The 126,189-nt window shown below is 42.4% G+C and overlaps 9 protein-coding genes across 12 annotated transcripts; 4 read left to right on the forward strand and 5 right to left on the reverse strand.

The window, feature by feature from the left end:
• The first annotated feature begins 5,358 nt into the window (after positions 1-5,358).
• acta2 (actin alpha 2, smooth muscle) lies at positions 5,359-14,389 on the forward strand. The gene is made up of 9 exons (XM_041962047.1): positions 5,359-5,508; positions 10,332-10,511; positions 11,058-11,186; positions 11,290-11,400; positions 12,004-12,088; positions 12,268-12,429; positions 12,504-12,695; positions 12,781-12,962; positions 13,551-14,389. The coding sequence occupies exons 2-9, from the start codon at positions 10,383-10,385 to the stop codon at positions 13,692-13,694; spliced, it is 1,134 nt and encodes a 377-aa protein (XP_041817981.1). The 5' UTR covers positions 5,359-5,508; positions 10,332-10,382; the 3' UTR covers positions 13,695-14,389.
• A 1,332-nt stretch (positions 14,390-15,721) lies between these two features.
• stambpl1 (STAM binding protein-like 1) lies at positions 15,722-30,588 on the reverse strand. Its single transcript, XM_041963115.1, has 12 exons — positions 30,349-30,588; positions 25,544-25,673; positions 23,424-23,641; positions 23,225-23,300; positions 22,160-22,255; positions 21,424-21,639; positions 20,950-21,070; positions 20,653-20,777; positions 20,073-20,210; positions 18,223-18,335; positions 17,962-18,061; positions 15,722-17,639 (listed from the first exon to the last, which is right to left on the reverse strand). Exons 2-12 carry the CDS (start codon positions 25,571-25,573, stop codon positions 17,583-17,585), a joined length of 1,290 nt encoding a protein of 429 aa, XP_041819049.1. The 5' UTR covers positions 25,574-25,673; positions 30,349-30,588; the 3' UTR covers positions 15,722-17,582.
• Positions 30,589-33,333: 2,745 nt separating this feature from the next.
• On the forward strand, positions 33,334-40,684 carry ankrd22 (ankyrin repeat domain 22). Of its 2 annotated transcripts, none has more exons than XM_041962662.1 (6): positions 33,334-33,383; positions 35,527-35,718; positions 35,793-35,900; positions 36,813-36,890; positions 38,786-38,881; positions 38,971-40,684. In XM_041962662.1, exons 1-6 carry the CDS (start codon positions 33,363-33,365, stop codon positions 39,046-39,048), a joined length of 573 nt encoding a protein of 190 aa, XP_041818596.1. In that variant the 5' UTR covers positions 33,334-33,362; the 3' UTR covers positions 39,049-40,684. The 2 variants fall into 2 exon arrangements, with proteins under 2 accessions (XP_041818596.1, XP_041818595.1); XM_041962661.1 differs by having other exon boundaries at positions 38,783-38,881; positions 38,971-40,683.
• Positions 40,685-40,708: 24 nt separating this feature from the next.
• lipf (lipase, gastric) lies at positions 40,709-49,229 on the reverse strand. 2 transcript variants are annotated; one of them, XM_041962660.1, is made up of 12 exons: positions 49,180-49,229; positions 47,904-48,059; positions 46,406-46,517; positions 45,106-45,304; positions 44,629-44,738; positions 44,382-44,518; positions 43,647-43,793; positions 43,178-43,249; positions 42,827-42,895; positions 42,536-42,646; positions 41,858-42,012; positions 41,690-41,708 (listed from the first exon to the last, which is right to left on the reverse strand). In XM_041962660.1, exons 2-11 carry the CDS (start codon positions 48,054-48,056, stop codon positions 41,890-41,892), a joined length of 1,233 nt encoding a protein of 410 aa, XP_041818594.1. In that variant the 5' UTR covers positions 48,057-48,059; positions 49,180-49,229; the 3' UTR covers positions 41,690-41,708; positions 41,858-41,889. The 2 variants fall into 2 exon arrangements, with proteins under 2 accessions (XP_041818593.1, XP_041818594.1); XM_041962659.1 differs by having other exon boundaries at positions 40,709-42,012.
• Positions 49,230-50,046: 817 nt separating this feature from the next.
• On the forward strand, positions 50,047-57,106 carry rnls (renalase, FAD-dependent amine oxidase). Its single transcript, XM_041963020.1, has 7 exons — positions 50,047-50,251; positions 51,124-51,229; positions 51,363-51,505; positions 51,910-52,068; positions 54,872-55,045; positions 55,813-55,988; positions 56,088-57,106. Exons 1-7 carry the CDS (start codon positions 50,134-50,136, stop codon positions 56,238-56,240), a joined length of 1,029 nt encoding a protein of 342 aa, XP_041818954.1. The 5' UTR covers positions 50,047-50,133; the 3' UTR covers positions 56,241-57,106.
• Positions 57,107-59,287: 2,181 nt separating this feature from the next.
• ptenb (phosphatase and tensin homolog B) lies at positions 59,288-77,328 on the reverse strand. Its single transcript, XM_041962422.1, has 9 exons — positions 76,677-77,328; positions 71,923-72,007; positions 71,197-71,241; positions 70,822-70,865; positions 70,447-70,685; positions 69,531-69,672; positions 69,259-69,425; positions 67,549-67,794; positions 59,288-66,981 (listed from the first exon to the last, which is right to left on the reverse strand). The coding sequence occupies exons 1-9, from the start codon at positions 76,753-76,755 to the stop codon at positions 66,793-66,795; spliced, it is 1,236 nt and encodes a 411-aa protein (XP_041818356.1). The 5' UTR covers positions 76,756-77,328; the 3' UTR covers positions 59,288-66,792.
• A 1,608-nt stretch (positions 77,329-78,936) lies between these two features.
• atad1b (ATPase family AAA domain containing 1b) lies at positions 78,937-87,684 on the forward strand. 2 transcript variants are annotated; one of them, XM_041962557.1, is made up of 11 exons: positions 78,965-78,982; positions 79,505-79,619; positions 80,128-80,337; positions 81,703-81,801; positions 82,814-82,934; positions 84,135-84,335; positions 84,709-84,815; positions 85,201-85,290; positions 85,405-85,455; positions 85,787-85,917; positions 86,156-87,684. In XM_041962557.1, the coding sequence occupies exons 3-11, from the start codon at positions 80,164-80,166 to the stop codon at positions 86,274-86,276; spliced, it is 1,095 nt and encodes a 364-aa protein (XP_041818491.1). In that variant the 5' UTR covers positions 78,965-78,982; positions 79,505-79,619; positions 80,128-80,163; the 3' UTR covers positions 86,277-87,684. The 2 variants fall into 2 exon arrangements, with proteins under 2 accessions (XP_041818489.1, XP_041818491.1); XM_041962555.1 differs by lacking the exon at positions 79,505-79,619 and having other exon boundaries at positions 78,937-78,982.
• Positions 87,685-88,952: 1,268 nt separating this feature from the next.
• Positions 88,953-94,364, reverse strand: minpp1b (multiple inositol-polyphosphate phosphatase 1b). Its single transcript, XM_041962822.1, has 7 exons — positions 93,877-94,364; positions 93,571-93,756; positions 92,686-92,880; positions 91,849-91,946; positions 91,601-91,731; positions 91,373-91,506; positions 88,953-90,412 (listed from the first exon to the last, which is right to left on the reverse strand). Exons 1-7 carry the CDS (start codon positions 94,280-94,282, stop codon positions 90,159-90,161), a joined length of 1,404 nt encoding a protein of 467 aa, XP_041818756.1. The 5' UTR covers positions 94,283-94,364; the 3' UTR covers positions 88,953-90,158.
• Positions 94,365-95,792: 1,428 nt separating this feature from the next.
• Positions 95,793-103,305, reverse strand: si:ch1073-416j23.1 (rac GTPase-activating protein 1). The gene is made up of 16 exons (XM_041962992.1): positions 103,215-103,305; positions 102,625-102,827; positions 101,714-101,853; positions 101,408-101,486; positions 101,090-101,143; positions 100,697-100,795; positions 99,755-99,899; positions 99,361-99,485; positions 98,759-98,920; positions 97,900-97,995; positions 97,123-97,321; positions 96,846-96,951; positions 96,574-96,706; positions 96,327-96,447; positions 96,094-96,205; positions 95,793-95,838 (listed from the first exon to the last, which is right to left on the reverse strand). The coding sequence occupies exons 1-16, from the start codon at positions 103,303-103,305 to the stop codon at positions 95,793-95,795; spliced, it is 1,911 nt and encodes a 636-aa protein (XP_041818926.1).
• Positions 103,306-126,189: the final 22,884 nt, after the last annotated feature.

Raw genomic sequence — 126,189 nt, forward strand, 5'->3', positions numbered from 1 at the left:
TACCTTTGACTTTTTATCAACAAGCCAGATATTTTCTAACACAGCTATTCATCTTTAGTTCTTAGGTTCATGTCCCAGACAGCTAACAACAACTAATTAACTGAATAGTACATCCATTGATGAACCACTGTCCCCGCTGATGAATCATGGTACTCGCTGATGTACCATAGTACCTGCTGATTAGCCATGGTACCCTATAGTTTCCTGCTCAGCTAGGTTTGTAGCCCAAACTTCAACACTTTGTACATACAGACAAACATGTGTGGATCATGGAAGTGTGGATGGGACATAGGACAGTGGTTAATCTTCATGCGATGATCCATGTTAAGACACATTTGGTCTGACTCTCAGTGTCCGTCTGTGATCCTCCTTCAGTTAAAGGCTTCAGGACCTGACTGACTCAAACTCTCTCACACTAAAGAATCAGGAATCAGTCAGTCATCCTTCACATAAAGAGACAAACATCCTCCAAACATCCAAGTGAAAACATTCAGAAACAGCAAACATTCTTTTTCTTCTTCACTGCCTCATTTAGACTGACCTTATCCCTCCATCCTCCACCCTGCTATGTTTGTCTTTTTAAGGAGATAGACTGCTGCCCCCTCCTCAAACTGCTCTGTAATGCTACACACAGCACACACACACACAAACACTCATTGACTGCAGAGTGTGTGACAGGATTTGATATAATTTACATCCATTTGTGAAATTCAGTCGGTAGGCAATGAGATTTCAATATCGCTGCATTCATAGCATTGAAAAAAGTAACTATGAAAACCTTCTGTGTTGTTGGTCTGAATTTTAATTTTTTAAATTTGTCTTTTCAGTTGGTGTAATATCAAATAGTTTTTCCATTATTCATGGTCTTTTGCTGCACAATATTTAATTTTTCTTTACATCGTCTTTTGGATGGACTGTGATAAAATGTAGTTCAGATGTTTATGTTCCCCTCAGGGTAAACTGTAGTAAGTTTTAATGTACATATATTCATACATACATGCATGCATACATACAGTACATACAATATGTACATACATCCATACAGTTTCCATGCAAACAGTTCATGTGGAAAACCAAAGAGGCAGAACGCACTGAACCTGATTGCCTACGACAACGATTTATCGATTTATAGGCTTTTTCTATATTTTTCTGCATTCATATGCAGATATCTGTTCATAGAAATTAGCCAACATGTCATCTCTGCGTATCATTCTCCTAATCGGACGATAAATAAGTAAGAGGAAGTCTTGGCCTGTCATCCAGATGTCCACCGCCAACGCTGGAAGCTCCGACACATTTTCATTGTCAGACAATGGCCAAGAAAGTTCAGAGATTGGTCTCTCTATGGCCTTGACAGCCTAGCTCGTAAGGATAACTACAGTCAAGTATAAGAAAAACACGTTGAAGCCAGTCGCCACTTGGATTTTGATGCGCGTTTATTCACGCTGTCATGATACTGGTGTTTGGATCGCTGAAAAAGGATGAAACACTCACAGTGAAGCAATGGAGCTGTATGTGTTGTTGAGTTATATGTCACAAAGTATTTGGCAATTACAGTATCTGCAGTGAAGCACCTTATATACAGTACTATGTGCTCCCCCAACTGTGGGATCTCCTATGGTCCTAACATGGGATGAGTATGAAATCACTGTGTGTGTGTGTGTGTGTGTGTGTGTGTGTGTGTGTGCGTGTGTGTGTGTGTGTGTGTGTGTGTGTGTGTTCAAGCTGGTCTGGGATCTGTCCCCAGAAGGGGATCTTGATGTACATCATGTAAACTGATGATGTCATTGTTTTGGCTTGTCGCTTAGGTGTATATGTGTGTGTGTATGTGTGTGTGTGTGTGTGTGTGTGTGAATGAACATGCTACACTGCCATATCAGGAGATGAGAGAGACAGAGAGAGGAATGTGGTAAAGTAAATAATGACCAAAGGTGTTTTATGTGGACAGATTTATGATAATTAGATCTAATTAGCACAGAAGAATCTGGATCTAATATCTGATTTTATACACTTTCAGTTGCACTAAAATCTTTATTACACTCAATTAAATGTCACTGTGTAGTGTTGAAGTGTCTCTGCTAGTGATGAACTGTGTCCATCTCTGTAGAGCTAAAAGAGAGAGAATACCGGACTGCCACTCATCAGGTGACACAAACTGCATTATTCACTCTTTATACCACTTTTAATCACATACATTACATACAAGCACATAAATTACAGATGATTGCATTGCTGTTTAACTTTTCTCAGTGCCCATGAATCTGACAGTCATCAGCACAGAACATAATTCGTCTACGTATTGCGCAGTTGCACTTGGCCTGACACAAAAATCACCAAAAATCAGTTTACAGTGAGCAGGATGGACCTCCAACCAAAGAGCCTCAATACTAGGACCTATTATGTGCAGTCTAATCTTAGCAGGAATATGGCTTAAAGCTGCACTCCCCAGAAATATTCCTTTCATTTCTGAAAATGTTATAATCTGCTATAGCGGCCCCCATTTCCGTTATTGAGCGGTCTCAGGGTTTTTCTGAGACGATAAGTTTATAATATGAACTGTTCGTGACCTATTTTCAGCAGGTTCAGTACCATGCATTTTCCCATTTCTTATCAACCAGTGATGTCAACTGACTTCACTGGTGATTATGCAACCCTTCTTTATGTGTAATGGCTCACTTCCTCTGCTTGGCACGCACAGAAAAGTCCTCACTGATGTAAACTGAGGTGTTCAGGTTAGGTCTTGTCCTGGTCAGAACAGTTTCATCACCACCTAACCTGACCTCACGCTGTCACCGCTGAACTTTCCACCCCTGTGAGCTGTCTCAGAGTCCATACACGCTTACGTTTTTTGGTTTGACAGCTTCACAGCTTGTCCTGGTTTCAGTCCATTAACCTGCTCGGACATGTCCTCAGACTCACTTTGTTTGACCTTTAGGTGTTTCTTTAGATCATCAGTGTCATTTTGAGAGTCATTCACACTTACTTCACCTGAAGTTACACTGACTAGTTGTGGTTTTTCATGCTCTGTTGCTAATCCTGACAGTAATACTCTGACACACCTGTGGACGTGGACAAATACATACAGGAGGGGGGAAACCTGGAGATGAGCTGGGAAAAAACTAAGTTTCTATCTAAGGATGAAGTTATGACCTGGATGACTGTTTCCAGACTTTCTGTTTGGCTGACTGAAGAGATTTGAGATTGACATGTAGCTAAATCTAGACTTTAAAATAGTCTATGTTTGAGAGATAATTAAATAATGTGCGAAATGTTTAAATTGTTATATTGCCTTCACATATTGAGTCTTGGTGAGACAGAGACACTCCACAGTAACTTCACGTTAAGCTCATTTCTTTCAGTTGGTAAATAGTCACGATGTTATTGTTGTTATGTTAACAGCTGATTCTGGAGGTGAAGGGAGGTGTTGAGCTGTGGATTTAAATTCTTTTATATATATGTGAAGGGGAGTCAAGTCTTTAAAGAGCAACTGCACCAAAGCTACTAATCTTTGCTACATGCTGTGTCCACATGTTGTGCACTGCATCACTTCATGATGTACTACTGTGCACAGCTGGTCACGGTTAACAGACGTGAACTTTTCAACCCAGAGGGAACGCAGGCCCCCGGACCAACTGTGAAGTTAAACCTTAACTACAGGCAGCAGTGATTGGTTACAAATGTCAGGCTCTCCCTCGTCAGCTTGTGCATCAGGCCTCTTATTGGCAGCTTCGCTGAGGATAGAAAGAAGTTGGTCCTGGATCAGTTAATCCAGCCAAAGGCAGACGAGAGCTATTTGAAACAGGATATGTGTCCAAGTGTTTGTCCCTGCACAGTTTGTGTTGGTTAATGAGTGTTAATCAGTCAGTAACTGTGTGATGAGGGACACACAGCTGAGAGTGGAGCCCAGTCAACATAAGAGCATTCAAACATGTATCTGAGTGAGCTGCAGCAGAATCACAGAACAATCCTGAAGGTCACAGTGAGAACCATCATCATCATCATCATCATGTTTAAACCTGCAGCTTCTCTGATGGCCACATGGTGACCAAGAGACCAGAGACCAGAGACGGGTTTCCCCTTTACCAGCAGTCCAGGATGGTAGCAAGAGGCTAGAAAACATGTCGCCATGGTGTCAGGGACGATTAATTGTGGACATTTTCAGCATAAAGACCAAAGTTGCATTAGCTTTTTAAAAGTCGATGTTTCTTGTCGTCAGCTCGGAGTCATTCGCAGCTGCTACACGCAGAGTTGAGGTGGAGGTCAGTGTCACAGTCGGTGCAGAAGACTCATATCAACACAGACAGCAGCAGACTGACTGCTGCTGACAGTCAACACAGCTGCACTTCATCAGTCACTTACAGCAGCGGATCCCAAAAGCTGGACCACAAGGACGCCGTTTGATTCTGTGTCTACTTCCTGTCAAGCCCCTTATGGCAATACACTGATTTTTACCTGCAGTAGGTGAGTAGCTGAGGAAACCGATCCATCATCATCCCACCTGTCAGCATTCAGCAGAAGAAGAAATCTGTGAGGACGCGACCGTTTGGATATACATGGACTAAGTTAAGCCTAGCTTAGCACAAAGAGCTAGCAGGAGCAACATAATGTTACATGTTTAAAGCTAGTCAATGTTATGGTAGCCTGGTAGTTATCTTATTGACCAGTGATGAAGGAAGTACTCAGATCTTTTACTTAAGTAGAAGTAACAATACCACAGTGTAAAACTGCTGCCACAAATAAAAGTCCTGCAAAATAATACTTAAAAAAGTATTAAAGTCGTAGCATCACAATAAACTTAAAGTACCAAAAGTAAAAGTGCAGAAGGCCGTTTAAGAATAATACTTTTTATATGATTGGATTATAATGATTGATGCATTAATGTCTTCATCACTTTAAAGGTGCAGCTGGCAAACATGGAGCTCATTCAAATGAGTTAATATCCAGCTGGTTAGTTTCATCTGCAGCAACGCGTCATAATCTGCTGCTTGATTTACAGTTTAAGATAAAATAAGATCATTTACATCAATAATATTCATCCCCAAAGTAACTATGAACATTAAATTAAAGTAGAAGATAAAGTCAGTGAAGTAACTGTCTGTCTCTGTCTCTGTCTGTCTCTCCCTCTCCACCTCTCTCTCTCTTTCCCTCTCCCTCTCTGTCTGCCTCTCTCTCTCTCTCTCTGTCTCTCTCTCTCTCTCTGTCTATCTGTCTCTCTCTCTCTCTGAGGAATGCAGTGAATGATGGGAGAAAGTCTTGGCGGTGCTGCGAGCCGTCTGATTGGCTGCCTGCCTCTGGGCCTGCCCTATAAGGAATCAAGAAAGAGAGAGAGAGGGAGGAGGCGAGGTGGAGGAGGAGAGAGGGAGGATGCCCGGGCCATGTTTGGGATGGAGGGATGGATGGAGTGATGGGTGGAGGAGGTGGAGGGTTGATAAACTCAGTCGCAGCAGTGAAGCTCTCACTTCTGTCCTGCCCCCCCCCTCACGTCCCAGCAGGCCCTTCACTGCCACGGTAAGACCTCCTCCATCACCTCCTCCATCATCTCCTGCTTTACCTCCTGCTTCACCTCCTCTCCTCTCTGCTCAGTGTAAATGTGACAAAACTGGCAAAAGCTGTAAAAACATCTTCTTCTGTCTCCTCTTTGATCATCTTATCTGCTCTTGAACCGCCTCACCTCCTCATCGCCTCCTCTTCACCTCCCTTCCTCTCTCCTCTCCTCCATCTCACCTGCGACTTCACCTCCTCCTTCCTTTCTAAGTTTGAAAAAAGTTCTCCTTTTTTTCTCCACCACCCCATTTCCTACTCTTCAGAGCTCCCTCACCTCCTCCTCTTGCACCCCATTTCTCCTCTTCTCCTTTGATTTTCTCCATGGCTTTTTTCTAAAGCAGCAACTTGGCTCCATCTTTCCTCTTTTATCTACTCCTGAACTCCTCCTGATCTCTTCTTATTACTCTTAACCTCCTCTTTTGCCTCATTTTACCTCCCTTTCTCACAGCCATCTCCTTCCCTGTCATTGTGCAGCAGGAAAAATGGCAACAGATTTCTATTTTTCCTCCTCCATCACCATCTTTTTTCTTTGTGTGCGCCTCCTCTTTCACATCTTCACCTCTTTTTTTCGGTTGCTCCCTTCTTAGTGCAACACCTGCATTGTGTGCCTCTGCTCCTAAACCATCACACCTCCTCTTTTACTGCCCTTCACCTCATTTCACATTCTTCCTCTCTGTTTTCTTACTCCTTCCACAAAGTCTCACCTCCTTTCTCCTTCTCCTTGCTCCTCTTCACCTCCACCTCTTCACCTCCTTTCCTCTGTCCTCCTCTTAGTGCAAATGTAGAAAAACATGGTAAACTCTTTACCACATCTTATCTACTCCTAAACAATCCGCTCTCCTCTTTCACCTCCTCTTTCACCTCCTCTCACCTCCTCTTTTCCTCTCCGCAGCTTGTTTTTTCTGTGTATCTGTGGAAAAGCTAGAATATGTTTTTCTTTAACCTCCATCTTCCTCCCCCTACTCTTCAAAACTCCTTGACCTCCTCTTTCACCTCAGCATCTTAGCGTCTTTCACCAAAGTGCAGTATGTCTTATTACCTCCTTTGTCTCTGATCATCTCATACTCTCCTTTCCTCCTTTTTTCCTCGACATGGTTGTTTTCTCCTCCTCTCTGCTCCTCTCTCAGTTCAACTGTTAAAAAAATGCTCCATCTTCTTCCCCCTCTTCATGTCTGTATACCCTTTCGTCTCCTTTTCCATCATCTTCTCTGCTCCTTCACCTCCTCCTCTTCTTATTCTGGTTAAGGCTTTTGTTCTCTCCACTTGCCCTGTCCTCTCCTTCATGTTGCACCTGCTGAACTCACAGACTCCAACAGAACCAAACCAGACTGCACTTGTGTTTTTGCTGTTTTTGGTGTTGAGGTTCTCCTCCTGCTCCCCTCAGTCACGCTGTGTTTCTGCTTCAGACTCTGTTGAAAGATGCTTCAGGAAACAAACACTGACGTTAAAGGAGAAACATCGTCTCTACATGAGCTGCTGATGTTTTAGGCTCTGTTTATGTTCTGGCGAGTGAATGCTTAAAGTTTGGATTTTTTGAGTGAAGTTCGGTTGAGTCTGGCAGGTGATGAGGTGTGTTTGATTTCATTCTCGCTGTGCTGAGTTGAAGCTTTCGTTGCCTTCCTTTACTTTTCTGCCCTGAGTGACAACTGGCAGATTCAGAGCCAACACCTGTAACTGCCTGAAGACATTTCTCATGTTTTCACAGACTGAAATCTGTTTTTCTTCAAACATTAACAACATGAACTTCCTCCTTAACGCTGAGATTTAACACAGAAGCTAAAAGTTCCAGAGCAGCAGTTTGATTTCATTGTTAAAGGTCGATTACCTCTTGATAAATTCATTTTTTGAACTCATATTTAATTTTTTAACCCTTATCCTGATTTCATGATGTCAAGGTTAAAAAGTAGTTTGACAAAAAATGTAAATCTTAATGTGATATCCACTGATGAGCTTTTTCAGGAGCATTAAACACACCTCAATGTTAATTGCATCACTGATGAAGGCCAAGAGGAAAAGCTCAGGAAAAAGCTAGAATGTGGATGAATTTAGATTCTTTATGCCAAAATCAACCTGATCAACAGCTCCATAAAGATAACACGACTAAAAACAGAAAATATGCAATATGTAACATATGTAAACATAATGTAAGCAACATTTGTTATTTACGCATAATTCAGTTTTGATTTTTAAGATCATTCAAAATATCAACAATAACCAGCTGCTGTCAGACTCAGCGTGATGTTCAACATTCAACCAGCAGGGGGCAGTAAATATACAGCTACTACTACTGCTACTGCTACTGCTGCTACTGCTACTAGTACTACTATTACTAAAAAGTCAAAGCAGTAAAAAAAACAACATAGAAATCAGAGTTTTGAGTGAAGCATCTGAGTCTTCTCATAAAAACTCTTCTCATAATAAGACAAACTACATTAATCATTTAAAACTTTGTTTTTGGTAGAAACCGAGTGTTGTACCTACGTCCTGCCTTTGATTTGATATTAATCTTTAAAACACATTTAGAAATGATGTTTTCTGCCACTGAGGAAACACATAGAGCTGTGACTCTTTCTTCTTCATCACATTTCATCACAAAACAGACTTCAGTCTTCCTCATTTGTGCCATATAGCTCCTTTTAAACACTTTAATGAGGCACACACACACACACACACACACCGTCCTGCCACCACATACTGCGGCACCAAATGTGGATTAATCCACCGCTGAAAGTAGTCCCCAACAAATGTTCCATTTCCTCCTGTTTATTTAAAACTACAGTGAGCAGCTGTGTGAAGAAACTACTGAACCTTTTAAAACTGTGAGGTGGGGACACTTTTGAACTCTGTGAGGTCTTTTCATAGATTCTTCAGTAAGAACCAATGGCATTTCTTGACCATAAGATGCATCATGTAAAATAACACCGGATTCATCTTTCACTGTTACAGAGAGAAGCAGACGAAACTGAGGGCAAAATGAACCCAGCTCTCCTGTGAGGCTCCTGCTGGCAGAAATATGTGATAAATATTTGATTCCCAAATTTAATGACTAAATATGGTCTGAACTCATCTCTGTCTCACTGTGAGGCAGACAGACAGGGAGAGAGACAGACAGACAGGGAGAGAGCGAGAGAGAGAGATAGGGAGAGAGATAGAGAGAGAGAGAGAGGCCGACGGAGAGGGAGATGGAGGACGAGCGAGGTACCGTGAACACTGGGAGAGAGAGAACATACCAAACACAGTCAGGACTCGGCTTCATGCCCTAATTAGGAAATTTTCCCAGAGTGCTTTGTTGTTCATTCACTGGAAGACAGCAGTGGGTGGGTGTGGGGAGGGGGGTGATGTCACTGCTGCCACGTGAAAACCTCACAACTCCAAGTTTGGTGATTTGGACGTGGTTGTTGATGTCATGCAGAAACCTCATGCTGCCAGCAGCACTTGTGTGTTTTTCACACATGGATGCAAACTGTGTGAAACCTTGTAACTCCAATGAAATTTGATCGTGTTTTGATCAATGATCAAACATAGATTATTGTGTTTTAGGTCAGTGTCATACTGTCATTCACAGCATATGGCCAGAAGTATGTGGACACCCCTGTTTCTTTGGATCCCTGTCTGCTCAGGTTCAGGTCTTTTACATCAGGCCTGAGCAGCTTTCTGTTGACCTTTTATTGACATCAAATGTGGGATTATTGGATTATTCTTTCATATCTCACACCAACCTCTAAATGTTATTCACTTGTTTTATTTCATTTGATCTTATTTTTTTCTTCCGTTTGATTTTACTCTTTTAAATCCTATTTAAATGTCTGTTTTCGTTGTCTTGTGTCTCCTGTCTTAGCACCTTTTCGGTCTCATGTGAAGCATTTTGACTTGTTGAAACTGTTTGACTTGCTTGACGAGTGATTTTAGGATAAATTCTCAACAATGCGTTAATGTTGAAAGCTGAAAGTCTGGAGTTTTTTACGTGACTGTGATGATTCACATGGCAGCAGGTAACAGTTGGTCTCATCATCAGGTCATCTGCTGCTTTAGTCTATAAAATGTCAGAAATGGTGAAAACTTTTCATCACCTTTTGTCGTTGCTGAAGACGCACCTAAAAATATTATATACTGTATATATACTAAATAATTGATTTCACATTCAAGTTAATGTTAAACACTTTTCTTGAAAAACTTCGCAAATAGCTGAATAATTTTGTATTGATCTAATAATTAACAGCTTGTTTCAGCTGGAAGAGACAATTACTTTATCTATAATTTCTTATGATGAAGATTTATGATGAAGATATGTGTTCTATTGTTGCTATCTTTTAATCTGTTTTTCATTTCTAATTTCACTGTTTGTTTTTAATTGGAAAGCACTTTGGTCACCTTGAGTGTTGTAAAGTGCTGTATAAATAAATTTTGATTGATTGATTGATTTATTGCTCATTTAATGGGATCTGTTAAAATGTGCATTTGTTTTTCATTAAAACAACAATGAGGAGTTCATGAGAATCCAGTGATTTCTCACCTTGCAGGGGCTCCTGGGCAACGATGATTGAACACTATATTCCATAAACCAGACCGAGCTGATATATGTTTGTATCATATGTAAAGATTCACTGTATTTGGTTTTAACACAAAAAAATTGAGGTTTTCACGTCAGAGTGCAGATCCAAACATCACAAACCTCCAAACCAGCTGTGTCTTTATGTTCCTGCGCTGTGTTTGTCTTTATCAATCACCAATAATCACACGTCCTCTCTCTCTCTCTCTCTCTCTCTCTCTCTCTCTCTCTCGGGCAGTGTGACTCGGTGTCGTAGTGTTGTTGCTCGCCCACAGCGCCCCCTGCAGTCATGTGCGATGAAGAGGAGAGCACCGCTCTGGTCTGTGATAATGGATCCGGTCTGTGTAAGGCCGGGTTCGCCGGAGACGACGCCCCCAGAGCCGTTTTCCCTTCCATCGTGGGCCGGCCCAGGCACCAGGTGACATCTGATTGGTCCGCACACAGTGACATGCTAATGCTAATGCTAACACTGCGACTGTAATTGCTGCTGATAGTGCTGCCAGTACAGACAGACTGAGTCTTTATACATGTGGACAGGCCACGCCCCTGGTGCATGAGGACCTCATTGAAGACTGTAACTGGTCAGAATAGAGGTTTTCATGGGTCCAGCAAATCAAGCAATAGAAAAACTTCCCTCCTGAAGTGTGATCATTAATCTGAGTAGACCTGAAGACAATAAAACCTGAACAGAGACTAATGAGCTAATCTATCAATTAACAAAAAATGTACAAAAGAACAGCAAATAAAAATAATACTTCTAACAATAAAGTGTCACCACTGAAGCACACAAACCTGACACCTGCAGCAGTGAGATTCAGGACCAGGGTCAGCATACAGGTCTTCATGGGTCTACATGTTCAGAAAGTACTGAAGGTCTTAAAGGAGGTTAAAGAGGTCCATACATGTCTTTATGACACTGCCATGACAACGCTGACCTGTCTGTCTCTCTCTCTGCCTGTCTCAGGGAGTGATGGTGGGTATGGGGCAGAAGGACAGTTACGTTGGAGACGAGGCTCAGAGTAAAAGAGGAATCCTGACCCTGAAATACCCCATCGAACACGGAATCATCACCAACTGGGACGACATGGAGAAGGTTTCACTCCTATTCATATGAAACACCCCTTTATCCTTGTGTATTTCTTCTTCTTATTATTATTACTATTATTAATAATATTATCTGCTCTGTGATTGGTCAGATCTGGCACCACTCGTTCTACAACGAGCTGCGAGTGGCTCCAGAGGAACATCCCACCCTGCTGACTGAAGCTCCTCTCAACCCCAAAGCCAACAGGGAGAAGATGACACAGGTACTACTGCAATACTACACAGTATTACAGTATACTACAGTACACAACAGTTTGATACATGATGCTGCACTTTGCGATATCCTGTAAAATGAGTAATCAGCTCATTTCATCATGTTACATTAAACTAAAACATTTTGATATGAAGTCTGAAATGATTTTAAGCAAATAATTTACAGTTTTCTGAAGTGTTCCTGAGCTCATGTATTAATCTCCTTTATCCAATCATGTGATCACAAAGTGTTGAACCTCACTCCATCCTCACTGTGAACCACTGAGCCTTTCCAGGATGCTCCTTTCATACCCAATCATGATACTATCACCTGTTACCAATCAACCTGTTTACCTGTGGAATGATCCAAACAGGTGTTTTTGGAGTGTTCCACAACTTTCCCAGTCTTTAGCTGCTCCTGTCACAACTTGTTTGAAACGTGTTGCTGCATCAGATTCAGAATTAGCTGATATTTACAAAAATCAATGAAGCTGATGAGCTCAAACATCCAGCTGTTCTGGAATCAGGCTTGTAGAAGATGTTCATTAGAGACTCTGGAGAGATCTGCAGAGTGATTACTTATCATATTTGTCTGTTTGTGTGTTTGTGTGCAGATCATGTTTGAGACCTTTAATGTTCCTGCCATGTACGTGGCCATCCAGGCTGTCCTGTCACTGTACGCCTCAGGACGCACCACAGGTTGGTGCTCCTCCTCCTCCTCCTACCTGTGTTCAGCTTTGAGCTGAACCGTCACAGGGGTCACGATCCAGTGCATGCAGACAACACGGTTCACAGTTCCTGAAGCTGTGACCTTACTGAAAATGTTTGGAAGGTCCAGTTCTATATGTCCTGTATGCTAACCCTTCTGACTGACTCAGGTATCGTCCTGGACTCTGGTGATGGTGTCACCCACAACGTTCCGATCTACGAGGGTTACGCTCTGCCTCACGCCATCATGAGGTTGGACCTGGCGGGTCGCGACCTCACAGACTACCTCATGAAGATCCTGACGGAGCGCGGCTACAGCTTCGTAACCACGGGTACGGCATCAGCACACGTAACGTATCACAGGTAACGGGAAGCGTGTCTGAATGAGTGTGTGGTGTCTCTGCAGCGGAGAGAGAGATCGTGCGAGACATCAAGGAGAAGTTGTGTTACGTTGCTCTGGACTTTGAGAACGAGATGGGGACGGCGGCCACTTCGTCCTCTCTGGAGAAGAGCTACGAGCTTCCTGACGGCCAGGTCATCACCATTGGCAACGAGAGGTTCCGCTGCCCCGAGACGCTCTTCCAGCCCTCCTTCATCGGTCAGACACCCGTCTGTCTACCTGTCTGTCCACTTGTCTGTCCACCTGTCTGGCTACCTGTTGACTCACCTCTTCTGTCCTGCAGGTATGGAGTCGGCTGGGATCCATGAGACGACCTACAACAGCATCATGAAGTGTGATATCGACATCCGTAAAGACCTGTATGCCAACAACGTGCTGTCTGGAGGAACCACCATGTACCCGGGTATCGCAGACCGGATGCAGAAGGAGATCACGGCTCTGGCCCCCAGCACCATGAAGATCAAGGTCAGAGAGAACAAACACCAGAATGTTACTGTTACAGGAGTTTACGATGAAATTAAAACTACAATCAAACCCTAAGTAAACACTGAATTAAGAAAGTTCCTCTTATACTTGAGGATTTCGTGACTTTCCCTTCATTTACACATTAATTTGATAATACTGAATTATTAGGTCCATATATAAAAAGAACAAATACATCTGTTTAAAAACAGCTTATTTTCCAAAAACCTAGTAAACAACCCTTTTCAGTTATAAATAAATAAATAAACGGCTTTTGAGGAAGGAATTCTTATCCCTTAAAATCCTTCTAAACCATCCACAAAACCCATTAACATAATTTACAATGCAGTTATTAGTCCGTTAATTAAAATCCAATGAAAAATACTTAAACTACAACATTATTAATGATTAAATTAATGTCAATTTTAAGGAAAAAAATGAAGGGATTTGTTGTAGCAATGTGTTAAAATCAAAAGAATTTTTATCCTGAATACAACAGACAAACAACCACATGGCAGGTTTGATATAGAGCAAAAAAACTTTAAAGAGTTTAAACCTCTGAATTAAACTTTATTCGCCCTCATTCTGCAGATCATCGCCCCCCCAGAGAGGAAGTACTCTGTGTGGATCGGTGGCTCCATCCTGGCCTCCCTCTCCACCTTCCAGCAGATGTGGATCAGCAAGCAGGAGTATGACGAGGCCGGACCCTCCATCGTCCACCGCAAGTGCTTCTAGAAAGATCCATCTGGGTCTCCATCTTCCTCCAGCCCCCCCAACCTGTTTTCTAGTTTCTTCCCAGCACAACCTTATTTTAGCCCTCACTGAGCACGAGCTAACAGGTCCCAGATCAGCTCCACAAAAACGTCCAAACAGGGATGACAGCAGCAGGAAATCAATTATGTTTTTTTTTGGTATTTAATAAGATGGTAAATATTTTATTCTGACAGCTGGTGAAAAGGAAGTGATGCCGTCTTTTGTAACGTGACATGTTTTTGGTTTTCCATCAGAAAATCAGCTCAAACATCCTCCCTCTCTGCTTGCCTTAAAACTGTGAACATGGCACTTGTCCTCCATCTTTGCCCCCACCTCCCCTCTCTCTTAGATGTGGCCCCGCCCCCTCAGCCCTCCATGTTGATACTGTTTCTTGTCAAAAAGCGTGTTTTTATTTTTGATGACTAAAGCTTGACTGTTGCCCGCTGGTGTTATCTTCCATCACTGGGGAGTGGAGCACATTCACAAGTCTTATGATGATGTCACACAATGTATGATGATGTCACAGATTAACAGGAGGCGTGGCCTCATGGTGCTGTCTGCTTTAGAAACACGTAATGAAGTGGAAAACGGTGTGTGATGTGATGTGATGCGACGTCAACAACATGGAAGTGACAGACGATTGCCCCAGGAAGACAATAAAGAGCTCTCATACAAGATACCTGTTTGTTGTTTATTTCATCACCTTCGTGTTTCTTCCGTCACACTTCAGATTCTGTATTAACTTATTTTTCTTTATTTACATCTGACCAGTACCCAGTTCTCCTGACACTTCAACTATCTCTTAACTTCAATGAAAAATTCAACTGCTTTCATCAGTACACTTCATCATGAGCTCTGGGACTTCAATTTCAACTGCTTTTATCATTTGCAACTATATTTTAAGAGTCTTTGTCATTAAATGACAGTTCCACTGCTTTCATGGCTAAAACACTGACACTTCATCTGTTTTCAGCTCTTAGTTTTGCTTTCAGTGTATATACAAATTGACAATTCAATTGCCTGCAAGGATTAACCTGTTAGTACATTTTCAGATGTTTTCAGAAATTACACTTCATCTGACATTTCAACTGCTTTCAGCTTGTGTACACCAACTGACTTTTTAAACTCTTCAGCTGAGGATGTAACTGCTTTTTAAAAACGGCCTTATTGGGACTCATCGGCATACACTTCACCCACTTTCAGCTTTTTCAAATTGACACTTCTTTAAATTATTTCAGGGATTTCAACTTATTTCTTACACTTCAGGTTCTTCAAACCAAGGCTTTCAGTGCTTCAACTTCAGCTCTTTTTCCCACAAAGGATCTCACAGATATTATAACAGTGTTTGCATCTAATCCTGTCAAGCTAACACAAAGGGTTAACATTACAAATGTGCTCTTATTTTTTAAATTAAGGCAACATGAGATGAGGGTACAAAGCATGATAAGCTGTCATCTGATTGGCTGAATGGAGCAATAATTGCACTTACGGGATTGGCTGACATGCAGTAGTTAATTTACAGCTTGCAGACACGTTAAACATATTGTCACTGTGCAAGTTTTGAATTTAACTCCTGATATTTGTCATAAAATAGATTTAACTATAAAATGAAAATAAAAATGTTCAAATTCATTAATCAATCTTAAGTGATTTCCTATAATTTATAAAACAGACTCAAATGTACCTAAAGCTTAACTGTTTCAGTCTGGCTGTATATGATTTATACTTACTTTATATACTTTATATTAATTTGCCACTGAAAATAGTCCCCAAGATTCATAATTTCCTCTGTATGCATAAATCACAGAACTGAAACAAACCAGACTTTTACATTGAAAGTCCAACTAAACTTGGTATGCAGTAACTATTTAAACTAGAAGAAAAAAAATAGCAGATAAGTTTAAATGTCCCAAAACAAAGGGAAGCAATCACAGACGGACCAGACTCAAAGTAAAGAACCTCATGTTGTGTTGCAGGGAGACAGAACAATGAAAACTTTCTGACAGCAGTTGGTGTTTTATTACCAAAAAAATGGCAAAAAATGGCAGTCAGCTTTAAAAACAGCAGTTCAGTTGCTGCGACTAGAAAACACTGCTTAAACTTATGCAAAATACACACACATTATCTCCACACACACACACACACACACACACACACGTACACACCTGAACATTACAACACTTGCTGGTGCACAAACTGAAAACTCGTCCAGCTGCAGAAGCGCACCATTCTGCATCCCCAATCGGCAGGGAAACTGGTGTTCAGATGTATGCAGGGCACAAACTTTTTCAAAACGATTTCTAAATGAGGCCGTTTTGTGGACTCTGAGATGAAAATACAGGGAAACATGCTCAGCTTTTATTTTGAAAATCAAGTCGCTGTGGATGCTTTATGCCTTTTCACAACTGTGGTTCATTTCTAAATAAATAAATCTCTTCAAATCTACAAAAATCACTCATTAGCGGAATATTTTTCATTAAAAGCATCAACTTTTGCTGAAAGGCATCAAGCTTGTTGGTCTGATAAAAAAAGTTTAAAGGGAGCCACTTTTTAAGATCAGACCAAACACAACGGATTCCCATATTCCCATGATTTCCCATAATCCCCCTGGACAGAGTCATCAGAGTCTCTTGATAAATAACCACGTCTTTCAAACTCCTCCAGTGTAATGCAGATGGTATTTTACACATCTGATTTCACAGATTGAGGACTAACCAGGGCCAAGAAACTGGCATGTAAGTGGAAAATTAGCAGAATGGTCCTATATTAAAGTTCCCTTTCTTGCCTGTAGGGGGCCCAGGTCTGCAGGTCCTGACAACAGCTCTGATGCTGCTACTGTGCCTGAATCAGATCCCACAAAATACATTTCTGTACATCTATTTTTCACTTGATAAAACCAGGAATTCATTTTGTATTTCCATTAAAACAGATCCCTTCCAACTGAAATCACATTTAGTCACCCCCTTTTGCCCTTTTTGTAGTTACAAATAATGTTTTTTAAATATATTGTTTTTGATATGGGCTTTAACAGGAGAAAGGTCCCCATCACTCATGTAACTGGAGCCAAGTAACATTAGCAGGTATGTTTATATGGTGTTTAGCAGCTAATTAGCTGTGTAGCCTGTAAAAAAATGTAGCAGTGCACTTTTCCCTGGTGAATGTTTTATGGTTGAGGAGGTGCAGGACAAGCTGCTGATTGGCTCGGTGTGACCATCTGCCCTGCCTAGGATACAATGCTGACATCACTGCTTTATGCAAGGTTTGATAGGCTGTATCAAAATAAGGTCTCCATCTACGCAGACCAACACCTAACAAAAATTTGGCAAATTAATGCAAAATGAAACCATCATGAAACCAATGGAGAACACATGACAAGTGATTTACAGAGCAGATATGTTAACAGACATGTTAGTGTTTCATAAGAAGGCACTCTGTCACTTCAGCCGTCACACAAACTTCATATTTGTTCTTCATTAAAACACACCACATATTACACTGCTGGAGAAACTCTGAGCCACAACGACAAAGCAAAAAATAGAGATTTATATATCTATGTACAGCCAGCAGCTGATTTCAAAAGCAAAACATTTCACAGAACAAATTTCACAAAAACCTTTGAAAACTGAACATGAGTGTTTTGTTGAAAAAGTTAAATTCCCTTCACACAATGAAAAACAGCATGATTCTCACACACACACACACACACACACACACACACACACACACACACACACACACACACACACACACACACACATACACACACACACACACACACACACACACACACACGCAGTGTTCACAGTTCCCTCTTCAGAAGTAAAAGACAAACAGCCTGGCAGTAAACAGACGGACAGCGCCTCCTGTCTGTCACCTGAGGTCCAGCAGGCTGATCTTTGAGTCCCTCACCACCACATGTTTACACACCTGAGGGGGCGAGAGACATACAGACAGACAGAGAGAGAGAGTCAACCAGCATAAATATTTAAAGGAACAGTTTGTAGTTTAGAGTTTGTATTTTTCAGATGTTTCAGTATAAAAAGTCCCCACGGGGCAACTAAAGGAGTGTGGGCCGTTCAGGAACGGTGGTGACAGACCAAGACCTCTACTTGGTCACGGTCCAACATGTACAGTAGTTTGTCATGTCTTTGAGCCAATCACAGCAAGAATCTATGACAATTTCTAGCAGATTGTAGAAAACTAATCTGGTGGAGCCTGATTCTGATATAGGACAGAATAAGTTTCTCACACTGAAGAGAGGAGGCTCCTTGGAGTGAGGATGGAAACCTTTCAGTCTGCAGCCAGAAACCTCCGACATCCCTGGACCGGTCAACCTGAACACACCAGTGCTGAGAGAGAGGGGGGACAGGTTTGAAATCAGAGGTTCATCTTCACCTGAGCCACCTGACAACATGTTGCCGAAAGGCCTTGTGGGATATATAGTCCACAGTGTATGAGAGTGTGTGTGTGTGTGTGTGTGTGTGTGTGTGTGTGTGTGTGTTGGACCTACTCATTGTGTTTGGGAGCGCAGACGATGGCGATGGCCTCTGGCAGCATCAGCTGATAAGAACAGTGAGTGTGAAGGTCCACGCTGGAGAGGAAGGCTGTCTGAGTGGGGTGAGTCTGAGCACAAATACACAGTCACAGGTCAGGGAGGTCAAAGGTCAGAGGCCGTGATTCTCCGCACTAAAACAACACGAACACAAACCTGACTGTCCGCTGACATCCTGAGGACACCACAGCTGTAACTGTTCGATTAGATGTGTGTCCCGGATTCAGAGCTGACTGCTTACTGAGGTTGAGGACAGCACGGCTCTGACAGTACATGTTGCACGCTGCACGTTTAAAGGAGGATATTGATCGACATATCATTATATTATTGATATATTAATATCGGTTTAAAAAATTTGGTATTGGCAAGGCTATAAGACCAGCTTTACAATAACGGGTTCAGGACTTTGGAGTGACTGTGAGTTGAATCATCATCATTATTATTATCTATTAATTCTCAGCAGATCTTTTCCAGGCTGATGAGGAAGATGAAAAGAAATCAGCACATTTTGGAACAGAAATTCCTCAGTAACTAATATGTTAAAACTGCATCGCTTCAATTTATCCTCAGACACATGTTCATCAGTTTTCCATGCATAATGTTCACCGCAGAGTCTCATCATAATAAAAATTAGAAATATGATATAGTTATAGATGTACTGATAAATATTAATTCGTATTCAGGAAAGAGAACAGGTGTAAAATGAAACCCTTCCTGAAACTCTTACTTACTTATCTTGCTGAACTATGATACTATCTGTCTTAATATCACGTGTTTGAGCTTGAGTTCAAGTGTTCCTCTGGAGTAACGTCCTGGTGCAGCTCTCTATTCTGCAAGAACAACACGGCTTTCCTGTTTGTCCTGAGGAGGCGTCCTGAAGTGTCTGTTTTCCGTTCGTTTTTTTTATGGAGATGATCTGAATCAAGGCTCTAAAGCGCAGAGGCTGTCATACTTTGTAGAGACTGAGATTCGTGTCGAGATCACCGGACATCAAGTTTCAGTGAAAACAAAATAAAAGTTAAATAGGAGCTGAACTGACTTTAAAACTGTAATATCTGTTTTAACTGATACAGCACAGCCCTGCAGAGTGAGACCTCTGTTGGTCTGTTCATATCTCTGTCCCTCCCCCTCTCTTCTCATCTGTTGCATGACCACAGGCGCTGTTGCCATGGCAATATTTGGTCATGCAAATGAAGGGGAATTAAAAGTACAAGAAGGGTCATTTTTCTATGTGTGTGATTAGTGCTTGTGTGTGTGTTTGTGCCATCATGCCGTGGGGGCCTAGACCTGACTGCACGCTCACACTGTGGGGCCCCAACAGGTTTAACTGTTTATTTAGATATGTTACGTGTCCCTGACATTATGAGGGCGCCATACTTGATCGCCCACTCACACACTGGGGCCCCTACAGGTTTAGCTGCTTATTTAAATCAATTAACCTTTTCAGTCATTTTTCAAGCAAAAGATGCCAAAGATTCCCTCGTTCCAGCTTCTCAAATGTGATGATTTTCTTTCTTCTTTATGTATAATAAGACACTGACTATAAGTTAAGTATTTTGGGATATTATAAGTTAACTGAAACGATTGCCACTGTTTTCTGACAAAACAATTAAGATTATAGTTGGCAGACTACCTGATCATGGAAATAATCATCAGTTGCACCCCCACACAGGTAAACTGTCTATTCTGGGGTTGACGCCAAAATTTAAGATCAGTTTAGAGGTCAGTTCCCCCAAATCGCGAGTTTAGCATGTATTTAGCATGTATTTTGTGTGTATGTAGGTGGTGTGTTTAGCCTTTAGTCATACATGGATCCAGCCAAGCGTCAGCAGGTTCTGTTGGTCCTGGAAACTGAACAGTTCCTCCACGTTCTCCATGTCGCAGAAGTCTGGACCGGCCGACTGTTTCGGGATCACGACATGAGTCAGCATGAACTCATTGTGCGTCTGAGGGCGAGAGACATTCACACAGACAGGAGAGGGAGCGAGAGAGGCTGTCAGTGGGTTAGCTAGTGAGCAGCTCAGGTGATGTGTACAAGAGTATTTCATCACCTGTGAGTCCAGACAGTCACATATTACAACCGTGGCAGAACAAACGCGGTGACAATGAGCCCAAAGTGACGCCTTCACAATGTTTGTTTAGTCCAAAGGTCGACATTATTACAAACACATTCAAATCAGTCAGAGAAAAAGCAGCAAATCAAACATCTGAGAAGCTGAAACATTAAATGATTTTACAGGAAAAATGACTTAAATGATGTACTTATCAAAATTAAATGAAAACAAGTACAAGTACCTAAAATGTGTACTTTAGGCCAGAGCTTGAGTTATGTGCTTATATTATATTTCAGTGCTGCTTCAAATGAGAACAGTCAGTAAACAGCCTCACCAGTCGTCCACAGAGGACTCCACAGGTTTCTATTCCTCTGGCTGTGTTGGAGTCGGCCAGCAGGAGGAAACGATGCGTCAGATCTCTGGGAATCACCACCTGCCTCAGACCCTCCACCCTCTGAGCTGCACACACACACACACACACACACACACACACACACACACACACACACACACACACACACACACACACACACACACACACAGGAACATAAAGGCATATGATAGACACACCCTCATACACACACGTACAAATTGTGGTTGTCAGGCACATTGAGGCCATGTTTGTACTCACTGTGTACGCCAGCCAGCGTGGCGGCTGGTTGGCTGACAGGAGTCGGCTGTCTGTTCCTGTCTCTGATTCGCTGCTGAGACAGACATGAGCCATCCGTCACCTCAGGCACTTTGGTCCCCGCCTGAAGGACAAACATGTCACAGCAAAAATACTACAATACCATAACTACAGACATACACAGTACTGATACTACAGATATGCACAGTACTTATACTACAACTACTGATATAATAGTACTGATACCACTGATGTACACAGTACTGATACTACTGACATCCACAGTACTGATACTACAACTACTGACATACACAGGACAGATAATAAAACTAATAAAACATAAAAAGAACCAATACTACTGACATACAGTGTACTGATACTACTAACACAGAAAACACTGATACTGTTCTCATACTGATACAGTATGAGAATAGTATCTTAGACTTGTAGTAGTAGTACATTTTTGACTTTTGTCACCTTTTGCTCCGCCTCCTCTCCTCTCCTATTGGCCAGTTCCTGACGCCTCAGCTGGTCCTCAAAGTACCGAAATTGTTCCGATTCGATCTGCATGCGACGCAGGGCGGCGACACGCTGCCTCTCCTCCTCCAACAGCAGGAGCCGCCTCCTGTCCTCATCCAATAGGGAGAGTTGCTGCAGCTGCTGGCCACACCCATCCACCACCACCGTCTGGCTCTGGGGAAACAGATAGTCACATGATCAGGTCCAGTTGCATGCTTGCAGCTACAATATCCCTTTATAGAGAAAGCTGAATCAACATGCTGAACGAACTTTCCTACGAGGTAAACGGTTTTTAGTTGGTCAGGTAGCGAGCTGAACTAGCTTTGCTGCTAGCTTCATATTGTAGCTTCAGGTGGTACTGAACTTTCTACTGTGACAGGTACCTCAAGACAGCTATGCTGTCGTAGGATGAAGCTAACTTGTTGTTTACACAACAAGTTTCTATAGAAAATATTAGTTTTAGCTTAGCTTAGCTTCGTCAGGTCATACTCAAGCTTGTGTTTCTATGTCTAAATCTCCATCAGGCTCTGTCTGTTCACTGCATAATACCCATAATTCACCAGACCTGAACACAACACTCGAATGGTGTTCACAATGGTGTAAATCTGTTATCTACATTGTTAAGAGGTTAACACACACTGCTAATCAAACACACGATGCAATCTGATTGGACAAAACAAAAACTCACACAGACCTGGGCTCTGAGGTACTCGGTGTGTTCCCTGCTGTATTTCTCCTGAAGGCGTTTCTTCAATTCGTCCTTACGAGGAAACGCCACTTCCTGAAGTTTCTGTAGAGACAAAGACGAAGTATTACTGCGACAACTAACGCTGCTAGTATTATCGTTACCAGTGCTACTGCTGCTACACATCATGAAGAAAGTCTGTTTTCTGTAGCATCAGTAAATGTACCTGCAAACATTTGCACAAAATGAAAACCACCTGTCAATCTGCAACTCTGATTCCAGAAAAGTCTGGACTCTGTAAAACATAAATAAAACAGAATCAATCATTAATAATCAAACTGTGTTTACTGGCAACAGTTTTCTGAAGTGTCCCTGAGTCCAGGTATTAATCTCCTTTACATAATCATGTGTTCACAAAGAGGTGAACCCTGCTCCATCCACGCTGTGAACCACAGATCAGTTCCTTCCACTGCCCTGTAGACCAGCACCAGACTCTAGAGCTGGATGGCAGCTGCAGCAGGGAGGGCAGGAGTTGTCTTGGACACCAAGGGGGAGGAAGCATTCGGGACTAGCTCCAGAGGTCTGGGGACAAGCAGCAGGTTTGCCATGTGGAGCTCAGTTCAGAGTTTGCAGCTGGATATTAAAACAGTGCCTTAATTGATAATTAATCTGTTCACCACTTTGGTCCAGACTGAAACATCTCAGCAACTCGCAGATGGACTGTGATGAAACGTGGTTCAGACATTCAGTTTCCCCTTTAGGATTTAGAGTAATGGTTTGATTTGTTCATGCGGGGCTACTGTGGAAACATGGTGGTGCAACATGGCGGACTTGGTGGAAGAGGAGCTGCTCCCTCAATAGATATAAAGACTCAGTCTAACAAAAACACAACAATTCTAAACGTACTACTGAATAATAAGTGTTGGTTTATGACCAAATACCAATACTTAGATTCTCAGCTGTACTTTGTGTTTACTGCTAATCAGCTAATGTTAGCATGCTATCATGTTAAATATGGTAAACATTATACGTGCAAAATTTGTGTGCATGCTAATGCTAGCATTTAGCTTTTACCTTCATGATGAGCTGTTTTTCTGGAACGCTGCACTGCTGGTAGTCTCTGTGACCCGGCAGCTTCTCTACAAACAGACTGAACGCACAAACACATCAGCGCCTAAAGCTAAACTACAACATCACAAAATGTCACCATGTTTTTTTCTGGAAGTGAAAACACAACAACAACATAAAGAAGTTGGTAAGCTGTGTCTCTCACGTGATGAACTTGGTGTAAAGGACGTAGGCGTTTTCCAGACTGCCCTCCTCCAGGTAAACTGCCGCCATGCGCTCCATCTCCACTCCGGAGCGGAAGTAGCGTCTCGGTGCAACGTCCTCGTTGATCTCCACGCTGCATCCCATCTTCCCCAGCGCCCGCACGCGCTCGGCCGCCGTCAGCGACACGTCCGTGTAGTCTGGTTCTGCTGCCAGCTTTTTCTGCACAACACAAACACAGCTGAGATGAAGTGACACTAACAGTGCTGCTACATCACTCCCCCACAGTATGGTGTGATTTACAGAGGGACAGTCCCCAAATGTCCACTTGTACATTACTGTTTTTGTTTATTTGTTCTTTTTTGTTGGCTCTCATGTACACAACCTTTCTGGTTGTAAATGAGCATGCACTGTTGTGCATTACTAACCTTGAAAGCCTCGCCACAGCCTCTTGATACAACATCCCATTATTTGTTTTGTGTCTTAAATGCTAATCTGGAATACCAACCAATCGGCTGCTTGTTCAATTAGAATTGTGTCCAGTTGCTGTCAATGACCTATAAAGCAGGACTGGACAGTATTTCTGCAAAGGGAGGGGGAGGCGAGACCGACGCAGCCATTGGTTTTGGTCTGACATGCTGGTGCTCTAGTGCGACATCTAGTGGCTGCAAACCACATATATGCAACCATTATGGTGAAGTTAATTTGAACTAGTTTATACTATATAAAGTTTAAAGGTGGGTTGAGGTTTAAATGGTGGGTTTTAATGGTGTTATGTGGCTCGGTCCAAGCCACTTCGTTTATTTCCCGTTCACAAAACAAAAACTGCTGTGCGTGAGGAGATATTCACTGAATATTCACTGAATTTCAAATTAAGAAGGAGAATTATAAGATATAAAGAAAAACTTCATCCTTCAGTTCATCAAAAACATTCACCATCTACACAGCAGGAGATACGTGCTTTTCACTGGACAGAAAGGAATCTGAAGAGTAACTAGTAACTGAAGCTGTCAGACAAATGCAGCAGAATAAAAAGTAAAAGCATGAGGTATTATAAAATTGAAAAAGCTAAAATACCTCAAATTTGTACTTCAGTACAGTACTTGAGTAAAGTACTTGGTTACGTTCCACCACTGAAAAGCAAGTTTGTGACACCAGAACTCTTCATCAAACAGCTGAGCTGAACTGTGTTTTCAGGCAGGAAACTGAGATTTATGGTCTCCGTTGGGAGCCTGAATGCAGCGTTTGTTACGATGATCAGCTGTTTGACTGCGTGTGAAGGAGGAGAAACACTCCTCTGTTCACCGAGTGCTTTCTATTCAGGAGGTGAAGCCAAAAGACAGAAGACAGAGAGGAAGAAATGAAGAAATGAACGGATTACTGAAGGGATGTAAGGATGGGAGAGAAAAAGAAAGACGAGGAAGGATGAAGGAAGGGAGGAAGGAGGGAGGAAAGAACGAAAAGGAGAGGAAAGGGAAAGTAAAGAAATGAGGAGGAGAAGAGGAAGGAGAGAAGGAAAAGAACAGAACTGAAACAATGAAAAGGAGAGAAATGATTTCCACTTCATGAACGGCAAATCACAGCTGAATGACCTTTTAACATTTCTCACCTGTTTTTTCCATCTTATTTTATTGGAATTTACTTGAATGAAAACGGATGTGTTTAACAAAACTACCAAAATAAGAGCCTATTGTGAATACAGCCCCTGATTTTGTATACGGTTTGTTTTACGGGGGGTTATGGTCCTGACTAATTCCTGCTGAGTTAAAAACTAAATTCAAATCCTCGCTATAGTTATAATTATTCATTCATTCATTTAAAAGTTTTTATGTTGCTGAATAAGGTCTGCTTTTTATCTTTATTTATTTATTTCATTCATTTTTGTATTTCTCACATCGCTGCTGCTAAGAAATCAATTTTTACATCTAAATGAACATTTGATTCAGTTATACTTATTGAATGTTGCAGAGAAAGAGTCAAGATTACAGAGTCTGCAGAGGCTCTGACAAACATGATCTGGGCTTTTAATTTGAAGGTCCTGCATCTCCCATCTCCACCCCCTACCGACAGCACAAGTGTGAATACACACACACAAACACACACACACACACAGAGTTCACTCACCAGCGCATTTAAGCTGAAGCCTTGTTCCATCGTGCGTATGTGCGTGTGTATGTGTGTGTGTGTGTTTGTGTCACAGGCTCTGGTCGGCCCACAGCCGGCTCCTCCATCTGCCACCTCCCATGATGCTTCACTGCAGGGGAGACAGAAACGAGCAGTTTTCGGTGAAATGTTTCTTTCACTCCTGTGTGGAGCAGCTAGCACGTTGGCTACAGCTAACAGTCAGCGGCCAATCAAAGTGGGCCTTGTGTGGATGGCATTTTATTTCCCATCGGCCCCTCATCACGCTTGCCTGTCCTTCAATTTGGTTCATGGTTACCATGACAACTGGTAACTAATCATCCACTGAGTCATCCACCTTAACAACAGAGAGAAGAAGATGACCTCCCACTCTTCACCATGTTTCAACTACTGAAACCTGCAGAGCTCTGATTCACTCCATCATCAATACCGTCTGCTACACCCGGACTAGAGGAGGTCACCATGGCAACAGGAGCATCGGGACCAGGAGGCCAGAGAGAAGGGGTGCTGTGATTGTGATGTGATGCTTATCAGAAATGACTCGATCAGAGTTAATAACTGTCTGATCCAGACGTTTGACTCCAGAGGCTGAATCACATGACAAGTTTTCCACCTGTCCCAGTCAGGTTGTGGTCGAACGTTTATTTTTTCTTATGAAGGGTCCTCGCTGAGTGAAAGGACTCTGAGTGGCAGCCACGATGAGAGCTGTTTGAATGCTCTAACTGCTCATTAAAGGTGCTTCAGTGCTTTCTTTTTTACCTCCTTTAGCAAAGGATACACTGGACCATCCTTTACGCAAGGAAAGGAGACAATGCCGTCCCACAATTCTTTGTGGCAACAACATTTAAAGCTAAACATATCATGTCCAGTATGGACATACACATTGTTCCACACAACGCCTTAAGTATACCACAACCTTAAACCTGATGACCGAGTACATAAAACAGACAGCACACTGCTCAGTAACACTGCAGCTCCGGGAGCAGACGACCCCACAAATACCACAAGAACCAAAACAAACAGGACACCAATGTTTACATGCAGCGACATTCATGCTAAACAGGCAAAAAACGGAGGTAACAAGAATGGTGAGATTGGTGAGAACAGACCAGGTCCAACTGACCCAGAGTGCAAGAGAAGAGGTCCACCTGACCCAGGTTGGAAAAGAGCCAGTCCAACTGTCCAAGACTGGAACGGGCCTGGTCCAACTGACCCAGACTGGAACACACCTGGTCCAATTTAGTCCCATCAGATTCATCCCAGATACAGTCCTAATGTGGATCTACACCTGAACAGGTGTCACCAGTCTTCTTCTGTGGAATACTGTTGCCTCTTGTGGCAATGGTATTTTTAAGGTTTAGAAGAGAAAAGACTTTAGTGATGAACTGGTGGTTCTGTCCTGGTTTATGTCCTCGCCTCCATTAAACAGCAGCACTTTTCTATGAGACCTTGGGGGATGTTCGGGTCGAATGTTAACTGAGAGCAAACATTTCAAAAAACGTTTTTGACACCACAAACTCAGATTTTACAGGAGCCTTTCGAACCGTCTGCTCAGTTCACAACATTATTTATGCACCTGACAAATAAAAATCACTGAATTCTTTAAAATGTTCATTTCTAATTCCAGCTGTTTACTGTAACAAATATGATGTTTATCTGATTTATTAAAATGAATCATTAACACTGCTCACTGTAACGTGAGCTGCAGTACTTCAGTGCTGTGTAGGTTCAGGTGTTTCAGGTGTGCTCATGTTGTCACTCAAACATCCTGCTCAACCACATTCGCTGCGGTGCTGAACAACCTTTGACCTCCTTCACTCCTTCAACAACTGAAAAGGAAATACAAACTGTATCCTGTCAGACCTGAAACTGGTCACCAGTCAGTCTGAATCCATTCAATTTTACCTCAAAGCACCAGATCCAGTATTTACCATTTAATCATCATCATGGTGCCATCACAGTGTTTTAATGGTAAACAGCAGAAAAATTCAAAGACTGTTTTATATTAAGGGACTTCTTATGGATTATCTGCATAGTTTAAGCGATTTCTGAGAGTTAAAAACTACTTGAATCAATTACTAATAACTTTCATCGTATTTTCATTTTGGCAGCACCTGTGGACAAATGTGGTAGTGTTTCCACCTTGTGTCGTAAATACATTGATCTCCAGAGCAGCTGTGGGGAACCTTTTTCCTTTCAAGGGACATTTCAATTTTCATAACATCCTTCGAGGATGCTCGGCAACAGCTGGAACTGCTTCTGTTTGCTGAGGCGATACAAGATACTGATGATGATGCTGATGATGCTGTTGATGCTGATGGTTTTCCAGTCTTGAGTCAGTTTTGAACAGAGCTGCTCTCAGAAGCAGCTTGTTGCTTTGCAGCTCAGTGGTTTCATGTTATAAGCTGTCAGACACACCAGTTGCTTCCTTTTGTTGACTCTTCTTATCCTGAAAGAATGTGGTCGGTGGAAGCTGCTTGTTGAGCATCCTAACTCCACTGAAGAGCGTTAACTTCATCCAAGAGCAGCTCGTCCAGTTCAGTTTGTAGCTGTGATGACTCTTGAGTTTGACCTTTTTTAATCACTGTGAGCTCGTCCACACAGACTAACTGAGACACACTGGTTTGTCTTTTATTTCAACAAAATTAGAATTGTTTGTCCTTTTCTCTTTGAAAGAGTGACACTCTTGCATCTAGTTTGACAGGGGGCATGATGGATTGTTGTGATATCAACTACAACTGCGTGTTGTGTGACCACTTGGAGGGATCTGTTAGTCTACCATTATTTTTAATAGCAAAACAAAATTGCTGTCAAGAGATTTTTTTTGTATTTACAAATTGCCTCGCAGGCCAGATGAGACTGTCTGTTGGACCACATTGGGCCCAGAGACCTGGGGTTCCCCTCCCCTGGGTCAGCTAGTCCATTTGTCTTGGAAGCAGCTGAAGACACAACTGATTTGTACGACAATTTTTCTGTTTTCAACACAACTTTCTGCAGGATGTGCAGTGATGAGCTAACGTTTCTGTTTGTGGCTCTGAGATCAATAACTGTAATACGATGATGCTGGAACAAAGGAAACTTTGTTGTGGTACAGATCATACATGGAGGTTACATGTAAGCCCACAGCTAACAGATTCAATTGCTCTGTAGTAGGAATTTTGTTGAGAAAACTAAAGTTCTCAACATTCCCCAGATTACATACCGTCTGATCCAGGATCAGTTTTTAATCCTTTCAAATCCTACCACCCTCTCCATCTGTGGAATGACTGACCAACATTTACTCATGTCTTGTCCCTTTCTGAGTGCAGCTAAATTCTTAATTCAATTACTTTGTTGCTGCTTTGTTAAAGATGTTTAAAGAGATAATAAAACTCTTAAAATTTACCAATTAATATGAAATAATATATTAGCTTATATGTTTGATGTATATGTTCTCATGGACTTAAACACCCAATGAGCAGCAACAAGTGATTATGTAAATAAGATTAAGATCCATTCACATCTAATTTTCAAATTAAAGGTCTCCTTAAGGTCCTTTTTGTGCACCTCTTCAGAACCTTTTTATACCTGAAAATTCCTTAAAAGAAAGCTTCAGAGAGCTCCTCAGGTGACAAACTGTTGTAGTAGAAAACTGGAGAAGAAAGGACTTTGAAGTGGAGGAAGAGTTTCTAAAGTGAGGAGAAAACGGTGGAAAGAGGAATAGAAATATTCTCCAGACACTGAATGACAGTGAGTTAATGAAACTCTACAGATCAGATGGTGCAGGGAGAATGTTTGTGCTCTATCCCACCAACACAATAACACTATAACAGCCAAAATGACAGTGATGGTAACACTCAGATATCTGACAGCAGCAGCAGTGATGACTTGGGTCTGTCTCAACCTTCATCAGCAGAGTGATCACAATTATATTTTTAATTTAACAATTACAGCGCTGTCTCAGCCTCATACTGCGGCGCAGTTCATCTCATGTCCACTGGTTGTCTCCACCTGCAGGTCACTAAAGGCTATTCATGGACACGGCGGCTTCCTGCTGTTCCTGTGATTGATGTCTATGTTTATGGTCGAGTTATGTAAGTTAACACACCTGCTTGGATACACTGGCCAACAATCACAGAAACCGATGGAAGCTGAGCCATTTTTCCTCATTAACAGGCCGATCAGATAGATAATGTACCGATATTAGCAGCATGCTAACAAACATAAGCTAATAAATAGAACACCTATCAGCAACAGGTGACTGTGCAGGTAGGCCTGTGATTTCAAACATTCTGTGGGCTACTTTTAAAGTCCTACTCACAGTTTATTCGACATTACATCAAAAAGTATTCATAATTACACCATGTCTGAATGGACTAAATTCTGTGACCCATCAATTTCACCCTCCATTATCACGAACATGTCTTTTTATCAACCAATCACACCTTTTCAAAGAATGAGTCACACCTGGCGACAGGGTCGACCATGCCTCCTCACTGAGGTCAAAGTTTCAGTCTCTCCTTTTATCAGTCGCTCTCCTCAGCTGCGACTCCTCGCTCCTTTTCTCTTTAAAACGTCTCTTTTTGATTTTTAAATGTCAGAATGCTCCTTGAACTGATTTAATAAAGACTCAATGAATATGAATACAATATTAAAGGTGGATGAGGAAGTGAGGCAGGAAGTCAGTGGTCAGATCTCCTGGTTTCTACTGAACGCCACACAGATGATTGACAGCAGAAAGAGGAGTGAGGAGAGGAAGTCAGAGACAAACAAACAGAAAGCTCCGGAACACCAGTGAACGAATTTACCGGTTTGTTGTCAGTTTGACGTCCACAACCTGTCGGCATCACCGGGTCACGTGTGCAGCACGGAGGGAGTAACCCGGGTTACAACCTGTCCCTTCACACCCAACCTGGTCCCGGGACTAAAGTCGGACCCGGTTCAGATGTAAAAGGTTTTAAAACCAGGTGGTAAGATGGCTGAAAGCTCCGACTGATGCTGCTGCTGCTGCTTCTACACCGACTGATGGCAGAGATGGTGGAGCTCAAAGATCCTCTGTGAGCGAAGATGACACTCACATCTTCCGGTTTCACTCTGCGCATGCGCTTTGTTGCTGCCACAGACAGCAGTGACTCGGTGTGATGTCTCACTCTGACACATTTTTATGACACCAAACTGAGGCGTGACACCGGCCACAGCTGCAGCCATGTTTCATTTCCAATAATCTTATGATATCAGATAGAACATATAACAGTACATTTACCTCATTATACTTTTGCTTATGTAACATTTTCAGTAACAGAGTATTTTACAGTGTGGTATTAGTACTTTTACTGTAGTAAAACTTCATCCACTACTTATCACAGAGCAGCCGTATAGAGAACCTTCAGAGAGGAGCTTTCAGTCGAAACTGGACCAGGAAGTGACTTCACATGCTTGAGTCCCCTGGATGAAACCCAGTAACACAAAGCAGGTATGACCTGGTCCAATTCATACCAGTAACATGATGCAGGTATGAACTGAAGAGAGGAAGAGGACTTCCTGTCTTACACTCCACTGGCCAATAACAAAGAGTTTGTGGATTGTGGACTCCTCATGTTGTTCTGGATGAAAAACATCAAACAAACTTTATTTAAACTGAAGCTTCAGTCATCATAAGTTCCGACACAGTCTGTTATATCGACTGATCTGTATCATTTGTCACTTTCTTTGAAAGTCTCCTGTCCCTGTCAGGATCATGACGGACGATGTCACCATGTTTCCAGTTATCAGACTGGTCAGTGGTCAGACTGTCAATGGCGTGCAGCACAATGGCGAAGGCATGGCCAGCCCTACTCCGCCTCTGAATGTCTTATCCTGACATTTTTACTGCAACTCTGACCAATCATCACTCCACATGTCTAAATCTAACCAATCCTAATCAACGAAAGCAACATGTACGAGCCAATCAGAGGCTTGTATGGGGCATCCTGCAACACAGGTTACCATGGTGATCTAACCCAGTAAAAAGAGAGCCAGCTTCAAGGCCCCAGAGAACCAGCATTTAAACCGCCCTGGTAGCATGAACAGAACTGGTTTGACTGTTCAGCTGCTGGTTTAACTGGTCAGCTGCTGGTTTAGCTGGTCATCTGGTCTCTGTCTACCTCTGCTGGACCCTGATCATCATCACAACTCCAAACTATCAGTTAGTTGTTCAAAATTAAAACTGATGTTTTTATGTCCTTTAAGACAAAAACTACGCTTTCGTTGTATTTTATTCGTTTGTATTAAAACATGAGTTACACTCAGCTCAGATTCCGTTCTCTTTGTTTTTTGTTTTTGCCTCAGGCTGATTTTAGATGTGACGCAGTTCCTGTTTCATGCAGCTTGTGTGAACTTGTCTCAGAACAGCAGACTGCTGTTTTTAACAGCCTTCAAATTTAAAGACCATTTGATTGATTGTTGATCAGCTCATTAAACAGAAACACTCTGAATCAATGGAGCAAGAAAATAAACAGCTTCAATATGAACTGTGTCACTTTCTGGAAGTGTTTCCTCTGTGACGATGAACAGTGAAGGCACACAGAGTGACATGTGAACAGGAAGTATGGACTACAAAATAAATGTCACTTCTATATATTACAAACAATATTAATGATTAAAAATGTGTAAAATCTCTTTTGTGAAGATGATGTATAATATAATAAAAGCTTCAATAATCTGTGAAGTGACTTCAGTTCAAACAGACAGTTTAAAGTAATAAATAGTAAAAACATTACAAAAGTTCTCAAATTCAAATGAGCTGAAAGTCAACATGAAAATAAAGTTTGATTGAATTCTTCAACCCAGTTTAATTATTAATGATGCAGTTGAAGTGAGCACATTTTCAAACTAATAATGATAATTAATCATTATTGATCAGGAACATTAAAGTGATGAACACATTAATGCAGCAATCATCATAATCCAGTTATATAACATGTATATTTCTGCAAAATTAGCATTTTTACTTTGGTATGTTAAGTACATAATGATACTAATATTTTTGTACTTTTAATTAAGTATGAGTTTAAATAAAGAAGTATTTCTACACTGTTGTTTACTGAATTCCTCTTCCACTGCTGGTCATCACAAATATCAGTTTGAGTTTTGTAACGACACAAAATTAAAATCAAAATTAAAACTGCTTTTGACTTTGATATCAAGAACATTTGAAAAAAATTAGAAAAAAAGTAAATAGTACAAAATACAAAAAGAATTCGATGAAAATTTGAGTTAAAACTTGAATAATTACACAACATTTAAAATTCAAACAATAAGTAAGAGGAACTTTGGCTGCATAATGTTATACATCTGTCATATTTATTTTTTAACAAAATGATATTCTAGTTCAAAAGAATTCTGAATTCAGAGAAAATACATTTGTCATATTGCTTGGAATATACTTATTATTGTAGATGTATATGTTATTCCAGTGTGTGAGCAGAGGAAACATGCTTTTACTTAATATTCCACATTTAAAACTGTTGTTTATGTTTTCATCATTAACAGATATCACTGTCCTCTGGGAATATGAATTTAATTGTGAGTTAATTATAATAAAGGACATCAAAAAGATCTGATTTATGTTTCTGCTGTTGCTAAAACAAGGAAAAACATATCCAACATTCCTAAGCTTTATTTGGAAAAATCAAACTCAATATTTAGGAGAACAAATATTGAAAGAGAAGGAGGTGTGCCTGCAAATCTGTTTCTCACAGTGTTTTATTTTGTAATGTGAGAGCGGAAGTGATATGACATTGTTGCTGACTTGATGTATCCAGGTGTGTTCCTGCTGGCGGACATGGGGCTGGTTTACTCAGAGGTAAGAAGACAAAGCGTCTGTTTTCTGCCTTTAGTCTTCATGATTTAAACTTTGAACTTCTGTTATTAAGTTATTTCATTTCACTGATTTGAATTTGGCTCACAGGTGAGAATCTGTTTCACCTGTTTCACCTCACCTGAGACACAAACATACAACATACTGTACATACAACATGTATGTCAGCAAATAATTTCAATGAGTCAGAAAAGAGATTTTCTATGAGGACTGATGGAAAGTAACAAAGTACTTTTAAAAAAAGTAGTGGGGGAAGTATTTAGATCCTTTACTACAGTAAAAGTACTTATAGCACACTGTACAAATACCCTTTTACAAGTAAAAGTCCTGCATTGAAAATGTTACTTCAGTAAAAGTATGAAAGCATAATAATTAAAATGTACTTCAAGTATTAAAGTAAAAGTCCTGAGTGCAGTAAAATGTCCCTGTGACTGTTCTGCTGTTCTGTCTGATCTCATTAGATTACTGTGACTCAGTCGTTCATGTCAAAGCAGGATTTTACTGTTGGAGTTGTTGAGGTGGAGCTCATTTTCAACGATTTTTGACAGATGGGGGGCGTCTGTGTCCTGCACTACTTTCACAGATTTTCTCTGAACAGCAGCCAAACAGCAGCTTTAGTCTCAGCTGGAAACTATGAAAAGAAAACATGTGGACAGAAAAATCTGAACTATTTCCGAGGCTGCATGTTTCCAAACTGATTCTCGTGAACTGCAGTGAAAATGCTGTCTCCATTCACGCACAATTGTAGCAATAAATACCGTAAATTTGACAACCTGTTCGGTTTAGTCACTGCAGCTTCATGTCTCCACACAACATGTGTGTGATCTTCCAGTTATAAACTGGACAAACGGGTTTATTCTGAATCTTTGAAAAACTGATAACCAGTAAGAGTGTGTGTGTGTGTGTGTGTGTGTGTGTGTGGAGTGGGTAATGTACAGCTGGAGAACACTTCTTGTTCTATGCAGAATGCTGTTAAAGGTAACACAGAGAACACAGAGCTTTACTGTCCAACAGACAGCAGTCAGTGATAATAAATTAAACTATAGCCACAAATAAATAATAACTTTAAAAACAGAAAAACACATCCTTGTCGACACTTGTCACCAAAACCAAGAAGAAGGCAGCAGAAGAAACTAGAAGAAAGAACCAGAAGAAGAAACCAATGGAAAAACTAGGAGAAGATAGCAGAAAAACAAAGCAGAAGAATAAACCAGAGCAAGAAACTAGAAAAAGAAACTAGAAGAACAATCCGGAGGAAGAACCTGTTGCACTCGCACCTGTAACAGGACAAATGTATGGTGGTCCTGAGGGCTCAACACAAAGAAGCTCTTTGTGCAGCGTTTGGACGACCACAGAACAGCAGTGACAGTTTAATCCAGTGAACAGAAGTAAACTGGAAATATTCTGACAGCATGATGCCGATATTATCCATCAGTGTTCAAACTGATTGGCTCGTGAGCGCTAAAATGCTGGGATGCGTGAAGGTGTTTGTATGGAGGTGAAACCTCTTTCTCGATGGAGGCAGATTAAAGTGTGAAAATGCTGGACTCCAGTAAGATGATCTGAGCTTCCAGTGTGACTCAACAGATATGTTGGTTCCCCCACGTTGTCTCAGGAACATGCATCATGCTTTGACACATGTACCTGATGTTTTTGCTTGTTACGTCGTTCGTTGATCTCACTGGTTAAAGTTTCCCTTCATAGACAGATTGTGCATCCAATCAGATGTCGAGGATTGCTTTAAGAGCCTGCCCTTTTCCAAACAGTTTCCATGTACGACCTCCAGATGGTTCTGGGTTCTATGTCAGGTCAAGATCACACAGTGGAACACAAAGAAATCACTGTGGTCTGTGATCCATGGGTGTCTAAGGTCCAGGAGCCTGGGAGAGTCTAAGGGTCCATGAGGGTCTGAGGTCTGTAAGGGTCTGAGGCCTGTGAGGGTCTGAGGCCTGTGAGGGTCTAAGGTCTGTGAGGGTCTGAGGCCTGTGAGGATCTGAGGCCTGTGAGAGTTGAAGGTCCATGAGATTCTGAGGTCTGTGAGGGTCTGGAGTAGCTGTTTGCTTCCTGAATGTTTGAACTTGAATTGACTCTTCCTCCTCCTCCTCCTCCTCCTCTTTATCCTCCTCAGCCGGCTTGTCAGTCAGCGTATGATGGAGACGTCCATCAGCTGTATCACCTCCTCAGACAAGATCCATCCCAACTGAACATTCAGGAGGAGTACACCGGGGACACACCCCTCATTGCAGCCTGTCGACATGGAAACCTGAGAGTGGTCCAATACTTGCTGGAAAATGGGGCGGATGTCCACCTGACCAATAAGGTGCGTTTACCTGGAGGTCATCAGGCTACTGTCACCTGTGGTCAGTGACACTAACCTACCTGTTTGTGTATTAGAAACAGAGGACTTGCCTTCACTACGCTTCCAAGAGGAGTTTCTCCCTGCTGGATTATCTCATGATCGCCATCCTGATGCCCATCCTGCTGCTCGGGTACTTCCTCATGGTACGGTCATCACACACGTCTGATGATTTACTGCGAAGACAAAAAAGACACCACAAAGCACAAATATGTCTTTTAATCAGTGCAGCACGCCACACCAGAAAGTGTTAACGTGAAATGAATGCTGACAACTCACAGAGTTCGTTAGTGAACTTTTGTAGCTGATGAGCTAAATGCTAATATGCTATGTCTTGTCAACTGTCCTGTTTACACCCTCTGACATTTTCTTCTCCAGTTAATAGCAACATATTCAAGAAGAAAAATACATAATAGGTCTATCTGCCCATGAGATGATCCACCCTTCAAACAGGGTGACTGCAGAGAGACCCTTCTCAAAATAAAGCTCTGTCACTTAGCTTCTTAGCTTGGTGGCTAACAGCACAATAAGTCTCCACAGTGTATTAACAGCTGTATTAGCATGATGTCCTCTGTCTCCTCACTGTGTGTGAACCAGGTCTCTGATGTGGAGTTTACACTCTGACAGAGGAGCTTCAATAAAACTGGATGTTAGCAACACAGCTAATATACGACATGAGCTTCCACCATCTGAACCAAATTTAATTTGCCATGAAATTTCGGGCTTTTTAGTGTGAACAGGACTTACGATGTGTGAGCTGCTCTGAGACACAGCAGATCTATGAGCGAAATGCTAACATCAGCATGCTAACATGCTGATGTTGAGCAGGTATAATGTTTGCCATGTTCACCATCTTAGTTTAGCGTGTTAGCATGTTAACATTAGCTAATTAGCAGTAAACACAGCTGAGTCCAGCAACCAAAGTGTTGGACTCATGAATGTCTGAACCACGTTTATCACAAACAGTCTAGAGCCACTGTAGAAAATGTGAAATTTGTCTTCAGGCAACATAAAACTCACACAATAAATAATAAAGAAAGTGTGCTTGTGTTTTGTAGTTACAGAAACAGAGGCAGAACGTGGCTTTAATGCGGGTCTTGCTGGACAGCGACGTGAATGTCGATGCTGTCGACTACGTGAGTCTTTCTTTTGTTGGAGTTTCCATCCTGCATGTTTACTAAATGTCAGCTGTATCTGTTTTGTAGCCAACTGAACCACCTGCTAAGAGCTAATGTTAGCGAGCATCTGATCGGTTCAGAGTGTAAGAGGTCATCTGGAGTACAGTCGACATATCTGAGCTGAAACTTTGTAAATGCTGTTTAATAATAATTCAGTCTGAAGATTTTAAATGACATTTCACTAAAATAACACAACAAACCCCAAATTACCAAACATTATGCTAATAACATTTGACTAAATGAGCAAATAACGTCCGTTAGCTGAGCATAACCAGATATTTCCCTCTCATTACAAACTATATGAATACCACTAACTGTGAATGACACACATTTCTCCATGTATGCTGACAGAAATATAACAAATACCAACATTTACAAAGATTTATTAAGTTCTGCTAGCTTGTGATGCTGCAGTGACTTCCTGTTTACATAGCTGACTGCTGTTGATTGAGCAAAGTTACAGATGTGCAATAGCAACAGATTTATGGATCATTAAAGTCTCTACCAGCTGAGACATTAAGACAAGTCTTCATGGTGAAACCTGACGAATCACTCGTTTGAAACCGGTTAATTCCTGAGAACAGAGGGAGGAATTTATGTCCACAACAAGTAGTCCCACTAAAAATTCAGCTTTAAAAGCTTTTCACAAAGCTGCTGGCTGCGTCTTTTACTGACAAGTTAATGAACCCTTTGTTCCTGGACTGTTTTGTTAACAGAACCACTTTTAAAATATGCTGATAAAGGTTCATATTGTTGTATTTCTATCTCCTGAATGTTATCTATGACACGTTGAGAGTCCTTACTGACTGCCAGCAGCTTTCAGTGACTCAGGAAACATTTTTAAATACTTGGTACATTTCTCTCAGACTTGCCAGACTCAATCTGGTCAGATTTTTATGGCCAGATTGAGCTACTGTGGGAGGGTAAAATGACTTGTGGGTTTCTGTTGATCAGCTGTTTATTTGTTCGTTTTTTGATAAACACAGATTTATTCAAGAAGATGCACCATGCGTCAATGTCAGTGGAATATCCAACATACAAATTTAAAATGGTGTTTTTAGGACTTATTGTTCGATAAATAAACTGCTAAAATATTTTGTATTAAAAGAAATGATGAATTGCAATATTGAAAACTGGCAAAGTCAAAAAAAATGAGAACACAGAGATTCTCAGCATCTATGTGTGGAAGAAGTACTCAGATATTTACTTCAGTAAATGTAGAAATACTGTCAGATTTAGTTCAGAAAGTGGACCCAGCCAACACAACCCGGAGACAGATGACATTGAACTGATTTTATTGAGACGTACTTGGTGAGATGGGATGGGGGGTGACAGCAGGAGCAGCTGAGGGCAAGCTAAGCAGACAAGGATGATCCTGAACACAAGGAAAAGACAATTAGTACAATCCAGAATTAAAGAACAAAAAACAGATTTCTCATCAAAGAGGGCTGAACCAAATGGGTTAGGGTTAGCGTTACCACGGTGACAGAAGCACCCGATGTGAAAAGAGCCCAGACTAAAAAAAAACTGAAGTCTGATGAAGTGATGGACAGCAAGTTTGTAGGCTGACTGATGGCAGGTGTGCAAGAAGAACAGAGTCTGGAGCCAGGAGGGAAGCCAAGCCCACACCACATGCATACAAAGATAGACCGGAAAAATACAGGCAAAATACAGGAAAATACAGGGGAAAACAGGAATGCACACGAGGAAACGGGAAAATACAGGGGGAAACAGGGAAATACCATAGTGTAGTAAGTAGAAACATGACGTCAGGATTTGCCTCCCATCGTGTCCACAGTGATTGGATGATGTGTTTTCTGTGTTTATGTATGTCTGTGTTTTGTGTCCAGAAGGGAAACACAGCTCTTCATTACGTCTGTCAGAAGAAAAGTCATCGTCTGGTTCCTCTGCTGCTGGAAAGAAACACCAACACTGACGTCCAAAACAATGTACGTTCAAAAACGCATCACCACACAAAACTTCCTGAGACGTGATGGGACCTCCTCGGTCTTAATCCTGACGTTTTCTTCTTCTGCAGGACGGAGAAACGCCGCTGGACATCGCCACCAGACTGAAGTTCAAGAAGATCGTTAACATGCTGAAAAAGACACACTGACAGACAGACAGACAGACAGACAGACAGGAGGACATAAACATCACTTTAGTAACTGAGTCTCACGTTCTTAAAACAAGTGAAAAAGTCTGTCGGTGCACGAAAATTTCGTTGAGCTCATGTCCTCAGTATTTCTACGTGGCAGCCCAGAGAAGGCTTTTACCCAGCACTTATAATAGAAGAAAAAAAGTTAATGTTATTTTTTGTCGGTCCTAAATCCAGTAGCCCAAAGCTAGTCTTGTGCTAACGTTAGCGTTCACTCAGTACATCATCAGTAAATTAAAGCAGGCTGCTCACTAACTACTTCTTCCAGATCAGTTGTTATGAATACTTCCATCCACTAACTGCAGGTGTAGCTGTCGTGTAGCTGACTGAACCAACTGACTAAGCAAACGCTAGCATGCTAGTATTTAGAGTAAATAGCTAATCTGGAGCACAGTCGACATATCTGAGCTGAAACTTGATAAATAATTTAATAATGATTCAATCTGTAACATTTTTAAATGACAATTTTCGCTAAAATGACACAACAAACCTTAAATTACCAAATATTATGCTAATAACATCTGACTAAATGAGTAAATAGCGTCAGATATCTTAGCATCCGCATTAGAAACTGTATGAATGCAACTAATTGTGAAACACAGATTTTCCATTTATGCAGACAGAAATAAAAAACATCTAAAGATTGCTTGCAAAGATTTATCTGAAACAGTTGATTGCTGTTGATTGGACACCAAATGAACAAGAGAATAAATCAATTACATGACATTAGAAACAAAACAAATGTATTAACTGGATATTATATGTATTAATTGAATTTAATGTATAATTGAAATAAATGAAAGACAAGTATTTACTTTAGACTTAACTTTTTCTTAGTAGGAGGTTGGAAATTTTTGAGTTCCAAGTTGTCTGGAAGAAATCATAAGTCCTATGGTTTTTAGTTTGCAGTTTAGTTGAATTTTCCTGAAATAACTTCTCCTTTCAAATAAATCTGCTGGAAAATGTAACACAGCTTTTTTTGTGCAAACAGGATGAAATATTGTTACACACTGGCATATTCTTTCTCTCGCTTTAACAAAAGCTGTCAGGACTCAGTTATTGACCGAAATTACTTGAGAAGATGGAGAAAGTGCAGTGAATCTGTAAACACGTCTCCTCTGTACCGTTACAGGACCTTTCCATTGTGACTGGAGGTTTTTGTTGCTCATTTTCACAAAAGTTTTGAATGTCATGTCATTAACTGAACACATGAAAAAACAGAAAAGTAAAAAGGCTAAATTAGGCTAACAGTTTCCCTCTACTTCCAGTCATGGTGCTAAGCTAGGCTAACAGTTTCTCCCTGCCTCCAGTTGTTGTGCTAAGCTAGGCAGTTTCCTGGTCTGCATGCTAGCTGTTTATGATGACACTGGCCAGTGGTTTTATAATGCTAAGCTAGGCTAACCATGCCCTCACACCAGCTCTACTAAACACAGACGTGATGTTGATGTTCACGTGAAGATCAACAGAAACTATGATCACAGTGAAACTGTTCGGACACAAGAATGTAAGATAGCGATCATTTGATACATTTCAAATTCAAAAATCTAAACTTAAATTGTCTTTATTTCAGAACAAAATAAAGTTGGTTGTTAATAAAAGCAATATCACAGTGTCATAGTGTCTATGATTCATGAAATTTATTAAACAGTTTAATTAAAAACTGGTTCACATTTAGCAGAAACACAACAAATGTTGCAGATTATTTTAAAGCCACAGTGATCCAAAAGTAAATAAAATCTTAACCCCACCCACCACAAGTTCAGCAACATGATTGGATGCTGCTGCTTCTCCTACATTGATGACAGGTCTTTTAATCTAAGACTAATACCAAACAAGCATATTTATTACAGCTGTGTTGGGTTGCTAACATTAGTATGAGACTATACAGCAAGTCTGTCAGGCTCTGCGACCACCAGATGCCGCTGTAATCACACACTGACTGTTAAGTACCTACAAATTGGAGAAGAAAACTGTAGATGGTATGTTTGAAAAACATGATGAGGAGCTGAGAAAACAAATATGAGGCACAGAAGTTGTTACTTAGAAAAGGACTAACACAAATAATAAAATACTGAAATAAAAACATGTGACACTGTTTCAAATGGTCACACGAGGGTTTAGTGACAAATAGAGCAGAAAATAAGATTTAAAAAGAATCTTTCACCAGCTTTTCCACATGTATAAAGTTTAAAAACCAGATGTAAATTCCAGGATGTTTCAGGTTTGTTCCAGAAGCAGCTCACAGTCCCGACTGTTTCAACAGGCCTCATTCACACAGCCTGTTTCCACTCGGCAGAGTGCTTCAGCTTCCTCGTCTTCATTATCAGCCATGAAATGTAAACGTCTGAAGACTCAGTCCAAACTCAGGGCAACGCTAATGCTAACAATAGACAATGCTAGCACGCTGGTGGTTTACAGGTGCACAGTTTGAGGTTCACCGGCAAATCGACAACACGACAGTGTAATCTTCACCCTAAAATTTAATGATTGACATTATGAGGACTTGCATTTTGTCCCCACAAGGAAGGCGAGTCCCCACAATGTGACTGTGTAAACAAATGTATGTAAACTACAACATGAGTAATACATGCACGCGCACACACACAAACACACACACACAGGAAGTCTGCTGGTCTTTATCATAAAATGCATCTGTGACCTTTCCTCATTGAAATCCACAGAACACATGCTGGTCCACCTGCTTTGTACACAGTACTAGTACTCGTTGTACAGGTGTGTACATGATCACAGTATCTCCTAACACACATACACACACACTCTCGGTCAGTCTGGCGTCCTCTAGTGGTGTTCCTGCAGCAGCTTCAGGATGGAGGGAAACATCAGCTCAGGAGCGTCCAGACCCCAGATAAAATCCAGATGTTCCCAGTGTTCAATGTGCTGATGGTAGACCAGGTTAGACACCTGCAGACAGACGGGCAGACAGACAGGCACAGAGACAGACAGGCAGAGAGAGATACAGACAGACAGACAAACAGACATTAATAGAGAGAATTGGTCATTATCAATAAATTACTTCCCTAATTTTCTCAGAATTGCTGCCTCCTCACTGTGGATGAACCAGCTTTCTGCTGTGGAGTTTAGACTCGGCTCAGTCTGAGCTCAGCTCTGTCACGACCATAGACGGTACAATCATGGTCATAGTCTCCATGACAACACCCACAGGTTTCTGAGGAGCCCAAACGTCTTTTAGTACCACGCTGTAAACAGGTTTATTTCTGCTGTAAAGTTGGACATTTTATTGTGGGGGTCTATGGGGACTGATTCACTTTTGGAGGCAGCCTCAAGTGGTCATTTGAAGAACTGCAGTTTTTGGCATTCCCTTTTCCAGAAATGTCTCCTGAGCCTTAAAACAGAGCTACATTAGACCAGGATCAGGTCTGTCACAGGAGGGGTGTGTGTGTGTGTGTCACCTGTGAGGACTCACCTGAGTGAGGAGGACAGCCACGTCTTTGGGGTCCGCCAGTGTGTCGTGTCCCCCTGAGAACAGAGCGGTGGGAACCTTCATGTCGTGGACGTGGTATTCAGGGGGAGTGGACTGAGGACAGGACCCGTTGAAGACAGACAGACAGGAAGTAAACAGAGATGTGAGCAGACAGGGTCAGTGTCTCTGTGGATGAATCCACGTGGTCTTAAAAACTGAGAAAGGACTGCACTTAAAGGACTGGACTCAGGTCTCAGGTTCTTTGGACTCTAATAGGGCCAGGTAGAGTCTCACCTGGTTGTAGTGTTTCATGTTTCCTGCAGCTCCAAAGTCATAGGCCATCAGCTTCCCTCCATGAACCGCCTGAAAACAACAGCAGCAGCTGAGATAAAGCTTCTGTAACTGTGTCCTTTAGTTTTAGACGTTGGCAGAGAGGACATTTTGTCTTCTGTCTGAGGGTTCAGGTCTGGGGTTGGGTTTCAGGTTTAGGGGGTACCACAGCGTTGGTGTATGTCAGGGTTCGAATACATTGTTTGACTTTGTGAAGGAGGTGTGTTTCAGGTCAGAGGCTGGAGAATGCATGATGTCAATGTGGGTCTTCACAAGTACAGTGTGTGTGTGTGTGTGTGTGTGTGTGTGTGTTACCTGGGCCCAGTGGACCATGTTCTGGACTGAGGTCCCAGCAGGACAGTGTGTGGCGTAGACTGGAGTCCGAGTCTGGAAACATATTTGCAAATATTAACTCACAAATAATTATACAAAGTCTACTTACTGTCTGTTTGGACTTTTGTCCACATCTCATGATCTTCATCAGCAAATAGAGATAAAATGATCTAAAGTGCTGAAGTCCAGGTGGTCGGACTGGTAACTACTGTGAGATGTGATCAAAAGCTCCAAACAGCTAGTAAGTGGGTCTTGAGTTGAGATCATTTCATTAAACACGCTGCTCCTAAAGGTCAACAAAGAGAAGTGTGAAAGCATCCAGCTCATGTATGAATATGTGATGTCACATCAATTAACATGTTAATGACTGTGTAAGATTTTAATCACGAGCAAAACCCGCCACGTGTCGTGTTTCACGGTTAAAACGTGTCCAGGTGTGTGCTTAACGAACCATGTTGAGGTTTTTCTCGTCGAAGCCACAGAGGATGAAGAACAGGTTTCCACACAGCTCACTGAGCAGCCGCTTCCCACACACGTGTTCTGCAAACCATTCGATCATGTGATCCTGAGGCAGGAAGTCCCGCCTACCAAACAGGTCCTGATGGCGACCATCAAACGCATCGTCGATACATCAGCAGAGAGACACAACAGATGACAGTCGGTCAATCACTAAATCAACTGATCAAGCAATTAAACTAATCAATTAAATCATCTTCAGTAGTTATTAATGAATAAAAACAGTCAGAAAGTCAAAAAATCAATTAGTCAATGAATCAACCACTTTATCTAATCAACCTCTTAATCATCTGATTAACTTCATTAACTTGTTATTTGGTAGTTTTTAAATCATTATCAGGTGATTGATCAATTACCTTGTTGCATTTGCTATTAACTTGTTAACAGATAATAAGTCAGGCAACAATAACTCATTAACAGGTAATAGGTCATGTGACAATACCTCGTTAACAGGTAAATCTGTCAGGTGATAATAAGTCATTCACAGGACTTATTATCACATCATATGATGATAGTATTTTGTTGACAGCTAATCTGTCACTAATAATAACTGAATAACAGGTAACAGGTCATGTCATAACAACTTGTGAACCCATAACTTGTCAGGTGATAATAACTCACTGACAGGTCATTTATCAGGTGATACCACCTCATTAGTAGTAGTTCTTACCCAGATGAGAAACTCAGGTACGACAGACATTTTGGTCATGGGACTAGCGGTGAACGCTACAGTCGCTACAGGAGCCAAACCGAAGAACAACTTGATCTTACTGGCCAGTTCCGGCAGCGTGGAGAACGCTATGAATGCTGGGAAACAAGCGCAGAGAATAATTAGTTATGTTTTCTCAATGTGACGTGATGTTATCCTTCCAGTTTTTCAAAATGTGTGTGTGTGTGTGTGTGTGTGTGTCTGTTACCTATAGTGGTTCCCTGAGAGTGTCCGATGTAGTAGATCTGTTCCTGACCCGTCACCTTCAGGATGTGGTTTACAACAGCTGGAAGATCCTTCAGAGCCAACTCATCATAGCTGCAGAGGCAGACACAGGAAATATCTCACCTGTCACAGATTACACCACCTCACCTCACCTCACCTGTCTGAGATACCATCAGGACACAGGTGTTGATGAAACTCGTACTGCTCCTTTAAACACTTCAAACCCCCGCCGAACTAAACATTTGTCTATTTTAACCACAGTACATCAACCTGATGCCAGATACCTGACTCCACCTGTTCATACCTGACCTCACACACTCCTTCAGTAACACACACTGTATGGAGCTAAACATGTGTAATACAGGAGCATCTCATTTATTTTTCCTATCAAATTTATCTATCTGCCACTGAGGAGATATGATGTCAGACAGGTGATGTAATGACAAGCAGGTGTTCGCACCTGAACCTCCAGAAGTCGTCCTGGTCTGGCGTGAGCGTTTGGTGTTTCCTGGACCAGGTGTTTCCTCTGCTGTTTCCCATCCACACGTCGTAGCCGGCGTCGGCCAGCACGTAGCCCAGACTGGAGTTGGGCAGGTTGGTGATCCAGTTACTGCCCGCGGCCAGGAGGCCGTGCTGGAGGAGCACCGCGGGCCTCGGACCTGCAGGACACGAACACACGACAGCACATGCTGAGCAGGTCCGAGTCCCTGATACGTCATTTCCTGTCACACGTCCACTGTCATCTATTTAAAAACTACAGTAAGATAGTTTCAATACTTTCAGTCATTGTGTATTACTCATATACTGAATTTATTTAGAATTATATTAAAAAATGAATTCTTTGTGTTTTTGCTTTCAGATTGATCCTATAATAAGAGGAGTTTATTAATTTTTCTGTAGCACATACAATAGATATAAATTTAGGTAGGTTCACCAACTAGAACAGGGTTCAAACAAACGGTATATGTCCACTTTTTCAATGCTTAAATGCAATAAAAACATCTTTTTTGTGTATTCAAAATTCATTTTTTCATCAAAACAGCCACAAAATTGGCTTAGAACCATTACATTGTAACAACAGTTAGAACAGGGGTTCTTTCACTTTGACCGGTCCGACGAGAAACCAGTGTTTGCAGAAGGTTCCTAGGTGTGTGTTGAATATGCACAAACCGGCATTAGAGGAATGCAGCGCGATACTGCTGCAATGTGGATTAAAGCAGTATGATGCAAATTCACAACAATAGCCGTTAAGGGGTTAACTAGTCACTATAAATGTCTAATTAATATAAAAAAAGTCAATTGAAGTAGAAGTACCTCAAAACTGTTCATACTGACTTTTACATTCAATTATTCATTTGACTTGATTATAATTTATTTTAACATTTCTAATTTAGAGGTTTGTTCAGAGATTCCTGATATGTTGATTCTCTAAAAATGTTTCTTATTTTACTGAATGTAGTTTTAAAAAAGTCATAAATAAACAAATATTGTTCCTGTTGTTCTTATTTGCACCTCCATTTGCTGTCTGCACCCCCCCGCTTGTGTGAAGAGCTTCTGTAAAAGTGAATTTCTCCATTGTGAGATTGATTAAATCTTATGTTATCTTATATGATGTAAAAATCATCAAATTTAAAAAAAAATTGCATGAAAAACTAAAACTTTTTTTTTTGTGTGTGTGTGTGTGTGTGTGTTGGTGTGTATGTCTGTGTGTGCTGACGTGTGTGTCGCACTCAGGGTCTGAAGTCCTCGGACAGTCTGACCTGGAGCATGTTTGATTCCTTGTGGGATCCTGTTGACAGTCAGGATGTAGCCGTCCTCCGTCACCACCTCGTGTTCCTCCGCAGGGTAACCCCACCATCGGATGATCTCTGTCTACACACACACACACACACAGATATTACCACACTCATGAGGCCCTTCTGATTGGTCGTTGCATGGCGGTGCAGGCCTCTTACTTTCTCTGTGCTAAAGAAGCTAGCAGCTTTTAGAGCTAGTTATTAATGATTCTGATTTCTAAAACCAACAATAATCGAATGCAGAGGCAGTAAATGCATGAAAACAGTCTTTACAACAGGCCCTTTGAGGAAAACCCTAATGTGGCCCACCCAGCATGACAGGGAGTGTGACACCCCTGCAGACAATGAATCAGCTAATCAGAGCATCACATGGACACAGCTCGTGTAACCATGGTAACTGTAAAACATTTGAGGCTTTCCTCATCCAAAATCTAAATTAAAAGACTAAAATGTGACTGATATGAGGAACGTGGTTTGATGTGGGAGGAAAAACGCTGTTCTCAGTAGCAGCAGAGTTCAGTTGTTCAGCTCAGCTCTTCATTTGAAAAACTTTACCTGCGCACATGAGTGCAGGGGGGCGGGCTTATGAACACCTGAGGGAACACCTTCCTATCTCTCTCGCAGCAGCTCAGACACATTAAACATCTGTACAGCCACACACAGGCCAGAGCCGGTTCAGGTCCGGTCCTCCAGGACGCAGCCGGCGTCTGATTCTGCAGAAACTGAGTGTCTCAACGTCTGTGACACATCTGTAACATCTGTCTCTGTGCTGCTGCTGCTGCAACAGTTCAGTCAACAGTATTAAAAGTCGGCAGCAAGTTGTGAAAATATTCTGAATCTTGGGATGGACCAGAATCACCTCTGAGCTCCTCCACACAGAGAGGAAGCAGAATAAGGAAGTGACCTCTGACACAAACAGCAGCAGTAAACAGTGAAGGCAGCACGGCCGCCGCCTCCAACTCATGTTAGCTTCAGGCCCCGTTGGCTAATCTAGTTCCACAAAGGCGATTCCGGCATAGTGGCCACACTCGGTACTGCAACTCCGGCAGCGTCACAGGACGCTCACAAAAAGAGGGCTCCAAATATTTCTGAGCACCACAAACAAATCATTTTACTATCAGAAATTGATGCTGAATGTGTTTAAGAGTCTGTCGTCATTTAGTTTGTAATGCAAACGAGATCTATGATTTAAAGTCTTGTCAATGGTTTCTAATTATTCCAGTGAGAAAAGCGGCAACGCAGCAACAGAGGGAGAGAAGAAGAAGAGCAACAGTTTGTTAACAGGAAGCAAACAACACATGATTTAAAGAGTTACAAAACTGTCCTGTCCGGGTTTCATAAGGACGGAAACACACTCAACACTTCAGACACCAAGGAAACACACAGTGAGCTGGTGTGAGGGAGAATGAACTGTGTGAACTCTGTGTACTCTGTGTACTGTGTGCGTACTCTGTGTACTCACAATGTTCATGTGCACTTCAGGGTCCAGCTTCTGATGCCGTTGATCTGAGCGTCGGTGGACATCAGAGAGTCTCAGAGTGGACGATCTGCTGTCAGTCGGTCCGGCGTGGACGAGACCTGAAAGCATCAACACACACACCGCAACGCACAACATCCTCTGACACACACACACACACACACACACACACACACACACACACACACGCAGACAGACAAACACACCCCGATTGATGTATGCTGCTGTAACTTCCACAACATCACTCTGTCCTGACATCAGATCTAAAACATCACAGAGCAGAACTTCAGCTTCAGGTTAAAGTTTAACAGGAAGTGACTTCATCAGCGCTATCAGACAACATGACGACAGTGAATCATCGAGGTGAAAAGCTAAGAGGGACTCGGCCAGAGTGTCTTAGAGCCACTTTGATCACATGAATGATCTCATCATGAAGTGAACTTCAGGGGTCAGAAACAGCTTGTTCTGTGTGAGGGAGATGGACTTTGATCAGCTGATATCGCTCCGCTGTGAAACGCTCACACAGGAAAGAGTCGACAGCAGTTGCGGGTGGTTGACTGAAATCAACAATGGTGGCTTGGTTAGTGCAGATGCCTCTTCATCATCACGTCCACAGTGGCTTCAGCAAGAGTTCGATTCACTACATCATACAGTTCATTGATCTGATTGATTAAAGTCAGCCTGTGACAGACAGTTCATCCATCCAATCACCTGCCAAGTATTTTTTTTTAAAAAAGACTAAACTTTCCAGATGTTTCTGAGTAGCAGACCATCAGCATCTGGTCAGCAACGATGCATTTACTGACCAAACTGAAAGGGCAGTAAGATAAACACGAAGAATAACACAAAGATAAACGTGATTCAATTAATCAGATTAGACATTAAGAACTTCTTTAGTGGCTCTTTAAAATGTGCAGAGGTGTTACACCAAGACCTCACTAATGTGCAGCCTGTTTCCAGCCTGTTTCCAGACATTTCCAGCCTGTTTCCATACATTTCCAGCCTGTTTCCAGGCTGTTGTTTCTGTTTGCTGTTTCTGTCTGTTTTGAACGCACTGATTTTAAGCATAACTCGGTATAAAAGGCGTTTAAAATCAGCCGTTAAAGTGAAGCAGATCTTTAAACCGACATAAACATTACTTCAGCTGTTTCCGGTCGGAACTTTTTGAGGATTTTAACAGCAAAAAGTTGACACGAAGAGTTCAGATGAACACAGTTAATGAGGCATTAATAACACACGAATAGCGTTATTTAACACTTACCTGTCCGCGGCTCTCTGACCACAAACGTCTCTCTGATCACCTGATTGTCTGTACCGGAAAACACGGAAGAGACGTCAGAGGGACGAGCTCTCTGTGATTGGTCAACTAAAACTGTTAACTGTTTGTTTTCCGCTGATCAGTAGCAAAGATTTCTGATCGAAACTCCTCTCTGATCAATCAACACACACCGAAAACAGAAACCCAACACAGACCCTAAACCGTCAGCAAGGAAAACCTGCAGAACTCAACTGACTTGGACCAAAAAAATGAAATCGAACAATACAATCAAACACAGAACAAACAAACAAAAAAAATAAGAAAGTAGAATAAGAACCGATCCATTAAAACTAATATTAGCAACACGTAGTAGAAGCAATTTTCTAATACTCTTACACTCAGGTCAATTTATTTAACAAAATATGCAAGTAAAAGCACTCAGTACACAGCAGAATAGTACTTCAGAGTTTTATATTGTATTTTGTATTAATGTGTAAACTAATAATTTATAAAAAGGCACTGAATTGTATATGTCTGTAAAACATATTAAGTAAACATAAAGGAGATGAAGCAGATGAAGCAGATGAAGTACCAACGTCAACTAGAAAACATAAACTATAATGAGGAATAGTTTTTATTTTGAAGTTTAGTCTCTTTACTTTTTCTGAAACAACAAAAATACATTAACGTTACTAAATATTAGATATAAGATATTTTTACATAAATAAAATATTTATTTTTGAAATGTTAGCCGGATGTCGCTTATTTATTCCGTGCGACTTGACGCGGCCCTGAATCAGGGATAGTTTTTGTTGTCCATCCACATTCATTGGTTTTATAATGTAGGAGGCGTGTTTAACTTCTGCTCTGGAACCAAAGACATGCCGAACTGGAAGAGTTAAAACCCGGTATATAGTTCCGTTATCGCGGTGGTCCGGCTACGGTTCCGTGCTAAACATGTCCCGGGTTCTTATAGTCGGAGCGGGCCTGACAGGCAGCCTGTGCGCGTGCCTGCTGAGGAGAGAAATGCAGAATAAAGTTGAGATAGTGGTGTGGGACAAGGCGAGGGGCTCAGGTGAGTCTGTCAGATCTTCATTCAGCAATCTTACAATTTTAGATTTTCTAGTGTACAGTCGAACAGCGTTACACTACAGAATGTGACTGAAGACACTTTCCGTATCACTGGACCCTTTTCTTCAATTCGGCTCGGAAATAATTAATAAAATCTTCCAAAATATGTAGTTTTACAATAACATGAAATTAGAGGTGATACAACTGGCCGAAGACTCGTATTAAATGTAAGAGTTATGTCCGATTGACCTCATACACGCTGAGGAGAGAGAGGAAGAGTCAGACACGGTGTCACTGAAGAACAGTGATCTAACCCCTGCTGATGAAGACTGTGCGTACAGTTGAAAGCCCTGCAACAATGTGTGAAATATTTGCACCGAGTACTGGTTTTACACAGCAGAAGGTGTCATTTTCTAAAGCAAAATAAAAAGATCACATACTTCAGAAAACTTCAATAAACCCCCCAAACTACAGCATAGATCATCTACTGATTTGATCAATAAAAAGAACATTTGCGCAGATCGAAGCAATGCGAGCGCACACTACAAGACATTATCAAGATGACGGGAACCCACTTCTAGGCAGACTAGACTGGACCTCCTTTCTTAAGTTTAAGCAACTGTGATCTACAAAGTCTTTTATATACTGAGGTTTGAAGGCTCCAAGTTAGAAGTGAGATTAAACTTAGAGGTTTTTTATTATAATTGTTCAGATTTATTCTGAATAGAGGAAGATTTCATTTATTAAAATCCACTTTTGGTGTTTGTTACTGGTTTCTGACAGTTTAGCACAAAAAATGAACCCACGTATGACCTGTCTGTCTCTCTGTCTGTCTGTCTCTCTGTCTGTCTCTCTGCCTGTCCATCTGTGTGTCAGGGGGCAGGATGTCTACCACTCGTCCTCCCGACCCTTCGTCAAACTCAGCTGATCTTGGAGCTCAGTACATCACGTCCACGTCAGCGTACGCTCAGTCCCACCACAGGTAGGACAAACACCTGTCTGCTGCATCACAGCTGCTGCCTTTAAAGCACACAGAGGAACCGTGAACCTGTATGTGTGTGTGTGTGTGTGTGTGTGTGTGTGTGTGTGTGTGTGTGTGTGTGTGTGTGTGTCAGTTTCTACTCTGAGCTGCTGTCTGCAGGTGTCCTGCAGCCCCTCAATGGTCTGGTCGAAGGACTGAAGCAGAGAGACGGCAGCAAGGATTACATGACGCCACTGGGCATGTGCAGTGTGGTCAAACACTTCCTGTCTGAGTCAGGTACACACCTGTCTGTCTGTCTGTCTGTCTGTCTGTCTGTCAATTCTTGGGTTCTCTTACCAACTTGGGGATCTGGGGTTGTCCAGACCTCCAGACCTTCAGGTCTTCAGAATGTGTTGCTGAGACAGAGACTCGCCCTGATTCGTTAGGCTTCTTCAGAGTGTTCAGATGATCATTAGACTGAAGACAGACAAGGAAGTGACTCTTCAGACGGCGTCTCAGGTGTGACGGAGGCAAAGCCTGTACTTCACACCTGGAAGCTTCAGTACAACCACAGTGTGAGCTACCTGAGCAGGTCGCAGTCACACACACCTGTGTCTCTGACTTCACCTGAACAAACTGAATGAATGTGTCTAATCAAACTGAAACTGACCTGATGTGACGTTTCTCTCTCTGCGTGTCAGGAGCTCATTTGTTCTTCGAGCATCATGTGACCGGCCTGTACCGCCGCGGTGCATCATGGGAGGTCCAGAGGAAGGCGGGAGGCAGCGAGACGTTTGACGTGGTCGTCCTGACGATGCCGGTTCCTCAGATCCTGCAGCTGCAGGGAGACGTGGAACAAAGTGAGACACACATTTAAACTACCGTACCTGTCGGACCAGGTATTTCTACTCACATACTGGAGTACAGTACTGAGGTAGTTGTACTTGACTGAAGTGAGTGTTTCTGCTGTTCCTGTTAGAATGAAAGTGAAGTCTCACCTCAACGCGTTGATCTGACCGAGTTTAAAACATTAACAGTTAGTAAAATGTGTTATAATTGTTATGTTAATGCATTTTTTTATTATTCAACATATTATTAATGAGGTATACATATGTAAGCAGTACTTTTTACTTTGTTATTCATTTACTGTTGTACTTTAATCTGCAGTAATGCGTCGTACTCTATAAACTGGTCCAACACGTTTTGTAAGTAAAGTCTCTATAACTGTCAGATAGACGTAGGAGTATAAAATACACTAGAATAGTCAAGTAAATGTACTTAGTTACCTTCCACCACAGTACTTTGTGTAGTGATGTAGTTTGACCACACAGGGGCAGCAGCAGCACTGATGTCACAATGACTTTACAATCGTTCTTATTGTGGCAGGGTTATTGATTATGGGAAGTATTTTAAGCTATGAAATGTATATTTTTATAAAGATATTGAAGTTGAAAAGGTTTCTGAGGACCCCCACCGTCCTTAGAGACCCGAGGACCCAAAAACTGATCCCAGAACAGGACTGAACATTGCTCAGGGCTTTTACTTTGACGAGGCAGGAGGATGACTGCTTCCTCCTCCTGCAGAGCGTTTAGACCTGTCGCACACACGCACACACGCGCGCACACATACACACACACACACACACACACAGGATCAATACGCTTCCTCTGCTGGTAAATCACTTCCCTCGTCTCTGATTGGTCGATGGTTAACACACTAGTCTTAAAAGCTGCAGAACTTTCTGGTCTGCTTGTGTGTTTGTGTGTGTGTGTGTGTATGTATGTGAGTGTGTGCAAGTGTGCGTGAGTTTGGGCTGGAGATGACGACAGCCCCCTCCTTGTGTGTGTGTGTGTGTGTGTGTGTGTGTGTCTTGAGATGATGATGATGTCATCTTCAGCTCATCTGATTGGCTGACAGAGGACAGCGCCCATTTCCACTGTGCTGACACACACGGACAGACACACACTCAGGTTATTATTAGATACAGTGTGTGTGTGTGTGTGTGTGTGTGTGTGTGTTGGTGTGTGTCTGCAGCCTGTTTCTCAGAGATGTGAATCATGAAAAGGGTCTTTGTAAAGTGAAAAACTAAGAATTGTAACAAACAGAATGAAACATTAACATGAATCAAACTGAGATGAGATGAGTATTATGAGATAATACTTGAACTGTTCAATCATACTTAATTATTAGGTTTAACATGTCATACATGTACACACACACACATACATGTGAACATATAGTCACGTGCTTAAACTGTATAAACCTGCAGTTTATTCATATTTACTTACTTGTTCACACAATGTGTGAAACTGTAGGTATGTACAACTATACATTAGACAGTACTACTACAATAGAAGTGAAGTACAGGCGTTATTAATGGCTGCTGTCTGATTCAGACCCTGAATCAGTCCTCCAGCTAACGTTTCTGCTCCACTCAACTACGTAAAAGAACTTCGAGCATCATGGTGGAAAAGCTGATTGATTCGGTCTCTATGATACAGCTTTAACAAGCTGAGCGACGACTTTAAACAGCTACAATGAAACGTTAAGATGCTGCAATGAAGCTTTAGAGCGATCTGTGAACTGGCCGAGGAGCTCTCACACTCGCTCCATGATGGTGACGTCCCTCTTTCTCCTGCACTGCACTGATTGGCTGTTATTCGCTAAGTAATCGTCAGACTGTGCACCACTGTGCTGCTGTGTTTCGCCAACCTGTGGAAATAATCTGCAGAGAACTTCTCACTCCTCACTACTTCCTCCACTTGAGTGTTTTTCCTGCAGCACATAAAAGTGAAATTGACTGAGTCTGACTTTTTTTCCCTCAGTGCAGTTTGCAGAACCAGATCAGTCTCAATAATGAATGTTAGGGATGTGGCAATATATCGAATGAAACGATATCATGATCGAAATATTGCTCGATGCTGTTGAGCAGTTTTTTGCTCACGCTTAGCTCATGGCTGGCTACTTTAATTTTATTTTACAAGAGAAGGAAAGCAGAAGCACTTTAAGTAAAAAACACATTTTATGTGAATAAAAAATGCTGTGCACAGTATTTTATTAATAAAGGGCTTTTTTCAAGTCATTTATCTTTCCTTTTTCATAACACAATAAATTATATTGGGGACTTTTATCGAGGTATTATCGTACCGTACATTTTGGTATTGTTACATCCCTGATGAATCCACACGCAAGGACTCATAAATGTATTTTGTGAGTTCTATATTATATAAATAACCACATTACGGTAATATATAAGCTAAAATCTGGCAGAAAAATACATTTCATGTCTCATATCTATTCGTGCTTTACTTGCAAAGAAAAACTTAAAGATTGCTCACTTGAATATTTGTCGTTTAACGATGAAAATGGAATTGTTCATCAGCATTATTGACTAAATTAACACAGAAATCATGGTTTACAAGACAAATAACCATATTTGTGCGATGCTAGGTATGTGGGGATTTGTAGTTTTTGCTGGGAAGTCTGTTGAAAGAGTCATTAATGTAAGTTTTACTCATATGTGTTAATGCTGTTCTCAGGTTTGTGATTGTGTTGACTGTGATCGCCACGTGAGGAGACAGTTTTGAGTCCTGGATGATAAGATGCTCAACCAAAATCTTACAAATATACTGATCTGTGTTGTTGTCTCTGTCTGTCTGTCAGTGCTGTCTGTCCAGCAGAAGCAGCATTTAGAAGGGGTCCTGTACTCGTCCCGTTTCGCTGTTGCGCTCTTCTTCCCTCCAGACGTGGTCTTCAGCTTTCCCTGGGCGGCTCGATATGTCACTGACAACCCCTGCATCTGTTACATCGCTGCAGACTCCCGCAAACGCAACGCAGGTCTGTCTGCTCACCTGTCTGTCTGCTCACCTGTCTTACCCATGTGGATGAGATCAAACTCTTGACTTCAATTCTGGGTTTTAGCCCAAATTCTTCGCAAACAAAGCTTTATTTAGCATTGAGCTAATTAGCGTGACTGTTTGCTATGCTTTGAGGGACTACAAAATACAAAATCTCCCAAAGAGAGACATTAGCACTGTTGCCTAGTAGCCTTTAGCTTTCTAACACACAGGACTTAGCTACAGTGCGGCTAATTTAAATTTGCCTAATTAGCAGCAGAGTGCTGAACTTTCTGAAATGACTCTCATCCTCTTATCTTCTTCTGAAATGTCTCAACAGCTACTGGATGACTTGTGATAAATGTGGTTCAGACGTTCATGCTCCCCTCAGGATGAACTGTAATAACTCTGATGATCCTCTGACTTTTCATGTAGCGCCACCATCAGGTCAACATTTCAATATGTCCAACACTTTGGTTTATGACCTAATACCTGCAGGACGAATGACATTCCCATCAGCCTCTGCTGGACGAGCGTTTAAAGCTAATTAGCCAATGCTAGCATGCTAACGGGTGAATGCTGCATTCACGTCACCTTTTCTTGTGTTCAAGAACGCTCTGACATCTTTAGAGTCAGCTGCTGAACTGAAAAATGTTAGTGTCCATGAATGCACCATGGAGGAAATTTGAAAAGTCTCACATCTCACCAGTGTGACATCACCGCCACCACAAAATAACCACCTGGATTTCCATGTTTGCGTCCGCTCAGATGCTCCTGGTCGAGGTCCGTCCCTTGTCGCGCACACCAGCGTCCCGTTCGGCCTCGAGCACCTGGAGAAAGACAAGGAAGACGTCCAGCCACTCATCTTACAGGAACTACACAAGCTGCTTCCTGATTTGCCTGAACCAGTCAGCATCAAGTGCCAGAAGTGGAGGTACTCGCAGGTGAGGCAGGTTAAAGTCCCGTGAAAGGTGACGTTCTGATCCTGAACTGCTCTCAGTGAGGGTGTGTTTGATCTTTGACTCTGACCGTGCCTCCTGCAGGTGCTGACCCCGGTGACAGACAGTCCGGGTCAGATGACCGTCCTCGACCACCCGCTGCTCGTCTGCGGCGGTGACGCCTTCAGCCACTCCAACTTTGATGGCTGCGTGGAGTCTGCACTGAGCGTGCTCAGTGTGCTGAAGGCCTCGCTGTGAGACCACCGACACAACAGGAAGTGACTCCGGCAAAAGAATGTGACCTTTGCATGAGTCAGTAATCAATGAAGTCATCAGTGAACTAAAACAGTGAAGTAACAGTTTATAAAGTCATTAATTGTCTTTATATATAAATGTTTCAGTTACTGTTTGATTGTTTTTCAGTGTTTAGATGAATAAATGGATAAATGTCTGAATGGATGATTCCATTAATTTTTACAAATTTGAAGTTTAATCATTATGACATTAATTTAAACCCGGGTTAATTGAGGACTAACAAAACTGTTTTAACAGACGACTAATTTAAACCTGGTTCATCAGAGGACTAACTTGAATCTGGTTTATCAGAGGATTGATTTAATCCTGTTTCATTTGAGGATTTAAACCTGGTTTATCTGAAGACTAATTTAAACATGGTTTTGAGGACTAACTCAGACCTTGTTTATTTGAGGATTAACTTAAACCCGGGTTAATTGAGTACTAATTTAAGCCTAGTTGGTCTGAAAATTAGTTTAAGACTGTTTTATCTGAAGATGAACTTAAACCCAGGTTTAAGAGAGGGTTAATGTTACAGACTTCAGTATGAGAGCAGATTTCTCTCCTTGACCATGTGTGATCTTATGGGAACAACTGTGGTTTAACTCAAATGTTAAAGTGTCACAGCCAGGAATCAGACCCACTAAAGAGATTAATTCAACCTCTATGAAGGTCAGTCTGTCACACCTGTTGGCCGTTTGCTCACCTGAAGATGTTAAAACAGTCACACGCACTGTATGACTGATCCCTGTGTAACTCCTGTGTTTAGATATTGAGGTTGTAGTTGACAGACTGATGAATAAAAGTCAGCCGTGGAGTGAAGAAGCTGCTGGTTTGTGGTTTCTTTGCTGCTTTTCACTTTGATCTTTTTATAGAAGCAGATAAGACCGAATTAGTTATGGTTTGGTGCCCACAAGGCTCAGTTTGTGTGTGTGTGTGACCTAATTTTTGCGAGCCTGTTCTCCAGTAGCTGCAGTGCATTGTGGGGGAAGTGATTATCATTTCTGCCAAGTCACTGGTAGATCTCAGACACAGTAATATGAAAACCTTGTGTTTGTACACACATGGTTTCTGCAGAAAATGACTCCATGTGCAGATTTATTTCTATATATTTTTGTCTAAAGCGCAGCTTCTGTCTGTCCAGTATGACAGAAATAAGGCTCAACACAGACGGTACATATTCACCTTTTTCCTCCAGACTGAAACATCTCGCGGTCAATGACAGGAAAAACAGGAAGTGACCAATATTTTCCAAGGATCAGACAATAAGAGGTGACAAATATTTCAAGGACAGGCAGACGTTAATGTGCACTGAACGCATGATGTATCTGAGGACAACTATATATGAACAGGACATCCTGTTCATCCTTAGTTTGAAAGTAAACTTAACGTGTATTGAAAATGCTCAAGACGTATGTAAAAATACACTAGTATGTGGATGTATTGTTAGATTTTATGTAAACTGAAAGTACAGCTTACATTAAATTTAGGACTAGCATGAGCCAATATACAATAACAAGTATAGGAAGTATACTTAAAATACTCTTTATCACAGTCAAGTGTATTTAATACAACTTAAGTCGGACTTTTGTACTGCTTAAATACTATTTAAGTACAAAATTAGTTGTTCCAATTTAGCACACTTTAAGTCCAGTATGTAATCTGGATGCAAGCACACTTTAGTTTTGTCAGTATAGTAATATCTAGTATATTTTTGTGCATTTTTTTCAATTGCTGATCCTCTGACTTTTCATCTAGCGCCATCATCAGGTCAAACTGTTAATGTGCCTGTGATGGCTGCAACTGCTGCCACACAGCTGATATAAATGTCAGTAACCCTCCTACACTCACCTTAGTTTTCTTTACATTTAATTATTCATTTAGTTTACCTTTTTGACCTCATGACATCCACATTGCACATACAGACAGCAAATACATTAAGGATTACACACACCTTTTGGTGTCATACAACACACACATATTTATTTAGCATAAGTTGACAGTACAGGTTTCTATTTGTAGCGCGCACATTTAGTTAGCTTCTGTACAGTCACATTGCACTTTGTCTATTTAGTTTTTCTTAAGTTCTGATGGTTTATTTCTTTGAGTTACCAGTGTTGAGGGTTTCGCTGCTGCTGGAGGGACATCGGGCCAGACCTGAGCAAAAGGCACGCCTGTGGGAGCAGACCTGTTAAATGCAGGAAGTGGCCAATTGGGCTACACCAAGTGCCTGCAGCATCCGGGTGTGATTTTCAAATGTTTAGTTTAGGATTTTCTTTATTTCTTCAAATTATAGTCTGATCAGCCAGTATATATATTCCCCTTTGTGTGCAGTTCGTGAGGTCAATTATGTGTGTCAGGTCTGTTCTTGTGTTGGTTAGGTCAGTCTATTTTGTCTTTATTATGTTAGTTTGGTCTGTTCAGTTCTATTCAGTTACGTTCTGTTCAGTTGACCTCTTTTATGGGCCCAGAACTTTATATATTGACTTCATTTTCTTGTAAATAAATCCATTCTTTTTGGAAATCCACCTATGTCTCCTCATGCTTGCCTGCTTGGTCCCTCACAGTGCCCAACACTTTGGTTTATGACCAAATAACTGCAGAACTGATGACATTCCCATCAGCCTCAGCTTGACTTTGTGGTTACTGCTAACTAGCTAAAGTTAGCGTGCATCAGTCTGTGATCCTGAATCCTGAATCAACTTTAAGTCTGAAAAACAAAATGTGGAAAACTTCCAAATTTGCTATAAGCAGCGTAGTTATATCATAGATGAACAGCAAAGAGTAAATATGAATATGAGCGATATACTGTATACAGTATGAACATGACTGCTGTGTCACATGGTCATTTTGTGTCTCTGTCATGGTTTTGATTAAATAACAGTGATCAATAATAACATTTTTTTGCTGAGTTGGAAACATGTTTTATGATGATTAACTTTGAACACACCTTAAGACTCATGTGAGATGTAGTTTATTGAAATGACTGAATGAGCATCACGGATAACAGCTGTTTATAAATAGTTTATTCACCTTTACAGTGTTTTATTTCATTATAAAACATGGAGGGAAAGAATAAAAGAACTGCGGGGAAGAGGAGGGGTGATCCGTGGTGATACAGGCCGGAAGTTACGGTGAGTTTTCTGTTCGTTTGATTACAAAATCAATACCTGACAAATAAAAACACGACAATCATTATCATGAACAGAAACACTGTGGACCACTGAGCTGAAACCTGAAACTGAACGACGCAACAATGCTCTGCTCAAACTCAGCTTCTGCAGGTGAAACGACTCCGGAGCATCAGAGCTGTGTGCAAAACCCAAATCTGTCAGGACTTCAGGTGTCGTGGTTTACCGTGAATTTTCACACTAAATCTGTTACTGATAATGAACAGACAGACCAACAGGTTAGCAACGGTAACCAAGGGGGGCGGGGCTTACAGAACGGTTAAGTGTTGATCCTTTTGAAATGATTAGCACTCTGGATGGGCTGAATGTTTTTCCACACCTGTCATTATAGAGCCAATCCAGCTGCTGTAACGTGTCTCTTTGCTGAACAGGTGTCACAGAAAGCGACAGACGTGGCTGATGTACACGACTCTGACACGCGGACGAGCCTTCAAGGAGCAGAAAACTGTTGTTGGCTTTAAGCAAAAGATACGGTCACATGACGACTCAGTCCTGAGAATACTTGCTCCGTCTCTCATTCACTTCAAATTCAGGAACTGATTTCCTGTTATGGCGCGATCTTCAGCCGTCTCTGGCGGGCTCGCAGGTGAGAGTTCACCTTCCACCTATGAATTTGCATGGTCAGCCAATAGAAACACTGGTTGGGTTTTGAAATGCACGCTCCATTATTTAAGTGATGTTTTTGTACAATATGACACTGCCAGACTACCCTGGCATCACAGCCTTTTATGAGTCTGAGCGCAGGGCAGCTACGTTGAACAGAGGGTTAATGTGACCGCACCTTAAGGCAAAACGAAGAGAGAACGTTAACATAGACTACGCATGTCTACCATGTCAACTCCGAACTAACCAACCAACAAACGAAACATGTAAAAAATAAAACATCAGAGTCTGAGCTTCATTTTGGCAGGTTCGGTGATGTAAACACAAGGAGCTGAAGTGCCGTCTGGTTAGCTAAAACAGACAAACTAACAAGCTGTCTCGCTGAAGGAATTCCAGGAGTTTGAGTGAATTCTTCCGTGTATAAAACTGTTAATTGTGATTGTTTAAGGTTCAAAGTTCATTCAGAGTGGTATCTATGAGGCAGAAAACGCCAAAACCAAGTTCAAGGTTCCTTCACAGATTCCAGATCAGATGTCCAGATGTGATTAACTTCAGCGGCGACGTGGCTGATTTCACTGCTAATGGCAACCTTGAAGCCACTGGTCTTTAACATTGAACTCAAGGACGTCGACATGTTAATGTTCAGGATTTTATATCAACATGTTACTGATTCCCTGCACCACATTTCTGTAGCCGTCTCTTTTCTGTGCAGATCCATAAGCACAAAAGCCTTCAGGTCTCTTTCTGTTTTCTCTCTGGCTTTCTGGATCTGTGCAGGAAGCCTGAACATCTCATGGAAGTTTTGTTTAAAAACGTTGAACAATTTCAGATACAGGAAATGTCTGATGCCAAATTTAAATGTGAGTTAAGGAGAAAATCCTCTTTATGAAGCAACATGGTTCTGTTAACTTGCACATGACAATTTCTGTCCAGATCTCCCAGATGAATTTGACACAGCTGAACTAGGATGTGTTGCCTGCAACCAACAACTATGAAATGGTCGAAAGAAAAAAAATGTCAAGCACCTGAAACAGTGTGAGATGTGGAAAGCACCTGCCTGGCCTCAAATGCCCAAAACCCATTCAGTGCAAACCGGTATGTGCAGGATACGTGGCTGTATTATTATTTTTTTAACATTCTAAAGTTACCCACACCATGGAACTTTATAATCAGCCTCACTCAAGGCAAATTTTGCTTTAAAGGTCAACTGAAGCAATAAATTCCACAGTGCTTTATTGACTGACAAAGCCACATTTTCTTACTGTAAAAATTGTTGTTCTTCTGGCACCAGTGCCGTCATTTGACACATGCAGTGACGTAGTGTGTGTCAAGGAAGAACCACGAGACATTTGAGCTTGGATTTCTACTCTCCGCCTCTGGGTAGGCAGGGGGCGAGCTGCTGCTCTATGCATGCAGGGCAAATAGCTATGTTTCCAACAGTGTGAATGCAAGTACGAGTTCACAGGATATCACGGATGAGGATACATTTTACAGCATTTTTGCTGACTCGGATATTCAGCCAATTTATTTGAGCCAACGACGGCTAACGTGGCTAGCGCCACAACTGGCAGGGGTAATGTTGAACCAATGTTGTGATACTGAGTCAAGAGGACCTGTGTGAAAGTTAAGCCGACAAAATAATGAGTGTAGTAGGTTGGATACTGGTAAATGTAATTTATGTTGCTTTTGTGCAACTTTACACTGCAGCGCTAGGTCAGATAGCGCTAGCTATGTATGCATGTGTTTTGTTGCTGCTGTATATAAATTTACTTGTACATGCAAAACAGAAACGGTCAAATGCACAAATTCCTTTGCTTGGCAACGCTGTGTAACTTTTTATTAGCGTCAGAAGCTAGCAGGCACTGCGCCCTGGTACATGTAGGCACTGTCGGCACGGCTTGTGAGCAGGACAACTCAGCTTTCTCGGTCAATATAGCGCACACTGATTTATTGCTTCAATTAACTACATTTACCATCAACGCTGATTGGACATGTACGTAATAACATTTTGAAGCAAAATTTCCAGCAAGGGACAGATGATTGTATCTCCAACAGTATCCTGAAAGAAAATGTACAAATGTACAAAAAGCCTTAATGATTATTGCATTATTGCACCTAACAAATTGTGATACTGTGGAAAATTTAAACCAGGTTTGCTGGCTCTGTTTCTGTAGTCCACACCAGTTTGCAGTAGTTAGTTTTGTTTTCTGGGTGAAAAAGTCTACACACACGTCATGGCTGAACGGGTTGATGACAGGAAGTGAGGCTAGGCCTGACAGCACCTAACAAGACTCAAGACAGGAAGTGTGTTGTTGTTGTAAAATGCCAGCGGCTACACAAACAGAGCCTGTGGTTCGATCGCCACACTGACAACAGAGCTGCTTGGGTGTCACAGATCAAGAGTGGACACTTGTGGCTGGTAGAGAGCACCACAGATGGACAACAGGCTCAGCATCAGCCCTGCCTAGCTTAGCTTAGCTTAGCACCCAACAAGATGAACTGCAGGTGTGACAATGGCTGTTCAAAGCACAGATTAGCTGTTAGCACAAAGCTACAAGAGGCTTTCATTGAGCCTGAGTGCTACACCATTAGATTTGATCACACAGGATGCAGTTTTATCAGTGGCAGGCACCTTTTTCCAATTGTTCCATTGACTTCAAGGAGTTTTGAGTCCTATTTTTGTGATCCATGTCTTCATGATTTGATAGAATGTAAGAATGTCGATTTTGTTTCTCTTCATTCAACACAGAAAACTGGGAACATCTGTTCTGCTTGAGTTTATACTTGACAATTTGCTGGTCCTGGCACAGGAAGATGGCATTCCCATTCTTAATCCTGCCAAAAAAATGCAGAGTGGCTCTACAGCAATTCAGAGGTCTGGAACCAGGATACCTCACTGTGAAAAAGTACAGGGTTTTCAAGCGGAAAAACACCTTAGGCCTCTGAGGCAATTTCTTTCCTTTCCAATCAGATGAAAGTTGAAGCAAGTCTTTCACTGTTAGCTCTGTGATTGTTGTTCCTGTTCACCTTCACCAAGACAAGCTCAGTAAACAGCTTCAAACTTGGAATGTAAATACTACGAATGAACAAGAGCCCTCTGGACATTGAGATTAATCCCAGAGTAGACTCTTGGTCTCCTGTTCTGTTGGGGTCAACCCTGTTCTTTGACACATCTGGGACATCATGATCCTCACGGCCTTTCAGTGTCCTACCGTTTGTCGTTGACTCTTGGACTCTGATCTGATGTAAAGATGGAATTTAAGGTTGGGTGGGTAGTGTAAGATGCCTTGTGTCTAAGCATCTTCTGGTGGGTCTAACACAGACTATGTCAGTGCTTCTTCCCTTGCAGCTTCTCAGAATGAAAGCATCATGGAGGATCTTGTGCTTTCAAATCTCCAGAGTACATCCATTGTGATCAGACTCTTGACAAGTCCTACAGGGTTGAAAAGAGGAACTGCAACCAAATGCAGTTTAGATACCATTCCAACCTGAACAATCAATACCTACAGGACCAACACAGAGCCAGTGTAGTAGCACCAAATGTTAGGACGGAAATCAGACATCAGGACTTAAACTTCTACCCACACTTTATCTAGAGGCAGATGTTTCTTTAGATGATCATTAGGGGTGCTCCAATCAATCCAATGCATTCTAAGCAAGTTGGCTGCTATTCAGTACACATGACTTCATAGGTATTTTCTAGGTTTCTTGATTGGAAAAGCTGACTGTAACTTGGGTGATGTAAACAAAACCTTCAAACAGTGCTTTTACTGCCAATGTCTGACTGCACACGCTTGAAATACTTCACGGCCCAGCCATTTTAAGTCCAATCATGGTAGTTTTTGCACGGCCGAACAGGAGGTAGCTTACTGTGTGGACGTAGGAAGGTACATCCACACAATAGTCCAAAAGCCTGTTTACTTAGAAAAAGGTTTTAAAATTCTCTTTTATCTTGTTGCATGAAAGGGCAAACCCCAACATCCAATAAGAAAGAACACAAACCAACTGGGATTTAGTTTTGGAGCCATTTGCTTGAATGCCATCATTATCGTTAATCTTATGATGTAAAAAGACAAATTGGAGCATCCCTAATATGTATTTGTTTCTGTAAATTCAAGACATAATAGTCCTGAACCTGCTGTAATGCTAATGTGATCCTAAAACTTTAAGTTTGCAACAATCGAAGTGCTTAAATGACTCCAAGTAGTAATGAGTAAAATGATTAATATTCTATGGACAGAGTAATAGTTATATAGCCTCACCCTTTCTGAAATGTCAGAAATTTAAGACACACTGATGCTGAGCTCATGACTCTCGAGACCGACTGTGGTCACGAAACCTGCTGGAAGCCGTTTGGTCAGCAGCTGTGGTGCTGATTTAAGAACATGCTCAAACAAACTTCTGGCACATTGGTAGAGTTTCTCAACAACTTCTGGCGGGTGATCTCATTACTCATGAGAGCAAAGGGTGAGCTCCAAATGGACCAGACAGTGATCCTTACCATATACCTTTACTAAAACTCTATCAAGCAAACATCACTTTATCCATCTTAAATATTACGCAAATCCATGTTGGGTCCTGACCTCTAGGTTGAGAAACTGTGAGCTAAAACCTCACAAACGGCAGTTTTATAAAAGGACTGTGTCTTTCCACAAAAATCAGCACAACATCAGCCAAACAGGCTTTCTTGGATGGACTGAGTTTGCCTGAATATACGTACAAAGCAATTAATATTCAGCGAACTGTCCTTTATAAAGTGCACACCCCACCCACCTGGCATCCCAGGCACATCAAAACCAAGCGCTGTGGAGTCGTCCATTTCTGCTTTAGTTTGTGTATGGGCGTGTTAGCCTTCGTAGGCGTTTAGAGCCGGCTGAAGGAATGGTTATACTGTGTGTAGCTTGTCTGTTGTTTAGCTTAATGTGTGATATAAGTCAGAGTATAACGAACATAAGGTTTCTGTTACTGTAGGAGCTAAATGAAGGGCTGAAGAGAATCCTTCTGTGCAAAACTGACAGAGACAGACAGACAGAGAGACTGACAGAAAAGTAGTAATAGCATTTGTTCACAGTAGGTTTGTACTGTAGGTGTGTTTCAACAGTAGATGATTGACAGAATTGCAGAAGATTATGAATACTCCAAGTTTCTCCTCTCCATTGTCACATTCAAACAACGGGCTGTCACTTGTCTCTGTGTGCTGCTTCGTCTCAAAGCCGGTCCAGACCAGCTAAAACTGGCCCACATTTGGTAAAGGCCGGCAATGAGACTGATCCAGCTTGGTCCAAACAAGGGCCAAGACTGATAAAAAGATTCTAAAAGTTTGGAGGGCTCACAAGTTCTTTGGTAGGAGTTTCCAATGTCAAGAACACAAAAAATTATCAGGGTGAACCCTCAGAAGATTTTTAAGATAAAGGAAAGCCAGAATAAATGTGTATTCAACAGTTAAGACTACTCAAACTTCTCCAAACCAACTCAGGTTTACCCATTCACACTGACTTGGTACAAACTGGCCTACACACAACCCTAACCAGTTCAACCTGGTCTGGGCCTACTCTGACAGTCCAAACTGGTTTAGTCTCGTCCAAACTGCCTCCAAAAGTGATACTGATCCAGACCAGTTTCATTGTCAGGAGGATTTGTGAAGACCAGGGTTATATTTTCTTGGGTGAGAACATAATCAGGAAAACTAGTTTGAATATACTACTTTTAAAACAACCTGTGTGAAACAATTAACATCCAATGGCACCTCTGTTGTGTTTTTTTCACATCAGCAAGTTTTAACCTGCTTGTCCGGACCTCAGCCTGAAAATGACTTTCCCCTCAATGGTCCAAATTCAGCTTCTGTGCCTGTTGAACTTTACAAGCGGGGATCTCTTGACAAACATGCTGCAAATTTATAGAATATGAATTTTACACCAATAAATAAGGACAGATTCAATTTTTCCAAAATTCAAAGATATCATCCTCAGCTGGCCTTCAAAAACACACAGATCCTACACAGATCCACGCAAGAGAAGAAGACTGTCAGTCAGAAAGTGAGCTCTGAGTTCTACCAAAGAATGCTTGTAAATTTCAGCTGAAAATTTTGATGCAAGGACACAGAGAGAAGAGTCAACTCTCCAAAACAGCTTAACAAAACTAAAGATTGAAGAGGGAAGTGATGGAAAAAACTTAAGATTGGTCTGCATAAACTTTTCTAAAACTGGTCATGAAGGAAGGAAGGACACATGGGGATTGTGGGGATTTATCCAACAAACATCTTGGTGTACTCACTAAAGAAGTCTACTTGTCCTTCAGTTTGTTTATATTCAAGTTTTACTCCTTTATTTTTTAAAATCTCATGTCTGTCCATTCATCTGTCTTATTGTCCATTCGTCGTCCGTATGCCCAGCCCGGCCCCGCCCACATGTTTATCCCCGCCCTCCTCACCTCTGACCGCCACATCATGTGATTGTCCAGCTGTGCATCGAGCAGAATATTGGAGGGGGGGGGGCTTATATACTGATCTGAGCTCTTTGATTTCAGAGTCCACAGATCAGTTCTGGTCCATCGGTTATATCCCCCGGTAGCTAACCACGCGCTAGTCTTAGTTTGGGGGGCGTTGTCATGACTATGTATACATACATACTCTGTGTGTGTATGTGCGCATGTGTGTGCATGGGTGGGTGTGTGTGTGTGCGTGCACATATTTATCTGTAGGTGTGTAAGAGTGTGTGTGTGTGTCAGACTTTTGTGATCTGATTGTGGTGGTCCTCTTCGAAGGGCTCGTTCTCCGGGTCCGAGTCTGTTGTGTCAGAGTAGCGGTAGTGATCCGGTTCATTGTCGCTGACGTCCGGTGTCACTGAGGCCGACGTGCTGCTCGCGTCACAGTTAGCTCCTTCCTCAACTGTCTTGGTAAAATACAGTTTCACCTAAGGGAAACAATTTTTAAAAATTCATTGTTAGAATAGTGAAATTTTAGCGCTGACAACCAAATCATTTTCACAGGACATAATGACCACAAATTTGCATTATGTAGGAGTTTTTCTGGTTAAAAAAAAAAAAAAAAAAGGTAAATACTGGACAAAAGAAAGTCCGGTTTTGTGCCTCCTGTCCATCATGCCGTGCATTGACAACCCTTCTCTTTATATTCGTCTGTATATGGCCCACAATCAAAAACGTTTGGCCACCCCTATTTAGTCTGACCAATACATAGCTTCAACTTTTGAGAGCTGCTATGTTCTGAAATACGGTATAAATTATTTATATATATATATATGTTTTACTGATTAATCAGAACCAAGAGTAATTCTTTAAATGATTAATTTAATACAGACCAAAAATAATAAAAACTTAAACGATTATTACAATTTCAGAATTGTCATTAAGCAACATGCCTTACAGCTATCAAACAGGAAGCCTGCTGCTAATCTCTTCTTCTTGTCTTTATTAACCAGTTTAAGTGACGCTGAGCAATTAGGCCAACAGAATTGATTTACCTTGAAGTTCGGGGAGAAGTTCCTGTTTGCCTTGTCTTTGTTGGCCTTGTCCAGGTCATTCTTAGTCAGAGTGAGAACCAAGTAGTCTCTGTCGTTGGTTTCTCCTCCCATCATCATCCCTAGGTTCTGGTGCGTTCTGTCGGACGGTTCCCGCAGCGTCCCAGCGCTGCCGTTCTCCAGTTTGTCGAGGTTCTCCTCCGGCCCAGGGATGAAGAAGGTGTTGACCCAAAAGTGGAACATCTTTTCCTGAGAGGACAGTCTGAGGTGATCAGCAGCTCTTTGAGGTAACAGGTCCAGCTGTCTACTCTGTGAAGATGATCTATTTCCTCTGTGTCTCTTAGGTTTCTCTCTTTCCTTGTTGTTCCTTATCAGCTTCACACGTCTAACTGTAGACCCTTGGAACTTATTGACTAATCTGGGCAGAATGAATAAAACAGACTAACCTAAGAGGTACCGTGGGCTTGGGCAGTATTCAGACACTTTCACGTGTTGCACACTTTGTTTTGTTATAGATTTGAACGATATATGGGATTCCAATTATTTTTGTGGCAATTCATTCTACAAACAACAATCTGTAATGACACACAAAAGCGTACATCCTGTTTTGACTGGAGTCCACCCGTGACACCTTCAATTGATTGGACATGTGCCATCAAATTATCTGGAGGCATAGATCTGGGCTAGTGACCCTAGAACCCTAGAAGATTCAACCTAGGAAGGCTTAACCCAAGAAGACCTAACTTAAGAAGACACAACCCATGAAGACCTAACACAAGAAACCTTAACCCAAGACAACCTAACCCAAGAAGATAAACCAAGAACACTTAACCCAGAGGTCCTACCCCAAGAAGACCTAAGAAGACTTAAACCAGGACAACATAACACAGGCAGTCTTAACCCAAGAAGGCCAAACCCAAGAAGACCTAGCGCAAGAAGACCTAACCCAAGAGGGCCTAACCAAAGAAGACAGAACCCATGAAGACCTAACACAAGAAACCTTAACCCAAGATAACCTAACCCAAGAAGATAAACCAAGAAGACTAAACCCAAGAAACCTTAACCCAAGAAGACCTAAGAAGACTTAACCCAAGATGACATAACACAGGAAGTCTTAACCCAAGAAGACCAAACCCAAGAAACCTTAACCCAAGAAGACCTTGCGCAAGAAGACCTAACCCAAGAGGACCTAACCAAAGAAGACATAACCCAAGATTTACCGTTATTTAAGATGACCTACACAAGACAACCTGCCCAGGCAGACTTGAAGCTGTAACTGCTGGCAAAGGTGCTTCTAAAAGTACTGAATACTAAATGAAGAAGTTCTCACTTTGGGTTATTGTGTGTAAAATTAATTTCATTCAATTTGAATTAACAATTTACATAAAACCTATTACACACTTAAGTGTGAAAAATGTGAAGGGGTCTGAATACTTTGTGAAGTCACCTTACTTTGGGTTTAATCAAGACACATCTGAGGAGTCAATGTCATGTAAATGAGTAGAAATTAGAAGTGCCAAATAAAGATATATAAGATAAATGAAACACAATAAAAAAAAGTACACGACACACATACTGCAACTACTGTTTTGATCTTTCTTTCTGATCTTTTCATTTCCATTTCCACATAAAGCTGATGTGTTGCAAATAGACTTTACATTTGTTTGCATCAATATTTAAAAAGAATCATAAACTGCAATGAGTTGTCCTCACCTTCTTCATCATCTTGTTCTGCTTGTGGAAGAACTCCACCTTGATGTCTCCACAGACAGGAAGTGGCTGTGGGAACTCAAATAGCATCAATTTGTCTTCCCGTCGGGTGTGGGTCGGGTTAGACGTATGGATCTTTACCTTCAGCTGGTAAACCACAAATTGTGGATCTGCATCACAAACAACACAAGAGTATTTCAATCATAATGATTTCATGTGATTTCATTAATCACAGAATCTGTCTCATATCTTCCCAGACAGACAGACAGACTTACTGCAGGTTCCTCCAGTGAACATGGGGATTGTTTCAAACAGCATCTTGTGGAAGAGAAGAGCGACAGGTTTGTACAGCAGCTGGTTCCTCAGCAGGAAGCTGTAGTAGATGACGTAGCGCCGCTGACTGGGGATAGTCACACCCTAAAAACACACATCACATGAATAAAAAAAAAAATCATTCCAGTGCAAGGAAGCAGGGGATCATTTATAATGCGCTTTAAGCATCCCTCTACTTGTCCTTCATTTCAGGCTTTTTTCCTATGGAGTTCTGCATGTACAGTACCAGGGCAGAAAACCATCAAACATGTCAGTTTATCTTGGGAAAGCCCATGTTTTGACACCATCCACTGATACACATTAATTCAGGTGACCTGTGCACGACATACTCTGGACCTCTGTTTTCATATCAGCTACTGTCACCGGTGGGTTTGTTTTGGGTTTCATTTGTGCTCCACACAAACACCAAAGCTATGACAAAATGTTCTGTGTGACTTTGTTTAAACTTCATAACAGAGTTGTGAAATAAGGTCAAGTCACAGGTGTTGACCTGATTTGGAGGTAAAGATGGACGACACTTGTCCTCAGTCATAGCTTATCATTATCATCTCAGCAAAAAAAGGCAGACAAAAACCAAAAGGCAGCTTTTTATTGCCTTTACCTTCCTTTCATACAACAATAGAATAACCAAAAGTTTAACCAACAATCAGGACATAAACCGGTCCCTTTAAATGGTCAGACTTTGGTTTATACAGGATAAACGTGTCATAAATGGATCACTATAAAAAAAGGAAATATGCGTAATAGTGAATAAAGTGTTGACACTGACACATTCTCCTTTTCTTCTCATACTTATTAGACATAGCAGAAGTATAATTACTACCTGCACTACTATACTACAGACAGTGGTAAAGTTACCTTCTTGTCCCGGGTGCGGACCTCTCCGTAGAAGTCCAGAGCCTCCTGCGCCTCCTGAAACTTGCCTCGGTGCAGCAGGTAGGCGCAGATCATGACGCCAGTGCGGCCTTTTCCTGCCTTGCAGTGGATGGCGGCGACGTGCTGCTCGTCTTCGCTGAGCCACTGATCCAAGTCCTCACAGAACGGCTTTATCAGCTCCAGCTGAGGGGGGTTGTGGTCCTCGAATGGATACTGAGCAACTGATAGAGACGCAAACGGAGCTGTGAGACGTATCACAAACAGGACTGGCAGCCTCACCACATTTCTTTGACCTCAACTAAAAAGTCACAAGGTCAAAAATGGAATTAGTCTTTCCATCTCACTGATGAATCTCACCTCGACAGTTGAACTTTGCTGTGTCGTAATGTCGCTCCGCACATCTGTGGACAGAGAGGTAAATGTTACAAAAGTCCTCGTAGTTCACTGCTGACAAACCTGAATAACAGCTAGGCAGGGCTGCTGAGCGGTTGTTGACTGTTCAGCAGGTGCTAACATTAGGTGCTAACATTATTATCAAACAAGACTTATGCATTTACACACTGTGATCAGACTGCAATCACACAAGCAGGACCACACCGGGAGGTGGCCCGAACACGTGATGTGAGCTGAGAGGAACCATGGGGGTTTGGGAGTGCTACACAAAAGTAACGTCATCTGAATCTTCAATGATATGGAACAAATGGGTGACTTTAGAAATCACTCAATACTTACAGATTGTAGATCTTATAGTGATTCTTGTGCTTTGAGTCTAAAAACCTGAGGGAGACAGACAGGTTCAGTTTGGAAACAAGCTTTGACTGTGCAGTTCACCTCTTCACCTCTTTCAGGTAAGAGTCACACATTCGATTTTAGATGTTGGAGTTTCTTTGAATGCAGCATCTTAGTGACTTTTCAGTGAGTTTCTGATCCAAACAGCATTGAGAAAACGGAATAAACATGTCAGTTTCATCTGAATCTCACACAAATTACAACTGAATTTGGAGAATCATCCCAAGAAAACACGACCGAATGTTTCCACACAGTTGTGTGAATATGAATCATTAATGGAAATAAACAGTAGGAGGAGCTGATTCTCCAGTCGGTGCCGTTAAAACCACCACAGAGGAAGAGACACAACAAGATATTATTAAAATAGCTCCAGTCAAAGGTCAAACGATGGAAATCATGATGTCTTGATGTGAGGAAGGTTACAGTTTCTTCAATGCTTTCGTAGAAGTCATCAATTTTTCACTCAGAAATTTTTTACTATTTTTAAGCACAGATATCAAGCTCATGGTTAATTTCTGACGTTTCCACTAAAGTTTGTTTACGTGCAAAGTGAAAGTGTGACTGTAATAGAAATGTAAAGTTTGAACTGATAGAGGTTTTGGAAAATGATGAGCAGGAAGGGTTGGGGCTCTCCATTATGTAAAGACACAAACGGTGAAGGCGTCTTACCGTACGACATCGTCAATGTTGTTCCTGTAGACTCCTTCCAGACGCTCAGCGGGGAAACCCATCGCTATAATGTTTGGATAAATATCTGATCACACGCTAAGGATCAATAAGCACTCGTCTGTCGCTGGTTGATTCTGACGTACATCACACACATCACTTGAACTCAACTCTTCCGTCTGTTGGATTTCCTGGGAAGCTGACGCTAAACTTCAGAAGCCGAAATAAGAAACATTTTCGTTTAACTGGCAGTGACCTCTAGTGGTCATGTGATTGTTGCCTGTCATGAGAAAAGAAGGAAGTAGTGTCACGCTGTTAAAGAGCTGATCACTTCCTCTGTCCGACCAACAGTCAACACTGGCTTTTTAAACACGAGTGGGAAACAGTACAATCCGTCTTTCAGTCTAGAGGGCCTTTCTGATTTCCTACTTTATCCACAAGTTTCTTTTATCTTCTGAGTTTTATTTGCAGATTAAGACTTTGTTATTGCAGCAAAGGCTACAGATCTCTGAGAACACAGCTGTGCTGGTTTTGCTGCTCATCTGACCTTTCAAATCCACAATATATCCAAATAACTGCACCTTCTTTTTGGTTTAACAAGCCAGAGTCCCTTCCACACATGCACTGCAACCCTGAACTAATCGAGACATTTTCTATTTTCATCCAGACTTGAGCCTGATGTCACCGATATGTCCAAATATGTCAAGTATTGATATTAACACAAAGGCAGTCATCATAGGTCAACGACTGCATCAGACTCTCCGGACAACACTGGATTCACTCTCCAGTCAATGCCTGGTCCTGACTCTCCACACGCAGTCTGCACCTGACTCTCTGGACAAAGCTGGACCTGATTGGACCTCCACGTTGCAGGAGAACTTGAGCGAGTGGGTCGGGGTCGTGCACAGAGTGAGATAAATGGTATTTTAGATTATCTGTACTTTTATCTGTGTTGTCCATTTTAATTTTTCTGAATTCCGTGTTTTACAATTCTGTCATCAAAAATAGTGACTAATTACGTGTTAGACTAGCAAAATAATAAAATTTCAACAATTCAAGAAGAAAATATTAAAAATTTAATGAATATCAATGGATTTGATGTAAGATTATGATTACACACTATTTTTTGTCAAACAGATCTTCTGTAGGACAGCCTCCACAAGCAGCTTTAACACAGAGTCTGATGGAGGCTAGTCTCACATTCAGACAACTTGTTCACAATGTTTGACCAGAAACAGCAGAAGATTTTCATTTGTTCCAACAGAATATGTGACTGAACTGAACTGACTCTGCACAGACAGACAGGAAGTCTTCAACCAACTGGCCTCTTGCATCTGACAGTTTGTTGAAGTGATGAGTTGCTGATGACTTGTTAGTGAGCTGCTCTCTCTCTCTGAGGGTGTACTGAACATGTGTGTACGTGTGACAACACACAGCAGCAGAGTTTTTTTCTGTTTTTTATAAACTGCGTCACATTTTGTTGATTCCTTTTTTTCCAACTCTGTCCGCGTTTTCTGCATCAAAGAAATCATCATCGCTGACCACGGCTGAACACAGCAGTGGTTTATAAGGTGGGAGCTACCTGTGGTGTTTTGTCATTTTTAATATGATTTCATCATTCTTTATATCTTATTTTCAAACATATGAAAACAAGCATACAGGAAGCTGTTAGCTTAGCATAATGACTGGAAACAGGGGAAACAGCACACCTAGCTCTGTCCACAGAACTACTACTTTGTGACTGAACCTGCAGTTCCAGTCAACATTTCAAACGCAGCTCTACATCAAACTGGCAACCATGGCAACAGCACCTATGCCTCACAGGAGCAGAAGGAGTTAAAGTGACAGACCAGGTGTACGACACACACGGAGGTTTGGAAACTGGTCCATCAGTAAAATCTGTCTCTACAGTGACACCTGGTGGAAGCTGTGTTTTCTGCCCTCCGGCCACAGGGGGCAGTAATTAGCTCACTACAGCTCTGTGCAGCAGGTTCTCAGTACTCTAAGAGATAGCACTTCAGTGATGAAGACGAACTGGCTGGTTTGTTAAACGTTCAACTGGATAACTTCCAGCAGCTTCTCTGAAATTTAAAATGACACCTTCCTGTTTTTTACAAGATTATAAGTTTGACTTTAAGAACAGCATAGAAACGCTTATTCATTTTATCCAAATAATCACAACTGTTCAAATATGTCAAATAATCACATTAAAAAACATTGAGAATCACCTGTGTCTCTTTGTCTGTCTGTCTGTCTGTCTGTCTCTCAGAGGTGGCTGATGTCCAGGTCATCCAGAAATCATATAGAACAAATGAGTGCTGCTAAAATCATTCAGGTAATTGTTGACGCAACATGACAATGAAATAGTTTGTCAGTTATTTTTCCAGCAAAAGTTTGATGGTTTCAGCTTTTTAACTTTTTAACTTTGTTCTGTTTCCTCTGACAGTAAACTGAATCAGACCATGATCAACAGCCTTCACTGTTTTCTGACTTTTTCCAAACAACCATTGAAAATAATAATAAATGGAAAATAATTGTTGGCTGCAGCCCTGCTTTCAGGTCGTCATCTTTTTTTGGTTGAAGGAAATTCTTTCAATTACTGAGTCATCATTGTGTTAAAGCAGCGACAGTGTATATTTTTATAATAACATTGTATGAACTGACAGTGTGTTGGTGTCTCTGGTATTATCAGCTGACTCTGCAGCTCCTCTCAGCTTCAGGAGCGTTATAATGACTTTCAGCTCATTGTTTATCTGTCAGAAACAACTTCGTCGTTCAGGTTCACTCTCATAGTGTCGTTTTCAGAGAAGAAGCTGTAAAAAGCGACTGATAATGACCTGCTGAGCAGCAAACAGCAGACAGACACAGAGACCATCTGGTGAACAGACTGGAGTATTTAGCAGGTGAAGAGCCAGATATTTCCCTCAGGAGCTGGTGGAGACCAAAAACTGAGCTAAAAGAGAGAGAATATTGGACTGACATTCATCAGGTGACGCAAAGTCCAACAGATCAACTTCAAAGGTGATGAAATGCGAATGTTGAGCTTGTTACTGTTAAAAACAAAGATCAGTGAGAGTAGCTTTAATCTGGCTGTGTTGGACGAATGTGTGCAATTAAAAAAAAATCAAGGTGAAATTTGTGTGTCACATTACCAAAGTGACGCCTTTAAATGTCTTTTGTCCAAAACTCAAATATGTTCGGTTTAGCATCATGTCAAACAAGAGAATCAAATTTTCATATTAGAGAAGTCAGAACGAGCAAATCTCTGGCTTTTTGCTTAACAAATGACTAAAACAACTATTCAGTTATTAGGATAACTGCACATTAATTTTCTGTCAATCAATTAATTGACTAATCATTAGTAATCAACTGAATCATCGAATTTCCTGTCAAATAAAAACATGGTGATGCTTGAAAAATTACGATATTTCACAACAATCCTGCTGTTTTTTCCAGAATCCTCAAAAACTTGACTTTCAAAAACCTTAATGCGGGATCTTGTACAATAGAATGAAATAGTAGAAAGAAACACCTTCCAACATAAGGATGAGATTCTGTCGTTTTGGTTCACAGTATACAAAGTGAGTTGATACATACTGGACATCATTTCTGTCCTCCATCTTTGTTTGGATTAAACACACAAACAAAACTTAAGAGATGCGTTAAAATGTTTTCATGTAGCAGCAGACGGATCATTTTTTTTATCCAGATGTTGAAGGACTTTCTGAGGATATGATACTTCAGTGTTTTCAGGGGTTTGTCTGTCAGGGTCTTGCTCATGGGATGATGATCATGCATGTGAGGAACCAACTGAATCTCACAGAAGATGAACCAGAGAACTTTCAAAAGGGCTAAACTGCTGATCATTTGGCAGAATATTATCTCTACTGTAATTTTAACGTCATGGTGCATGTTGGTCAATGTCTGACTTTAAAACTTAACTGTCGTTATGTCATTAAATCTCAGGACGTATCCAGGTGGACTTTTCTCAGGTGTGTTTGCTGCTGTTGCCGTTTCAGCCTGTCCGGACTGCTGCTGATGCAACGCCACTGACACCACTGTTAGCTTAGCCTGTTAGCAACTGCCACCTTCAAGATTACTCAGAAAAAATAACACTGACAAAACAGGTTAATACCTTTATCCATGGAGCCATATAAAGCTTCGTCAGGTACTCTGTTGAGAAATTATCCAAAAGCAGCTGGATCAGGTATATCATTGGTGATAAACGCCTGCTAACGTTAGCTAGCCCGATTCAGTCACATTCTCCTGGAGGCAGTAAACCGCACTACGGACTCCGTTTAAAAAACTTCCAATTTAAGACAAACTCGCAAAAAACGGTATCATAGATGGGCGTAAGGCTGAGAACATTTTTCGGACTGGTAGAAGCAGTTAAAAATTAGGCAAACGTGCCCCGTAAAGAGCACTTTAAGACGCATGTAGCTACCATTAACGTTAGTGTCTTTGATTTAGAGTTTCAATCCATGAGCGCTCAACTGCTTAGAAAAGTTCCCATTATTATACGGTTGCTTTAGTTGTTTAGCTATGACATGCACACCGATACGAATAGCGGCTTTATGTGCCTCCTGTCTTGCTTAATGTCAGCAGCCTGTTCGGCCACAAGGGCAGTATTATTAAATTACAATCTTTTTGAATGCTGTTCTGCATAATGTTTGAGAGCATACAAGCTAATGTTAGCGAACCACGACAACCAAAACCAGTTAAATGGCAGTAAAATTGACGGAACAGTAAAAGGATACAGGTCAGGTCCAGGTCGAAGCCGTCCTCCTGGTATCTCCTTTTATTTCTGCTGACGATTTCCTTGAAAAAGGCAGCCATTATCGATGTCTCCGCTGAGGTCCGTCAAATGATGAGAAAGTACCGAGGACCCACCTGTATTCCTCCGTGTGCGCTCCGGAGCCTCCGCTCCCTAGTTGCCGGGGAGAGAAGCTAACTGGGACAGCTAGCCCGGAGCTAGCTAGCCGCCAGACCCCTATTTCCAGAAGATCGTTGTTTAAAATGTTTATCGCAGATAAATCCTTCCTGATGGATAATATGAACAAAAATAGCCCCCAGTGGATAAAAACTATCCCGTTAACCGTGCTCCTCGGGTGCCACCCTGCGAGCTACACTGTGGCCAGTGGCTAGCCGGCCTTTTAGTTGACAGGCAGCCCGGCCGTCGGTGCTGTTTTCTGGGTCAGAACAAGGGGGCGTCGGGGCCTCCTCCCTGATCCCACTGCGGGCCCGGGTTTCCAGGTCCCCCGCCTGGAGACAAAACCATCCGCGGGTTTATATTCGGTTAAACTCCAGGCGTCCAGGCGTCGGATGGTTCCAGTTGGACTATTCCCGGCCTCGGTGTGCCGCAGAGACGCCGTGACTGGACGCAGATCGGCGGAGAGAAAATCTCTCCGAGGCGCCTTTGAGCGGAGGAAACGAGACAAGTTAGAGACAGAGCATAGGACACATCCGGTCAACACCTTCAAAATAATTTCCTTGTTATACTTCGATTAAAATAGCTATTGTGCAACGAGGAATGATTATTAGAGTAGAGGGCAGATGTACAGGCAACAGGTATAACCTGCTGGACATTCCTGTCTGACTCCGATGTCCATGGGTCAGCTGCAGGGTCATCAGCCGGGATCCCCCGCTGTTCAACGCTCTGCTCCTGTAGTCCTGGAGCGCCTCCTGGCGGCGGAGTAGCCACCTGCAGTTGGGCTCTGGCTTCTTAGAGAGGATGACCTCATTATTAGGTTTATTAATTTTCCATCTATTCTGCTGATTTTTATTTCCATCTATAACGTAAAAAATATTTACTTGTGTCATTTGTACTTATTTATTGATGATTGATTAATTTAATTATTTATCTTTTAATCTCAAATTATTTGTATGAATTTACGTCAGAACGACTAATATCCGGACAGCAGCACTATGCTTTTATTTTGTAAAATCCTGATATTTCCAGGTGTTGCGTCACTCCGTCTGACTTAACGATCCTCCTTCGACTGGACTTTCTGAGCAAACGCATCATGTCAGCACATAGGGTTGCCAGGTTCTGTTGCCTTATTCCCCCATTCAAAACCAGCAAAATAACATCAGTGACAATAATTCATAACCTGGCAACCAGCAGATTACATAATGAGTCCTCCGGCCACAGGGAGCAGTTTTACATCAGTGATTTTACAAATTTTACATGATTTCCATGGTTTTTATGGTTTTTATGTCTGTAACTGTCAGGGACTGAAAGAGACTCTATGTTAACAAAGTTATACAATGTGCATGGAAACACCAACAATGGCGAGACACTATGATCATATTAACAGGAATGCTGCAAAAACATAATTCGAAAATGTTTCCTGCTTAAAAACACTGTTCCACTTTCATGACAACTTTCTGCAGATTGAAATAGTTTCTCATAAAAGACATCATTTGACTTCATTAAAGTACAATAATCACTGAAACATTTAAATCTATTTAAAGTTGTTATGTTTTTAACATATGCAGAAACTTTTTTTATTGTTATTTTGGTATTGTACTGATACACAGTCTTTATGGAAAGATATTAATCACTTAATGTGCTGTTTGTTTCACCAATCATGATAAAAACAAGTGACAAGACATCTATCTCATTAATTTAATCATAATATTGGCAGTATTCGTCAATCTAAATCTACAAACTTAAATCCTTTTTTCTTGTTACTCACTTTAACAAATTAAGCAGGAGGATACACTGACACAATTTCCTTGACTTAATGATTTATTGATTTGCGCTTTCTGTTGGATGTTTTTGTGTGGAAGACATCTTCGCGATTTATGTTAATGAGTAGTTTGTCTCAATAACGTTTTTGAATTAACATTAAGTGCAGTGGGCAGATTTCAGGATAAAATAAACGGCATCGTTAATGCTTCATTAGTACTGTTCTGGTCCACACTCCAGCACTTTAGGTGGCGGTAGTGAGTCTTAAAGGCTGTTGTAATTAAATGAAAAGCAGAAGAAGACAGCCCCAACGTCTCCGCACCACAGAAGAACAAACCGAGGAAGTGCCGCTGCCTGATGTGACTACTGCAGGTAAGTGCCGGATAATTGGAGAGTGTCAGTTGTTTTCCTGTCACAGTTAAACGGAGCCGTCGGTGCTTCGCGCTATGTTACCATTGGTGATATCTGTCATTTTATCCGACGAGGGGCAGCTTTTTCAAGTTACAGCCGGAGAGCGGAGAAGGTCAAGCTAATGCTAACGTTAGCAGCTAGTCCTTTCGGCATTATGATGCGACACTTATGGTGTCCCAAACTGTGGTTCGAGGTCTTCCAGGGGACCCGGAGTCTCTACTGAAGACTGAAGAGTTTTACGTGCCTGTGACAAACTCGGTGTGTGTCGTAATGTCACTAAACGGAACGCCAGGCAGACTCCATTCAAAAAATCAACAATTTAACATTTCTTCACTTCTTGTCAAAAATACGCAGCAGTCAGAGCATGAATGAAGATCAGAAACTTTTCACCACTACCATTATTTCAATCCGGCTCGGAGCCAAAGTGAGAAGCAGTTTTCTTTTCCCCGAACACTGACACTCAAATACTTTCCCTTTCACCAGGAGCTGCTTTTCAATCAAAATTAGTCATTTGTATCGTTGACAGTCCAAGACCTGAACCCAACCGTCGTTAACGTCTCAACCACGGAGGCATAAGCTGTGGAGAATACTATCCAAGGTAGACATGCATGCGCCGAAATCACTGACCAGACTCAGTTTAAAAAAGTGACAATTTGGCATTGCTTCGCTTCTTGTGAAAAGTGTAAGAGCTTTTCTGGATGTCTTAAATGTCTAAACAGGAGCTGCATGTCAGTCCGGTTTGGCTCCAAAACACCAACAACACTTATTACGATAAAGATGTCAACATTTATCGTTACCCACTAAAACTCAAACTGAAACATAAAACAAAAGTCTTGAGAGCGTCTGCACTGTAGGAGTAAAAATTTAATTAAATTATTTGTTAACTTAATTTAGTATTCCTTCAATACATCATAATTTCATATGAGTCAAATCTCTTCATGTATAGCTTTCTCCAAAACAAGTTGACCAGTTTATTTAGTGTATCAAATGTCTGATTTGGAGCCTGTTCACTCTGACTGAATGGATGTTGTTTCTGTTTCTGTATTAATGAAGAGAGAAGATAGAATGAGTGACTTAATGAAAAGGTGTTGTTGTTGTTGTTGCAGCCCTGTCTTCATCTTCTGTTATCTCTGATCCTGACGATGGTGTTGAGGGAGGTTCCAGCTGAAAACATCGCCCGTCCTCTGGGCAGGAACGAGGTCATTGGCCTGCTCTTCCGTCTCACCATATTCGGAGCTGTCACCTACTTCACCATCAAGTGGATGGTGGATGCCATTGACCCCACAAGGAAGCAGAAGGTGGAGGCTCAGAAACAGGTGAGACAGGGAGGGGGATGTCCAGTGAGGACAGTAGGTAGGACAGTAGATCTGTAGGCCTGTATATACAGTATAAGATACATATACATACAACCCTCTTTCCAAAAAGTTGGGACACTGTAAAATGTAACTAGGGACAGAATGTGATGAGTTGCAGAACAGTGAAACCCCATATTTAATTGAAAATATCTCAAAGAAAGCATATCAGATGTTGAAACTGAGAAATGTCATTGTTTTTGAAAGTGATATCCTCATTTTGAGGTTAATGCAGCAATAGGTTTGAATAAAGTTAGTTCAGACTCATGTTTAGCTCATCACCTCTTCTTTTAACAACACTCTGTTAGCATTTGGGAACTGAGGAGACCAACTGCTGTCATTCTGAAAGTGAAATGTTTTCTCATTCTGGCTTGTTGTACGGTCTATTTTACATGTCATAATGCTCCAAACAGTTTCACTGGGTAAGAGGTCAGAATGCAGGCAGGCCAGTTTAGCAGCCGGACTCTTTTACTACGGAGCCATGCTGTTGGAATACAAGCAGAATGTGGTTTGGCATCATCTTGATGTAATAAACAAGGACTTATTTCCTTAACAAGGAAAGATGTTGTCTACTCATCAGCACATGTTGCTCCAAAACCTGAATATATGGTTCAGCATTAGTGGAGCCTTCACAGATGAACAGGTCAGCCATGCGCACTAACGCTGATAACAAATCAGATAGTTCCTCTCCTCTTCAGCCCGGAAGACGCGGCGTCCATGATTTCCAAAAAGAATTCATTACTGTTCACTGTGAGATGTTCCATCAGCTGTTTTCTTTCAGCATTTCACTGCTTTTCTTGTCTTCCGTTGCCACTCGCCCAACTTTTAGAAACATGTTGTTGCATCAAATTCTAAATGAGCATATAATTTTCAAAAACAATGAAATTTCTCAGTCTCAACATTTGACGTGTTATCTTTGTGGTGTTTTGAAATTAAATTTGGGGTTTCAGTGTTTTGCAAATCATCACATTCTGTTTCTAGTTACATTTTACGCAGCATCCCACGTTTTTTGGTAACATAGTTCTATATTAGTATACAGTGTCTAATGTGGGAACCATGGTTGCGTGTGGCAGATTATCACGCTCCAGAGATTAAAACATTTGTCATGTCTAACGAGCTGTCAGATCAGTATGAAAGTTTGTTTTCTCACAGTGGGTCGGGACTTACGAGGGTTTAACAGTCTCTTCAAATCACAGTATTGATCAGACCAGCTGTTTCCATATTGGTAGTTTTAACCTTTCAATTGTATATATCGTTACATCCCTAGAGCCGACTGCTCTCCATATAATGGGGTTCCCCTGCCCCTAACTTTGATTTTCTCTCTTCCAGGCAGAGAAGTTGATGCGTCAGATTGGGGTTAAAAACGTGAAGCTGTCTGAATATGAAATGAGTATCGCAGCTCACCTGGTCGACCCCCTGAGCATGCAGGTAATTTTCTAAAGCTATATTTTCCCAAAACAACAGTTAAAAGTGCTTCACAGAGCATAAAAGAAGACGCGAATATGGAAATACAAGATGGGGGGAGTTACTGCCACAGAAGGCCAGTGAAACACCAGAATGGACGACTTGTACCTCACTAATGGTTAAAACTAAAACTCAGCACAAAAATAGTAGTTACCAACATAAACCACCATGTTCTGAACACACACATCACAAACACTAACAAAACATCTGCAAACAATCTTGACAAACTACTCAGTCCATCAGGGCATGATGGGAAATGTGGGACGTCACTGTTTGTGGCTCTGTCCAGACAGCAGCACTCTTTGCTCTGTCTAGGTTAAAGATGTAGATGAATATATATTTATTTAGTGCCTTTGTATTGGGCATCAACCTTGTGTTTAGGCTGTGTAGTTGAAAAAATAGACTTCAAACATAAATAATCGCTTCATGCCGTGGTTAAACCTGTGAGACACAGCACAGATCCACGGCACTTGTGGTCTATACATGGGGTCAGTGCCAAATGAAAACATACCATACCAAAACATGTCTACTGATTTTAAATTACATTTCACTAAAATAAAACAACAAACCTTAAATTTCCAAATGTTATTCTAATAGCATTTGATTAAATGAGTAAATAACGTCAGTTAGCTTAGCATAACAATTTACAACATTTACAAAGATTTATCTTTGAGCCTTAAAAACTGTTAGGAAGTTCTGCTAGCTTGTGATGCTACAGTGACTTCCTGTTTATGTAGCTAAATTGGTGTTGGACTATGCAACAGATGTTTCCTTTACAGATCATTGAAGTCTCTACCAGCTGAGACAGTTGTTAGTTTTATCTGTGAAATCTGATGAATCACTAGTTTGAAACCGTTTAATTACTCAGAACTGAGGAAGAGCTTTGTGTTGATGATGATCCTGGTGTCTAGTCTGTCTCATTTGACTTGAGCAGATTCTGTTCGGTCGAATGTTAATAATAAACCTGTTTGTGCAGATCACCTGGAGGGACATTGCGGGTCTGGACGAGGTGATCACAGAATTAAAGGAGACGGTCATCTTACCTGTTCAGAAGAGACACCTGTTCCAGGGATCCAGACTGCTACAGCCCCCTAAAGGTCACAAACATTCAGCTGTTTCCTCTGTTAAATAATCTTAATTCATAATCTTTGAAGTTCTAGTGTGAAGGATTTAGTGGCATCTAGTGGTGAGTTTGCAGATTGCAACCAACAGAACAACTTTTGCCTCACAAAATGATGAAAGTCCATCTCCAGAGTCAGTGTTCGGTTTGTTTGTTCTGGACTACTGTTAAAAAAAAAAAAAAAAAAAAAACATGGCGGCATAACATGGCGGACTCTGTGGAACAGTAGCTGCTCCCTCTGTAGATATGACTCATAGACTGGAATAAAGACTCATTCTAAGGTAGGTCTTATTTTCAGGTGATTCTACACTACTGAAAATGTAAGTTGTTATAATTAAATTATTATTTTATTAAATTTATACCAGTAGATCCTATAAAATCCTCCACACTGGATCTTTAAGGTAAAAGAACCAGAACATGTTGTTTGTAAAGAGTGAGGTGATGAGAACATAACGTCAGATAAAGAGACAGCTACGGTAATGATTATACATATTCTCGTCATCACAGAAGAGAGGGAGAAAGAGAGTGAAGGAGGGAGAGAAGGATTCAAATGGGCTAATGATGAAGAAAGGGATGGAAGAAAGGATGAATAATTAGCAGTGAGGGAGGATAAGCACAAGCACAGATATAAGCACAGATAAGTATAGAAAGTTAGAGAAAAAAAATAAAGGTATGTAGCACTAAAATAAGACAAGAATAGAAAAAAAACTACATAGGAGCATTTGGAGACAAAATAACTGGTGAAGTGACAGTGGTGTGACCTAGTTGTGTTGAACGTATTGAAGAATCACCTTGCATGTACTCTGGAGGCCAGTCGTCTCAACCCAGTTCACACCTCCTTCCACTGACCTTCAATCCAACAATCCATTGTTCCGTTGTTCGACCTCGATCCTCTCGCCTCATCACAGAAAGTCATGTTGTCTGTTGAGCAATGAGGGAGACCCTCCATGTCATCCTGGAACAGTTCCCAGTCTGTCACATGGAAACAGTCCTGGAGGATCTCCTCAGCATCCTTACACCAAACCTTCACAGTCCCTGTGCTGAAAGCAAGGAAGGAGGAGGAGGGGGGAAAAACAAAGTAGTGACTGAGGATGGAAGGAAGGAATGAAAGTCAGACAGTCAGACAATGTACAGTACTGTGCACTGACCATATGCCTCGCTGTCATCATGGTAACAGGTGTGCTGCTGTACGGGCCTCCAGGCTGCGGTAAAACACTTATCGCCAAGGCGACGGCCAAGGAGGCGGGGTTTCGTTTTATCAACCTACAGCCCAGCACGCTGACGGACAAATGGTATGGAGAGTCCCAGAAACTGGCTGCTGCTGTGTTCTCATTGGCTGTTAAACTGCAACCGTCAATCATCTTCGTCGACGAGATAGGTAGTCTTTACACACACACACATTCACACATACACACACATACATACGCTTGGACTTCAAATGTTTTTACTTTTTCATAACAATAATCAATAGGTCTATCAGTAATGAAAATGAGCGTTAGTTAAACGAGTGTATGTGGTGTTAAAGAGTACCTGTGCTGAGACAATGGTCGATGAAAACAGGATAATTCAGTGAACACGATGGAACAGATGGTTTTGTTTACAGCTGCATTACGTGATTGTATTTTTGCACCAAGAGATGAACTGAAGCATATTAAGTTAAGCTGAGATAAGCTAAGTTAACCAGCTGCTGGCTGTAGCTTCATATTTACTGTAATAATGATGATATAAATATGGACTCCATGTTGAAACAGACTCGTTCCTGAGGAGTCGATCCAGCTCAGACCACGAAGCCACGGCCATGATGAAGGCTCAGTTTATGAGTCTGTGGGACGGACTTGATACTGACCACCACTGCCAGGTACACACACACACACACACACACACACAGTGTGTGTGACGCTGCAGCAGATTCAGTTCATGTGCCCATGTCTTCAGATTTGTGTAGTTTGTGCTGCTCACGGCAGCATGACATTTGAAGCTTATCAAACCCTCGTTACTCTGACCAACAATAGTTAACTAATTAACTAACTCCTCCTGTCGGGACATGGAGGAGATCTGGCTGAGAATAATAAACTTTATTTATAGCACTTTTCAAAATAACGTTCCAAAGTCAAAATAGTTTATTTAACAAGCTGAAGTCTGAACAAAAGACACCAAGAAAGAAGGAGGATGATGAGATGATAATGATATGATGATGATGATGATGATGATGATGATGTAGTAATAAAGTGTCTCTCTGTCAGGTGATTATAATGGGAGCCACTAATCGTCCTCAAGACCTCGACTCTGCTATTCTGAGGAGGATGCCCACCAGGTTCCACATCAACCAGCCTGTACGTGCACACACACACACACACACACACACACACACAGCATGGGCGTGGTGTATCAGTTGGAAGGCGTTCAGTGTGCAGCTGTGTGATGGTTTGCTGTTGTTGCTCCTGCAGAGTCTGAGGCAGAGAGAGCAGATCCTCAAACTCATCCTGGAGAACGAGAGCGTGAGTTCACCTCAGCCTTCACGTGACACCTCTGTGATTGATCAACCAGTCTGACTGATCTCTGTCTGAAGTCACACCTAAATGAATTTTCAGCGTTGATGAATTCGAGCAAAAAGTCTCTGCTGCTTGCTTCTGTCATGTATGACTGAAAATGAAGCTTTAGCACTAATTGATTAGTAAGTTAATCAAAAACATAATCAGCTGATTAATTGATAATGAAGATCATTAGTTGAAGTCTGAACTGATTGAGTTTATTTAAGAACTCATTTGAATACATCATCTGTAACTCACCTTTTCAGAGGAACCTGATCACCTGTCTGTCTCTCTGCAGGTGGACCTGTCGGTCGACCTCCTCGACATCGCCAAGGAAACGGACGGTTTCTCAGGAAGTGACCTCAGAGAGATGTGTCGTGACGCCGCGCTGCTCTGCGTCCGAGACTTCGTCCACACTCAGAACGACAGGTATCTGTCTGTCTAACCAGTTACCATGACGACATGTAGATCACTCTGTATCTCCAGAGCCCGACATCTTTTGCATATTATTATCCATGATGTTGGATGGATTTGGACACACACACACACACACAGCTCCTTCAACAGCTACAAGAGTCTCGTGTTTTAAAGGGAAACTTCAATGTAAAATATCACTAAGTATAACTGCTCTCTTCTGTCTCTCTCTCATCACCTGTCTGTCTCTCAGTCCGTCAGAGGACTTCATCCGTCCGATCCATCAGTCCGACCTTCAGAAGGCGATCAGTAAGATGAAGAAATCGAAATCAGCGGGCGGACACGGCGCCCTGCTGCACGCCGCTCTGGACTGAGCACACACACACACACAGATCACATGATGACCTGAGGCCAGCCTACAGTCGTGGGTTTGATTCCAGACTCATCGGTTCAGTGTGAACGTGCTGTCTGTGTGTGTTTAAATCTGTTCAACATGTGCCACTGCTTCTTGTTTCTGGTGTTTTTATTCAAACAGCTGATCATGCTGCTGATGTCCGTCTGTGTCTTCGACTGAACAAGCAGAAATGAAAACCGTGTCAAACAAACGCTGTGTCGTGACGCTGGAGTCGGAGGCGACAGAAGTCATCGTTCCACTTCTTCTTGTGCTTTGCTGCTGGTTTCCACTGTAAATAAACTCACAGGAACGCTTCTTTTTAAACCAAACACGAGTCTCGTCGTCATTCAACCAGAATACAAGACGGTGATTCCCAACCTCTCTGGCTCGTGACTGCCGTAAGTGTGCAAATGTCTATTTGCAATCCCTAAACGAAGGTTTAAATCATGAGACAAATATAGAAGTTTATGTTTAAACTCAAACTGCATGCAGGTGTGCTGAGGTCCAGAACCAAAGACTTAGCGACCCGGGTGCTAGCTGGCAGCTTTGTTGTTTTGGGAACTTTTAGTTTGTTTAAGGAATGCAATAGTGCATTTGTTGGAACTATTTTCAGTGGCGGATTAATCCACATTTGGTGCTTTGGTGTATTGAGCGTTTGTGGCAGCGGGACGGTGTGTGTGGGGCTGAGTTCGTGGTGATGAAGGAACATGTGGTTTGTTGATGTGTTTTAATGGAGCTCTATGGCACAGAGGAAGAAGATTTATCAGGCTGTGATACACACATTATAGATACATTCACTGAACACAAAGAAAAATCTAGAACGGCATCGCACTTCAACCAAAGAGGCCGTTTTCCTCATTATTCAGAGATTTTTATTTTATTTTCAGAGGCCAGGAGACGTCAAATTATCCAGTAATCACAGGAAAACATTTTGAACCCAGACAGATCACTACAAATATCTTATTTGTGGTCGTATTTTAAATAAAAGTGAGGAGTCAAACTCCCCCTGACGGGGGTCCCAGCCCTCAGGTTGGGAATCACAACTCAAGTCTTCTGTTCTGGTCCAGGTTCGAAAACGTTTCACCTTTTCTGTTCAGTCTGGTCTGAGCGTCAGGGTGGCTCTACGTACCACAGTACCCATGAGCCTCAGCAGCTGTTGCTATGGAGACGCCTCCATCCACAGCTACTGAACTGTCAACTCTTATTTCGGAATAATTTCACTGAAGTTTCCTGTAAAATCTGGTGTAATTTTTTTTACCAAATTAATGATGCTCTGAAACTCCCAAAATGTAGAGAAAAGTTGTCAGATGAGTCAAGAATATAATTGAAAATATACAGTAAATAATACTGTTAATTGCTTAATGAACAATATCCCATATTTATATTTTGTCGTGTTTGATTCTTTTTTTTTTTTTTTTTTTTTACTACTCTTTGTCAGTTTGAGAGCTCCAAGCCAAATAACAGATTTCATTCATGGAATTTATTTTGAAATCAAAAGGAAACAATGGAGATTGTTGGAAAGAACTCAGTACTTTTTGTACTTTTTCATTAGTTTGCTCAACTGTATTTTTTGGTTTATTATCATATCACATTTTTCTGTATGTCTGACCTGTTGTGCTCTGACTTAACGGCGTCATATTAGCTGTTAATTAGAATGAATTAATAGGAAAAGTACCAATTGAACGCCATCTCTATCACAAAAAATTTGAAGTAAACTTGTAATTTATACAGTTTTTTGTGTGAAACGTCCACAGAAATGAATGGAAATCATGAAGTGAAGCGTTCCGTTTGAATACGATGTTTCTGAAACGTTTACACTGTAAAATAGAAACGTGCACGTTTGAAGCAGGAAGAGAATCGAAACATCAGGGACTGACATGCAGAGTGACTTTTCTGTGAAGTGTTCTTTATTATTATTAACATTATTTTATTGTTTTTATTCTGTGATTCTGGTGTTTGAATGTGAACTGTGCTTCTTTTTTGTGGCCGACAGTAGAAGTTATTTCTTCAGTTTATCGATTGTTTGGTTTCTAAAATGTCTTCAGATGTTTGGTTGAACAAACAGTTAAAAACATTGAGAGAAAACATTTTAACTGAAACCAGAGTTTTGTTTTTTTGAAATTTTGCCAAATGATTTTTGATTTTCTTTCGACTCATCGAATATTGGACTTGTTGTTCTGTCTGTAAACCACAGCGACACTTTGGTTGAAGGTAAATAAAATCCAGATCCGGGACGACCTTTCTTTTTATTGGCTGTTGAGTTGTGATGTAATAACAGCTGGATGATGTAATACATTTCCAAAAAAATGTGGTGTTTATGTGTTAATGTTTCTGAGACAGATTTAATATTCAGCATGTTTGTAATGAGAAATAAATAATCAGGAATACTAAATCAGTCATTTTAAATACCGAATCATTTGCTGAATTACTTAATTACTCTCATGAAGTTTGAACTGCGACACCTGTGAAAATCCAAACGTCTTTAAACAAAGTTCAGAAGTTCTATGATTATATTTATTGAGCACGTCCTTTTCAAAATGTTTCCACTATAAGCTCAAATCTTTTTCCTCAGTGAACTGAACATTAACAGCAGAATCATCCACATTCAGATAACTGCGTCACACCAATCAAAGACGAAAGCTAACGACTCTTTCAACTGTGAAAAACGTTTATTAAAGCTTTTCAATGAAAAACATTTGGCATCCACAGGAACAGGAAGTCAGCGAGCGAAAGCTGACACCAGTAAACAACTCAAAGTGATGAAAGCCGAGCCGCCATTCTAAACTTGAAACGCACAGTAGGCACAATGACATTGAAAGAAAACAACAGTAAAAAAATAATTAACCCTGAAGACACCAAACAGAATCAGACCTCTGCAGCCGAACCAGAGACGTTCATGACCTGATTCTCTGTCAGCCTCGTTATCTTTTCACACGACGCTTATTGTCAAAGTCCTCCCTCAGACTGACTCAGAACCCCTTGGCTGTTTGGCAATGATTTAACCTACGGGGGGCAACGGCCAAGTGTCGAGGTTTCTGCTGAATCAGGGCAGATATCTGGATATGTGGACTCAGAGAATCTGCTGAAAGCTGAACTTGTGTAAAAACTACACTGACTGAGAGAAGCAAGAGGTTTTAACATTCACTTCAATACAGTCAGTTTGATCGACAGCAGCATCTGGTGGACATTAGAGGAACTGCAGCGAGCCAAACCTCAACAAAGGAATCAAATCATCAAGAACCAAAAGGCAAACATGTCACATGATCATAAAAATAGAATAAATAAAGAACATAAAGCAGCTTCAATCCTGAAGAGAATCGCACTGCCACCAATAATCTTCTTCACTGAGTCTGGTTTACAACAGATTAAAGGGTCAGTTCACCAAAATCAATCAAACACACACAAAAAAAGCTGGAATTTGAATGAAAACTTTTCAAATATGAGGATAATGATGATCTTCCATCATGCTATTTACTAATAAAGCATCTTTAGAAAAAATGTAATAAAAACAACCTTTTCTCAATGAAAAATGTCATGAAATAAAAATGAACCCTGATACCGTTAAGATAAGAACGATGAAAACGTTTTCAAATAATGACTTTCAATAATTTATGAAATGATTTCAAAATTTCTTGGTGCTTATTTGTTCCATAATATCTTATTTATGTATTTCATATCATCACAGACTCAAATGCCTGCCTCACATCTCACCACCACTTATCGTGGCCCGGTGACGGTTTCCTGGACTGCAATACTCAGGCCTGTGGCGACGATAAATCATCGAGTGCTGGACAGAAGGCCGAGAACAACTCACCACTGACCCGTTCTGAAGACATCAAATCCAGAGCGAACCAGTCTCTTCTTAGAGTTCAGTGTTTGGTCCACGTCCTCCAGGACGACCCTCACACTCGCTGTGGAAGTCGCAGCCGTCCAGCAGGTGGCGGTATGTGGCCCGGACGTCCCGGTACAGCGGCGCGTCCTCCGCCTCCAGCCCCGGGAATCGAACCGGAGACTCGTTGATGAGCAGCTGCAGCCGGGGGCCTCGCTGGCAGTCGTACAGGACGAAGAGCAGGTTGGCGGCGTACGGCACGATGAGACTGGTCCGGAAACTTCGACCTGTGACACATGACGGGACAGAGACACTGTTGATGTTCAGTTTTTAACTGACACAGGAAGTGAACAGTATGTCTGAATCACAGGAGGAAGTGAAACCTTCACTGAGCTCCTCAGTAATTAAATTTGACCCGTGTGAAAGTACAGGACCTGGTCTGTAGACATGGGCATGGACAGAGACTAGAGCCTCCTCAGGGAGGCGCCAGAGAGGTGAAGGGGAAGCAAAGATACTGCAGGAGGTGAATTAGAGTCAAAACTGTGAAACACGTGTTGATCCGATTCAGTGTGACATCACTTCCTGAGGCGATCATTAAACCTGATGATCCAGAACAAACCTCCAGAAATCCACTGAGAAAAAAAAAGACTCTTCAGACCCGAGAAGCATCATGTTTTTAACTTTCCTTCAGTATCACAGTGATCAGTGACAGCTGTCTGTACATCCATGAGTGCACTGCTAACAGGAGCTGCTAGCAGGAGCTGCCAACAGGAGCAGCAAGCAGGAGCTGCTAACAGGAGCTGCTAGCAGGAGCTGCCAACAGGAGCAGCAAGCAGGAGCTGCTAACAGGAGCTGCTAGCAGGAGCTGCCAACAGGAGCAGCTAGCAGGAGCTGCTAACAGGAGCTGCCAACAGGAGCAGCTAGCAGGAGTAGCAGCTAATTCATCAGACTGTTAATGGAGGCAATCTGACTAAATGTAAACACAGATAAATGAAAACAAACAGGCGTGTAAACAGAATATCAGAAGCTACCTGTAGCTGACATCCCAAACAGGCCTTTATGTCATGCTAACATATTAGCATCTATCAGATAGCATCAATGTTACCTGTTCTGTCTCAGCATCAATAAATCATTGAGTTTGTGCATCTGCAGCAGCCATGTTGGATGACGCGTTACAAACCCACAGTCTGAATTGACACCACGTTTTGTCTCTGATTGGACGTCAGGGCGGAGGCGGGGCTTCGTACCTTGCTGTGTGTGGTAGTTGTTGGCAGTGGGCGGTGTCTCATCCTTATAGAGTCCCAGCAGCGAGAGGAGGGGGAGGAGCGTCTCGGCGTGACCCACCAGGATGGAGGCCGGCTCAGGTGATGCCTCTGTGGACCTGATGGACACCAGCAGTCGCTGATTATCAATAATATTGATTCGACCATGTCGCACTGAGCTCATGCTGACATGACGCAGACAACCTAACTGACCTGCGGGGACGTCCCGCCCGGTCCAGCGTCCTGAACACGTGATGAAAGAGAGGACAGCTGGACAGACTGCTGATCACATGACCATGAGAGCGCTTCCAGTACTGCTTCAGGTCTGACTTGTACTCCAACACCTGCAGAGACGGCAGCTAGAATACTACAAACAGGTACTCTGATACACACAAATGATGGAACAAATTCTATTTGCAGTATGATGTGTGTACATGTGTACATGATGTGTGTGTTTGTACCTTTGCATCGTTCTCATCAAACAGGAAGCACCACGGAGAGTGAACAGATTTGATTGAGAGTTCGTACGAACACAAGAAGAACGCTGCTTCCACCAGATCTACAGGAGACACAGAGGAACAATCTTCATTTAGACCAGTCCACATCAGTTCTGATATGGAGGGCACTCAGCAGACCAGAAGTGATGCAGCTAATTTGTTGAGGTTTAACACCACCATGATTCTTCTTCCTTTAGAGTTCAGGTCCAGTGAAAAGAACTGGACTGTTGCGTCCAAAAGCTGTTCAGTCCAAATATTTTAAGAATATAAACATACGTCATGTTCACACAATGACTGCCTCACACGCCACGTTCACACACTGACTGCCTCACACGCCACGTTCACACAATGACTGCCTCACACGCCACGTTCACACAATGACTGCGGCCTGAAACAAATACCGCCCAACTAGCCATTGTTGTTCATGGGAAAGTGGCCGACCTTGATACGAGGGAGGAGTTGCTGTCTTTGCAAACCACAAAGTGAGTGAGGATGAGGTGAGGATTGGGATCAAGCAAGTTATTTTGACTCTGAATAAAGGTGAACTGCCATTTTCAAAGTTAAGTGGTCCTCCTACCGATGGAGTCCAGAGATTAACTGCATGGGTCAAGAAAGATTTCAAGTGAAGCTCAGCGATGTAATGACAACTGTTGTTTCCACCATAACTTTCATGAAATGTAGACAACTGAACAGCTGCAGGTTCAAGGAGCTGAGTCGTCAGTCAGCCTTTCTCAGTATTGATCGAGACCGCTGCAGCAGTGTGTGTGTATGTGTGTGTGTGTGTGTGTGTGTGTGTGTGACCTGGTGTCAAGCGGTGATGAGGAAGGCCCAGTCTCTCGGCCATCCTCCTCTTCACTCCCTCCATCTCCTCCCCATGTTTGAACTTCTCCACCTCCAGCAGCGCCGTGCGGTTCTTCTCCACGCCCTCTACGTAACCACGGCAATGCTCAAAGAAGCGCATCAGCTCGTCGTCCACCTCGTGGCTATACTGCACCTCTGCAGACAGACAGACGTCACTCAGCCTCCACTTCTCACAACGGAATAACTTGCTGCTTTGACATGTAGGTGAAGAATCAAAAGGTAAGCACAATGCATGCTGGGTAGAACTGTGTCGTATGGCTTCTGATTCGCTGTGATGTCACACTAATGTGCTGCAGCAGGAGCTCGTGAATGATGGGAACCTTTCCCCTGAGCTCAAAGCTGATTGGCTCAGATGAGAATCACATTGATTAAACTTCCGGTGATGAAGTTTTAAAACAGAAACGTGTTGCCTACATGTCTGTCTGTTGTTGTTGTTGTTGTTGTTGTTGAGCTCTTTGGAAAGTCTGTCAGAAAAAAATTCAATTTCACTTTAAATTATGATATTTTGACTGATGTGAAAATACTGATCACTTATTGATTGCTGGAATTTATACATAACAGATGATGAAAAATGAGAGTTGTGATTAATTGTCTTTCTATCGATTAATCAACCAATCGATGCAGCTCTTGTCACGTGTCATCAAAGCATTTTGATTCCTGTGTTCAGATTTTCCTCTGGAAAAGCTGAAGCTCCTGTTTCTTCTTCTCTGGTCTTATGGGTGTGTGACTCAAACATCAGCAGAATCACAAATATTCAGAGACTATAATCAATAACCTCCACTCAGATCAATAAGACATCCGTAGCATTCACCTGTGCAGACTCACCTGAGCGCCTCCACAGCTGCTGCAGACCCTCCTGAAAGGCCTCCACGCTGCTCACACAGCGATGCTTCGAGCTGCTCCTCAGGCTGATCCTCCTCAGGTTCTCCTCCGACAGGAGCGACGGGAACAAGACAGACAGACGCTGCGCCAGCTGACGGAGGTCATCCCTGCCCTTCATCACCAGCTGACCTGAGGAGGAGGAGGAGAAAGAGTCTTATCATTCAGTAGTAGTATCTATTCTTTAATGATACTTCATGAGTTCAGTACTAATTCTTATTGATTAGTCATATTTCGGTGGTCCCTGCTCACCGTCCATGTCCTCGGTGTACCAGTTCTCCCAGCGGCTCTGGATGTCCTGCAGCCAACTCGCGGAGCCCGCGGAGCCCCTGGAAGCTTCTCTCCGGACCAGCTCGCTCAGTTTCTGGATCCTCCGGATGTTTTTGACGGTCGGGTACCGGCTGCCGTGCCTGATGACCGCGGTCAGGTGGACCGGGGTGCACCGCTCGGTGGGCGGCGGTTTTAAGACGGATTTGTTAACGGACAAGACGTCCCGCAGCAGGTGCGGGTTCACGTCCTCGTACCGGGTCTTGGTGCCGAAGTAAGTGGCGATGTGCGGGACGTCTGGGACGGTCAGAGAGGAGCAGGACAAGCGGCTCAGGACCAGGCTGAGAGCCGCCACCACCAAAGTGCTTCTGGGCGGTAGAAGGGAGAACATACCGGTGGTCTCACAGGATCACAAACCGGGTTTAACACATCCGTCAGCTTCACGACCGCCACCTTTGTTTGCTTTGTTGACGTTCCGGATTCATCTGACCTTTGACCTCGCTGTCGTGCAGCTCCGCACTGGACGACCAAAACCATTCCCGGAGTTTTTAAATGGACGCCTTTTTATAAAGATACAAACACGCCAGTAAAATGTTAATATTAATACACAGAGACAGTAACTGTAGTACTTATACTACATAAAGGATCGATGTAACGTCTCAGTTTAGTGTCATGTAGCATCAAAAAACCATAAACACCTGCGTCAAGTTTCCGCTAAATACACAACTTCCGTTTTATGAAAAGCCGTAACAAAATGATTCCCGTCATTTTCAAAATAAAAGCTTTATCAACAAGCGCTTTAATTCGACAATTCTAAAAATCTCATTTGATCTCTATTGTCAAAATTCAAACTTAGAAAGCTAAAAAAAATACATCTAAAGGTAAAAAAAAAAAACTCAGACACAAACTGAGAGGCAAAGCGTAATCAAACAGTTTTATCTATAAAATTGACCAGGCTAGAAAGACAGACCAACAGTGACACCCTGAGGCCAAATGAGGTACAGCACGCAACTGCTTTTCTATTTTCTCTATTGAAGACATTTATTTCAGGTTTGTTTCCACTAAAGAAAAGCTGCCTGATTTTTTTACTTTCTTTACTTTGAGACAGAGAGGCTGTATGTAGAAACCTCTCTATATTTAGTCTCTGTAGGACAAACCTACACCAGGTCCACTGGTCCAGTCCAGCAGGAGACAAGACAAAAAGGAGGATCAGTAACAAGGTGGTTGGTAGTAAACTGTTTACTGTATATACAACACGTTCATCCTCTGGAGAGTAGGAACATTTACTGATGGTGGTTAACTGTGTTTCACTTCCTGTCAGGAAATAAGAACAAAAGCCTGCAGTCAAATATTTTATTTCAAGTTTTTTACAAACAGAACATGTAGGTGCTTTCATTTTTCACACTTTAAACCCAGAAAGAGCTGCTACCAGCTCAGACAGACCAAGACACAGCAGTGTTAAAATGTACATTTCATGTGTCCTCTGACTGGTTCTTCTGTAACTGTCATGGCCGACCAGTCCAACCAGTCTGTCACACATGCCGAGGACGCTCAACTCTGAATGAGTTACTAACATCAAGCGTTTCTCAATGCAAAGTCAACTTTATTACCAGACCTTTATTACCGACTCCATTAAACATCCTCTAAACAGAAATCAGGCTAAAACAACAGTCACGCAACATTTCTACACAACAGAAAACTAATCTGTTTCATTCAGAGCTCATCAAAGCTTTAGAAAAACTCAGACATTATCATTATCATTATTATTTTCTTACAGAGTCACAGTCTGACATCTTACATCACTTCCTGTTGGTATAAGGATGTCGATTCTTTTGTAGACTAACAGTGTACCATGTGTAGTACACACTGTATGTAGTATGACTGTGTGGTACTTTAGTGGATCAGCTGGGTGACGTGAAGAACCTCCTCCCTGGTTCTACTCGACCACTGAAGAGAGAAAACGGTCCAGTCAGTGCACCACCAACATCTGACACTCATCGGGGCTCAATTACCCATCAGGCAAATTTTACTGATCAGGTGAATCCTACATCTCTGATACAGCTTTGGTGTCAAACTAACTAACTGAAGCCTAACTTAAGAGGGAACTTATGTATAGCTGGTACAACGGACCACTGGTCACTGATATGCAACAGGAGTTGCTGGTAGTGGACAGAAGGTTGGACCTGGTCTGCGTGGTCTTACTTGCAAGTGAGAGCGTTGCCCAGGTTCCTGATCCTGCCTCTCACAGATCCTCTGCTGGGAGTTTTATAGTAGCTGTTCAACTCTGGAGACGTCAACGGCTTAAACAACCGACCTGGAAACATAAAAACACATCAGGAATGAAAACCCCTTTACATGAGAGAACAAACTAAGACCAGCTAGACCAGTGAGAGGACCAGTGCTGTTCACTAATAAGAAAAAGACTGTGAACCCACCATGTCCACCATCCTGGCTGTAGGTCATAGTGGAGGGGGATGAGGACGACATCTGATCCGTCTGGATGGCAAGGACACGTCTCCAGTAGACTTCAGGGAGAGACAACATGCAGCAAATAACCTGGGACAAGTGCAAGAGACTCAATGAACCGCTGAAGGTGAAGACGGACAGACATGTCTGACGTCCACACAGAGATGAGATCCAGGTATTGTGCTAATATCCACTGACGTTTAGAAAGAAGCAAACCTTTGGCTGAGTGTTTGTGTCCCTCATGATGGTTGTTGGAGACGGCTCAGACATACCATGTCCCACTATAGTCGGTCCAAACACCCGGGCCAAATTATTCTGGTCCATCTGACACTGAGGGCTCTTCATTACCCTACAAAAAGAAGAAAGAAGAACTATCCGTCATTAAGTATTTGATACTTGAATCATTTCACATTTTTCTTCCACTTAAAGACTAAAAATGACCACAAAGAGACTTGAGCGAGAGAACAGAGGAGAGGTAAAGGTCTTACTTGTGCAGGTGGAGCATGAGGAAAGCCAGCGTGTCTCTGTTGGCCTTCGGCAGCTCTGCTATGGCCTGATACATGACGGCGGTGCTGCTGTCTTCGTCGGCCAGCTCTAGAGATCACAGTTAAACCAACAGAGACAATGAAGCTGTGATTTACATGTTTTTCAGAGTGGAAATAAATATCCCCTTACATCTCAAGACAAAAACATTTTCATAGAAATACGAGTCTGAGTGAGTTTGAATAGTTTCAGACGAGACTGTGAGACCCTCGGTCTTCATACCTGAAGCCTCCATGAAGGTCCTGTGCAGTCTGAAGGTGATGAGCGGCTCCTTCAGTCTTCTCAGGAAGTCTTTCAGGAGACCACACACCGAGTGAATGTCATGAACTTTGCTGAGCGTGAGCGGCGTTTTCCCCTGGATGAATCGATTTCTGAGCTCCTTCACCAAGCGCTCCCCTCCAGGAACTCTGTACAGCCCCCTCTGCAGACACACAGCACGTCAGTCCAGGTGAGAACGTGCTCGTCACTCATTGGTTTGATGCTTGAAGGTCCTGTCTGACTGGTCCAGTGTTTTTCCATGAAGTTTTCACCTGTCAGTCTTTTCTCTAAACAATATCTTGAGTGTTTTAAGATAGAAACTCAGGAAAGTATACACGTCACACAGGTTTATGCTCTTCCCACCAGTTTAAAATATTAAGTTACAACAATCAGTGTGTTTGAGCATTATTTAGTGTGTTTTTGCTGCTGAAATGTCATAGTTGGGCTTCTCTACTAGGCTTCTTCTGACTCTTTATCAAAGAACCAGGAGAGTTTCAACTGTGACTCATCTTTGAATGCAAAGCTCACCTGGCAACAGGAGCCTGTTTAGCTCAAACCTGCGGAGTTCACCTTGCAGTGACTCGACCCAGACCGCTTCCTCTGAGGAGTCTCAGTGACTGCTGTGTTCGGATCTGCTCAAACTTATTGTACCCGGGAGGGTAAACCAGTCAGTCTGATTCACCCAGACTGAGCAGAGCTCAGGTCTGAAAAGAGACCTGAAGAGCGCGAGGAGAAGCTCACCTCCTCCAGCCCCCTCCTCTCTATCTCAGCCACGCACTCCACGACCAGCAGAGGCACTCTGGGATGGATCGCTGGGGCAAACCCTTCCAGCGAGTTCTGAAGAGGAAAAGAAGTTCACACATACGTGACTCACAGATGTACTTCAGTTAGTTACTCCTCAGTCTAACGGGCAGATTGTTGGGGAGGTGTTGGCTGACCTTAACATCAGCTGTTCTATAGTCAGTGGGTTTAACCTGCGTATGGGTCATTTTCCCCTCAGTAGAAACTACAGACACAATGAGCTCCTGCCTGTCTGTGACCTCTTTGCTCCTCCTCTGATTTAAATCCTCTAATTGTATTTCAGTTAAGAGTTTTTCCCCTGCTGCATTTTATCAGCTCAGTGTGAAATCTCACTTTTGTGTGAAAATTACTTTGGAACATGAGTGTGTGTTATGTTGGTAATTGTCATTTTTGTGCTGGTTTATGTGTTTTACCATTAGCTGGTTTTTCAGTTCTTGTGCATGTGTTAAATATCATTGAAGGGCCAACACATGTTAATTGCAATTATATTACCACCTTACTGTTGGTAATGTGTTATATTACTTTGCTACTAGGGAAAGTAATCTATTACTGTAAGGTGTTACTTTTGTTATGTGTTGCCACCAACACTGTTCCAGACCAGATCCTGTGGTTTCACCAGGAGCTAAAATGATGTCGTGGACGTAGTTATTGTGAAGGTTTCGTTCTTCACCTCCTTCCTGTGGTGCTCATCCCGTCTGCATTACTGACTCATCCTCACAGCGTTAACCGTGCAGCAGCAACAGAAATCTGACTGCTCTGAATAAAGCTCTGCAGTGTCCGAACTGGAAGTCCGAGGTACCTGTTGAGCCGAGCTTCCTGCGGTGGCGGTGACCAAGCAGCCGTCACTGAGTTTCTGTTTGCACTCCGGATGAGCGACCACGCGGCAGTTTCTGCACTTCATCGCCACCTTCCCAAAGCGGATCCTCTTGCCGCATGGTGAGCACATCTCGGGCCGGATCACCTGGAGGGAGGCAGAGGAATTACGCTGGCAGGCCGGATGTTGAAGGCCGCCACATTAGACACAAATAACAATTCAACATCCATTTTTATGCAGATGACAGTTTCATATTCCTCAGGAGCCTCTTCAGGGTGCTTGTGATGCTTTCCAGTCATCACCTCTGAACCACAGACTGTTTGAAATGCAGAGAAGACCGAGTACATCCAGCAGTGTCTCTGACTGTCCTGCCATCAAACCCTGACACTCGTTCTGAATACAGAGAGACCGTAGAGCTTCATTATTATCTGATGTTTTTGTTGACCCTTTTGTTTTTCATGAATTCTGTGACGACTGCGGCTGTTTTTTTTGCTTTTTGTCCAATTCTGAATGTTTCTTGTGGTCAGGTCTCACAAAGAGTCCACCTGAGTTTGCAGATAACCCAGCGTAGCACAGCATGTTCGCACCGTTTTGGAAACGAAAACGTGTTTCAGGGTTTTCTCAGCTCTGACTGCAGCAGTCTCCTCCGGATTCGCTTCGGTTTCAGGCTCCGCCACTGTCTCATCACAGGGAAACCACACTGAGGTTTGATCTGAGGAACACAAGTGATCCGGATGGTTTTAACACTTTTTAAACAAAAATAATATCACAGAATTTGAAGAGTTTGAAGGTCAGGCTGTGTATAAAGCGACTTTGAGCTGGATTTTAATCAGTTAACGCAGCCAATACACATTTCCTGAGATTACAAACAGGGGAACTGTTGGATGGCCAAATAAATTGTGGGCTAACTGATGACCAACCATCCAAAAATACTACGGGCAGTTTGAACTGAACAGAAATAATGAAGCCGTTTACACTCACCCCCTCCGCCAACTGAAACAGCACACTCCTGGGTGAGGGTCTGGGCTGGGGTTTCGGGGGCCTCCTGCGTGATTCCCACCACCATGTGGATCTGACCTCCAGTCTCAGGAGTCATCACCGATGCCTTCACGATCGTCTCGACCTCCTGAGTTACACACAGACTCAACTTTAGACATTTTTTGCGTTGAGTTTGTACAACAGAAACCAAAGAATGACGAGTTCTTTCAATCTCCGTTTCCACATGTGCTGGAGAAGGGGTTTCATTAAATTTAATTAATTTAAGGCTCTAGATAATGTATCTAAATCTTTATTACAAAGAACTTCAGCCTTTACTGCCTTATATTTGACTGATGGACATGTTGGTGCTTTTTCAGCCCTGAGTAGTGCCTGCAGGCTTCATCACAACCTCCATCAATGAGCCGTGTCTGTCAATACATACACAAAGTAATTTCTTTATATGCTACGTTATACTTTGATGAAATAAAAAGGACAATATTTCACTCTTAAATGTAATGGAGTCACAGTCATGATATTTTGCACACAGCACGTTTGATGATCTTATATCATCAACATCGTATATTCTGTTATTACAGATTAAACGACACAAAGCTGAATTCATGAATGCATATTGATCAGCGGCTCTCTTCTCTCTGTTAGAGGAAACTGTTGACAGATTTTACAGACGGCATCAACCCGGTGCTATGAGAGTGTTGAGGGGAAAAAAAGGATTTAGAAAAGTGGGTACAAGTACAAACGACACCATTTGAGGCCCTTTTTTGGCAGCTAATGAGGAAAATGAAACTTTTTCATTTAATTTTTGTCTCAGGGAATCAGTGTAGATTAACATCAGCAACACTTTTGTGGGTGTCACAGATGTACAGAGATGCTAACAAATCGCCACAAATCGACTGAATATCGCATTAGGTGTCTCATGATGTTCACCTTCTCCACGGTTTTTCTCTCCAGCAGCTCCGCAGACATGTTCCTGCTTCGGCCTCGCTTCCCAACCGGAGCGCCCACAGCCGGTCCCATCGACGAGCGCTGCAGGGAACCAACAGAACCAACGTCAGAACCACGCCTGTGGTGGAGCAACGCGATTCTCTCAGAGATGAATGAAACTAACTCTCAGAGAGCTCCTGAAAGATGGGAATAAATGTGCTGCAGGTGTTGTCCCGATGGTGAAATAGCTCTGGGTACTGCAGCACAACACTGAATTTACAGTCGAAACAAGCCTAAACAATGTGCACCCGTCATGGCAGCCGCCTGCAGTGCCATCTAGATGAACACTGTCAGTTTCAGCAGATGGTTTGGTCTGACCCTCTTTGTGACTCTTACCCTCCTCTCTCTGGCTCGAGATCTCAGGGGCTTAATCACAGTTGTGTCCAGATCCTGAAATAACATGAAAAACAAAAACTTAGCATCACATCAGACCGATTTTCGAACAGACAGCACATTTACGTTTGTGACAATTTACTACAACAGAAACTTTACATCCAGTTTTTAATGGATTTCTTGCTTTCAGGCAGTTTTCTTAACTAACTCAGGATTTTAAAGCTTGTCTTATGTTTTAACAATGTAAAGCTCTTTGATTTATCTCGTCTCGTCTGTGCTTCAGTTTAAAGGAACAAACATCTTCTCAGGTGAATGATGTACCACGTCATCATCTGTCCGATCGTAGCTGATATCAGAGTGACAGACAGATAGGAAAGACGACTCGTCAATCACAGACAACCTGAGGGAACAACAAGGAAAAGTTTGTTTTCATATTAATAAGAAAAGTCACACATCTTTGCTTCGTCTCATTACTTCCATCTAAACTCCTGAAGAATCCCCGTAGGAAACCTCTAAAATCTACAAAGTCATGCTGAGGAACGTCTGAAAACTGCACAAAACGGCTCTGTGTAACTTTAACCTTTGTTTTAACCCGCCGGTGAAGTGCATGATCTAGTCGTCTCTTACGGTTTGCTGCTCCTGTGCAGAGTCACATTCGCTCCTTTGTGTTCGAACGTAGCCAGGAGAGATTTCTGTTCGTCGTTCAGACAGGCGCTGGATTTACTGTCATGGACCAGGATGTCACACATGAGCTGCATCTGCCTTTGCTGCGAACCAGAACAGTGATAAGTGTTGTCAGCACCCCCTACAGGCTGCAGAGTTCATTACAAATGAGATCCTGATGCTTTATGTATCCTTAGTGTGAACAGTCCTGAATCTAAACAGGTAAAGTATTTATTTATAGTATTTTCAGTACCTTGCCAGGTGTTAGACAGAGTGTTGTTAGTGGTATTAAAGAGTAGGAACCACAGCAGCATCCAACCGGAGCCAAGTAACATTTGCAGGTATGTTTATATGGTGTTTAGCAGCTAATTAGCTATGTAGCCTGCAAAATGACATCAGCAGTGCACTGTTTTCCCTGGTGAATGCTTGATGGCTCAATGAGCTGAGGTGCAGGACAAGATGTTCCTTCATGTTTGTAAATTAGAAAAGACGGAGACTTTAGCATGAAGCTAATGTGGGTTGTTGTTCAGGGTCTGTGGCTCTTGTGTTGTGTAGCTGCTGATCGGCTCAGTGTGACATCACTGCTTTATGCAAGGTTTGATTGGCTGCATCTAAATAAGGTCACTATCTATCTATCGCCGACCAATAACTAACAATGTGTCAAATTACTTATGTTAACATTTGCTAATATGTGCAACTACCTTGTGCAATCCATTATTCTGTGACCAGTTCTTTGTCAGTTGACTGTGGCTTTACTTTCCTCCTTCCTCCTCTCTTTCAGCATCTTTTCTCCTTTCCTATATCCTCCTTTCCTTCACTGTCTTCCTCGTCTCCTCTCTACAACTTCTTCTTCATGTGCTCCTGTTGGGACTCACCAGGTACTGATAGTCGCCTTCGATCTTGTAGCGTTTCTTCATCTCCACGTCCAGCTGGTTTCGAGCGTGCTTCAGTTTGACCTCCAGAGCAGCTTTGGCCACGTCGGACTTGACCAGCAGCTCTTTATACTTCTTCAGCTCCAGCTCGGCGTGGAGCCATCGCTTCCTGACGGTCTCAAAGTTTTTCATGACTTCAACCATCTCTGAAAGAGCAGCAGAAAAAAAACTCAGCAGCTACATCCTCAAACTGAATCAGTGCAGAACTTCTGTGGTGACGAGACACGAGTATGAAGGAAAACATCTTAGGATGTTAGGAACCAAACCCATAAAAAAGGACAAATGCATGAATTAAATTACATTTGAATTTGAATGTATTGTAATTACAGTCAGCATAGTAATCAATGCACATCATGCATTCATATTTACATTTCTGTCTGCTGAAAACCAAACAGTCGACAGCAAGCGTTTGTTTGGAACTATGAGAGCCACCTGAACCATGTGACCTCGAGATGAAAGGGGGTCAACTCTCTCTTTCAACAGGTCTGATGTCATCAGTGTTGTTACGCTGGGTCGCAATGAATCAGCCTCACCCTGCTCAGTGTTGACAGCGTCGTCCTCCATAGTGATCCTCTGAAGACACATAGCCAGCAGCTCCTCCACGATGAGCCGGGACTCCCCCATCACTCTCCAGTCTGACCCGACCTGCAGCATTAAAGGAGCAGTCTGCCTTCATTTCAACAGCCTGACTCTCATTTCTCCACTGAGTGTGATTTAATACCCGTTTCACCATCAAACCGGCACAAGCCTGAAAGCATGATGGCAGAGCAGCAGGGAGGATGTGAACCAGAGTTACTGATAACTAACGTGACTTTCTTCAGATCTGAGGCTTCAATTCAATGAACTTTCTGAAAACTTTCTGAAGATTGTTTGTTTGTGGAAGAAACTGAATCAGATCCTTCCTGTCAGTTCTAATAATGATCCACTCACCACGTCTCTGTTTTCAGTTCACCATAAACTTAAACTTTCAAGTTTCAGCACGAAATTAAACGTTAGTGAACAGTCCTGCAGTCACATGATCCTGCATCACTGCACGGTGCCACGTGCTGCTGCTTTTCTCTGCACCTGAACGTCACGCAGTCACTCAGGTGTGTGAGAAAACACAACCTGCGCATTTATTGAGGAAACTTTGATTATCTCTGATGAGTGAAGGAAGCGTTATTTCTACGCAAACATCGTGCTGTGTTCACGGATCTGTCATCGGCGATGCAGCAGACGGTGAAACATTCTGCTTATTAAACTGTGCTTTCACTCGACATGCAGGAGCTTCGCGGTGCGGCGCCGGATTCAAATGTAGATTCTGCGGGACTCGGATCAAACCGTCAAAGCGCCTCGGGCGGAGAGTCGCGTTTCATCTGTCGATCATCGGAACCACATCCGCTGAAGGACAGAAGCTCCGGCAGGTGTGCAGACAGGTGAGCGGATGGGCAGGTAACACCTTCTACTCACCGCAGGTTGAAGTGAAGCTGCAGCCCTCCGCCCGCTTTCTTTGATTTGTCGTGCGCCCGTGGCCACGTGAGGGCACCTGCTCTTCCTATTGGTGGTGATGTCATCGGTGTAGCTGGCTCATATGTGGTTTTTAAATGAGGTTGATGATCTCATTAACAATCATTAATCAAAATCTGAGATTTCGAGGATAAAGTCTGAATGAGAGGACAGAGAGGTGTCTGTCAGCTGCTCTGACCATCACACATGCTCACATCAATCATGAAATCTAAATACAATCCTTTAATAAAAAGTGTAACAGAGATAATTATGCAAATCATGTCCTTTAAGGTAGAAATGTTTAGTAATAAAACCTTAATCCAGATAATAGATGATAATCATGATCATAGAGAATTTAGGAGGAGAGACTGCAGCCACACAGAAGGAAGCCAGACTGCACCTGGAGCTTCTGCAGGTCTCTCTGGTCCACCTCCATGTCTTTTATTGGCTGATGGAATCTGCAATGCATGTTTCAGGCCGCTAGGTGGAACCATTACTTAACTCACAACCACTGTCTTTAACTTCCACATTTATTTCTGCGTAAGGAGAAGGTACTTTTTGCCTGGTCAAGCATTAACTAACGTGAACGCATCATTAATGTCAAAGACATCATCCTCTATGTGCAGCTCTCGGGCCTGGCTGAAACGTGCTCTAAAGGCCTCTGAGAGCCCTGCATTGTTGAGGGCTCCCATAACCAAGATATTACAATAAAATGGAGTTTCCGACTTTTTGAGCACTGATCAATCACATTGAAATTTTAAATGCTTCAAGTGCATGTGAGAAAGCTTCCATAAAGAGTATTTCAGTAAAAAAAATCCTGTCAAATTTGGTTAAAAATCAATTAATTGCGAGGGTGTTTCATATTTACATTTTTTCCGTTATATTAGGATAAAAGCATATTAAAAGGTGGTTTAATTAAAAATAATTGTTTATTATAACAGATGATATGGTAAAATTAAGTCTTGTAGAAAGTCTTTGGCACTTAGACTCTTAGACGGGGAGATGTTGTAATCAAAGACAGTCTGTCCTGAGCAGCAGCAAGATAAATCCCCCCATGGAGTCCAGGCGCTGGTGGTGGTGGCTGACGAGGCTGATGAGGCTGATGAGGCAGATGAAATGATGAAGCTGATGAATCAGCAAAGATTTAACGATGATGAGGCAGTGAAGAAGGAGGATGTCGTCAAACTTCCTCTGCATCATGGACAACGTCTCCCACCCTCTACAGACTCAGAGTGACCACGGACGCCACAGGAGGTCATTCCTTTGAACATATAGCTCCTCCCCTTTCCGCTGAAGTAGAGCTCTGACATTGATTGACTGTGATTGGAATTATTTTTACTATATTGTGCATTTTTTATCTTCACTCTTAAAAAAATATATTTAAGCATTTCGTCCTTCTTTCTAAATGTTGTAAATTCTCATTGATTTTCAGTGAAGAATCCCTCCAATCTGTAACTCTGCTCTTCTAGTTGTTCAAAATACTTGAAGCACTTCATCTTATTTGATCAAGTTGACGTATTTGTGTGACTCTTGCAATTTATTGATTTTCTTTCCCCCCACATGTTTAAATGCACTTGTCGCTTTGGAAAAAAAAAAGGATCAGCTGCAGAAATCTGACGTGATGAACAGATGATGTGCTGCTCATTTACTTTCCTGCTGCCCTGATATGTAAAGTCAGAGAGAAAGAGAGCTGTCCATCAACTCAGCTGGAGCAGAAAGGCCAGAGCTGTCAGCCAATCACATCACACACACACACACACACACACACTGATATATTTAGAAGAGTTCACTCAGGTTGCTTGTCTCTGCAGTTGGACAGACGAGGGGGTACTGACGGCTTCCTAACTTGCTGTTGGGCAGTGAATTTACCTGTCCAGGTGATCTGGTGTGGTGCTGTCAGTTGTATCATTGTGATGTACAGCTGAAGGAAACATGGAGGAAGGAGTCATCCGCACCAGACAAAAGCAACACAGTTCAGGCTGGTTGTATAAGTATACTTGAAAACAACCAATTTGCTTGAATATATTGCACTTATGATGTCCATGAAATGTACTACTAATGGATTACACACATTAGTATATTTATATATTGCTTGAGCATTTTCAATACACGTTAAGTGTACTTTCAAACTAAGGATGAACAGGATGTACTGTACATAGACCAGGGTCTGTCCGGTTGAAGTGGGGTGTAGAGGTTTTGTTGCAGGGTCAGCTGTTTCACTGTTGAGGGAGCTGGGAGTGCATGGGCAAAATTTAAGGAAGACAGTGAGGGAGATGTCAGATGAGGCTGCTAGGTCTAGTCAGTGGATATGGATCAGGAGAAATAATAGTAGTTGGGGGGTGAAATAGGGACGGTGAGGGGGGGGGGGGGGGGCAGAGGACATGCATGCCTAACCCGGCAAGAGAAGAGGTTAAAGTCTTAACAAGACACCTCTCCTCTGCTCTGCTTTCCCCGCCCCATCTTCTCGCTCTGCCAATAGGAAGAGAACCAGGAAGTTTAGATAAGGTGGGGGTGTGGCCAGCTAGAGTCTCTCTTTGGGACCATGCGGCCTGTTCAGGTGAGTTTGCGTGGTAAGATACAGAGTTGGCTTGTTTTTTGATCTTTTTGGTTGTTTTCCTGTTTTGTTTGCTTCTTGAAGGAAATGTTAGGGTTTGTTTTCCTGCTCTGTTTGCTTTTTGAAGGAAATGGTAGGGTTTGCTGCTTCTTGAAGGAAATGTTAGAAGAGGCTGTTAAATCTAGTCTGTGGTTTAGGCCTCCACCTCCAGCACCCTCTAAATTTTCCACCCCCTACCCGAACAAGGGTCTGTATCCAATCCCTACTTCCATCTTTTGACTCTACCTCTTTATTTTCTATCCCCTACCCGAACCAGGGTTTGTATTCCCACCCCGCTTTTTCTTGGTGCAGTTGGTGAGAGGCAGGGGTAGATGATGGTAGTGTGGCAATCGGCAGTTACATGTGGCATCTAGGCCTGTGGTAGCATTGTAGCAGCTAACAATAGCTAAAGCGGTGAGAGTATGATAGTATCTTAGCAGTTAGTATTGGTAGCTAGCAATTAACATTAACAGTATAGGTGAATCTAGCTTTATTGTCTTCTTCTGTTCCTCTTAGCAGGTAGCGGTTAGCACGTAACATTAGCTAAATGGTAGCATCGGAACTGTATTGTCTTCTTCTGTTCTTCCTAGTGGTTAGCATTAGCATTAGCAATAGTTAAATGGTAGCATCGGTACTGGCCACTACTTGGAGCATCTCTGGGTCAGTTGAACGTGGCGGTGCTGTTTGGATTGTGTAGGAGCAGTGTGAACTGGCACTAGGGGGGGGTGACTCTGGGACGCCGGAGTTCACTGCCTAACCTCCTGGAGGTGTAGTGGGACTAAGTAGGCGAAACACTGTTGAAGGGAGGTTTCCACCTGATGACCCCCAGAGACGTGTTAGGAATCACTGCTCTTTGGCAGGTATAGAGGCAGATTAGAGCTCCAAGGTTCTTCACTGAGAATGAATCCTCTTTTTGAGCACAAGTATCTTGTGTTTAAATTAACTCACAACTAGCTTGGCTAGTGACTGTTGTGAATAGAGCAGCTGACAACAAGGGAAAGACCATGTGACTGCTTGGAAAGACAGCTGACAGGAGGGAAAAGACCCCACAGGTGCTGGTTTGGGCTAGCAACCCATGGCAGCAGTGGCAAGCCTTAACCTTGCTACAACCAGACTTAGCTACAACCAATATAAGGAAAATACCCCAAGAGTCAGCGAGAGCAGGGGTGGAAGATGACTCACAGGTGGATTGCATGGTAACGAACAGGATAACGGATATGACTATGTCTTGGATACATGACTCAGTGAGGGATGGGGGCACGGACCCATCTCTTAGGACCAGAGGTAGCAGTACTCAGGTGACAGGGAAGGCAACTAAGGAGAGCAAAAGTTGTGCAGCAGAGGATAAGAAGCTTCAAGTTTGCCCATGTGGCTGGCAGAAAATAACATCAATCCGAGGCCTTAGAACCCATCAGGGAAGGAGGAAGTGTTTAGCGGTGGAAGGGCAGAGTGGCCGCATCGACCAGTATTTCTTGAGAAGTCAGTCGAATCAGTCGGATGAAGTCCAGCGACAGGTAGAAACCCACAGTTCGCAGGATATCAGTAACACTATCCCTGGAGAGGAGGAGGTATGGAGAGGGGATGCAGTTGGTGTTGAGGTCAACAGGCCAGCCAAGGAGAGAAGCATGGAGCAGAAAGCTAGAGTTAGGTGGCCGAGGGCTAATGATAGCAAAGAGTGGGAGGCAGTTGATAGAGATTTATCAGTCATATTAAGCAGGCTTAGAGGAGATGTAGTGGAGAAATTGGATAAAATTGGAGATGTGATCTACTCCTATGGTCGAGAGAGATTTGGCGTGCTTGTCAAAAGGAAAGGCGAGAGGGTGCAGGTCGGCAAGTCTAGGCGGCAAAGAGAAATAGAGAAGTTAGTAAAGGAAAGGAGGCAGTTAAGAAAGCAGTGGAGGAAGGCGACAGAAGAAGAAAGGGAGGGCATTAAGGTGTTGCAGGAGGAACTGAGAAGCAGGTTAGCAGTACTCAGAAGGGCAGAACACCTTAGGGAGAAGAGAAAGAAGAAGGAACGTGCAAGGTCAGCATTTTTTAGGAACCCCTTTAATTTTGTGAAAGGCTTGTTTAATCAAGAAAAAGGAGGGCAACTTAAGGCAACGAAATCAGAGATTGAACAGTATTTGAAGTCGACGTATTCAGATTCAAAGGAGAATAGGAACATAGGTCTTCCACCTGACATGCCACCATTAGGGGAAGTGGAGCAGGAGATGGATGTGAGCCCACCTAGGTGGAGAGAAGTGGTGGAGGTGGTTAGGCGTGCAAAGGCTTCTTCGGCCCCAGGGCCTAATGGAGTCCCCTACCGTGTCTATAAGAGTGCACCTGGCATCTTAAGGACACTATGGAGATACCTGAGAATAGTTTGGGAGAAACAAAGTATTCCAAGAGCATGGCGCAGGGCAGGAGGTGTCTTCATCCCTAAGGAGAAGGAGTCATCGGACCTTAGCCAGTTTCGGATGATTTCTCTCCTAAATGTTGAGGGAAAGATTTTCTTTAGTATCGTAGCACAGAGGCTGGCTAAATACTTAGAAAGGAATGGTATGATAGATACGACAGTGCAAAAAGCAGGGATACCAGGATTTGCGGGATGCTTAGAGCATACTAGCATGATTTGGCATCAGATTCAGACAGCTAAGAGGGAGAAAAGAGACTTGAATGTTGTATTTTTAGATCTGGCTAATGCGTTTGGGTCAGTGCCACATAACCTTATTTGGAGTTCCTTTGACTACTTTAAAGTGCCGGAGATAGTTGTTAACTTGGTGAAAGCATATTTCCAAGACATCAGACTGTGTGCAAGTATCGCAGAGCTCACAACAGGCTGGCAAAGATTGGAGGTTGGTATTATGGCAGGATGTACAGTGTCCCCGCTAGCTTTCACAATGGCTATGGAGGTAATTATTAGGGCTTCCAAGTGGGTCGTAGGTGGAGAGAGACGGCAGAATGGAATGCGTCTTCCACCAATTAGGGCTTATATGGATGATATGACACTGCTAACTTCAACAGTGCCATGTACAAGGAGGTTGTTAGATAAAGTCAATCAGAATCTCAAGTGGGCTAGTATGAAGATTAAGCCTAGTAAGTCAAGGAGTATTTCAATATACAGAGGGAAAGTAAGTGATAGAAAGTTCGCTATAGATGGTGAGGAAATCCCAACAATTAGGGAGAAATCAGTTAAGAGTCTAGGACGGTGGTACAATGTGGACCTGAATGATGTTGAACAGGTTGTGCAATTTAGAAAGGATGTTGCAGAAGGGCTGGAGAGAATAGATAAATCAGGGCTCCCAGGAAAACTGAGGTTGTGGTGCTTGCAGTTTGGCTTGTATCCTAGGTTAATGTGGCCAATGTCAGTATATGAAGTCCCATTATCTGTAGCAGAGAGAATGGAAAGGCTAGTTAGCTCTTATATTAGAAAATGGTTGGGTGCTCCCAGGTGCTTAAGCAATGTAGCTTTGTATGGGAAAGGAATGCTTCAGCTGCCAGTATCCAGTCTAACAGAGGAGTTTAAATGCACTAAGGTTAGGACAGAACTTTTATTATCTGGGAGTAAGGACATGTTAGTTAGCAATGTGGTTCCGAATCCTTCTGGGGGGAGGAAATGGAACCCAAGGGCAGCAGTGCAGGAGGCAGAGGCAGCTCTTAGGCATGCAGAAATAGTAGGAAATGTTCAATTTGGCCGGGGAGGCTTGGGGCTTGGCCCAGGCAAACCAGTGTGGAATAAAGCAGGTCTAAAGGAGAAAAGAAAGCTTGTAGTGGAACAGGTGCGTAGGCAGGAGGAGTTGTTAAGGGGGGCAAAAGCAGTTGGTCAAGCCAAACAGGGACAATGGTTGAATTGGGAAGGTGTTGAGAAGAGGAAACTTAGTTGGAGGGACCTGTGGAATATGGAGGAAGGCCGTATTAAATTTCTGATAGGGGCGACATACGATGTGTTGCCAACCCCGCAGAACCTAAGTCTCTGGGTACAGGGCGATCAATCGTGCCCACTCTGCTCAGGTACAGCAAGTTTAAAACACATTTTGTCAGGTTGTAGAATTAGCTTATCACAAGGCCGGTATACATGGCGGCATAATCAGGTGCTGAGAAGCTTAGCCGCAGGCATTGAGGAGAGAAGGAAGCAGGTGAATACTGGAAGTTCTAGAAAGGAGAGGTTAGATGTGCAGTTTGTTCGAGAGGGGGAGAAAAATAGAGCTGCTAAGTCAGGGAGAAAGCAGGTAGGTGGCTGCCTGGTAGGGGCTGATGATTGGCAAATGCAGGTCGACTTGGGAGGAAAGCTAGTTGTGCCCCAGGAAATAGTTTATAGTAATCTGAGGCCGGACATTGTCTTATGGTCCATGAGTAAAAAGACTGTGTATTTTATTGAGTTAACAGTCCCTTGGGAAAATTCAGTGGAGGCAGCTTATGAAAGGAAGAAGACTAAGTATGCAGATTTAAAGACAGAATCTGAGCAGAGGGGATGGAAGACCAGGGTCTGTCCGGTTGAAGTGGGGTGTAGAGGTTTTGTTGCAGGGTCAGCTGTTTCACTGTTGAGGGAGCTGGGAGTGCATGGGCAAAATTTAAGGAAGACAGTGAGGGAGATGTCAGATGAGGCTGCTAGGTCTAGTCAGTGGATATGGATCAGGAGAAATAATAGTAGTTGGGGGGTGAAATAGGGACGGTGAGGGGGGGGGGGGGGGGGGGGGGGGGGGGGCAGAGGACATGCATGCCTAACCCGGCAAGAGAAGAGGTTAAAGTCTTAACAAGACACCTCTCCTCTGCTCTGCTTTCCCCGCCCCATCTTCTCGCTCTGCCAATAGGAAGAGAACCAGGAAGTTTAGATAAGGTGGGGGTGTGGCCAGCTAGAGTCTCTCTTTGGGACCATGCGGCCTGTTCAGGTGAGTTTGCGTGGTAAGATGCAGAGTTGGCTTGTTTTTTGATCTTTTTGGTTGTTTTCCTGTTTTGTTTGCTTCTTGAAGGAAATGTTAGGGTTTGTTTTCCTGCTCTGTTTGCTTTTTGAAGGAAATGGTAGGGTTTGCTGCTTCTTGAAGGAAATGTTAGAAGAGGCTGTTAAATCTAGTCTGTGGTTTAGGCCTCCACCTCCAGCACCCTCTAAATTTTCCACCCCCTACCCGAACAAGGGTCTGTATCCAATCCCTACTTCCATCTTTTGACTCTACCTCTTTATTTTCTATCCCCTACCCGAACCAGGGTTTGTATTCCCACCCCGCTTTTTCTTGGTGCAGTTGGTGAGAGGCAGGGGTAGATGATGGTAGTGTGGCAATCGGCAGTTACATGTGGCATCTAGGCCTGTGGTAGCATTGTAGCAGCTAACAATAGCTAAAGCGGTGAGAGTATGATAGTATCTTAGCAGTTAGTATTGGTAGCTAGCAATTAACATTAACAGTATAGGTGAATCTAGCTTTATTGTCTTCTTCTGTTCCTCTTAGCAGGTAGCGGTTAGCACGTAACATTAGCTAAATGGTAGCATCGGAACTGTATTGTCTTCTTCTGTTCTTCCTAGTGGTTAGCATTAGCATTAGCAATAGTTAAATGGTAGCATCGGTACTGGCCACTACCTGGAGCATCTCTGGGTCAGTTGAACGTGGCGGTGCTGTTTGGATTGTGTAGGAGCAGTGTGAACTGGCACTAGGGGGGGTGACTCTGGGACGCCGGAGTTCACTGCCTAACCTCCTGGAGGTGTAGTGGGACTAAGTAGGCGAAACACTGTTGAAGGGAGGTTTCCACCTGATGACCCCCAGAGACGTGTTAGGAATCACTGCTCTTTGGCAGGTATAGAGGCAGATTAGAGCTCCAAGGTTCTTCACTGAGAATGAATCCTCTTTTTGAGCACAAGTATCTTGTGTTTAAATTAACTGTCCTCAGACACAATATGCATTCAGTGCACATTGACATGCAACGTCTGCCTGTCCTTGAAGTATTTGTCACCTCGTATTGTCTGATCCTTGAAAAATGTTCGTCACTTCCTGTTTTTCCTGTCATTGACAGCGTGATGCAGCGTTCTGGATGTTTGATCTCAAGATAAAACCAGCTTTAAATATGTGACACTCACGAGCATCTGTTGTCTGCGATGTGAATAGTGTTTTAACACACTTACTGAAAATATCCTAGAAAAGTATTTCACAGCAATTATCTTAAACGTGTGCTTTAAAAATTGAACTGGAATGTTACAAAAAATACATTTTACTGTGGATATTTATTAAAAGTTCATCATTTTACCAGTACTTCAAAGAGACACGGAGGTGGTGAACAAACAATGATCTTTAATAATCACTTTGACAATTGTGCAACAGATGAAAATACATGATCCAAGGAGGGGCTCGATAGTCAGGTGGGAAGGCAGGTAGAGGATCGAGACGACCAACCATCATCTGATCCTGATGGTGATGAGGATCAGGTGATGAGAAGGCAGAGTGAGTGGGCGGGGCTTATCTACTACCTGCAGAAATACACCCACTCAGTGAGTGGGTGTATTTCTGAGTGGCACTCAGACAGACAGGGAGAGACAGACAAGACACAAAAGGAAAAGGCGAAGGCAACAAAAAGTATGCTTTCAATCTTTTTAGTGTAAGTACACATTTATATGAACGTACTGGAATTTTCCATTTGACATTTTATCAGTATTATATGTCACTGAGCAGTAACTGTCACTTCTGTTCTGCCTGAAATCAGACAGAATTATGAACTCGTTACACTCGTTCAAACTGCTGTTTCGTGTCACGATGCCAGACGAATCCGTCAGCTTGGTGGAGCTGGTGGATTCAGGTCTGGACCCAGACAAAATCCTGTTGGGAACAGCGATGCTGATCCTTGGACTGATGAACTGCTGTCACGTTAGGTGTAGGTGTGTTTGGTGAACAGTGCACAGTGTGTGAGTCTCGTAGTACATCAGGGAGGTTACGGTCAGCCACCTTGGACTCTGCTCTGCTCAGTGTCATCAGAGGAAATGTTGGTGGTGCGTTACATCGTCTGTTTGGATGCTCCAGTTTCCTCCCAAAGTCCAAACGCTGGCTTGTTGGGTGAACTGGAGACTGTAAATCACCAGCAGGTGTGAATGATGATCTGTGAGCCAGCCGAATCTGCATCTGGCCCGGTCTGAACTGTGATAGGCTGAGGTAGAGATGATGTTCCTGACATCTAGATCTGGCTTGATGTGATGGAGTCAGGGCAGATTGTAAAGAAATCATATGTTCTTTATTAACATTTTGAGTTTTGATACCAGACATGTTTCTGTTTAAATGTGTAACAGAGTCAGACACTCTGTGAAGAGAGATACTTTTGTTTATTTGTTTGTTTGCAGTCAAAGCTGCCAAACTGATGAAAACATGTTGAGCTTCACAGTTTTTCTCTCTGTCTCTGTTTTCTGGTGATAAGGCGGCACTGATGTCACTTCCCCCCTGTGAGACAAAACAACACTGATTGGCTGCAGAGATCCATCTGAGACACACGCGCGCACACACACAAACACATGCGCACACAAGCACACACACACACGCACACACACTCTGGGCTCTCACTCAGCTTTTTTGTTTTCTTTAGTGCTGGATGTGGTGTAACCATGGTGACAAGGAGTTGCCATGGGGATGCTGCACCTCTCGCTCTGTTTTTTGGTCTATAAAATTACAAACCAAAGTCCCGCCCACCACATTTGAAACTGAAATGTAATTGGAGGACGTCCTGAAAACAAAAGCATCAAAAATAAACTTGACATTGTTTTTGGAGACAGAGAAAAGACCTGAATGAACCAACTGAAAAAAAAAGGATGTTGCCTGAGACACATACACACGCACGCACACACACACATGCACACACCGTAATTACGTTGTTGTATTGTCTCACTTCATTACGTTACAATGATGGGGGCATTAGTGTGTGTGCTTGTGTGCGTGTTTGTGTGTGTATGTGTGTGTGTGTTGCCTGAAAACATGACATAATTGTCATTCAGCAGAGTGTGTGTGTGTGTGTGCATGTAAAGGGGGACCTCTGAGTCCAGACTATTTTTTCACAAACAGGTGCACAGATGTGTTTAACTGTGATCACCTGATCCTGATGACATCATGGACACAGACTGATTTTCTTAATTTTATGGAAAAATCATCGTCTTTTATCGTCCGTTTTATTCTGAAAAGACAAGTCAAAAGACAAACTGCTCCGAGAATAATTATTTCACTTCAATGACTCATTTATTTCTGGTTTGATGGAAAATTATTCTCGATGGTTGGATTACTTGTTAGATGTGTTTTTTCCAGAGCAGAAAAAGTTTTAGTGAAAAGTCCAATTTGGACTTTTGTGCTCTGCGGCTGATTGGTTAACGAGGGTCAGGGATCTTAACGAAGTGTAGAACTTTTTAATGACTGAGACTGAGACAAAGACTTTCACACTGACTGACATCTACTTCATTCATCTAATTTTTATTCATTATCATCTGTACTTTGTATTGCCTAAAACGTGCATCCAAGGCAAAACCAAAGCAGACTGACAGCTGAACCACTTGGAGTTCACGCATTCCTCTGGTCTTGGTTTCATCCCCAGCAGTCAGAATTACAGTAATAGAAGCCTGAACACATTGAAGAAGAAGGTTTTTTCTGATTTTGCCTGTAAATAGTTATATCTGGGCCTCATTAGCTGGAGAAAACAATGGGACCACAGCACGAAGCCTTAAACTTATCCAAGCTCAATAAAAACTGGTAACAATATCACAGTAAATTAAATTTTAAAAAATCTTTTTCTAACCATATGTCTAGACATTGTGCAATAAAAGGCCATTTACTGTAGCAATCTTAAAAAATACTATCTATATTTATATTTGGGTTATATATCTTATATTGAGCCTGTTAATTACCCACTGAAACGGCATATCCTCATTTTCAGAATTTCATTGGCTATGTGAAGTGCCAGTCATCTGCACAACCGGTCGCAATTAGCTCCACCTATACAGACAAGAAGAGAACAGACACTTCCTTTCAATGTGGACTCTCTGCTTACTGGAGTTATAAAGGAGAACATGTGGAAGATTAGCATGCCTGCTGGCTAATTTGACATGATAACAACTTTCCGTGGATAATTAAAGTGTTTTGGACTAAATATTTTATTGGATTGGACAATCTGGACGTTTGCCAGTGTGACCAGGCTTTTTTTTCTCAGAGCGTTTTTGATCAGTGGATTACTGTGAGACTTCATTGCTCGAGTTGTTTGTTGTTTGTTTGATTGTATCTGCTGTCGTGATTGTATCTTGGGATGGTTTGCATCAGTTGAATCACAAGGATCTTAGCTCTTCAATGACATATGGGTTGAGCGCAAAGTCAGACGTAGTTGTGTACAGAGACGGGTGGAGCAGTAACCTCTCGTCAGAGAGATCAGATTAAAGTAAAGGGAAAGCTGCCAAATCAAATAAACAATCAACGTGAAAACATTCAAACATTTTGATAAGAAATAAAATAATTAAAATATAGATCAAAACTGATTCTGATTAAATAGAACAACACATTAAGTCTCAGGTCTGGATACTTTCAGCTGTGTGTGAATTTACTCTGAATTTACTGAGATCATCAGCTGGTCCCAGTGTAATACTGGTATTTAAGTGATATCATTCACTGGTCCCTGATTAATACTGGGAGGTGACTGGGAACCTTCCTGCTGATGAACGTGGAAACAAATCGTGTTCTGTTCATCACTTTGAACAAATCATTTGACATTCGTTGTTAATGTCACAACTGTGATGGTGCTGTATTTCCCACAGTGCACACACTGGTTACCATGGTGATGCTGTGAGTACTTATGGTGCAAGCTAATAATTTACAGTGACAACGAGAAACACGAATCTGCTGACAAGGACAGAAAAAGAGCAAACAGATCAGACTCTTCGTGTTTGTTCTGTGACATCACACAAACAAACAGGAGTCAGAGCAGGAAGCTGCAGGTATTCAGTCTACCTGAACTCACCAACTGAGCTGAGTCTCAGTCCCAGACTCCCTGTCTCACTCTCTTCAGGATTCAGTCAGTCACTATCAGCTCAGTGAATCTGGTCTTTCTTCACCTCTTTGAACTCTGTCCAGGCTCTCCGTTCGTTTCTGCTCACCAAACAACCAAACAGCACGAATCTGCTCTGAAACTGTCCTGGAACCCCATTAGTCCTGGTCCCACATTAGTCCTGGTCCCACATCAGCCTTAGTCCTGTGCTGAACTTGGTCCCACATCTGCTCTGCACATATTTTACATTGATAAGAGACATCTTTGGGTACATCACCACGGTAACCACTGGTGTCACTACAGTTTATTGGAAACTGTTGTGTTTCCATGGTGACACTAAAGCAGAGGAGGATCATTGTCTCACCAACTGCAGCTCATTAAACAGCTTTCATCATAACACGACAACAGAGAGAGAGAGAGACAGACATGGAGACAGACATGGAGACAGACAGAGGAGAGAGAGACAGAGACAGATAGAGGATAATAGAAGAAAATACTTCACTATAATAGCTCAGCCTCTCTCGGCCTCTCTCTCTCTATTATTCTTTACTCTCAGTCTCCAGACTGAAACAACTCAATTTCACCCCTCACTAACACTGTGTGTGTGTGTGTGTGTGTGTGTGTGTGTGTGTGTGTGTGTGTGTGTTTGTGTGTGACCAGCAGCCATTTAAAACAATGACAAACTGCCAGAGAGAGGAGAAAGGAAATGATAAAAGATTCATACGGATTTCAGAGTCTGGATTTCTGGATGCAACATTCTGTTTGAACATTTCGATGCTTCCAGAACTGTTCATGTGTCAGTCCGACAGCTATCAGTCAGCAACACGAGCTGTAAATTATACACAACGTGACATTTCATGTGTCACCTGAACTATGAGAAGGTCTCTTGACCGCCTGCAGTGTAAAACACATCTGAGTCTGAAAGCATCAGGCCTCTTTGTCTGTGATGCCCGTCAGACAGTGAAACAGCTTCTGAACCCCCCCTGCCCAGAACCTCTCGCTCTCCAACTGTCCTGCTGCCGTCCTCAGTGTTTTCCTGCCACATCCTATCACTGGACTCCCATATCCACCTGCACACCTGCCCATCATTCATTTAGTATATGTACCAGCCCCCTATGTGCTGACCAGTCCTGGTCCTTCTTTCATGCCTTCCTGTTCATGACTCTGCTCTTCATCTTTACCTGCCTGATCCCTGCTCACTGATCTACCGCCTGTTACAAACTCCTGCTCTAACGTTTTTTTAGTTTTATCTGATCAGTGTTTGAGTCCACTCGTCTGGGTTCAGAGACATTACAGCATGATCTGGCCTGAATGGACTCAGAGCCAGTGTGTCAAGAACTCTACTTATGATCCAGTTCATCCATAGACACGAACAATAATTTAATTCCCTGCTGTATTCCTGGCGGAGACCTCCACCCACCTTGGATGCATCCTGGTGTCCATACTACAGCAAATCCTGCCGTCTGTAGATGACCAGGCTCAGCTGCAGTTTCTGGCCTGCCTGCTTTGTTCTCAGTCCAGCATCAGAGCCACGTTTTCACTCCCCTACAACATTTCTCTGGATTTTAAGGTTTGTGCCGTCTCTTCCTAACTCTTGAGCTCCGGCCTTCATGTTTCCCAATGTCCATTTTTGAGTGCTCCTGTATTGCCTTTATTTTCTCCTAGAACCTGGACAAGGTGACTGTGGATTGTGAGAACCTGAAACAGCTCCAGTGATGTAACAGAGCCAATGTAGTCTGGATGGACCAGGCTGATCTCAGTGGTGCCTCAGAAAGAGAACATGCCTCCACTAAAGCCAAGCCAGCAGGTTTATTCCATCCTATTCAGTAAAAGAAGAGGCTGATCAGAAAGTGAGGGGACACTGGGAAATCCCCCCTCTACCACATCGACAGGGCCGGTTAAGTCTTTCGGACCACTGCCTGTGTTTTTGATCCTGGAGCTGAGGGAACTTTCATGGGCAATGTCTCGGCAAAGCAACCTGTTGTACGTAGAGAGTCTGTTTACTGAGCCCCTTCAGAAGCTGGTAGGAGAGCAGCTCTGTGTGTCTGGCCATGTCATGTAACAACAGAGACGTAATTATCACCTATTGAACTTCCCTCACTTACCTGTGATTTGGGGTTAACCATGACAAGGTAAATAAAACCTAATAAAACATTGGCTGTTTTACAGAGAGATTCTGTGGTGGAGTGAAGTCTGTTCCCTGCTTCTGCTGACACTCCTTCCTCTGAGTTAAAGAGGTGTTCAATGACACCGAGGCCACCTCCTTGTCTCCACAGTCAAGGAGTCCTTCAACCCGCAGCCATTGACGCCCTCCCTGGATGTCTTGGGGTTAACCCCTCTGTTAGTGTTAACCTTTCCTGGTGTGGAGACACCACTTAAATCTGAAGTCCATCCAGACAATGTAGTGCCTCAAATCTCGGTAGGCCTTTTTCAATTTTATCTTGTCCAACTGACATGGATGCCTATCTGCATGCCCCCTCCAGGCCAATTTGCCCCAGGGGACGATCCCGTGTCTGACTGGGGCCATCAGGATCCAGTGGAATGAGTCCTCCTACCTCGCCTGCTGTCTGTGTAATGCCACTGTACCCACTGTTGGGTATAGGTTCTTGGCCCACTTCATCACCTTTCCCAAAGACCCTCGGGCAAGGAAACGGCAGAAGCTATATTAATGGAGGTCTTCTGTTTAAATGGACTTTGTAAAGACATTGTCTCTAATTGGGGGCACCAGACCGCTTCATGGTGTTAGTGCCTCAGTCAGCTTCTCCTCAGAGTTTCATCAGTCCAACAGTCAGACAGAACAGCTCAACCAAAATGGAAACCCCCTCCACTGCCTCACCTCCTCTCCTTTTGGACTAAACACTTGCTGTAGGTTGATTGTTTTGATTGCAGACTTTGACTTCTCTTGGTTCAGGATGTGCTGGCTCAGTTACTTTCACTCTAGCTGCAGGTCAATGCTCTTATTTTGAAAGGTTCTCATGGCGTACAAACAATCAGCCAATCACAACCCTCATCTCTGTCTATTGTATTCCTCTGCTGGAACTTTATTTAGCTTCCTGTGCAGTCCTCTGTCCTACTTCCCATAAATATTTGTTTACTGAACTTGACTTCGCTTCACATCATCTCATGTTGAGTTTATTTTTAATACACTCAGGGTTTTAGCTGTAGTGGAATTTTTTATGAACTTAAACCCCTCACAGTCTCATTTACACCTCCACCAGGAATTAGCAGCTATACATAAAACATGTGTTAAATGTCCTCTGATATCTGCTGGTAATTTTGAATTAATTGAAACAGTGGTAAACCTTCACTCTGCTGCCAACCAGGGAAAATAATTTATTCATCTGCCCTGCCAGTCATTAAGCTTCAGTATGAGACAAATTGAATTTGTGGAGATTTGTCTTGTAAATTCAGCTTGTGTACTGAAACCACCTTTCTGCTGAATCTCTGTGCTTTTATAGTAAATCATTTCCTTTTAATCCTCCGCCATCCAATGAAAGTCTGTGGATGGAGCCAGAGTTTATATTACGAAGCAGATCATCACAGATAAGTCTCGTCTCCTCTGTTCATCTGAAAGGTCGATGAGTTAACAGTTAATCTCTGAACACACAATCCACCCTGTCAATATTAGCTCAGTGTGTGTGTGTGTGTGTGTGTGTGTGCATGTGTGTGTGTGTGTGTGTGTTTGCACAGAGCAGAGCTTCACGACTCAGAAACAATTACTGATATCAGGTAAAACAAACACACGCAGTGGAAACGCACACACCTTCCTCATCACAACAAGAAACACGTGGGCAGTATAGCTGATGAAGTGTGTGTGTGTGTGTGTGTGTGTGTGTGTGTGTGTGTGTGTGTGTGTTTATTGATGACTCAGGACAGCAGCAGACACAGGCACACACACAGAGAATAAATAGTTGTCATTATCAAACTAATGGATGTTTGGCTGTGATCGCCCCCCCACCATAAACACACACACCCACACACACTATGAACTGTTTCCATATCATAGAGCGTTTAGTCTCACAGTACTGGAAGAAGAATCTCATGCAGTGGCACTCATAACACTCCAGAATAGAAAGACAGGGACTGTGTGGACTATAAAACAGCCTGTAGGCTTTGATACCACGTCACGTGCTATATTAATCAGATTACTTTTGTCTGTTATTGGTACTTAATTAAACTTCTTTGATGCTCACTGTTTACTTAAATTTTTCTTGTTGGCCTATCTCTGATTCTAATCCTGTTTTTGGACACTTTGCGCTGCATCTTTGCACGAAGGAATCTGCTGCTGAGTATGAAAACTCCTTCAGGTGTTTGGTGAAGAGGTTTCAGGACATGAAGAGTCAACAGAGGGAAGTGAATATATTTGCTGTTTAATGTGGAAGCAGCTGATGAGTCTGACAGCCTATAACATGAAACCACTGAGCTGCAAAGCACCAAGCTGCTGCCGAGAAAACTGACTCAAGCCTGGAAAACCATCATCAGCATCAACATCTGACATCAGAAGCAGTTCAGCCATCACAGAGGTTAGTGTGATATATAAGTTCAATGGTTTAGTATGCCTGTCGAGGGGTGTTCTAAAAACTGAAATGTCCCTTGATGGGGCTCAAACTCATGCTCTGTAGTTTAGAGAAAAGTACAGCTCCAAGACAAGACTGACAGGACTGGTCAGGGCCAGAGAGTCCAGCTTGGTCGATCATATTCAGATGTCAGACTAGCTTTTGTTCCTGCAGAGTAGGAACATGCACAGCTTTCCCAAAACAACAAGGTTCTTCTTCACAAACTCTCCTTCTGACTGAGGTTTCAGCTTCTTAGCTGTTAGCTCGCTCAGCACAAACCTGCCTGCAGAACAGCGTCTCTGTCAGAATGGGGTCTGTGGAAGCTGCGTGTTGAGCATCCAAACTCCACTGAAGAGCGTTAACCTAATCCAAGAGCGTCTGTCCTGCAGCTCGTCCAGTTCACTCTTGAGTTTATGAGCTCAAGATCACTGTGAGCTCGACACTGGTTTGTCTTTTAGGTTTGGCTGGAGATTCCCCACCCCTGCTATAAGTACTCAGTTCTGTACTACATACAGTATTAGTGTATGTATATACAGTAGTGTCACCTTCATGATCAAAGCGACAAGTAGGAGGGTGTTCTACTGGCAGAGCGAGAGGATCATAGAGACAGACTGCTGCCTGTAGTATTCCTGTAATATACCAAGAATATTTCCAACACAAAATCTGTAGCCTGAGAGCAGTTCCACTTAAGCGAAATTATAATATTAAGAATTAAGCTACGCCTGTAATCACCCAGTTATAAAAACACAAGTGTTGTGCGGAGAGAAGAAAGATAACAACATAAAACAGAATTGTAGAATTAGAAATGTCAGTTATTTTGGGGATGTGTTTTTGGGTGTGTTGGTTGGTGGCGTTGGTGCAGGGATAATAATAATAATAATAATAATAAAAATAATAATAATAGTCACATTCATGGCCAGCTCTTTGAATGGGAGACACAAAACTATGTTTTAATTTATTTTTTAATTACTGATTATTGATTACTTTGGTTTGATAAGCGAATCATATTTTCACATTCACCCATTCACACACACACATCAACCTGGCTCTTTGATCTGAGAGCGGCTCCATTTACCAGAGCCTTAATCGGTTTGTAGTCTACAAGGGAGACAGAGAGAGAGAGAGACAGGGAGAGAGACAGAGGGAGAGAGAGAGAGAGAGAGAGGGAGAGAGAGACAGAGAGAGAGAGAGAGAGAGAGAGAGAGAGCAAGAGAGAGAAAGAAATAGAGAGAGGGAGAGAGAGAGAGAAACAGACAGGAAGAAAGAGAGGCAAAAAGAGAGAGACAGAAAGAGAGACAGAAAGAAAGAGACAGAGAAGAGAGAAACAGACAGGGAGAAAGAGAGAGAGCGATACAGAGAGAGAGAGGTACAGTGAGAGAGAGAGAGAGAGAGAGAGAGAGAGAGAGAGATTCCGTGACCGGAACGCGGCTCTGCTGCACGCGGTCTCCGGTATTTTTCTACCTACAGGCGTCGCATCCACCGCCGCTGCCGTGACAGGCGCGGTCTGTCTCTCTGACTGTCTCTCTGTCTCTCTGTCTGTCTTTCTGTTTGTCGGTATTTGAACGTCTCTGTTGCTCCTCGTCGCTCCCGGTGTGTTTATACTTCTACCTCCGCCGGATGGGAGGATGATCTGCGGACCTCGGTGAAGACCTCTGAGTTGCAGCTGGAGGAGCGAGCCGACGTTCAGGACGTGACCGGACCGGAGAGGGTCGGCAGTCCCCCCGGTCTGAGGGGCCGTTTACCGGGACTGAAGTGGATAAGCTCCGCAGGTCGGTAGGTGACACATACCTGGATTTAACCCGTTATTAACCCGTTAATAACCCGTGATATGCCACTGAGCCGCAGACACTGCATCAGCAGCAGTACTGATACTGAGAGATTACAAGTAGTAACAGCTTAAGAGTACTATTTAGTATTTTATCCTGCACGTTTCTGTGTCTTCATTTATATTAAACATATATGTTTCACATGTTTTTTTTTTATTCTTTTGTATGAAGTAGTTGGTTTTATGTTCCGGTACTAATAACCATCGAGCAATCATCGACAAATGTATTGATGGAATTATTGATTGATTGATGTAAGAGAACAAACATCAGTCTGTTATCTTTTTTGGTGGGGGGGGTGGCATTCTGCCTTCAGTGGAGGGCTGAGGGGGGTCTGCAGCTGGACTCAAACCTGTCAAACCTGGACACTCTGACACATTTATCATCTGACCTTTCAAAGTCCAACTTCCTTTTAGAAGCATTTACACAAAATAAATGAATTCGACGGTTACTGACGTTAAACCCACAGAATCAGATGATGTAGATCTGAGATCAGAGACATGTTTCATGTCACAGTGAGTCTCCTTGTTTTAAAATTCAGTTTTTTGTCATTAGATTGTGTTTATGTAATAATGTTAATGTGATCTTTTTCACTCTTGCAGCATTTGTTGGTTTGGCTCTGTTCTATCATTCGGGTCTTTGAACATCATCTAACATTACAACCCCTCAGATCTGATACCTGAACGTTGTTAAAAGTTCTTTAATCCAGGTTCAAAACAAAGATCCAGGTTTTACTGTTTCAACACAAACAAGCTGAAACAAACTCATCAGCTGAGTCAAATTTTATTACGCTTTCAGAATGCCAATAATATTATTTTTGACTTCAGTGGCGTTTGTCTGTAACTGGTTTGTGGTGTTTTAACATGATGCATGTGAGCTTGTAATCCTGTTTTAAAAAGTTTACAAACCATTGGACTGACCACATTAACACTTCTATTCTACTATTAAAAATTGCAAAACTTTGCCTGGGACACAGTGGGCCAGGTAGACTGGACTGATGCAGACTGGAGGTTTTTTGCCCAATCAGAACAACATCTGGGTGTTTTTGGCATGCTGCAGATTTTGCTTTTGTTTGCATACTTCATACTGCATTTTATTCCAAATCAGTACGCACTACGTGGTTTGCAATACAACCTGTGTCTCTTTGTTCTGGACAAATGTGGTTCTGAATAAGATCCGGTAAGAAGCTGAAAGCTTCACAGACAGAGTACAGGGATTGTCACTGTTGTCAGCACAGTTGAGGTTGTAGAGTTCTTTACTGGACAGAAGTGATGAGTTGTACTGCTGACTCATTTATATTTGATGTATTAAGATAAGACAATTATTTATCAGCCCTGCAGCAAGGAAATTTTAAGTGTTACCAGCAGCAAAGTGTAATATTAAGAAGCATCATTAAGAAAAAAAAAAAAGCAAGATATGATTCATAAGTACACAAAATTATCAGCCTAAAACAAAGGAAATGGTTGAGTTCACATTATTGCAAATAGAAATATTGATATTGCACAACAACTAAGTATACACTGATTTTGCACATGAGTGAATGAGTCAGTTTGGGTGTGTGTGGACTGCAAAGTCTGACAGCAGGAAGGAGCTGCAGTATCTGTCCTTCACACTGCGGGTGAAGCAGTCCGTCACTGGAGGACCTGTCCAGTGCTGTCAGAGGATCCTGCAACGGGTGGAACATGTTCTTCATCAGGGATGATGGAGAACATGCTACCCTTTGTCCCACCACCTCCACTAGGTCGAGAGGGCATCCCAGGAGACAACTTCATAGAAGATGACTGCTGCCACCACAGAGTCAAAAAGGTCCTCAGGGGAGTGCCCCCTGCCCTCCAACAGACCTGAGTCTCCTCAGCAGATACGGTCTGCTCTGGACTTTCTTACAGAGTGCATTTGTATTGTCAGTCCAGTCTATTCAGGTGAACACCCAGCTACTTGTGGGATTCCACCACCTCAGTGTCCCTGGATGCTCACTGGTGGAGGAGGAGAGTGTTTCACCTGCAGAGGTCTTTGGTTTTTCCCTGCATTGATCAGTCACAGTTCCACAAATCCCTGGGTCACCTCTCTGGACTCCCTGTCACCACCATCTGTGACGAGGTAGACAATTGCAGAGTCTTCAGAGAACTTCAGCAGGTGGCAGTCAGCTGATTTGTTCCTGACGTCTGCGGTGTAGGGGATGAAGAAGAAGGATGCCAGGACTGTTCCCTTCAGGGCCCTCCTGCTGCAGACGGCCATATCAGACTCACAGTCCTGAATCTTCACATACTGATGGTCGGTTGGTCAGGTAGGCCATGATCTGTGCTGTGAGGAGGTGTCCCCCCCCGTGCACTCCAGCTTGTCTCTCTGAAGCATGGGCTGTGTAGTCCTGAAGTCAAATGGAGTGGACGTACAGGGTGGTTGTTAGCTGAGTGTTGTGAGAATAGGGGTTTCGGTGGGGTGGGGCAGGGCACAGGGGCTGCAGACGATCAGGGTTGCAGCAGATTTGACTGATCAAATCTATTGAAGAAGATTATTCACACACTTTTAGTTCCCCACAGGCTGGGAGTTGAGTTCCTTGTCACCAGAAATGGTGACCCACCATATCAAACTAGAGTTGAGATCAATTAGGAATGGTAAAATCATCTGTGTTTTGGGATTTTTAGATCTCTGCTTTGTCTTTTGGATTTTTTTGCCTGTCTGGACTTATTTCTGTGCATTTACCCCTTGCATGTGTCACCATTCCTGCCTTTTCTGTTAATAAATTGCTTGAACTGCCGCAACTCTGACTTGGTAGCCTTTATTTGGGTCCAGCTCCTCGCTTCATTGTTCTCCCCGTCTGCACAATCCTGACATAATCAAACTGATCAATAGTGTGTCCATTTCAATGTGGAGATTAAAATCACCTGTTGGTTAAGTGGTGAGAATCCCTCAGACTAAGAAAATAAAAGACATTGAAACAACATCAGAAGTCTCCATTGTGACAGTAGACTCACACTCGACAGCGGAACTAAAAGTCTGCCTTGAACTTCAGTTGAATATCTTGTTCTTCTCCAGCAGCAACAGTCTGCTAAACTATTGATGTGTTTTTTATGGTATTTATTATTAATGCCCG

The sequence above is a fragment of the Chelmon rostratus genome, chromosome 21 (genome assembly GCF_017976325.1).
Source record: "Chelmon rostratus isolate fCheRos1 chromosome 21, fCheRos1.pri, whole genome shotgun sequence".
NCBI lineage: Eukaryota > Metazoa > Chordata > Actinopteri > Chaetodontiformes > Chaetodontidae > Chelmon > Chelmon rostratus.

Excerpts from the sequence above, each read along its gene's own strand:
- ptenb (XM_041962422.1), bottom strand. The coding sequence starts at position 76,755 with ATGGCTGCCTTTTTCAAGGAAATCGTCAGCAGAAATAAAAGGAGATAC. Across the intron at positions 72,008-76,676 it reads CTTCGACCTGGACCTGACCT|ATATTTATCCAAACATTATA; the intron begins GTATCCTTTTAC and ends GCGTGTGATCAG. Across the intron at positions 69,673-70,446 it reads TCCGCACCCGGGACAAGAAG|GGTGTGACTATCCCCAGTCA; the intron begins GTAACTTTACCA and ends GTGTGTTTTTAG.
- minpp1b (XM_041962822.1), bottom strand. The coding sequence starts at position 94,282 with ATGTTCTCCCTTCTACCGCCCAGAAGCACTTTGGTGGTGGCGGCTCTC. Across the intron at positions 93,757-93,876 it reads GTACACCGAGGACATGGACG|GTCAGCTGGTGATGAAGGGC; the intron begins GTGAGCAGGGAC and ends CCTCCTCCTCAG. Across the intron at positions 92,881-93,570 it reads GCAGCTGTGGAGGCGCTCAG|AGGTGCAGTATAGCCACGAG; the intron begins GTGAGTCTGCAC and ends GTCTGTCTGCAG.
- stambpl1 (XM_041963115.1), bottom strand. The coding sequence starts at position 25,573 with ATGGAACAAGGCTTCAGCTTAAATGCGCTG. Across the intron at positions 23,642-25,543 it reads GCTTCAGCTTAAATGCGCTG|AAAAAGCTGGCAGCAGAACC; the intron begins GTGAGTGAACTC and ends TGTGTTGTGCAG. Across the intron at positions 20,778-20,949 it reads CACGCTGGCTGGCGTACACA|CTCAGAGGGTGGAGGGTCTG; the intron begins GTGAGTACAAAC and ends GTGTGTGTGCAG.
- si:ch1073-416j23.1 (XM_041962992.1), bottom strand. The coding sequence starts at position 103,305 with ATGGGGGAGTCCCGGCTCATCGTGGAGGAGCTGCTGGCTATGTGTCTT. Across the intron at positions 101,144-101,407 it reads ATCGGACAGATGATGACGTG|GATCTGGACACAACTGTGAT; the intron begins GTACATCATTCA and ends ATGTTATTTCAG. Across the intron at positions 97,996-98,758 it reads CAGGAAGCTCGGCTCAACAG|AACTCGCTGGAAGGGTTTGC; the intron begins GTACCTCGGACT and ends TTTCCTCTTCAG.
- ankrd22 (XM_041962661.1), top strand. The coding sequence starts at position 33,363 with ATGGGGCTGGTTTACTCAGAG. Across the intron at positions 33,384-35,526 it reads TGGGGCTGGTTTACTCAGAG|CCGGCTTGTCAGTCAGCGTA; the intron begins GTAAGAAGACAA and ends TATCCTCCTCAG. Across the intron at positions 35,901-36,812 it reads TGCTCGGGTACTTCCTCATG|TTACAGAAACAGAGGCAGAA; the intron begins GTACGGTCATCA and ends TGTGTTTTGTAG.
- lipf (XM_041962659.1), bottom strand. The coding sequence starts at position 48,056 with ATGTTGTGCGTTGCGGTGTGTGTGTTGATGCTTTCAGGTCTCGTCCAC. Across the intron at positions 46,518-47,903 it reads CTGAAGTGCACATGAACATT|ACAGAGATCATCCGATGGTG; the intron begins GTGAGTACACAG and ends GTGTGTGTGTAG. Across the intron at positions 44,519-44,628 it reads CTCTCAGGGAACCACTATAG|CATTCATAGCGTTCTCCACG; the intron begins GTAACAGACACA and ends CTTGTTTCCCAG.
- acta2 (XM_041962047.1), top strand. The coding sequence starts at position 10,383 with ATGTGCGATGAAGAGGAGAGCACCGCTCTGGTCTGTGATAATGGATCC. Across the intron at positions 11,401-12,003 it reads ACAGGGAGAAGATGACACAG|ATCATGTTTGAGACCTTTAA; the intron begins GTACTACTGCAA and ends GTTTGTGTGCAG. Across the intron at positions 12,963-13,550 it reads CCAGCACCATGAAGATCAAG|ATCATCGCCCCCCCAGAGAG; the intron begins GTCAGAGAGAAC and ends CTCATTCTGCAG.
- atad1b (XM_041962555.1), top strand. The coding sequence starts at position 80,164 with ATGGTGTTGAGGGAGGTTCCAGCTGAAAACATCGCCCGTCCTCTGGGC. Across the intron at positions 81,802-82,813 it reads TCGACCCCCTGAGCATGCAG|ATCACCTGGAGGGACATTGC; the intron begins GTAATTTTCTAA and ends CTGTTTGTGCAG. Across the intron at positions 85,918-86,155 it reads GTCCACACTCAGAACGACAG|TCCGTCAGAGGACTTCATCC; the intron begins GTATCTGTCTGT and ends TCTGTCTCTCAG.
- rnls (XM_041963020.1), top strand. The coding sequence starts at position 50,134 with ATGTCCCGGGTTCTTATAGTCGGAGCGGGCCTGACAGGCAGCCTGTGC. Across the intron at positions 52,069-54,871 it reads GCAGGGAGACGTGGAACAAA|TGCTGTCTGTCCAGCAGAAG; the intron begins GTGAGACACACA and ends TCTGTCTGTCAG. Across the intron at positions 55,046-55,812 it reads CTCCCGCAAACGCAACGCAG|ATGCTCCTGGTCGAGGTCCG; the intron begins GTCTGTCTGCTC and ends GCGTCCGCTCAG.